The sequence below is a fragment of the Thamnophis elegans genome, chromosome 4 (assembly GCF_009769535.1).
Source record: "Thamnophis elegans isolate rThaEle1 chromosome 4, rThaEle1.pri, whole genome shotgun sequence".
In the NCBI taxonomy this organism is placed as follows: Eukaryota; Metazoa; Chordata; class Lepidosauria; order Squamata; family Colubridae; genus Thamnophis; species Thamnophis elegans.
In genome coordinates, this window is record NC_045544.1 from 86,715,791 (window position 1) to 86,859,969 (window position 144,179).

Genomic DNA, 144,179 nt, shown 5'->3' on the forward strand with positions numbered 1-144,179 from the left:
GAAAATCACCATACTCAATTTTTCTCTTTTTCAAGCGCGTAGCAATTTTGGAAAATGGCTGTCCCTTCTGTTTTTCCTGTTGGGTCCACTTATCTTACAACGATCCTGCAAGCAAACGTGATTTTTTTTTACTCAAGAGAAGTGCACACCTGGATCCTGCTGCGCTTTCCAAAAGAGACGGATGCAACCCTTTCATGCAGGATTCAGCCTCCAGAGCAAGAAAGGGAAGCAACGAGACTCCCTTCATAATTTGGGTCATCCTATCTGGGATTGGCGGAGAACCACTAAAGCGCAGGCAATAATACTATTGCCTAATAAGGAATGGCTGAATTATTGTTGTTGTTATGTGGTTAATCTTTGGTGAGATTCACAGCCTTTGGGACTGGTTGGTAGCTCAACAGCTCAAGTCCTAACCAAGGACCTAGGAACTGTTAAGGTAACGTCAGAGGATATAAGCTGTTCCAAGTAGGGTGGTTTTTTGTAGAATCAGAATGTTCAAGTCTGATAAATTTAGAATTTTCAAATAGCGAGGTAGCCGTTTAAGTATTGCTCCAATTACAATCGGGACAACACACGATTTCTTTTTCCACAGTCGCTCAACTTCAATTTGAAAGTCCCGGTACTTTGTGATTTTTTCTTGCTATTTATCTTCAATTTGTGCATCTCCAGGTATTGCAATGTCAATGAACCATACTTTTTTCGTTTTCCAGAGGTTCATTGAAGTTTCCATGAATTTTTGTATGTTGCTGCTGATGTCAAAGATTTTCAGGCATTTCTTGATGTAGCTATGGGGAACTGAATCAAATGCTTTCTTATAGTCTATTCAAGTCATGAACAGGTTGGTTCGTCTTTTCTTTGAATTCTTTAAGATTAGTTTGTCAATCAGCAGTTGGTCCTTTGTTCCTCTTGAATTTTTGCAGCATCCTTTCTGTTCTACCGGAAGCAAGTTATTTCTTTCCAAGTATCCATAAATTTGGTTTGCAATGATACCAGTAAGGAGCTTGTATGTTGTTGGCAAACAGGTGGTATTATTATTATTATTTACTTTATTCATTAAACATGAAACTCAGCCAACTGAACATTCAAAAATGCATTACAAATACCAGTGACTGGTGCTAATGGTTGATACGGGTTGCTGACAGTGTCCTAGGTATAAACCAAGTACTTTCTTAAAATATAAGATGTTCTGAGTAGCGCAGTTTTTTGCAGTTCCGCTGGTGTTATTGCAGGAAGCTGCAATTTGTTGATGTATCTTGTAAAATTCTTGGACATGGTGCCAAGTGCCCCGATGACAATGGGTATCACTGTTACATGCTTCATCCAAGCTTCATTTCATATCTATTATTATTAATCAGAGATTGTAGTTCTAATCCAAACGTCCATGCTTTGAGGTAAGGAAGATATTTTTTTCTTTTTGATGTTGCTGGTGTTACCGCTGTCGTCGCCGTGGCTCATTTATCACCGGGAAAACACGGGGCGTCTACTGCGCTCCGCCCGCCTGCCCCCCCCCCCGCCAGACTGGCGGAGAGACCCGGGCCTCCCGGGAAGGAGCGTGGAAAGCGGCTCGCGCACAGAGCAGGTGCACGCTCCGCCTTCTCATTGGCAGCAGCTGCTGCAGCCGGCACCGGAGCCTCGCGGGCCTTTGGCTCTTCGCCCCGCCCACCCCTGCAGCCAGGTAGGGATGAGCGCGAGCGGTGGCGCGCGCCGTGAGTGTCTCTCAGTCCTCCTCCGCTAAAGCAGCCGAGGGCAGTGCGGCGGAGGCGGGCGGTGCGCCCGGCTGGGGGAAAGACGGATGCTCCATGCAGGCAGGCAGCCCTCTAGGTAAGGACTCTGAAGCCTAAAGGATCCCCTGTAAAATCCGGTGGGGGCGGGGAGGGAAGGTGAAAAAAAGGCGAATCCTGGGACTCGTCGCGAAGCAGGGGCTTGGGGGGGGGGACTAAAGAAGGTGCGACGTGAGGGGAAATAACTTTACAGTGTTGCTTCCACCGCCATCCCGGGGTCTTTAATTTTATTTTAAATATCGCCTTGCAAAAGAGCACTCGGAGGTGCTCTTTTGCAAATGACCAAGCGTATCTTCGGAGGAACTGGAGGTGGGAGGGGGCGGGGTTCAGTTGGGAGAAAAACTGTGTCGTGTTGTCGTCCACCACCCAAGGGCCAGCCAGGGGGACGTGGTGGAGACAGGTCCGGCGTGTCCATTATCGCCGGGATCTTTTTTTTTTTTCGTCCATCCCTGCACCGGGAGAAGGGGAAAAAAAGGATTGCGTTTTCCCGAGGTGGATCCGTCACATCTCCTGAGACAAGAAAAGCGGGGGACGAATTGTTTTAGGAGACCGGGTTCCCCCCTCCCTTCTTTTTGCACCGCAGTGCTCCCATCCTGCCAGCAGGCAGCGCAGGAGAGCCGAATGGGGGTAACTGGGCTGGGGGATGGCTTCGGTTCCATGTGCAGGCAAGAAGCCCAAGAAAAGTGTCCCCCCCCCCGTTTCGATCGGACCGGGGGGGAGTTGCGCGGAGGAAACCGCCCCCTCCTTCTCCCCCCGCTAAAGCTGATTGCCTGCTCTGTTTGCAGACCGTTTCAATCCGGATGCCCTTTGCGGATGAAAGATGTATCATGGAATGAACCCGAACAGCCGGGATCCCTTCCTAGAGCAGCCGCTGCCGCCGCCGCCTCCGCCGCTGTTTCAGCGTTGCCAGTCTAAACTCTCCCTGGTGGTCTTGTGGTTCCAATTGGCGCTGTGCTTTGGCCCTGCACAGATCACAGGCGGTGAGTGAGCGGCTTGTTCGTGTGACAAGCGGTAGGGGAAAAAAAAGCCCAAACGCCCAGCTATTGGGGAGGGAGGAGGGGTGAGAGAGCTCAGGCTGCTTCTGACAGGCAGGTCCTCTTCGCGCCGGAGGAGGCAGCCTCTGGCTATTGATCTGATGGGCACAAAATGCTGAAACGGGGAAAAACCGTCCTCCCTACAGCCTTGCCTACCTTGCTGCTTTCTCAAGTCAGTGGATTGTGAAAAGAGAAAGGCTTGAAGGTAAAGTGGTGGGGTTTTCCTCCCATTCAAATTCATTAGAGGAGCGACCTCTTAAATAGCCACATCCTACCATGGTAAGTTAAAAGGAGTCCTCCTCAAAATAAATAAAGTGCCGCAGAAGATGATACTTCATGTACAAAGCTATAAAAGAATTCTTACCCTTCAAAGATTCTGAAATAGGACTAGGAAAGTGCATCTTCATTTTCTTGTTTTATTATTCTAGCTAGAAAATAAGAAACAATGCAATAATTCTGTTTCTGTGTGTGTGTGTGTGTGTGTGTGTGAGAGAGAGAGAGAGAGAGAGAGAGAGAGAGAGAGAGAGAGAGAGAGAGAGAGAGAGAGAGAGAGAGAGAGAGAGAGAGAGAGAGATTCACTAGTCCTCTCTGGAACAATTCTTTCCTTGCTCTCCTAAGTACATATTAAATGTACTTAGTACATCTATATGCTGCAGAAAAGCTATCTTCCAATCCACATTAAATCCTCCAATGATTATAAAATTCCACTTACAGTTTTAAGATTGTATCTGGGACACCCTCACATGCAAATTTTTATTCAAAATTGGATTTCTTTTAAAACTAAGCTTCAATATTGTTGTATATTGTCCATTTCCAAAAGAAAAGGCTACATAAAGGCACCCATTCATGTTGAGAAAAATTAGGAGCTAATGGTTGTCTCTTTTATTTGGCCAGACAGAGATAAGTAGCAGCTGTATCTTTTGGGGCAACCTTTGCATGTTAGGTGACCTGGTTGAATGACCCCACTTTATAAAATGAAAAAAAAAACAACAACCCACCATTACCCTCATTTTGTTGAATTGTGTTGTCCTGAGTTCCAAGTTTTTCTAAAGAGAAAATATTCATCCAGGAATGTTTTAGTCTCCAAAAAAGATGTTGGCAAATGTCCCAGATGTAAGGATGGACATTACCTATTCATATTATAAAGAGGGCTCATATAGTTACTGCAGTTCAGGCTACATATGGCCACGATGAAGACCATCAGGAGATTTCAGTTGTCATAAGTACAGCTGTCCAATTGTTTCTGACACAATCACTATCAAGGATTGCTTTTATTCGTGTCAACTAACCTGCTTATTAAGTTCAATAACTCTGGCTGTTGTTACTTGTCCATATTTCCTTAGCTGACCAAAAGAGTGTCTTGTCCTCACAAGGGGACAAGGGGTTACTATAGAAACTTCATATGTCCAAGGTCCTAAATACTGTATTAGTTCTTTCTAGTCTTTTCCTTAAGTGGGTTTTATTAAGCTGTTCTGATATTAACTGTACTATTGATTTTTAATATATGGGTTAAATTGATCAGTGCTGGCTTTTCTATGTGTTTTTATTTAATGGTATTGTTGATAGTCAATTTTGGAGGACTTCTGTCTACAATATTTTTTGAAGATAAATAGTAGAACTATTTATAGTATAAACTGATAGTTGCATTTTAGCTTTTAGATATTATATTTGCAGACTTCTCTTTTTGAAACACCTAAAAATATTTTAACCCTTATTTCTTTCAATGTTAGTGTTGCCTATGTTCTTGTAAGCTACTCGGGGCATAGTATGTGAACACAGTTCTTCCTATGTTCATTTTGAAACTAAAGTGAAATGCATTCCTTACTTTGAATTAGATTGTGAAGAAAACAAAACCCTTTTTAGTTTCAGTGCAATAAAATACTTTGCACAATCCTACCATAAACCATTTCCTAAATGGATCATGTTGAACCTCTCATTTAGTGAGAAGTAAACTGTTAGTTGAAGGAGTTCTGTAGCTTTCTCATGTGTTGTAGGTTAACAGATGCAGTTTTTTATATTAAAATGAAATAGTCTGCCTTTTGTTTGACAGCAGCCTGAAGGTTTGGTAGTCAAAAGATTGCCCTATTGTTAATTTATAATGTTTTTTTTTCAATTAGAGTTTTTGTATGTTTCTTGATGAAATCACAGTGAAATGAGGCCTGAACTTAAAACTGAATGAAGTGAATTTAAGCTTTGTAAAGTCAGCTAAGCTTTGAACCAAAGTATCCTCAAAGGTTTGGGTATTTCAGCAGCATATCCAAGGAAATAACACACACACAAAAGTAACATGCATTTCAGCCCACAGAAAAGTGAACTTAGAATGCATTAGCAGCTGTGAGTTTAGTTATAATTAGTTTGGTTTTCCTTGATCCAGCCGGTTGCACAAAAATGCAGAGGGTGCCATAGTAAGATGGAGTATGTGTTCAGAGCATCTCTTCATTGAAAGCATTGATATAAGCACCAGTTAAATGTTGTTTGCATTAAACAAGTCAGCTCCATATAGAATCCATTAGTTGCATCTTGGAACCTTTTTTCCTGTTCCAAAACCTCTCATTTTTCCTAATTGCCAATTTCTTTTTATATTTATACTTTTGCCTTCTCTCTCATTTGCTTGTTCAGGTTCTAATCCCTTTTGGCTTTTTGTTATCCATTTACCTCTGACATTTCCTTGTACCCTTCCTTTCCAAAATCATTCATGCTCTTCCTCTTCTACTACATTTAAATCAGAAAGTATTGCTAATGTTTTACTGGATCATAGATGCACTGTCAAGCCTTTGTTATTTCCCTGTCTTTTTCAGGTGCCTGCCCACATATGTTCTTTAGCGGGCAGTGTGGCGGCAGGGGGGGGTGTTATGACTTAAAAGTGTGTGTGTGTGTTCATAATTCATCTAACCATGTATGGTTTTTTATGCTCTATTTGCTGGTAAAGCTGTCAGCACATTGGGATAGAATTCAGGAAATAAAATCTTCTAATTGAGAGTGAAATCCTATTTTGTCTTGTATATATTATCCCAGTTTTAAAAACAGATCTTTTGCCACTATTCAACCTGTGGATATGTTAGTCCTCTGCTTACTGTTCCTGGGAATTCTTTGAATATAATGGCATCTTTGTAAGTATGTGTATACGCATCCATGCACGCGCGCACACACACACACACATGGGCATGTATACTTTTCTTATTCCAACGTTTTTCAGAAATTATGCTAGAAGACTATTGAATAGGTAGCCTTCAACTTGCAACCATTCATTTAGCAACTGTTCCAAGTTGCAAAGACACTGAAAAGTGACTAGAACTGGATCTTGCACTTAAAGACTATTGAAGCGTCTTCACAGTAACATGATCAAAATTTATGCACTTAGCAATCATCCATGTATTTATGATGGTTGCACTGTCCCATGGTTATGTAATCACCATTTGCTTTCCAGGCGGCTTCCAACAAACAAAGTTAATGTGTGGAAACCTGATTTGCTTAACGACAGATTCCATTAACTGCAATGATTTGCTTAACCATTGCAAAAAAAAGGTGATAAAACCAGGCATAATATGCCTTGCTTAGCAGTTATTGCTGGTCCCATTTATCATAACTCGAGGACTACCTGTATACTGTTAATACAAAAGAGCCTAAATAAGAACCAATATTATGTAGTGATTAAATATGGGCACTTGGTTCTAGTTCTCCTTTAGGCACAGAAGCCAGCTGGATGACCTTGGGCTAGTCATCTTGGCCCTAACCAGAGTCTGGGTCTGTGATAAAGCTGGCTGAAAAACAAAACCCTCATTGCATCATGGATTGCTAAATTTTGCTGTAAGAACTAGACAAGTACAATGTACAATAAAAGCAAACTTGCAACTAAAGAGAAATACTGAAACAAGTACAACAAAAAATACTGGATGTTTTAACAATGGAATTTGGAACTTATTAATGTTTGAATTCTTTGCTGTAGGAACAATTTTTCTCAAATATTCTAAATATTTTATAGAATACAAAATGAGTATCAAGAATACAGGATGGAGGAGGAGCCTACGTCACTATGAAATGGTCGCCCGATCTCGATGCTCCAAGATCGCCGCCAATACTTTTATTGCTGGGTGGTCCAATCGGACCTAAACCATCCCGTAGAGATGGTAAACAGGAAGACTATGTTCTGCTGATCACAGGGACATTGTAAACTCCCTGATTGATGCAGGAGAAGGTCTCTTAGCTGACGTTAAAAGCTCAGCCCCCAGGCCGACGAACTAGGGATGGCTCCAAAACAGGAGGAAATGGAAGAGAAAGTGTTTCCAGCTCGTGAGGAATTTTTATCCGTTTTAAAAGAGCCTGCCTATAAAAAATGTAAAGCTAATTTAAATCTAAGAATAAAAGAAATAAGCGGCAGAATTAAGCTTTGGATGGTTTTGGTCAGTGTGTTATCTTAATTTTTAAACGTTATTTTCATGGTTGGAATTTATGCAAACTGTTTGAAATGATTGGATCAAGTTTTCTTCTTCTATAATTTTTACTGTTATTTTCACAGCCTACGGACTAAACGTCTCCTTATTCATCACTACATGTATCTTTTACTCTTTCTTTTCTATTTCATGTAAGAATTTGATTTTTTTAATTTAGAATATTAAAAGATACAAAAAGAACAAATAGAATTGCAACAATTGTAACAACAAAGGGAGAGGTAACACTGCTACTTGAAGACTGGAAACTTGAGTATTGAAAACAAAATACTTTTACTTTCACTACTGATTATCCTGGTCCGGAACTTTAAAGACTCACAGTTTGTTTATAGAAAGTGATAAGAAGTAAAGCACCATTTGTTTATACAAATGTTCCTTTGAAGTATATCCTTAACCAGAGATCTCATGGTGAACCTAGGTATAACCTTGTAAAAATCTTCCAAGTCAGAGCAGCAGTGTTTTAACAGCTGGAAACAATGGCTTATTTACAACAACAGAGAGAAATTGTCAGCTTGCAAGAGATAATGTTTGCAATACAGAAACTATCAAATACAGTTGAGAAAATGTTTGAAAAATTAGAGCACATAACAGAAAAATATGATGAAAAGGATGGATATGCTTATCAAATGGGAAAAATAGAGGGTAGAGTCCCAAGCAATAAAGAGAAAAATGACTACAAAGAAATCAAATCTGCTGACATCTATGGTGAATGGTTTCTGTCTGGAAATGGAAAAAGTGGAGTATGGAAAGGGGAACTAGATGGATGGGAACCCTACCCTAGATGGCAAGACACAGAAGAAGAAAAAATAAAAGAACTTATGGACTTAAAGGGAGAAATTTTATTAATAACACCATCGATAACAACATTGACAATTAAAGACAAGCTGATTAAGGAAAAAGAAGAAGGGCATCGAAATTACATGAGAGAATCAATAAACAATGAGTTGCAAAGAAGAATCCATACAAACTTGATTAAGGAGACAATTAGAGGACTGATGCCACTCATTTGCTACTGGAAAGATACAGGTTGATAAATGAAAGTGTTTAATCTAAAACTAGTTGGACTTAGTGAAATTTGGTGACAATAGTTATGGTTAAATAACCATAAAATGATAATAATGTACACATATGTATTGGTATAACAAGTAGTAATTGGATATGAATATTGAATGGTACCTATGAAAGGAAGATAAGAAATGCTTTGGTTACATATAAAGATTAATAAAAAAGAACTAAATTATGATAATGGATATAGTCAAATAAAGGAAAGATAATGATAACAATGTGTATATAGGTATGGGTACAACATGGGGAAATTGGATGTAAATTGTAAACAGTGATTTGGAAAGGAAGATTAGAAACCTTTGTTACTAAATGTTATTGATGTTTAGCTAGAATAGGCCATAAGGAATAGTGTTATTGGGATACTAGAAATAGCAAATGAGATGCCAGTATGTGGTTATGTCTTGAGTTTTGGTATGTTTTATGATGAAGGACATTTTAACAATTATAGTGAAATGAGAATGGATGATGGTAACGTGTACAAATATATTTGATTTAAAATACTAGAATTAATATGAATCATAGGTGACTATGAAAGAAATGCACAAGTGTTTTTTGTAACCAACTGATACACTTTCTACAGTATGTAAAGAAAGAGGATTTTTTGTGTTATGTCTGTTTTGAAAAATAAAAATAAAAGTTTTAATTAAAAAAAGAATACAGGATGGAAATAACTTTCTGTAATATATTGTCAGAGCAATTTTATTCATTAGTTACCCCATAGATTGTCTTGGTCTATTAGTACTGCATCGATACTGTGTTAAAGAAGCTGTAGTTGCCCAGGTCCTTCATGAATCCTAAACACATAAACTATGATTTATTAACAAAACCAAATATGTATGTTCTCAGGAAGTGATATTACATGACAAATAAAACATTTTTGCAGTTATGTGTACATTACACTATGCTCAGAATGTTCTGGAAAATTTCAGAACTAACAGTATTTTAAAATGTAGAAAAACATACTTTCAGAATGTAAGTTCTGTAATGCACATTAGTTTTCTTCTTTACATGCGTACATAGGACTCACTGCAAGTCTATGCATGTGGAAAATATTCTCACAAATCTTTTTATAGCTCTTCTTCATCACTTTCTTTGTACCAGTTCTGAGTTTTACTGCTAATACAGAAGTAAATGTGCTCCACAACATTGCTGGCTGTTGTGAATAATGTGCTTTGCATTTAGTTATCCAGTAACCTACTTTCTTCAGAGCCGAGGTGGCGCAGTGGTTAAATGCAGCACTGCAGGCTACTGCTAGATCAGCAGTTCAGCGGTTCAAATCTCACCGGCTCAGGGTTGACTCAGCCTTCCATCCTTCCGAGGTGGGTAAAATGAGGACCCGGATTGTTGGGGGCAATATGCTGACTCTCTGTAAACCGCTTAGAGAGGGCTGAAAGCCCTATGAAGCGGTATATAAGTCTACTGCTAAGTCTACTGCTATTGCTATTGCTTCAGAGACATAGCAGTGTGGAAGTCTTTGAAATGAGTAGCTTAATGTTGGCATTTCTAAGGAAGCAAATGGCATTTGATAAGTGTGAGAGACTATTGTTACTGTGAACTTTTGGATCTATTCAGTGGTGGGATTCAAATAATTTAACAACTGGTTCTCTGCCCTAATGATTTCTTCCAACAGCCAGTTCACCAAGCTGCTCAGAAAGTTAACAATCGGTTCTCTGATGCGAACTGGCTGAATCCCACCACTGGATCTATTTTAGAAAAAGTCACAGTGTGGTAACATTCCTGGCCTTCAGATTTGATAAAGAAGTGCAATAGACTCTAAAGGAATCCTTTTTGAACATTTTTTAGAAAATATACATACATTGTGTATCAAATAGTAGTTGTTTATTGGCTTTTGGCATTTGTTTTTCAAATATAATTTCATTATGAAATGAACCACTTAGTTTTGTATCCTGATGACATCTATACAGAGGGAGGCTTATATGCTCCCCTCCCTTTTTGGAGTCAGCAAGAAATTGTGTCACCCTAAATCTTGCTTTCCCAAAGGATACCTATGCTTTGTCTTCTGAATGGGTTCATGCTATACTGCTGTCCATGTAACTTTAACGTGTAACATTTTGAGGGCTGGTTGATATGGAAGGTGGTTCTCTCAACTGAAATTCTAACCGTACCCTACATCATTCAGCATGTGAAAGACATCCTCCAGTGTCAATGCGCAAGTCCCTGGTCATTGTATACACCGTGCTTTTTTTTTCTTTCCCATTGCACTGCTGAATGATTTGTTTGTTGCTATTCCTTGAAACTTTGGTATCTAGTAGTGGTCCTCCAGATTTGTGCAGACAAGATGCAGCCAGTGAATAAGTGCTACTGAAGTGTTAGATTGAGAAAAGGGGTTTATTGTGGGGATTGGTGGGGAAGCTGTAAATTATCCTAACAACATAATGAGAGGAGAGGAAGCAAAGAAGGAAGTAAATTCCCTGCCAGTCAGGCTGCAGAAGTACAAGAGCTGAATTTTTCAATTTACACGTTCGATTACAATCCATTGCTGACACAGACTGGTTGGTTTCTAGGCTTTGTGCTCTAGATTTCACAAATCCATGTTTTTTAAAACAGTGGCTGCAGAAGCAAGAGATCCTGTTTTTCTTACAGCTAAAAGAAAACTGAGGGACAGGAAGCATACTGAAGAGGGTGATCTCCCAAGAAACTAGCAGAACTACTTGGAGCCACAAGATGGTTGGCATGGAATGCATCATTTCCAGCTACCTCCCCGGCATGTATCAACACATCTTATATTCCCTGCTCTGCACATGTTAAAGAAGTGAAGAGAAAAGTAGAGAAAACTTCACATCCATACTGGAGCACCTTAAGCTATTCTTGGGTTATTTCAGCTTCAGACAGACATAACACAGGGCTTCCAGAGGAAGAAATTGTGGACTGAAGACATCTTTCTGAAAAGCAGAGCCGATGACTGTGTGAAGAATGAAGAGCTGGTGAGTAGACTGGCTCTTCATACCTATGACAAAGAAAGGATGGGATTTATTTATTTATTTAGCATATGGCATTGTTATATTGGTCAGGAGACTACAATGCTAATGCAGAATAATACTTGGCTGCCTGTTTACCAACTCTATTAGGTACATGCTTAAGCGCTTTCCACTGTGCACCACAAGAGGCAAGCTAACTTCGCACCAGAAAAAAAGGCAAGTGGCTTTCCCTGCAGCATCATCCAAGGTCCTTCTCCTTCCATGAAATCTGCCTCACAAATAGGCGTCGTAACTGGGAAGGTTCAGTGACAGCAGGATTCTAACTGCCACACAAAGCACTGGCTTGTCTCCCCACAAAAATGTATCTATTTATCTACTTGTACACAACATGCTTTCAAACTGCTAGGTGAGCAGAAGCTCAGGCGAGTGATGGGAGCTCACCATACTACATAGTGTTAGGATTCAAACTGCTGGCGTAGAGATCATCTTCAGCATCATTAAGCCACTGAGCCAACACACTTCTTAAGAGGATGGGAGATCGCCCACAAGTGCTATAGATCATTGCTACTCATGAGGAGACCTCGAGACAGCAATCTCCAACCAGTTTTGAGCACTGGGAGTTGTAGGAATAGCCATCCTCTTCAAATCACAATTGGTGCCTTTAAAAGGAAACTACATTTACATACTTCCTATTCTAATTTCATTTCGATATTGCTTACTGATTTCTTTTCAGCTATTAGAAACCTTTGGATTGATAAGGGTGAAAATACCAGGTAAGTGCTTTCAAACTTTAACAAAACACATTTTAACTAAAAGCTTAAGAATAAAATAAATAGAAAAAAGGTAATTAAGACCATGATTTTATACAGTTATAAATGGATTGGGCATGCAGATAAATTTTAAATAAGATCTTGGAGTTAATTATAAAGAATTCTTTCCATGGGAAAGTTCATTTGCATGTTTTTCTATAACAGAAAAAAGATGTAAAGAATTTAAAAAACTTGAACACTAGAGGGAACTAAAGGTTTTAATTAAAGGGAGAAGAATACATAAACCTGATTAAATATCATAACACTGAAAATATTGGTAGATATTTTGGAAAAATGTAATCAGAAGTTAATGTCAAGTGTCACTTGCAATGTTTGCTTCTGTGAATAGTTTGTGTGAAAGAAATGGTGGAAGAGGAATAAGTTTTATCTGACAAGACAGAAACCGAGTGGAATGAAGCACCAGCACTGAAAGTGGATCTATAAATCACAAGCTGCAAGGGTGATATGGGAAAACATGTTTAATTAGGCATACAAAAGAAATCAGTTTATACTTTAAAAATAAAAAAGGAATTACAAATAATAAATCAAAAAAGTGACCTAGTTAATACTTTTATATTGGATTTGCAAAAGAAGTTTGTTAAAGCTTGGGTGAATCTTATGAGAAAGGGTAAGCAAAGAAATGAAAAGAAGTTCTATAACATTACTTGAATGAGCTAGAGTTTAAGATTGCTAGTAAAAGAAAGGAATATAAAATTGGTCTATTTGATCACAGTTAAAATATGTGTTATTATTGGCAACTCTTAATGAACTTTCTGGCACCAGGTCTGAAATGATAATGCTTTATGAATATATTTATACATAAAAGATGGGATGCAGGATGAAGATTTCATTGGTTACAAATTAAGAAGCGGTGAAAAATTGCCAAAATTGTTTATACTTGTGATGTAGGTTGCAAATCCCTTCCTTCCTCCCTCCCTCCCTCTCTCCCCTTTCTACTTTTTAATTTATACTTTTATTATTGCAATTATAATCTTTAATAACATTATATTTTGTAAAAAAAGGCATTAAGATGCAGATGAAGGCATATTATAAGTACCGTATTTTTCAGAGTATAAGACGCACTAGAGTATAAAATGCACCAAGATTTTGAAGAGGCAAATTAAAAAAATTTTTTTTGCATTCTGCAGACCTCCCCAAAATGGCCTACTTTTTGCAAAAACGGGCCCATTTTTTGACAAAGAAAAGGGTATGCATAGCCTTTAGGAGGCTTTTAGAGTGCTCCTGGGTACTGGGAGGATAGGGGGAGGACAAAAACAAGCAAAAACCAGCCAGTTTTTCATGAAAATGGGCTTATTTTTGTCAAAAAAAAAGGCATGCATAGCCTGGGGGGCTTATAGAGTGCTCCTGGGGGCTGGGGGGCAAAAATTGCCTGTTTTCTGCTCAATTTTGTGTTCCCCAGCCCCCAGGAGCCTTCTGGGAGCCTCCTAAAGGATACGCACAGCCATTTTGGTGAAGAGGAAGGAGTTTCTGGAGGCAAAAAATGCTGTATTTAGTGTATAAGATGCACTCAGATTTTCAGCCTCTTTTTTGAGGGAAAAAGGTGCATCTTATACTCTGAAAAATACAGTAGTCTTCAACCTTCAACAATGTGATTATAGTAGCACTGAAAAAGTTACAAGAAGTCCTCAAATCTATGACAGTCACAAGATCACCATGATCATATGATCATGATCTGGGTACTTGGCAACTGTCTCACATTTACAGGTAGTTCTCAACTTATGACTGGTCACTTAGCAATGGTCCAAAACTATGACAAGTTCTCCCAAAGGTATTTATTACCTAGTCACAAAGTTATGTCTGTTGCAAAACCCCTATGGTGCTCTTGTGCACCCCTTATGACTGACTGCAGAGATACTGCAGCATGCCCCTGTCTGTTTTCCCTCCAACCTGTTCATAGGCATTGGGCTGACTCTCCCATCCCACTAGCTTCCACATTCTCCTCTCCCCCATTACCATAGATGGTCTAGTAGCTGTAGATGGACGCGCCTGCACAAGCCCCCCAGGATCTCCTGAGGCAATAAATGCATTTGGGAGAGCAAGGATGGGGACTCATTAAGAAAGGCAGTTCACTTTCAACTGTAATGGGTAGGTTCTATTATGGTTGTAACTCATACCTGTACTGCATTTGCAGAGTCCTGCAGTCATGTGATTATCATTTGTGACCTACACAGCCTTCCAAAGTTGCAAAGATAGATAGATAGGTAGGTAGGTAGGTAAGTAGGTAGGTAGGTAGGTAAGTAAGTAGGTAGGTAGGTAGGTAGGTAGGTAGATGACAGATAGATAGATGATAGATAGATAGATAGATAGATAGATAGATAGATAGATAGATAGATAGATGATAGATATTATGTATGTATGTTTGAATGTATGTATGTATGTATGTATGTATGTATGTATGTATATATGTATGTGTAAAAAGTCACGAGTTGAGATGGCTGCCCGTGTAAATTGATTACAAACTTGTGAACATCCATGTTCAATAAATAGTGGACCATCCTTGCAATAAAAGAATGATATGTGGATTTGATGTTCCTACAAGTGAAATAATGAAAGCAGAGAAAATGTTATCTATATATATAAAAGCAAAATATCACCCATGCATCATCATGAAATCTCTACAAACTTGAAATTTGGCATGTATGTTCCTCTTGGCTTCTAGGTGCTCACTAAGAAAGGATTTTTTGAAATGACCATCGGATCATCAGTATTCGTTATACAGTATTATATTAACACATGTCAATGCTAAGGAATTAGACATTCTACTCCCCCTCCCCACTTGAAAGGAACTCTGTTCCAACTGTCAGTTGTTTAATATGGGCATGGCTAGTACGTGACTCATCCGGCCTGTGGGCTGGCCCGATCACATGGTTTTGAAGTGAAGCACAGGTATCCAGCTAGTAAAGTAATGCAACTATGATGGGACTTAAGAGAAATCTGTTGGCCCTTTTTAATTATTATGCTAATAGCATATTTTTACATCATATGCTGTCACATAAGGCATAAGACTTTTCTAGTGAATATAAGAATGTTTAACTTGGATGAATGTCATTCATACCTTAGTTCTGTGAATATTGTCAAAAGGGAATTATTTACAATGCTAAGAGCCATTTATCCAACCTGCCTATAAATTATTCACAGAAGCACCAATATTTATGATAAACAGTACATTTTATTAAAGAAGTGTAATGGCAGTGCATAACTAAGTTACATCTAAATTTAGACTTTGCTACAAAGCTGTTAAGATACTGGATTTTTATATTTAGATTTAGACTTCCTTGATTTTGCTTAATTAAGAGCATTATGAAACTTCCTAATAATTATACATGTATTGGCTCCCAGTATGTGTCGGAGCTTATTAGCAAGAAGCTTTAAAGCCATACCTGATTAAAAACCCAATGTACTTGCTTCTTTATCTAAATCTTTTTCTTTAATGCCATGCCTTCAAATGTATTATTAAAAATGTCATCTTTTCAATTATGACACAGCATCATGTGAATGCACTTTCTAATTCCTTATGTTTGTCTGAATTTAGTGTCTTTTTTTAAAGGAAGGAATATAAGAATCTCTGTTCAAACAAGACTATGAGAAATAATTAAAATTTAAGAGATTAAATATGAAGACCCAGATTATTGGGGAAAATATGTTGACTCTATAAACCATTTAGAGAGGCCTGTAAAGCACTAGCTGTTAGCAAAACCTTGGTCTAAACTATTTTTATAATATTTCAAAGCTTTCATGTCCTATTTGTCTTCTAAACATCACCTAAGAGTCAATCTGCAGCTGTTTGTTTTTCACTCTGCTGCTAAAGTAAATGGGATTTATAAGGAAATTCCTTTAGTACATGCCTACAAATTTTGGGAAAGGAGAAAAAATGTTAAGGTCCTCAATTTTCAATTAATTATCATTAATCTTTTTAAAAAACCATTCCTGTTTTAAGATACGTAATGCTTGTATTGTGAGGGGTCCTTGGTGCTCTTTGAACTTGATTGTTTTCTCACAAACATTTAGGTAATATCATCAGTGCTAGTGTTTGTATTGTAGATATTATATTGGGCTGAGTGGGAGATACAGTATATTAAATTTATGTTACAATTAATTGTAAATGGGTTCGTGTTTATGATTATGGCATATGAATGGTCAGGAAGTTGCTAAATGTATGCTTATTTGAAATATACATAGTAAATCTGAGTTTTTTTTAACTCTGAATCATATGAGGGATGAATGAAAAGTAATACTTCCAATGTTATAAATTGCCAACAGATGTCTGAAGTGCTGGAAGTTCTGATATCGTCTTTGGCATCTATTCCTCAGTGGCGTGAGAAAATATGGTATTGCTATTGTTCACAAAGTCATGTGATAACTGTATTGAGATAAAAATGGTATGTTGTTAGACCAAAAAAATATGTAAATAGTTTATTGGTGTGATTGAATATAAAGTGGGCAATCTGTGATAGCAAAATGAGTTTTACATGAAAAAGTTGTTGGACAATTAGCAGGGCACTGAAAGGGAAATTTCTGCCAAGCTTAGTGCCTCACTAAAGTGTATGGATCACATTATTGAGGTTCTTCAATATCAGGTTTATGCAAGATGGTGTCAGAAAGTTCCTTACAAGCTGATAGGAGAGATGAAAGCTTCATGAGTTGAAATTTGCCGGTAATTGTTGTCACACTAGGAGAATGAAGATGAGGAAATTCTTCAACACCATTGTGAAAGTGATGGAAAATAGGCTCATCATTATGACCCAGAAAAGAAATATCAGTCCCTGGAATATAATCACAGAATTTCACATGTGAAAAAAAAAGCCTACAGAACCCAAGGTTTAGCAGGAAAACTTTCAGCTACAGCTTTTCCAGGATGCAGAAGGTGTCACTCACATGATATTCCTTGGACCTGACACTTGGCTCTGAATGATACATTGGAAACCTCAAAATTCTGTAACAATTTGGTAGAGAGTTCAGAAGCACAAAAAGGTAATTCTGCAGTCTGACAACATTAGGTTTCCCACTTCATGAGCCATCAAACTCGATTTCATTGAGAGCTGCATCAGGGCTGTGTTTGACTTTTGGCGGCCAAGTTGGCATGGCAGGGGTGGGAGTAGCCAGCTCGATGTCACTCATGTCAGACACACCTGTGACACACCTGATCCTCCTGCAGCTGGGGGGTTAGACTAGATGACCTATAAGGTCCCTTCCAACTCTATTAATCTGTTTCTAGCCCTCTGCCAGCAAAAAGATATAATGGAATCTTGGAATATCAGAATAGCACAGTAATCCCCTTCCTCAGTTTCTTGAGACAAACTACAATAAAGCTGTGCTGCCTCTTCCTTAAGTAAGTTCAGCAAGATACCATGGTTAATGATATCAAAAGCTACCAAGATACCTAAGAGCACAAACAAAATCACAACTTCCTCATCACACTTTTTCAGCAGATCATCCAAGTGACCAATGCTTGCTCTCTCTAATGCTCTGATGAATGTAGTAAATCAGTTTCATTCAGAAGTGTTTGGAATTACTCAGCTATAATCCACTATCACATTGACCAGGAATGGTAAATTCCAAACTAACCTATGTTTCTAAAAAGAGAAGAATCTTCATACAATTTTAAATAATAACCCTATAATGGCGAACCTATGGCACGTGTGCCATAGGTGGCACGTGGAGTCATTTGTTAGGGCATGTGAGGTATTTCCTTGTCAGCTCCAGCACACATGCGTGCGCTGGACTGCTGACTTCAGCCTTAATTTTCAGCCATTTTTCTCTCTCTGGAAGCTTCCCTGAAGCCTCCGGAGAGTGAAAAATGGCCCTACCAGCAATGCAAAAGTTTAGGAATGGACTTCCTGATTGCCCATAGGGCTGTTTTTCATCCTCCAGAGGCTTCAAGAAAGCCTCCTGAAGCCTCTGGTGGGTGAAAAATGGCCCTATGGGCAACCCAGAAGTTTAGGAATGGACTTCCTGGTTGCCCATAGGGCCATTTTTCGCTCTCCAGAGGCTTCAAGGAAGCATCCTGAAGCCTCTGGAGGGCCTCTGGGCAGGCGGGGGAGGCCATTTTCACCCTCCCCAGGCTCCTAGAAGGCCTCTGTAGACTGGGGAGGATGAAAAACGGATCCATCATGTGCAAAAAGTGGGAGGAGGGGGAAGGTTTCACATGCATGCGTGGGGGTTATGCATGTATGGGTGTGGGCATGCCTGTGCAGGACCCCCCAGGGCTCCCCCCGCTTTGACAAAATAGTTAGCCATCACTGTAGTAATTACTACTCTAACATTGGTCATACTGCCAACCAGATACTTAAACTGGATTTGGCATTTCTGTCTACATATCGAGTTCCGTTCTCAAGTTGTTGTTATATACATAATGTGAAATTACAACTGCCAGTTCTTTAGTTTGGCTTTCATACATAAGAAGAGCATCCCAAGAACCTAGAATATCATCATATGGGCATAGAAAACATGTGTTTTTTTGTAATTGACAGATGGAAATTTTGTCAAAAGCATATTTTCTAAGCTTTGAAGATTTTTTTTGCTATAAAACTGGGATGATCATGGCCAGTTTATGCCATAATATTTTTCATTATTCAGATACTTTGTGATCTCCAATTCTTTGTCTTTTTTTCTGTATCTCTTGATATTGCTACAACAATTATCCACATTTTCTATTTTTGAACTATAGTTAAATTTAGTATGTTTATCAGTTTGAATATATACAATATCACTATAGGGATGAAATGTATAGTGAATAGTCATGTGTTTTCTTGTTTTTTAGTCCAAACTGTCGAATTCAGCTTGTGTCCAGTTAATAATTCCAACAGTGCATTGTATCATATATATGTCTCAGGTATTGATAGCTTTGATAACGTTTGCACTATTCAATTTTCCATTTAGCTTTTTTTTCACTCTTTACATATATTCTCTAGTAATCACATTTTTAACTTGCCCATGCTTGATATTATCCAATTATTATCCATATTATCATGACAGCTCATAATTATTATTATGGTTGGTTGCACTCTTGGTTATTTAGATTGGATATGATTTTTAATTGATCTGAGAAAGGAGGGTATTTTATTTGATAGTATTAAAGGTATTGTCACAGGATGTAAGCTACTCCAATGCCAGTTGTTTGATTCTATAGAATTTTATCTCTTCACTAATATGTTTGTTTTTTATGGAAAACTAAAATATGTGAAACAGTGACCTTATAAAAAAGATTAACAGATTTGGGTAAATATTTAAAGAGATTAAAATGTAATAATATTTTTATATCCATATATATATAACATTTATTTAATTATTATCTCTCAACTTATAAAACTGTCTGTCCAGTAAGTCTTCAATATATCACTAGACTGTCGCATCTAAATCAAGTAATTCATTTCATGAGCATCAACAACTAAACCAAACTATACAATGCTATTTATTCCCTTGATAGGCTAAGATATAAATACGAGAAAAAATTGTTTTCCCTCTATCACTGTTATCTCTGTAGTGCTTAGAGGCAATAAATAAATAAATGTATGGCCCAAGCTGAAAATGAATGTAGTTTTTGGTGCTTAAAAATACTGAACCTTTACCATCCCCTCCCTCTCCCATTATTGATTAGACAGTATCTAGTATTTACATGAGGAACAAAAAAAAAATGGAAGTTTCATGTGCATCGACCCTAGCAGAAAGTTGAAGAGGTTTAACTATAACCATGCTATTTTTAAAGCTTCCTCTGCAATGAAGAAGCCTGACTATTACGAAGGAATATAATGAATCAGCAGCTAAATGTGCCATCTGTAGGTGTTCTTTGCTGTCTCACTTCATGTTTTTTATTGTTCTTACCTCTTTAGAATACTACTAAAGAGAAACACTACTGTAAGAGTAGAACTAGTCATTTCTCTGTAGGTGGATCAGAACGTTCTCTGACTGCAAAACAGTTCAGTTTCATGTTGTGACCATAATTCACATTGATTGCACCATATACTAATGACAACTGTGGATTAGTTTGTATATGGAACAATGAGTACTGTTAGGAAAGCATCCATTCTGGTTCTTGTATCACCAGAATTAACATTCACTTTCACAGCTTTGTATATAATGTAGAAAACACAGAGGACACAAGATTTGATACAGTTGCAGTATGCAAGAGCCGAGGTGGCGCAGTGGTTAAATGCAGCACTGCAGGCTACTTCAGCTGATTGCAGTTCTGCAGTTTGGCTGTTCAAATCTCACTGGCTCAGGGTTGACTCAGCCTTCCATCCCCCCGAGGTGGGTAAAATGAGGACCCGGATTGTTGTTGGGGGCAATATGCTGACTCTGTAAACCGCTTAGAGAGGGCTGAAAGCCCTATGAAGCGGTATATAAGTCTAACTGCTATTGCTATTGCTATTGCTATGTCAATTTGACAATCTGTTTTTTTTTTTAATTTCCACAAAGGAAGACTAACCTGGTTTGTTCTTCATTATTTCTCTTTTCATAGGTTTATTTTCTGAACTTTTGAAGAACACCATCATTAAAGCTAATCCTATGCAATTTCAACTACAATTATAGGATGCCTTCCAGTTGTGTTTGGCATCAGTTTAGGAAACTGAATTTGAAATACATTTAAGCTCTTCCTGTTGTAGAAACCCTCAAATATATAATCTTTAACCATATTAATTCGCACTATATATATTTTTTATCTTGTTAACGAAACTGCTCAAAATAAAAATATGTGGGTACTTCTCAGATTCCTCTCCTGAACAAGACTGACCGGCACTAAGAAATTCCTTCCACTAGTTCAGGCTATTTAGTCCCTTTACTTGGCATTATCAGTTCTGACCAAAAATTTTAAGTTCTGCATGACTTTGATTCTAAGCAGGAATCTGTATTTTGGTATAAAGGAGAAAGAACCAGTTGGATTTTAATAATTAACAATATAGGATATGAAAGTGCTGAATCCAGGCCATAGCACTAAGCTGGAACCTACCCATCATCAGCTGCCTCTTCTTTAAAGAGCATAAAGGCTCTTCCTGACAGCTGCTTTTAATGCCTTTTTTCCAGTCCATGAGGCATAGGCTTGCATACTTTGCATTGCCCCCCTTGCAGGCCTTGTTCTGCATCAGTAGCAAGGTCAACAAGCCGTGTGGTCTCACCTATTTATTTATTTCCCAGTATTTATAGCTCATCCCAATTCTGACAGATTAGGGATGTGGAACAATAGGCTAAAACAGACAAATATTTCTCTATATATGTCAGTTGTCTTCATATTCCAGAAAGAAAGAACTTGGTGCAATACAATACTCCTCAATTTATGACAAGTCATTTAATAATCATTTGAAGTTACAACAGACTTTTAAAAAGCTACTTATGACCTGTACTCAAAGTTACAACTGCTGATATCCCTACAGGTCTTATTATTACATTTTGGGCACTTGGCAATGTCAACTTGTTGTTTATCCTGCAGTCTTGTGATCATAATTTGCAATGTTTTTTTCTAGTTTCTGACATTTTTACAGGTTTCCAATAAAATTTCCCATTTGGAAGAATGAATTAATTTAACAATCACATGGTTTGTTTTACAGCTGTGGTGATTTGCTTTACAACTATCATAAAAACATTTGTAAAATAGATTCTGGTCATATAGTGTGTCAACTTATGATTGCAACTACAATTCCAGGTTCCATCATAATCCGAGGACTACCTTATCCTTATACTATATTTCATTTTTTTTTCAGATGCATCAACTACATTAGCTTTTAAAAGTCACACATGACACAGATCCATTTGAAATTATGTTATTGCTTAAGTTTTTGTTCTATGATATATGTGCTTTTATTCTGGTCAGCCTTGCATTCAAATCACATTTGATGTTCTGACCGAATGGTAAGTAAACATCCAACAATTCTTGGAATGTAAGTGGCCACTGCAGCAGTCGTGACAGAGCATGTATTCATATCATTTCCTCCAAATGTGAAAATTTGATTTCTACAGAATTTTATTTTATTTCTTTAAAAAAAACCAAACACAAATATGTCATCATTTGTCAATCATTAAGACATTGAAGTACAATTTTTTTTTGTGTGTGCCCCTCCCTCCCTCCACCCCCCCACCCCCACCTCCTCCTTCCCCCCCCCCGACTTCCCAGAACCCGTACACGGTATGGATTTTTAACTAACACAGTCTAAAATCTATTGAGAAAAAAGAAATAAAGAAATTAATGACATTCTAGATTGACCTTAGCTTCTTCTTACTGAACTAACTTTTAACAGTTTAAATCATTTCTGATCTTAAGCATAGGCTAACTGGAATTTCTTAGTCCCGTATTTATTTTGTATATAATCAATCCATTTTTTCCAGTCTCGTTTATATATCTCATTTGAATGATCTTTGAGATATGCCGATATTTTAGCCATCTCGGCTAAGTTTGTTACTTTCAATGTCCATTCTTGGATTGTAGGCAAGTCTTCCTTCTTCCAATATTGCGCCACCAACAGTCTTGCTGCAGTTATCAGGTGCAGAATCAAATTAGTCTCTACCACTGTAAAGTCAGTACATATACCTAGTAAAAATAACTGAGGAATAAACTTTATCCTTCTTTTAAAAATATTTTGCATGACCCACCATATTTTTATCCAAAATGCCTTAACCTTTTGGCAGGTCCACCATATATGATAATATGTAGCATCGAGAGAACCACACCTCCAACATTTAGGCTGTACATTCGGATACATAGAAGCCAACTTTTTAGGATCTAAATGCCATCTATAGAACATCTTGTAAAAATTTTCTCTCAGATTTTGAGCTTGTGTAAATTTCACATTTCTTACCCAGATTCTTTCCCATGTATCCAACATTATTGGTTCCTCAATATTTTGAGCCCATTTTATCATACAATCTTTAACTAATTCTGTTTCCGAATCTATCTGTATTAATACATTATATATCCTCTTTATATGCATTAAGCTTTGATCTCTTATTTGTTTAAACAGATTATCCTCAACTTGGATAAAACCAATTTTTTGATCTATTTTCCACCTAGCCTGTAATTGCCCATACTGGAACCATGTTTGAACTACCTTCTCCTCTTTTAATACCTCTAAAGATTTTAATTGTAATACCCCCCTTTCCGAGGTAAGAATAGCAATAGCAGTAGACTTATATACCGCTTCATAGGGCTTTCAGCCCTCTCTAAGCGGTTTACAGAGAGTCAGCATATTGCCCCCAACAATCTGGGTCCTCATTTTACCCACCTCGGAAGGATGGAAGGCTGAGTCAACCCTGAGCCGGTGAGATTTGAACCGCTGAACTGCTGATCTAGCAGTAGCCTGCAGTGCTGCATTTAACCACTGCGCCACTCTTGGCTGTCTGTAAGTAATTCTGTCCTGTTTTTGTGCTGTATTCATATTCATATAATCTTGTCATTTAATTTATATTGGTATTTCTTCCAAACCCGCAATAAAGCATTTCTTAAAATATGACTTTTAAAATTCTTATCCAATTTTTTGTTGAATAACAGGTAAGCATGCCAACCAAATACCAGATCGTGTCCCTCAATATTCAATATTCTATCATTGGTTAAATGAGTCCAATCACTAATTACAGATAATGCCACTGCATCATAATATAGTTTTAAATTAGGTAGTTTCAATCCTCCTCTCTCACGTACATCTTGCATTATTTTCATCTTTACCCTCGGCTTCTTTCCTGCCCACACAAATTTGTTGATACCCTTCTGCCATTCTAAAAGGTTCGCATTTTTTTTTAAGTATAGGTAACATTTGGAAAAGAAATAAAAATTTTGGTAAAATGTTCATTTTCACTGCCGCTATCCTACCCAGCAAAGATAAGTGCAATTTCTCCCATTTTTTCATCTCTGTCTGTATGCTATGCCAAAGTGGTTCATAATTATGCTTATATAATTTCCCATTTGAAGTTAAAATGTTAACTCCAAGATATTTGACTTTTTTAACTACCTCACATCCTAGCATCACTCCTAATTCTTCCTTTTGTTTAATATTCATATTTATAGCTAATATTTTGGTTTTTCCTAAGTTTATTTTAAAGCCAGACACTTGACCATATTGATTAATTGTATTCATTAAAACCATACTGGATTCCTGCGGTTGTTCCAATATTATGACCAAATCATCTGCAAAAGCGCGGACTCTATATTCTTGCTGCCTAATCTTGATCCCTTTTAAACCATCCAAGCCCCGTATTTTATTCAACAATACTTCCAAAGTTATAATAAACAATAATGGGGACAAAGGACAGCCCTGTCTTGTACCTTTTCCAATTTGAAAAGAGTCTGTTAAACTTCCATTGACTATGATTTGTGCTGTTTGCTGTTGGTATATTGCTTTAATTGACTGTAAAAAATTATCTCCTATCTGCATTTTTTGCAGTATCTTCAGCAGAAATTGCCAGTTAACTCGATCAAAGGCCTTCTCAGCATCCAAAAATATAAACGCAGCAGGGATCTGGTTGTTCTTTCCCAAATATTCTAATGCATTAATAATTAATCTGATATTACTTTTCATCTGTCTCCCTTGTATAAAACCTGTTTGGTCCATATGTATCAATTGTTGAATGACCAACATTAACCTATTTGCTAATATTTTAGTAAAAATTTTATAATCTACATTCAGTAATGAAATAGGTCTATAATTTTTGGGTTGAGTAGTATCTTGATCTTCTTTGGGTATCAAAGATATAAACGCTGTCTTCCAAGATGGAGGGACTTTACCTTCCGTTTGAATCATATTAAATAATTCTCTAAGAGGTTCTACCATTTCTAACTGTAAGTTTTTATAGTAAACCGCTGTCAAGCCATCTGTACCTGGTGCTTTCCCTGACTTTAATTGCTTAATTACCTGCAGGATTTCCCCCGAGGTTATTGGTTGATTCAATTTTTGCCTGTGTTCTTCTCTAACTGAAGGTATTTTCTCTTTGTCTAAATATTTGTCTATGTCTAAACCATTAATTTTATCCCCTTTATACAGTTCTGTAAAAAATTCCCAGAAAGCCTTTGAATCTCTTCCTGTTGAAACACCTCCTTCCCTCTGTAAATCAGTTTAGATATATTTCGAGTTTTCCTTTTTTTCCTAATCTGATAAGCTAACCATCTGCCAGGTTTGTTTGCATTACAAAAAGTATTGTGTTTTTCATATAATAAATTAGTAGCTACCTGGTCAGAGATCAACATGTCAAATTGAGATTTTAATATGTTAATAGCTTCCTTAACCTTTGTATCGTCTGGGTTCATTGTTAACTCCAGCTCTTTTCTCTTAATTTCCTCTTCCAGTTCTGTTCGTTTTAACCCTTGCTTATTTCTATGTGTTTTATTTATATTCATCAAAATTCCTCTCATATACGCTTTGCTTGCATCCCATACAAATTCCATAGATGTACCCTTATTCATATTCAAAACAAAATATTCAGATAGTAATTTTTTACAATCATTAATATACTTTTCATATCTAAATAAGTTTTCATTCAATCTCCAAGACCTTCTTGCCTGCACTACCCTTCCCAACTCCATCCAAACTGGGTTATGGTCCGAAAGGACCCTAGCTGCAATCTTTGTTTTCTTGACCCTAGAAAGCAAATCATTAGTGGTTAGAATAAAATCAATCCTTGAAAGGGATTGATGCCTGTCCGAGAAGAAAGTGAAGTCATATTCCTCTGCATTTCTTTCTCGCCAAATATCTCTCAATTCAAAATCATCCATAATGTCAAAGAAAGATTTGGGTAACTTTGCTCGCATCTTGGTATTTAGGCGGGAAATCTTCTTATCTCTCTTAGTGTCTATCACTCCATTCCAGTCACCCAATAGTATACAGGAACTATAGTCCCACTGTACTAATTTAGCATGAAGATTTCTATAGAATCTATCTTGCTGTTGATTGGGAGCATAAATTCCCAAAAGTAATGTCTTTTTCCCTTCTAAGATTAAGTCTAAAGCAATATATCTTCCGAAGGGATCTGCTTCTATTAATTCAGCTTTCATATCTTTTCTTAAGTATACAACTATACCATTCTTCTTTTCCATAGCAGAAGCTGCAAAATGTTGACCAAGTTTTGAGTTGATCAAATATTTTTGATCAGTTGGTTTGATATGAGTTTCTTGCAAACAAATTACATCGTTCTTAAACTGTTTGAGATAATGAAATATTTTCTTCCTCTTCTGTGGAGAATTCAGTCCGTTGACATTCCATGTTAAAATCTTAGTTGTCATCTTTGGTTAGTTGAAGCATTTTTTGAGCTTCCTGCATGGCCTGTTTAACCTTAGGTCTAGCTCCTCCCACTGCTTCCAGATTTGTTATTGTAGTTCCTTGATCGATGGCCGATGATTGTTGATGCTGTTGCTTTTTAGCTTGTTTCTCCATACGTCTAGTAGTCATGCGGCTAGGTCTTGGTTCCATAGCACCTTGCACTTCTAGAGAAGAGAGATGCTCCATCTTGTCTGGTGGTTGTGTAGTTTGCTGTCTATCCTGGCCTTCTTGTGGTCTTTCTCTAGGTCCAGATGGTGCAGGGTGTCCGGCCTTCAATATATTATAATAAAAATCTCGGGCTTTCCATACAGAGTTGAGGCGGTACCTTTGCTTATCAAATGTAAATATGATGCCAAATGGTGCATCCCATCTATACTGTATCTGACGATTTCTGAGTTCTTCGACCAAAAAAGCGTAGTCTCTCCTGGCTCTTAACATTTGAGGTGGTATCTCTTTCAAAACAGCCAGGTCTTGACCGCCAATTTGAAGCTTAGTGTTATAAGACGCTTGCAGTACCATATTTCTAAGCTCTCTTGTAGTAAAATATATAACGATGTCTCGAGGAAGCTGCTTCTGCTTTGCCAGCCAGGAGTTAACGCGATAAGCTTTGTCAATTTGCCAGTCTAGGTTGGTCCCTGGTCTTCCCATCAGGCGGTCAAAAGCTTCCGATAGGATCTGTTTCAGGTTCTCCTGTTTCTCCTCACGCAGCCCCCTTACTCTTAATGCGAACTCCATTTGTCGGTACTGTATCATAATAATTTCTTTTTCAGCATTTTCCACTTTTTGTTCCACCACCTCTGTTTTCAATGTCAAGTTAGCATTGGCATCATTAAGAACCTCTAGAGTATCTTCCATTCCAGAAATATGTTCTGTTAATACAGTTACAAGACTCAGCATGTCGTCTCTAATTTTATCAACCTTAGCATCAAATTTCTCATACAGCTCCTGTTTAAGTCCTTTTATTTCACTTTTAATTTCTTCTTTCATTTCTTTTATTTCCTCTTTTCTCTCCTGCTTTACCACCTCTCTATTATCTCTAAACTTATCTTCCATTTTAATTGTCTGTGCATTAAGAGCCTCGCTTAGATTACTCAGGAAAAATTCTTTCGTTAACACATCCCCAGCAGGGGGCGTAGGAAACGGAGGCTGCAGCTTTGTGCCAGGCACTGAGGATGTGCCCCTGGAAGTAGAGGGTGACGACTTCAAGTTAATATTTGGTTTTGAGGCCATTTCAAAATTTATCTGCCTGCAGTTAATAAAACTCTATTGCCTGAATATGCAGCTTTAAGTAAAGAGGCTTTTATTTTGAAGTTTAAGGCTTGGCAAAACTTTCAGTGAGTAAACATTGTAACAAGACCGTTCAGCAGATTCATCACCATTTAACTTCCAGATAAGCAAGGTTAATGAAGGAGTAAAATTCTTCTATTGTGAAACCAAAACATATGATAAGCAATCTCTTTTGTTTTGAATTCTTGTGAGGATTAACAAAAAGTGTTTGTTATTACCGGAGAAACCAGCCTGCTCGGCGCCATTTTAAAAGCCTCTAAGTAAATAATTTTTCGGAGGAGAAAAAGAAAAGAAGCTAAAATGTTGATAAACAATTATTGTCCACGCAAACGGATTCAGCTCGTGATAAGATTAAATCAAACAAAACTTTGAACAGAGTGGGGGAGACCTACTTTGTCCTGCACAAGGCAGTTTGAAGTTCCCAGCACGGACAGCCGTTCTGCCTTGGGCTAGCCCCCCTTTCCTTGCAAGCACAAAAGCTGCAAAAATCGAAGAGCATTTGCCAGCAAAACAGTTTCTTCTTTCCTTCTTGCCTGAAGGATAAGAAAACCTGATAAGACGTCAGATGGAAGATCCTCTAAACAGGTACGTAGCCAGGAATTCGGAGGCAGCTGATTTTTGCTGCCACCACCAGCAGGCTCCTCCCAGGAAGCCCCCTGAAAATTTGATTTCTAGATCCAAATTCATCATTATAATGAATGAGTAAATCCAGCCATATCAGGATTGGTACACCATTCATTATTCTTATGGCCAGGGCAGTAGACACACCTCAGGATCCCTAGTGATTTTATTTCTTCCCTTCCCTCTATCTATGCAGATACCAATCTATCTGCATAGATCTTCCCTTCCCTCTATCTATCCAACTATCGTTCTGCACTTCAATTTCAGATCAGTTGATTTCATTTTTTGTAATTGTCTATCTGGGTTCAGTTCCAAGTGGGAAGAAAGACACTGGAAACATGGAGGCTGATTGAAAAGATGGTTTAATGGTGGACAGGACCACATAGTTTGAGGTCCTGGGCAATCGAGCAACTGGGTGTGTGTGAGAGAGAGATTTATACCCTTTCTTGCGTCCCACCTTAGAGCTTCCTGTTTCTGTGTAAGGGCAGGTATCCTGATTGGTTGTCAGACTCCCATGGGACCATGCAGGGGTAACGTTGTAGATTGTCTTGAATCCCAGACTTGGTTGAATCTTGCTGGGTGATGAGGTAATGAAGCTAATCCTATCATGTCCTGAGGGTGAAGGTCTTAATCCCATCACTTTGGAGCTGAAGTGGGTGTCAGAGAGCTGCTTTGTCTTTAAAAACATGTGTCTCCTTTTCTCATCCAGGGAAATATAATAGTTTGCCTTTTTAATATTTCCTAGAATATTTCATTCTTCTAGGAGATGGCTGGGTGCTAATTTTCTTACATTGTTTTATTTTATTATTGCTGCATTACATTTTTAACACAATTATTATACAGTGAGGGTGCAGAAGAGGGGCTAATTGGGATGAGAATTCCAAAGACTAATTGTAACCACCATTCAATGCCATTGTAACTTCAAATGGTTATTGAATGAATAGCAATAGCACTTAGACTATATACTGCTTTACAGTGCTTTACAGCCCTCTGTAAACGGATTTACAGAGTCAGCATATTGCCCCCAACAATTTGGGTTCTCATTTTAATCAGAAGGATGGAAGGCTGAGTCAACCTTGAGCCTGGTGAGATTTGAATTGCCAAATTGCAGTCAGCAGTTAGGAGAAGTAGTCTGCAGTACTGCATTCTAACCATTGGGCCACTGTGGCTCATGTTGTAAATTAAGGACTCCTTTGTAATTTATTCCATGTGTTAGCAACACTAAAGGGCAAGATATTAAAATAAAGTAGTAATCCTTAATGGATATTCTGCTGTTATTACTACTGCTGCTATTTAAATATATATGTATTCCTTTTGTTTTATTTGTGTCAATACTAATTAGCATGATAGGAAGGCTGGAAGGATAGTATTTATTAGTAACCATTAGGAGTTGCCCTTCAGGTTTATCTCTGTAGAAGATATACCATGGACCAAGTAGGAAGGCAGACTGTGAAAGCTCAGATAAAGCTGGTTTCAGGAGAACAAGATTCATCAAACTTTATATAGAGATTGTTTCTGTTTAATCAGATAATGCATATAATATGCAAACTGGCATATATTTATGTGGATCATGTGGAGCTTGGGAAAGAAAGACAAAATAACCTCATTCCCAACCCCCACTCTGGTTTCCTATTTTAAATTGCTCTTTTGTTAAATGAGCTATTGATCCTTGCATCTATATACAAGACTTAATGAAAACAGCATAGCAGTGTTATATCCCTAGCAGTGTTGTAGCGTTTAGCTTTTAACCAGATTGTTTATATGCAGTAACTTATAGGACTTGACTCCTCGTTCTAGTAGTTGGTATTACTGATTTCAGGATCTGAGAAATTGCTTTCTTGATTTGTTTGCTAGTTCTTCAGTGGGATTATCCATTTTTCCTGGCTGCTGCTTGGAAAGTCCAAACATGGGTTAAATACAGCCAATCTGCCCAGAACTGAATTGAAACTTTTAGCCAAGCCTCTGGTGCTGACCAGTCTCCAGTTTTTTTCCATTTCAGTCAGCTCAGTGGATGCGCTTCAAGTTTCTCTTTAATCCTAGTAGATTGCTTGGCCTCTCCATTGTTTCTTTTAACTATTTTTTTCTTATTTTAGAGAGCAGGCTTGGTGAGATTTCTTTCTTTTGTTTTTTTACCTTCCTCGGTCTTCCTAATTTTTCCGATGTCCTGGGCTCGCCCAGGCGCCGCGAGGTTACAGGCAGCTGTCGGCGGAGGCACGTGGGTTAGAGTTCCTATGCCCGCGCGATCACAGCAATCCCCGCTGCGATCGGTCTCCCTGCTGTGATCTTCGTTACTTCTGACCACACTCGCCTAGAGGAGCCGGTGACTGGCATGGAGCCATAGGGAATCGCAAATTGAGTTCCGGCTGCCATTTTGAAAAGGTCGGAAGTGATGGCCGCCATTTTGGTTGCTCGTTTTCCCGCACAAATCTTCGCAGCTGCCTGGTTGCTGCTCAGAGCTCTCCTGTCTGGCCCTCCGGCAGGCAACCTCTCTTTGTGACTTGTGATTCAGCAATAGCGGCAGAGGAGGTTTTGTTGGCCATCCTGAGTCATACTCCTATACAATCAACCTGCGTGGGTGCTGGGAGCTGCTGAGGCTCGCACCAAAGGATCTTTGACCTGATTCCACCACATCTTGCTCCCGCTGCCCTCAGTACTTCTTATTCAGAGCACTATGGCCCAGTCCTCCACAGTTGTGAAGGTGGTGAGTGGAGGCTTTCCCTGCCTTGATCAATTACTCTTGAACAACATCAGTCATGGTAGACCAGGCCTCTGAGGAATGAGCACAGGCAGGCCCCTCTACCGGCAGGACCTGTTCCAGATGAGCTGGCAAGGCAGCCCAGGAGGCCATTAAAAGGAGCAAGCCCTATTCCAGTCAGGGGCAGAAGCAGGGCTCAGGCCTAGACAGGGACGCCATCCATCACCAGAAAGCCTTAGAAAAGCAGTTCAGCAAGGCCCAGCAGTAGGCCCAGGCCTCCAGGCAGGTCTCCCTTAGGGAGCCTTCACCCGAGGCCCAGCCTAGTCAGGGGCACCCTGTAACTGGGTGAGGAGGAAGGGCAGGAGTTTTCCCCTACTGCTTTCCTCACCATGGAAAATTCTCCAGGGGCCTCAATGGCCGACGAGGCCGATCTCTTTGCATGCCCTTCAGAGCCAGAGGAGGAGTTAGCGCCTGTGGGTCCCCTAGCACCCCAACAGCCAATTGTTCATCAGAGCCTGGCCTGTGGATGATCGGACCCCCAATCTATCTACGGAGATGCAGGAGGCCATTGCCAGGGCCTTTTCCCAAGGGATAGCAACAGGCATGCAGCAGCAGGCCAAATGCCTGTGCAGGTCCTGCCCTAATCCAGTCCAAGATGCACCCTCAGGACCAATGCCATTCTTTTCCATATTCCTCACTGGCCAGTGTGGATTTGGCCTAGGAGGAGGACATCTTTCCTAATCCGGAATCTGAATTCCTGGGGGATGAAGGGGGTCTCCCTGACAAACTTGCGTTTACTGGTTTGTTTCAGCAAGCCCACTTCAGGACTATTATAAATAAGGCTAAGGCCTCGACCCATTTGGGTTCTTCTCCCCCAGATCAGATGGCCCCAGATCCCATGGACCTTAGTGAGGGTCTCTTTGAGGAACCAGTTCAGGCACAGGAAATTGTTCCTGTTCCGAAATTGATCCTCAACGTTGTGCAGAAGCAATGGGCACAACCAGGCACCCTTGCCAACCCCTGTGGTAGCAACAGGAAGTTACACATGGTGGAATGCGAGTCTGGAGGACTTGCTAAAGTTGCGTCTCATGGACGCGCCTGTGGCAGTGTTCACCTCTTCCTTGGAGCAGAAAAAGCCTGCCATAAGACCCATCAGGGGGCGGCTTAGGTGGTTAAGACCTGCCTCTACATCTTTCTCTCCAGGGCCTCTCTCCTGTGGTTGAGGCAGCTGCTTGCCAAACTCCTGGCCGGGGATACCAAATTGAGGCAGGATGTCAACAAGATCATTGCGGCAACAGAGTACATGACTGACGCCACCCTGAACGCCACTAAGTTTGCATCTAGGGCCCTAGCCTCCAACGTCACTACCTGTCGCCTCTTATGGCTTAGACACTAGAATGAGGTCCAAATGGAAGCTTGCTTCTGCACCCTTTAAAGGGGGCAAGTTCTTTGGGGATGCCCTCGATCTGGTCTTATTGAAAATAAGGACAAAAAGAAAAGAAGGTCATGCCTTCAGTCACTAAAAAGTCTGATTGTAAACTTCCACAGAAGGCAGACTTTTCGGAACGTGGAGCCTTCCTCCAGCTCCAATTCCTTCCAGCACCCATAGTCTCAGGGCACAGACAGGTCCCAGGACCATCAACAGGGGGCACCAGCAGAACTTTTCCAAACATTCTTTTTGTGGGTCTGGCTCCAGGCTCCTCAGGCGGTATAAGTGACCATCAACGGACAGCTCCTATCTTCAACTGTTCCATGCCCAGTGGGAGTGGACCACATCAGATCAGTGGGTTCTCCAAACGATTTGCATAGGTCTGACCTTAGAGTTCCTATTCTGTCCTCCTCACCATTTCATTCGGTGCCCTACCCCTCTTGTCCAGTCAAGAAGGCTCTCATGGAACAGGAGATCCTTTATCCCAGGGACATCAGGGCCATAGAACACATTCCACCCCGTCAGGAAGGGACAGGGTTTTATTCCATACTCTTCCTTGTCCCAGAGAACTCAGGCAGGTGGAGGGGAATACTAGATTTTAACAAGCTAAACCATCACATAGCATACAAAAGATTCAAGATGCAGTCCCTCCAGTCAATCCTGGGCTGCATCAGGCCAGGGGATCTTCTAACATCAATAGATCTCAAAGAGGCATATCTTCACGTCCCCATTCCCAAGGTTCACCGCAGGTTCCTGAGGTTAATTTATGCAGCCATTACCAGTACAGGGCCCTGCCGTTCGGCCTGTTATCGATCCCAAGGACATTTACAAAGATCCTCGCAATGGTAGCAGCCGCCTTCAGATCTAGTCCAGTGCAGCTTCAATGATACCTGGATGACATTCTCATTCAGTTGTCATCCTGCCAACAGGCGGAGCAAGGCCTGCAGTACACAATGAGAATCCTCTAGGACCATGGATTCTTGGTCAATCTAGAAAAAAGTCATATAGAACTGCAGCATCTTGGTGCCATGATCAACACTGTGAGCTGCCAGGGCTCCTTCTCACTGTATCACCATCATGACAAATGCCAGCCTCTTTGGCTGGAGAACCCACCTACACAACCAAATCGTGCAAGGCAGGTGGTCGACTGCCAAGGCAACACACAGCATCAATTGGCTGGAGTTGAAGGCAGTGAGACTATCCCCTATTCACTTCAACAACAGCATCCAGGGGCATCATGTGATGGTTCTTATGGACAATGTGGCAACAAAGGCGGACATAAACCGCCAGGGGGACAAGCGATCCAGATCCCTGATGGCGGAGGCCAAATGCCTGGAAAGGTGGGCAGAAAGACACCTATGCTCGATTCAGACAGAGCGCATATCCGGGATAAACAACATCCAAGCAGATTGGCTGAGCAGGCCCACGGTCGACCACTCGGAGTGGTGCCTGCATCCGGACCTGTTCCACCAACTGTCTCAGAGATTCGGTCAGCCGCGTGTCGACTTATTCACTACCCTGGAGAACACGCACCTTCCCAGGTTCTTTGCCAGGTTTCAAACCCCGCAAGCTGAGGGGATCAACATTCTTCACTGTCCATGTTTGCCGACCTGGTGAGTCTCTCCATCAACCCACCTTGGCAGATTCCCCAACACAAGGTCTCTCTCAGCCAGGGGACGCTTCAACATCCAGAGCCCCAGTGGCTACAACTAGCCGTCTGGCACTTGAGAGGGACCTCCTGAGTAGGGGCAGACTCTCTACCAAGGTCATTCACACCATTCAGGCTTCCAGATGGCCTTCCACGACCAGGATATACGATGCCACATGGAGGTCTTTCGACAACTGGTGCACAGTTCATGACATGACGGCAATCTTGGCTACGGTTCCACAAATATTGGGCTATTTACAAGAAGGACTGGACCAGGGCCTGGCGCCTAACACACTCAGGCATCAGGTTGCTCCCTTGTCCATGATTATAGCCCCTGAAGAGCATTCATCTCTTGGTCATCATCCCATCATCCATAGTTTCCTGTGTGGCGCAATCACCCTGAGACCTCTCGTTGTCCACAGATACCTGTCATAGGATCTCAATGTCATGTTACAGGCCCTGATTGGCCCACCATTTGAGCCACTACAGTCCGCCAGTCTTAAGCATTTGACGTTTAAGACCGCCTTCTTGATTGCCATCACTTCTGCATGGTGTATTTCAGAGTTGGCAGTCCTGTCGGTTCGGGAGGACTTGTGTCTGATACAAATGGACAGGGTGGGCCTCCGACTGGACCTGGCATTTATTCCAAAGATTAACTCCTGGTTCCACCAGGCCCAGGAGGTCATCCTCCCGGATTTTTGTCCGCATCCCAAACATCCTAAAGAGAAAAGATGGCACATGCTCAATATTCATAAGACGCTCCGTAAGTACATCAAGCGCACAGCTGCATTCTGGCATTTCGAATCACACTTTATATCTTTTCAACTGGCATCCCAAGGCTGCAAAGTTTCCTCTCCTACTATCGGGCATTGGCTGTGGGCATGCATTACCTTCGCCCACATTCTCCAGTCCAAACCAGTGCCACGCCATATCACCACACATTCTACGAGAAGCGCTGCCACCACGGGGGCCTGGGTGACTCAGGCACCAATAGAGGAGATTTGCAGGGTGGCAACTTGGACTTCCTTGTCTCCGTTTGTTCGTAACTACAAATTGGACAAATTTGCTTCTGCGGAGGGGGCAAGAGTCCTTAAGGGCATTTATACCAGCGGAGAGACCCTGGACTTGACAGTTTCCCACCTTAGTGGCATTTAGCTTGGGCATGTGCCATGCTTGGACTCTCCAAGCAGCACCCAGGAAAATGACCATTGGCTTATCTGAAGGGTCGTTTTCTGGGTGCTGCAAAGGAGAGTCCAACCCCATCCTGGGGTCTACCTCCGCTGTTCGTTGCAGACTTTTCAGATTGGTCATATGACTTGTTTTGGATTTATCATATGGACTTCGTTCTTTGACTTCTCAGCGCGCAAAAGTTCCATGCCTTCATTGAAAAAAACTGGAGACTGGTCAGCACCAGAGGCGTGGCTAAAAGTTTCAATTCAGTCCTGGGCAGATTGGCTGTATTTAACCCACGCTTGGATTCTCCTTCGCAGTTCCCAGAAAATGACCCTTCAGGTAAGCCAATGGTCATTTCCTTGAATTGGGAACTCACTCTACTTTTGAATTTGAGGTAACTCTATTAGAGGCAAGCATAAAGGAGAAAAAAAAACCTCCATACACAAAAACCTCTAACTGGTTCTAGGCTTAGTTTCAGAATATAGTAAACAGTGATTTATTACCTCATTAGCATATTTCATTAGCATATCTTAGCATACCTCATTTTCGCTGTGAAGTGTGTTTTAAGACTATGTCTGGTATGATATGCAAATTTTGATGGATGCATTTAATAAATGTTAGCTATTTTTTCCCTAATATAATGTCTTCATAATATGCCAATTTGGAGTAGATCACATTGTAAATGCTGTAACAAACAAATTGTGTCAAAAAAACTGCACTGGTGATGGAATTAATTGAAAAGTATGATAATAATATCCTATATCTGTGATGATGAACCTATGGCACTCAGATGTGGTATGCACATCTCTGCTGCCATGCGTGCTGTCGTCCCAGGTCGGATGTCCATGGTGTTTCTTTTGTGAGCTTCTGTTTCCATGCAAATGAAGAAACAGAAGCTTACAAAAGAAAAAGATCTTACCTCTTGCTGTGCTGCTGGTGTTGGGGTGCCCCACTTCCCGCTGGCCATCTGGTCTTCGGGTCTCTGCTGCGCATGTGCACACATTCGTGTGTACTCACGCACCTTTCCGTTTGGGCATGCTCGTGTTCAGTTTGGGCACTCAATGTCTAAAAGGTTTGCGATTACTGTCCTATATAGTTTATGTAATATGTTCCAGCATAAATGCATTCCTATGTTGTGATATGTTGCATTTATGACTTTCTAAGTACATAACAGCAGCATCTATTTGTTATGCTAATTATTGAGCAACACTTTACAGTCGTAACAATGTAGAAAATAGAATTCAAGAAAATGTTCAATTCTGTTTCCTAAAGTAGGGAGAAAGAATTATATGCATGTGTTAATCATTTCACCAGGGTAAGAATGCATATCCTATCTAGCATTTCTTTGTAAATGATTGCTGTTAAAAGTTAATTATCACTGTCTCTACCTTGTATATTTTTCTTTGCCTGCAGTGATTACTATTCCATCTCCTATCATACTGTGTGCACATCTTCTAAGAACTTCAAAGAAAGTAATGAATATGACAATAAATATATTAGTTTTAAATCTGCTGTGTTACTTCGTTTCCACTTTGTATCAAATGGCCTTTAAGAAATATGCTTCTTCACTGGTACTGTTGTGATAATTAAGTCACTGTGTGACAAAATTCCCCCCTCTCCTTAAAAAGAGGCTGCCTCTGGTGGTACACAATAGATCTTCAAAATTTTGAAATATAATGATTTGATGCTGGAAATAGAATGTTTCTCTACATAACAAGCTTAGGAGGACATTTCTTTGAACAGCCTATTCCAAGAAATACCATTCTTATTGAGGGAACACCATTGCCTCTAAGCCTCTTCAAAAAATGTAAAAACTAATAGAAGAGGAAAATAAGAGTTTCATTTTCTTTTTTCTCTTTCCCACGTTCAATTACTTTTCCAAACCCTATTGAAAAATTGAAGTTCTCAAAATATGTTTTACTTAACAATAAGAGCTAGTGCACTTGATTCTTCTGTCACTCATCATCACTCTGTTTGAAGCCAATTTTATGTTTTTAGGTTAGGAGTTTTGCATCCCTGTATATCTTTGTTCACATTTATCCATATGGATTCACTTGAGATATAACAAACTGCTTGCATTTAGAGAAAGACCTGCCAGAATTTCTTTAAAAATATATACATTATAAAAAGATAGTTTTTGCAATATACAAAGATAACATAAAATAATTAAAAGATCAGGGATGATCTTGCAGAATGCTCTTTGTAAAAAAAAATATTTATCTTATTCTCATTTTCTTTCTTGGAGGATTACTCCTTAAGAAGAGAAGACAGGACCCCAAGAGGGACCTTTACAGAATTAAACTCAGAAGATATTTGCAGATTCATAGCATGCATAATGGAGAACTGTCTCAAACAATATAGGGTACAGTGGAATAACTAATGCTGAACTGTAAGCTTTTTCTCTTAGCTTTTAAAGAAAGAAGATCTTAAAGTGCAGACTGATGCAATGCCAGTTTTTAAAAAGTCATTACAGGATCAGAGACTGTCCTGTATTGCCTTTGGCTATTTCAGGAAGTATACTTCAGGTCTTAGTATGCAATCAGCTGGCTTTGTCTTTTATTTAGTCTTTAACTTAATATTAGGCAAAAGCCCAGTTTAAGGATTCTTGGCCAAAGCCTGCTTATCCCTGTTTGAAATAAAGTCTGATTGAACCCTTGTACAAGCTCAAATTCAGATCTTCGTAATGATTAATAAAATATTATTGTTTTCTGCCTTTATTGCATCTGCAGAATGCTGCTTGGCAACCATTTTTAAGGTAGCTTGAGTCCTTATAAGGGTTGAGAAACAAGAGGAATATTTTAAGAATAGGATTGCACCAGGCAGAACTGGTATAAAATTTAAGGGACCAATTTATTTTGTGTGCCAATTGCTTACTTTGCTGTATTGGGAGATCTCTCTCAAAGGGAATCGTATCCTAATCACCTACTGTTTGACTAATATAGTACCCTTATTAATTCCACAATGCACATAATTACAGTCCATGTAACTCTTCTCTTTGAGGTGCATGGTTACCAGTGAGATTAAACAAGTAACTCAAGATATGGATTCCTACATGGTTTAGGAATGAGCACCTTTAAGATAGTTTTTGTCTTATTGCTTCTGCCAAACCTGTAACATCTGAAAATGTAGGTGTATTCCAGTCTCTGGCTGTAAAGCATAATCATCTTGTGGGATCAATATATGTGCTTTCTCTATGAAACAGCATCCCCCTGAGATTCATATAGTCTCAGTTCTACTGAGCTTTTCCAAAGCTGTGGGAATTTAGCTCTTCTAGCAGGTTCTGTACTTTGGTGACCCCGTCTGGTGGTATAAATCTTTTTGAATTGGTTGTCTTGCCCAGTGCATGGTCATGTATTTGAATTTTGAATTGAATTTACTTTATTTGTATGCCGCCCTTTTCCCTGAAGGGACTCAGGGCGGCTCACAATTCATCTGTTTTGTTATCTTTACTACTTTTATAACCAAGATTTGTACTTCCTTTGATTGGGGTATATATAGAGTAGAGAATTAGGAATGATTCTGTGTTCTCCTTTTATCTTTCATTTGCTGTTCTTTGTCTTTGAAATTACTAGTCTGAACTTTCTGACTTCATTCCTAGGCTCACATTGGCAAAGTGATTTTGATTATTGGTTTTCCTTCTGATAGCATATTTGAAAAAGTTCTTTTTAAATTGCAAGACAATGTGACTTTTTAACAGCATTCTCTCCCAATCATCCATTTGGATATGAAATCAAAATTCTTTGCCATTTCATCATATATTCTTTAACTTGCTTTTCCTCTGTTTCAAATCTTTTTTATATATTTTAGCAATCATGTGTTCATCATTTGTACATAATTCATTCTGTTTTATTGTATTCTATTTCTGGTAGCTTTAAAATATATATTAAATCTTTCTCTTAATTGTGCATAGGAAAATCATTGAAAGCTAAATCCTTCTGTAGTCAAACATGCACTTGATTTCATCTTAAGCCCCCCAGTTTCCTGTATTAGCAAGTTGTTATATGTTAACCATTTGTGTTTGCCTGCTGTTTCTTTGCTATATAAAACATTCTTCAGCTGAGGCTAACAAAAGTATTTTTGGGCTTAACATGGATTTACATATATTGTGTATTCACAGTGTGGTATTTCTGATATAATGATTTGTTTAAAAATCTTCAATTACTTTGTCATAGCAAAAGTAAAACCCACAATTCAAACTATGATCTTATTTGATCAAGGAAGGAATTACAGTTATAAAAGACTGGAAACACCTTTATAGATTTTTGCTGAAAATGAATAGAATTCATTATTAATTAATTAATTTATTAATTTAAAATATTTGTTTATAGGAAGAAGGAAAATATAATATGCAATATGGAAGAGTTGAAATGGAAATAATTGCTGTGTTGTAAGAGCAGAAGTCTCTTTTTAATCTTTTTTTTTTACTTTTCTTACTTTTCACTTTTTTCATCCTTTTATAATATTTTTCTATTTTTTATGTTTCTGTCATTTTTAAAATCTTTGTAAAATCTTCTCGTAATAAAAAATATTTTAAAAAGTTGAAGCATGGCTTTGTTGTCTGTGCTGCATTTACAAATATTGAGACAGATCACAGTGATAGTACTAAGTTAAATAACATATTCTGCTTAAGTCATAAATTGATATAATTTAGATTGCAAGTATTAGATTTGAGGAAAAGCTAAAGTGAACATGCACTGGATTGTGATAATCAGAGCTAATAACAATATATTGCTCTTACTAATATACTTTGTACTACCATTATTTACCACCTGCTAGTTACAGGTAGATTCTGTTATATATTCCAATATAAGTATATGAAAGTATCTCCAGATCATTTGCTCTGTGTGGTCTGCAGGAATTAAAGGTTCTCTGTAAGGTGTCTTCCACATGAATATTAACTGCTTCATTTCTATTTTCATATTTGAACAATGGGATACAGACTGTTTGAAATATTTCATCAGGCAGTAATACCAACATAGTAATAAACGCACAAGCATGCAGAATGGAAAATATTTATGCTTAGTGTGCAGATTTTTCTAGACATAATTAAAATAGTAAACTGCATATTTGTTTTTGTTTTTTTTTTTGTTTTTTTTTAAATCTAGGTTTCTTTCTCCTGCTATGTCAGTAAGAAATTGTTTTGGTATTCAGCAAATGTTCAGGTTTAATAGCCTAATTTTATGGAATGTTTATTTTCATTTTGCATTACACTTCTTTGTAAACAGCGCTATATATTTTTTAATGTTTCATAAAGACATAATTGCTAAACAAATAATTGTATACATGAAAATGAAACCTGTCATTGGCCTTAACAATATCTGCGACTAAAAAGCTGTTTGATTATTTTCATCTAATTTCCATGTATTTTGGTGTGCTGAAAACAAATAAAATATTGAAAAAACTCCTAGACGTCATGATTTGCCACAACATGCCAAATTGTCTTCAAATTTATCATTTTTTAAATTTTTGGTATTTTTTATATTATGGGTTTTTAATCAAATTTAAAGTCCAAATTACTATTAATTAATTCAGATAAGTGCATTTAAGATATAAAATGCCCCAAAAAACTTAAAGGGTTTGTCCGAGCTATGTAAAAGAAATATAGCACTGTAAATCTGATGGTCAGCAATATATACATAAGCTAAGCAAGTTTTAAGTCTGTGCTTCTAATGGTAGAAGGGGTTAATCTTTCCTGAAGAATCCAGTGGGAGGGAGACACAGGGCAGATAGCAGCATCTCCAGTCAGTGCAGGGGGCGTGGCCAGCACTGTGACGTCTCGTGTACAGACACAGATCTGCTCTCTCCTGCATGCCACACTTGTGCACGAATCATCATCAGGTTCTTGGTTCTAGGCACACTTTTTCATCGCAATTCACGTTAGCTTGTCATTCTTCAACCGTTATGGTATGGCTCCATGAAAGTGTATTAATTTGCCAGACAGTTTCTGTTTCATCTGTGGTGAATATACAGTGTTGAAGCAACAGCAGAATATTATAGACTTTATGAAAAAAGTATACTTTGCATACTTTGGACTAAAAATTGGACATCAAGATAAAGTTTGGGCATCTCATAAAGTGTGCAAATGGTGTGTTGAGGACCTCCGAAACTGGTTCAAGGGTAAGAAAAAATCTTTCTGTTATGGGATTCCTATGGTATGGCGAGAGCAAAAGAACCATAGTGATGACTGTTATTTTTGTTCATGCAATGTGAAAGGGTTTAATTCCAAATGGAAGCATTCCATTTCAAAGCCCAATCTTCACTCAGCAATTCGTCCCATCCCCCGTGGCACAGATATACCAGTACCCAAGCTCCCTGCTATCTTGGAAGAGATACCTAGCTTCGATGAAGGTGAAGTCATACCTGAACCAGATGACAAATCAAGTTCTGACTTTGAAGATGATACAAGACCAAAATTGTTTTCTCAGGAGGAGATGAATGATTTGGTAAGAGACTTGAATCTCCCCAAAGATGCCACTGAGTTATTCGGATCAAGGCTGAAAAGCAGGAATTTATTGTTGCCAGGAGTGTCATCTTCATGGTTCAGACATCATGAAAAGGAATTTGTTACTTCTCCCTGGAAGACAAGTTGGTTTATTGCATCAATGTCGAAGGTCTGATATGTCAATTTAAAATCCAATATAATTCAGAGCAATGACGTCTTTTTATAGATTCTTCAAAAAGAAGTCTCAAAGCAATTTTACTCCACAATGGTTTTTACGCTTCCAGACCTGTAGGTCATTCGGTACACTTGAAGAAAACCTATGAGAACTTTGAATTGGTTCTTCGTAAACTTAAATATGAAGACCATGGTTGGCAAGTGTGTGGGAACTTGAAGGTCTTTTGCATTCTGCTCGGGCAACAAGCTGGGTATACCAAATACCCTTGTTTTCTGCGTCTATGGGACAGTCGAGACTGACAAAATCACTGGGCCGAGAAGAGTTGGCAGCTGAGGGTGCTAACAGTCGGTGAAAAAAATGTCCTCCGAGAAACTTTGGTACCTTCCCATAATGTTCTTCTACCACCTCTCCACATAAAATTGGGATTGATGAAGCAATTCGTAAAATCACTTCCAAGAGATGGAGATTACTTCAAATACTTGGTCACCAAGTTTCCATGCCTGTCGGAGGCAAAATTGAAGGAAAGTGTGTTCATCGGATCAGACATTAGAACAGTGGTCCCCAACCTTTTTATCGCCGCGGACCAGTCAGCCTTTGATAATTTTACCGTGGCCCGCTGAGCGCGCGCAGGGGTGGGGGGGCGAAAATGGGGGAATACAAACATACTTTTTAAATCCACCTTCCCAATTCAACACCTGAATCATATCCCACCTTCCATTTTGTATGTAGATTTTAAGGAATAAACAGCTGAATTAATCAAGGTCAAAGATAAAAAGAGCAAGGGCAAAATTAAATAAGCCAGAGGATAGCAATGTAAAAAGAATACAGTATTAAGCCCATTCACTCTATCTAAGCCCCCCCACCTCACAAGGTTGTGGTGGGGGAAATAGGGGGTGGGAGTATTAGGTATCTTCACTACGATATATAAAAGGAGATACTATCTTAAATAACAAAGTGGGCCCCCACCTCCAAAATATACTAAAAGAAAAAAGATTCCATGTGCTCAACTAATTTTTTTTAAAATCATCACTATATTATGGACTAGAGACATATATATATATATATATATATATATATACACACACACACACACACATATATATACATACATGCATATATACATACCGTACGTACGTACGTATATATATATAATGTCCAAATAACAGGAAAAGCGCTTCAAGGACCAAAGTATATTCCTTTTTTGCAGCCTTAAGAGAACTCTCGTTTTTTGAGGCTCAGAACCAGGCATTCTCATGGGCTGCAAAAAGGAAACACGACCCGGGAGCACAGCCTCCAAGAGTGCATATCGCCAATAACTACGCGTGGGGGGAAAGGAAATGTGTTTTGTGAGGAAGAGAAAGAGCGCGCTTCACCGATGCCCGTTGGCGAAATTTTGGAAGAGAGGCAAGAGACTTCAGGCACCGAGCCCCCACCCACAACTGGAGCGGGCGGGAGGCAGGGAAGGGGTGGGCAAGACCACCGTTTTTCCACCGTGCGCTGCAATAGCGGCAGCGGCGGCCTGAATCTGGCGCCAAAATCGCACACCCCCCATCTCCCCTCAAAAGACCCCCCCCGCCCTCGGCTGCCCGACGTTCTCTCTCTCTCTCTCTCTCTCTCTCTACCTCTCCCGCCGTTCCTTCTCACAAGCCAAGGCCGGGCGGGAAAAAGAAGAGAGCAGCCTCCAAGGGCTCCGCTTCCAACGCATGGTCCGCCCCCTCCTCGCCTCGCTTCCAGGCGAGCCGACTGAGGCGAGAAAGGAGAAAGAGGCGGAGGCGTTCACTGAGGGGACGGCTGACTCGGGGAGGGGGCGGAGGTGGTGTAGTAGCGGGGGATTCTTCCTCCTCGCCTCACTTGCTCCTGTGCTTCCGCGCAGCTCCCCCCCTCCGGCGACGGCACTGCATGAGTGAAGTCGGCCGTTGCATGGCCCCCGGCCGCTGCGCGGCCCAGTGCCAGGTACTCCACGGCCCGGCACCGGTCCGCGGACCGGGGGTTGGGGATCACTGCATTAGAAGGCTTATAGTTGATCAAGAGTTTGTCAATACTATGAGGATCCTCAAAAAGAAGGGTGGATTGCATTTAAAGAAGTCTTACATAAATTTTTAGGCAATAACAAAGATCCTCACTACAAAAAGATCGTTGGAAGAATGCTGAAAGCATTTCAAGCTTTAGGTTGCCTGATGAGTTTGAAAGTGCATTTACTCCAGTCCCACTTTGACTACTTTCCTGAAAATTTGGGAGCTGTGAGTGAGGAACCAGGTGAATGATTCCACCAAGACATTAAAGAGATGGAAAGGAGATACCAGGGAAAATGGAGCATTACAATGATGGCAGACTACTGTTGGATGCTTGAGAGAGACATTCCAGATGCTACTCACAAGTGTAAATGCACCAAGAGGAGCCTCACAAGGAAGAAGAATCAAGCTTAGTGGTGTAGGTGAGCTCATTTCAGTTCAAAAAAGGATTTTCATGAAAATATTGTAATAAAACTTTAATTTTATAAGTCTATTTCCATTTATTTTGAGGTATTGCCTTATTTAACATAGTTACCTAAATTGTCAGGAAACGTGATGTCCTATGACAAAATGGAGGTCATTTTCGGATTCAGCGCACCAAAAAACATAAAGATTACATGGAACAAACAAAACAGCTCTCGAAAAAATTTTTTTGCAGACCTGTGAATTGATTCAGTTTGAAAGATACTTCCTCAATCTCTTTTTTCTACTGTATGGAAGTGAAGTCTTGCATGCCTTCCATGATTGTGCCCCATGTCATACTTAGTGTAACTCTGTGATCATAGGATGGTTGTGAATAAGTATAATAACATTTGAATAAAATTTAAACATCCATAAAATACTTGTAAGATATTCACATTCACTGCCGCTATTCTTGCCAGCAAAGATAAGTGCAACTTCTCCCATTTTTTCATCTCTATCTGTATACTATGCCAGAGTGGTTCATAATTATACTTAAATAATTTCCCATTTGAGATTGAAATATTAACTCCAAGATACTTGACCTTTTTGACTACCTCACATCCTAATATTCCTCCTAATTCTTCCTTTTGTTTAGTATTCATATTTATGGCTAATATTTTGTTTTCCCTAAGTTTATTTTAAAACCAGACACTTGACCATATTGATTAATCGTATTCATTAAAACCATACTGGATTCCTGCGGCTGTTCGAATATACGCACTCTGTATTCTTGCTGCCTAATCTTAATTCCTTTTAGACCATCCAAGCCCCGTATTTTATTCAACAATACATCCAAAGTTATAATAAACAATAGTGGGGAGAAAGGACAGCCCTGTCTTGTACCTTTTCCAATTTGAAAAGCGTCTGTTAAACTTCCATTGACTATGATTTGAGCTGTTTGCTGTTGATATATTGCTTTAATTGATTTTTTGCAATATCTTCAACAGAAATTGCCAATTAACTCGATCAAAAGCTTTCTCAGCATCCAAAAATATGAACGCAGCAGGAATGTGATTGTTCTTTCCCAAGTATTCTAGTGCATTAAGAACTAATCTAACATTACTTTTCATTTGTCTCCCTTGTATAAAACCTGTCTGGTCAGCGTGTATCAATTGTTGAATAACCAGCATTACCCTATTTGCTAATATTTTAGTAAAAATTTTATAATCTATATTAAGTAATGAGATAGGTCTATAGTTTTTGGGTTGAGTAGTATCTTGAGCTGTCTTCCAAGATGGAGGTACCTTACCTTCCATTTGAATCTTATTAAATAATTCTCTAAGAGGTTCTACCATTTCTAATTGTAAGTTTTTATAGTAAGCCGCTGTCAAGCCATCTGTGCCTGGTGCCTTCCCTGACTTTAACTGCTTAATTACCTGTAAAATTTCCCCCGAGGTTATTGGTTGATTCAATTTTTGCTCTTCTTTAACTAAGGATATTTTCTCTTTATCTAAATATTTGTCTATATCTAAACCATTAATTTTATCCCCCTTATACAACTCTGTAAAAAAAATCCTGAAATGCCGTTTGAATCTCATCCTGTTGAAACACCTCCTTGCCTCTATAGGTCAATTTAGATATATTTCGAGATTTCCTTTTTTTCCTAATCTGATAAGCTAACCATCTGCCAGGTTTGTTTGCATTGCAGAAAGTATTGTGTTTTGCGTATAACAAACTAGTGGCTACCTGGTCAGAAATCAACATGTCAAATTGAGATTTTAATATGGCAATTGCTTCCTTGACCTTTGTATCACCTGGGTTTAATGTTAACTCCAGCTCTTTCCTCTTAATTTCCTCTTCCAATTCTGTTCGTTTTACCCCTTGTTTATGTCTATGTGCTTTGTTTATATTTATCAGTACTCCTCTCATATACGCTTTGCTTGCATCCCATACGAATTCCATGGGTGTACCCTTATTCATATTAAAAACAAAGTATTCGGTTAGAATTTTTTTACAATCATTGATATACTCTTCATATCTAAATAAGTTTTCATTCAATCTCCAAGACCTTCTTGCCTGTACCACCCCTCCCAATTCCATCCAAACTGGGTTATGATCCGAAAGGACCCTAGCCGCAATCTTCGTCTTCTTAACCCTAGAAAGCAAATCATTAGTGATTAATATGAAATCAATCCTAGAAAAGGATTGATGTCTATCAGAAAAGAAGGTAAAATCATATTCCTCTGCATTTCGTTCTCGCCAGATATCTCTCAGTTTCAAGTCATCCATCATGTCAAAAAAGGATTTAGGTAGCTTTGCTCACATCTTAGTATTTGGGCGAGAAATCTTCTTGTCTCTCTTGGTATCTATAACGCCATTCCAGTCACCCAATAATATACAAGACCTATAATCCCACTGTACTAATTTAGCATGAAGATTTCTATAGAACCCGTCTTGCTGTTGATTAGGAGCATAAATTTCCAGAAGCAATGTCTTTTTCCCTTCTAGGATTAGATCTAACGCGATGTATCTTCCATAGGGATCTGCTTCAATTAATTCAGCTTTCATATCTTTTCTTAAGTATACAACTATACAATTTTTCTTTTCCATAGCAGAAGTTTCAAAGTGTTGACCAAGTTTTGGGTTAATCATATATTTGTGATCGGTTGATTTAATATGAGTTTCTTGCAAACAAATTATGTCATTCTTAAACTGTTTAAGATAGTGAAATATTTTCTTTCTCTTCTGTGGAGAATTCAATCCATTGACGTTCCATGTTAAAATCTTAGTTGTCATCTTTGGTTACCTGAAGCTTTTTTAGAGTCTCCTGTATGGCCTGTTTAACCTTTGGCCTAACTCCTCCCATGGCTTCTGGACTTGTTGCTGTAGCTCCTTGATCGATGGCAGGTGATTGTTGAGGTTGTTGCCTTTTAGCTTGTTTCTCCATTCGTCTAGTAGTCATACGGCTAGGTCTTTGTTCCATAACACCTTGTGCTTCTAGGGGAGAGAGATGATCCATCTTATCTGGTAGTTGTGTGGTTTGCTGTCTGTCTTGTCCTTCTTGTGGTCTTTCTCCGGGTCCAGATGGTGCAGGGTGTCCAGCCTTCAAAATATTATGATAAAAATCTCGGGCTTTCCATACGGAGTTGAGACGATATCTTTGCCTATCAAATGTAAGTATAATGCCAAATGGTGCGTCCCATCTGTACTGTATCTGACGGTTTCTAAGTTCTTCAACTAAAAAACCATAATCTCTCCTGGCTCTTAGCATTTGAGGTGGTATCTCTTTCAAAACAGTCAGGTCTTGACCCCCAATTTGGAGCTTAGTGTTATAAGACTCTTGTAATATCGTGTTTCTGAGCTCTCTTGTAGTGAAATATATAACAATGTATCGAGGAAGCTGCTTCTGCTTTGCCACCCAAGAGTTAACGCGACAAACTTTATCAATTTGCCAGTCAAACTTAGCCCCGGTCTTCCCACCAGACAATCAAAAACTTCTGAAAGAATCTGTTTCAGGTTCTCCTGTTTTTCTTCACGCAACCCCCTTACTCTTAATGCCAGTTCCATTGGCCTGTACTGTATCATAATAATTTCTTTTTCAGCATTTTCAACTTTTTGTTGCACCACCTCTGTTTTCGATGTCAAGTTGGTATTAGCTTCATTAAGATCCTCTAGACTATCTTCAATTCCGGAAACATGTTCTGTCAGTACAGTTACCAGCCCCAGCATATCATCTCTAATTTTAACAACCCTGGCATCAATTTTATCATACAACTCTTCTTTAAGTTATTTTATCTCCTGTTTTATCTCCTGTTTTATCTCCTCTTTAAAGTCTTTAAGTTTGTCTTCCACTTTAATTGTCTGGGTGTTGAGAGCCTCATTTAATTCCCTCAAGAAGAATTCTTTCGTTAGCAAATCTCCAGCAGGGGGCATGGAGAGCGGAGGCTGCGACTTTGTACTAGGTATTGGAGATGTGCTTCTGGAAGCTGAAGGGGGGGGGGGTTCAAATTAGGATTTGGTTTTGAGGCCATTCCAAGTTTTATCTTCAGGCAATTAGTAAAACTCTACTGACCCACTGTACAGCTATGGAAAGAGGTACTGAATCTCCCCCTTTATTTTGAAGTTTTTGAGGCTCGGTAGGACTTTGCAAAAGGTTTCAGGAAATAAGCATTGTAACGAGACAGTTCAGCATATTCATCGCCATTTTAAGTGTCTCTAAATTAGCAGAATTAACAGAAGAAAGAAAGTCTTGTAAAAGTGAAACTGATTAGTAAAACTCTGCTGGCCGGCTGTGAGGCAGAGTAATAAATCACTCCTTTCCTTTGAAGTTTTAAAGCTCTGTAGAATTTAACAAGGAGATTAAGAAAATAATCATTGTTATGGAGGAATTCCGCAGGCTCGTCGCCATTTTAAATGCCTCTTTAAGTAGATAAATTAATGGAAGAAGATCTTGTAAAAAATGAAGCTAGGATTTGGATAAACAATTAAAGTCCTCGCATGCGAGCTCAGCTCGTGTTAAAATCAAATAGTTCAAACTTTGATCTGAGTGGGAGGATGCTTACTTCGTACTGCACAAAGCAGTTGGAGATTCCCAGCATGGATGCCGTTCTGCCTTCGGCTGGCCCCCCTCTTTCCGCAGACACAGAAGCTGCAAAAATCAAAGGGCGTTTGCACAGCAGAACTAATCTTCCTCCCTTCTTGCCCGAAGAGTAAGAAACCTGTTAGACGTCTGATAGACGATCATCTAAACAGATAACGCGACCAGGAACTCGGGAGCAGCTATGTTAAGCTGCTTCCATCAGTAAGCGCCGCCCAGGAAGCCCCATCCATAAAATACTTGTGAAGCCTAGGGGATATATAAACATTTAATTCAAACACAATGCAATAAAATTTTCTCTTTGAATGTTTTCAAATTGATTTGGTGATTTGGTAAATTTTTGCATGTAATCTTTATGAACAAACTATTCATTACAATATTGATTCAAATTAAATCAATTTTAAAAATTGGGTCCTGACTAATTTGTATATCTTAATGTAGCTGAAACAACAATCATTAACTCAGATAAAATCTGAGACCATCATATAGAAAAAATTCTCTTCAAAGTGGCCAAATAGGCTAAAAGGTAACTTAGTTGGCTAAAAAAAAGTCCGTTGACCTGTACGTATTGGGTGGAAACAACTAAAGCCTGGAAAAAAATCAAATACTAGGGACAAATAAGAGGAAAGTATAATCTTCATTTAGCTTTTGTCTTTTGGAGCTTGTGTTATTTTTTCTCCAAAGCTAGCTGACAGCAGTTTAAAGGGAAAAGTGCCACCTCAGCCAATAGTAATAGTATCATATTTAGTGAATTTAGACAGGAAGCTGCTGGTAGTTAGTTGCGATATATATTGTTTTATTAGATTCTATTATAGATTAAGATCTGAGATGTATAAACTTGTTTTGGCTTAGATATGTTTGTTTGAGAACATGGGTTTGAGGGACAAACTAGTCTCCGAGTTGATCGTGACCAAGATCAACTTCTTCATAAATCAGTTATTTCTTCTTCCTTTTTTAAAAAACTGTCATCTGGATGATTGTTTTCACTGTTGCACATAATAAATATTTAAATGTTTGATGAAGCAGTTGTACCCACTCTAAGAAAGGGATCCATCCTTTAATACATCCTTTACTCTTTGTCATGAACAGAATTATAACTCAGACACGCCCACCCCAGCTCCGCAAAGGCAAAAAATGTTGCAATACAAACCCGTGCTCTAGTCTGCCTTAAAATGGCATTCCACGGGAACCTAACACAGTTTTAAGGTGTTCAGGAGAAGTGCTTCTTTTAATCTAAATCTAAGATTTGTTTGAAGTTAGTGAGTTTTTGCTGCAAATGAAAAGCCATTTAACATGTTCTGTAATGAATATTTTTAAAAACAGACCTTCATTTGTCCACTTTGATTGCAGGTTGTATCATTCATTCATTCATTTAATTTCAATAGACGTTCAACTCAACCAAATGACTCTAGATAGTATACAATTCTAAAATTATAATTAAAACTTCAATTAAATTAAAACAGTAAAAACATTCACGAAGATAAATACAAACAGCAACCATGATATTTAATTAACTAAAAGTAAAGTCAAGTAATGAGACCATTAATGCATTCTGAGCCCTAGACCTAGGTACATAGCTAAGTTTAAATCCTTGTAAAAGGACAAGGTTAGGGCCAGTCTAATCTCTGAGGGTAGAATATTCCATAAGGCAGGGATTACATCAGGAAAAAATCCATCTTCTAGTTCCCACCAGTTGACATTCTGGCTGATGGTATCTGCAGCACGCCTAATTTGCTAGATTGAGTTGGTTGGATGGAAACTATTGGTTTCTAATCTTATCTTGGCTAACTTCAAAAAGCATGGCAGAGGCACACCTGGTTACTATTGGAAAGTCCTCGGAGAATACTAGTGAAGTAGTCTAGAGTGGAAATAGAGAAAGCATTTCAGGAGAAAAAAAAATGGCAAACTGGCTGTGTTAAGAGTCTCTCTGAAGTCACCAAGAGTCAAACTCAGAAATTGCTAAATTGTCATGATGAACTCAATTTCCATGATTAGTGTGAAAAGTATTGCACTTTATCAACTTACTAGTTTATATGGTCTGTGTTTGCTAAGTTTTTAATTTGCTATTTTGTATTTTATTGTTCGAAATCAATTTACTGTAGACTAGGGGTTAAAGTGTGAAACTAGGAGCATGGAGACCTGAATCCTAGTCTCACTTTAGAATAGGGGCCAACTGCGTGATTTGGGACCAGATATTCAGGTCCTAAGAAGAAGGTGATGCAAATCACTTCAAAAAACACTGCCTACAATGTGGATGGACTTCTTCATGTGGTCACAAGGAGTTAAGATTAAAAGAATTAAACTAAGAAATGCTAATAATATTAAGCACTGTTTGGGGCTATAAAGGTTTAATGTGCATTGTGTGTGCACAAAAGTCAAGCTAAACACATGCTTCAGAATCAACTGAGATATCTTGTTTCAGGCTCTGCCCATTAGCTTTGGAAACACTCTATGCAACTTATGTTTTGAAATCTGTATCTCAGCTCAGTTTAGCAAATACTAGAGATAAGAAGAATAGGATATAACTGTCTGACTGAACATAAATATTTTACATCTTTGTTGATGTAGGTTTTGACGAACTCCATGCTTGTTCTGATCCTGGATTCCCCGAATATGGATATAAAATGCCCAGCACAGGTGTTTTCTTTGAAAGTTCAGTTGTCCGATTTCATTGCCAAGAAGGATACAGGCTTAAGGGTCCATCCCAAAAGCTTTGTGAGAGACATTTTAATGGCTCCCTAAGCTGGAAGCCAAGTGATAAACCTGTGTGCCTACAAGAAGGTAAGTCTAACTTACTGTTAGCAAATTTCATTTGTAAAAAAGCCTCCATGGTTGTACTATCTCTGTGCTTCTGGTTTACGAGATTGTACTATAATTTCTGAGAAGATTTTAAAACAATGTTTATTTTAATACTGCATATTCACAAAGAAAGAGGTGGCATCACTGAGTCAAATAAAAATATGCATTTCTTTTGACACTAAAAATCAGAATTCATTAAATACTCTGTCCACAAACAGAAGCTGATATTCCCAAAGAAGCTGTTTTAAAAATATTTGTGTATGTGACAAATGTGATATATTTTATAGCTATAAAATAGGAAAATAGTAGATTAAAGATGCAGGTGGTATACATCCAAATAAAATAGATACAAATTTAGTATTTAATTATTCTTCAGATGTTATTTATATAACTTTAAAGTTCTATTTTAATAACAGGATAATTAACTTATAATAAAGGTATATGTTAATCAGAATATAAAATCAGTTATGTGTTGCTGGAAGGTTGTAAATTTAACTTGAAGTGAAAAGGAATGGCACATACAATTGTTTTAAAACAATTATTTCTACATTAGGAATGTGTCTATGGGTGTTGTTTTCTGTGTGATTATTTCTTACATGCATTTTTTTATTATGGAATCTTTTGAGAGGAGCAGAGTTAGAGCATATTATCCATGTCAGTCTAAGTACAAATAAAAATTTCAACTTCTATTAAACATTGTGTTCTGTATTAATTTGCTGTATTAATATTAGTGATGTTGCTATGATTTAAACTATAGAGAAGAAAGACTGCTTATTTACACTTATTCTGCTAAAAATGTTCAGGTTAAGTTCTGCTGATGAATTGTTTTTCAAAGTATTGAGGTAGTTTAAGGAAGTTCAGGCATTGATCTATGAGTAGAGTTCTGACCATTAATACCAGTTCAGCATGTCTCTGAGGTATGAAGGGACCCTAGAAAGGAAAGGAATTTGCTAATGGAATAAATCATATTCTGACTGAATGTGCTTTATTCCACCCGATACAAATTGATTTAGAAAAATACTACTTCATCTGTATTGTGTGATATTTTAGTTGTAAAAATGAACCTAAATATATCACAAACAAAACTTTTTAGCATCAACCATATAAAATAAGAATAAGCATTATGTGTTTATCACATAAGCAAATTATATAGTTTGCATGTTTTAACAAAATTATTAATCATATTTTTATATGTGAAATTTTTACAAAAAAATCTGCAAGATTATTTCTAAAACGGATAGAATGGGTTCTTAAGAGTCTGTCACAATACTATCTGTAATGTGGTCATCAGTCCATATAGCTCAGCCTTGCCAGGAAATGGACCATCATTTAACCATAATGATAATGTACTGGGTCATCCTTTAGCAAACAGTTGTTTAAAAGTAGGCTGAAATACACACATTTTTTGTCTCTGTAACAAAGGAGAGAGTAAGAGTAAATAATTCGTTGGAGATGTAGAATAAAACTAGATTATTTTATGCTCTGGATTTAACAGAGAAATTGTCTTGAAGCTTATCGTGTATAACTTGTCTTTGGAAATAGATAAAAGTGTGGGATCCTATTGATTTTGCTAAATATTTCAAATGTATTCTGTACATTCAACAGTTCTGTATTGCTGGAGGGATGGGTGGTAGCATTGTGCAAGTTATTTCTTTCATTCTTGATAGACAAGGTTACTTGGGTCAAGTAGCTGGGAGGGAAGTGGGGGGGACTATATTATCTTAATCAATAAAATGTTCCACAGTTCCCTATATTTATCATCTGCATGAAATTCCTGGGTGAAGTTTTGGGGAATTCAGGCTCTGATATTAATAATGTAGAGATGATACAAGCTCTTTCATTCACAGAGACAGAAGTATATAAGCATAAAATGAAAATACCATTTGCAAGTGAGTTGTCTAAGTCAGTTTATTTCTGAAATAACAGATTTGTACAGTAGTTCAGGTTGCTCTGTTCTCGTATGCTTTCTCTTTGCCACCTTCACCTGGTTTCCTATTTGCTGCCATTTTGACAAAGGCACATCTTGCACAGTTACTCAGTTTAAAATAGCTCCTTCCAGATTTGATGCATCCCATTTTATGTGAGATTTCTCTTGAAAAGAATCTGATATTTGATGCAAAAGACTGGATGACCACATTATATCTATTTTAGTTTACTTACACTAAATCTGTTTCCAGCTCAATACAAATTGTGGCTATTTGGTTTTGAAAGGATCACATGGCTTTGGGCCTGAATACTTTAAAAATCGACCTCTTAAATAGCAATTTTTCCACTTGTTCTCATTCTCATCATCGTTAAGAGCATTGCTTTAGGTCTTCTATTTGAAGCAGCATATGGTTTATAGTTACATGTTTTAATCCATCTGTGTGTGTGTGTGTGTGAGAGAGAGAGAGAGAGAGAGAGAGAGAAAGAGAGAGAGAGAGAGAAAGAGAGAGAGAGAGAGAGAGAGAGAGAACTTGGTGTGTTCTAGATATAATTCATTCTTAAATGTTATGAAAAGTTGCTCTTCAGGAAGCATTTGGTTAAGTTTATTGCTTTTATTATATTTTAGCTTTTATAAGCAATTGCTGTTTCTATCAAATCAAATTTACTATTGCAATAATTGATCAAAGCAAACATTGATTTTTAAGTAAACATGAGGTAGGAATCCTTATTTTTACCAATATAAGCATTGTCTGGTGAATTCTGCTGACCCCTGGACAGAATATGGCAGTGGCCAATATCCTTTCAGGAAAGTGGCCAGAGAGATCACACAACAATTTTCAGGCCTGTCTCAGAGGTGAGTTTCAAATCCCAGCACTACCAGTTCACTCATGCTCGCATGCGCAGAAGTGTCCAGGCAGGTGGGCGAAGCTCGGCTGATCCGGTTCGAACAGGGAGCAACCCACCTCTGGCCTGTCTGGTATATCAGCTAAAAGTGAGGGGTTTGAAAATAATCTCTACAGCACAGAGACTTGCGTATGAGCCACAGTTTCTGTCTTTCCTACACCATGTGGGTACAAATTCTGTAAAAAGAGGATAGAAAGATTCTTTCAGCAAGGTAGAAAGGAGGGAGTTAGTGAACACGTTTTCTGACAAGGATAAATAGGTGATGAAGTTCATCATGCCATCATTCCTCAATGCTCCAAAGTCGTAACGTGAACATTTGTAATATGTGAAATATTTTTTGCAAATCATTATTCTAGATATATTGTATAATCTCTAACTGTATCATGGCACAAATTCTGGGCAAACCTATAAACTAAAAGTTTGCTTTCTGGTTTCTTCAAGCAGGAAGCCTAGAAATGGTAATGTACAATTATGAATACAAATCTGACTGGGGCAAAATAGTATCTTTAGCTAGAGTTTAAAAACACACTCTCCCATACTTGTAGACTGAATTAGTTCTTTAAATGTATTCCTGGGTTTTAAAAAATGACTCGTCTATCATTTTGCTTGCTGTTACTATCTCACATTAATCAGTATTGAGATTATGAATGTTCTGTTTACAATACAACATGCATGCAGCTGTCATTTGCAGATGTACACAAATATACATATTTATTTATTTTTCTTTTTAATGATACCATAGATACATAGAGGATGGGAGGGGGAGGGAAGGAAAGAGAGAAGGAGAGAGAGAGACTTTCCTCATGCAAAACCTCAATAATTCTGGCTTATAATTGCCAATTAACTGAGAAAAATACTTAATGCTTTGGGCAAAATTATCACTTCTTGGCTAAAATAATTTTCCTAGATTGTTGGATCCTACTCCACAAAGACCTATTATTTATTCATTGGAGAAAGGTAATAAGGAGAAATATGAAACTGAAACTAATAATTGATAAATCAGAGATAGTTCAGCAGGGAGTAAAATCTCTTGAATCCTTTTTAACAAAAACATACTACTAATTTCTTTTTAATAACTGATCTTTTATAAAGAGAGAGAACAAACAAATTATCCATTGATCCATTAAAATGCAATCTTACTCTTTTTTTAAACATTTAACTATAATTTGGTTTTTTTTACATTACTTTCAGTCTGTCTTACTATCCAAATGGCTATAATGATCAAGCATTAATTATTATTATTTTATAGTCTGTATATGCATTAGAGTAATTGTCAACATTGATAAATGAAAAAATAATAAGTTACTGATTGGGACCTCTTTGTTTTATCTCATAAAAAATCAAACATGCAACTTGTATAGAAAAATATGAATGTTTCTGTAAAAATATATGAGTAAAACAATAGTATTAAAGAATAACACAGGAGTCAATGATCTTAGAGCTGGTTACAATTGAAACAACCAACCAAGCTGCCAAATAAATAAATGAAAACAAGCATAGATTGACTTTTCCTGGCATGTATCTTTTTCATAAATTCTCACTACTGTAGTATCTTTTGTATATCCTACCAACTGCAACAAATTGACTTCCTGTAAGCTTATTATAGCTTCAAGCTACTTAAAAGAAACATGGGGCATACATTCAGTAAATAAATAATATTATTTCCCACACAGATTGCTGTAAATGGTCTAATTGGTGCTGCCCTTGATAACAACTAGGAAATTTCAACTAGTGGAGAATTTTGCTGTCATTTTGACAGGTCTGACTGGGTACAATGTATGTGACTTCATTATTATAGAAAATTTACTGGCTACCATGTTGGCTGTATGCAAAGTTTCATTTAATGTACTGGTTACTAGCTTAAAAACCCTGGATTAATTTAACAGTAATTTCCTCTCATTTAAACTTCACTGCTGTTTAAGAACAACTGTAGAATCCTACAAGTGGAGATGGGTCAGCTTCCTCTTTATTTGTATCTTTTTGTCAGCAATTAAATAAGCTGATCTTTACAGTAATTGATTGTCAGTTTCACATATGGCTCAATTTCATTTATTTCTTTATTTATTAATGCTATGTGTTTTTTGTTTGCTGCTTTTACATTGTTATAAGTATGTATATATGTCAAGTTTTGTTTCTTTTTTTGTAAAAATGCTTTAACCATTCTTTATTTGGGGGGGAATGGACAATAATAATAAATATATATTAGTAAAGTTGTATACTGATCCTGATACAGTATTGATAACCAAACAATAAATCACTTTTTTAAAAAAATGCAAATTTCCTAACATAATGTAAGAAATGTAGCACAGTGTGGAAAACTGCCGATAGTCCTCAATTTATGACCACAATTGAGCCCAAAATTTATCAAGTTAAGTGAGACATTTGTTAAGTGAGTTTTACCCCATTTTACGACCTTCAAACCACATTGATAAGCAAATCCCTGCAGTTGTTAAGTTGGTAACATGATTGTTAAGTGAACCTGCCTTCCCCATTGGTTTTGCTTGTAAGAAGGTTGTAAAAACTGTTCACATGACCCTATCATAACTATCATAAGTATGAATCAAGTTAGCAAGAGTCTGAATTTTGATCACATAACCTTAGGGAGGCTACAACAGTTGTAAGTATGAAAAATGGTCATGTCACTTTTTCAGTGCCATTATAACTTTGAACGGTCACTAAACCAACTGTTGTAAGTCAAGGACTACTTGTATACATATAAAACTTTTTGCATTACGTTAGCCATCATTTTCAAATTTAAGATAATAATGCAACATTTTTTTATGAAGCTACAGATTGCCTTGCTCCAGCTGTTGAAGATGCAGAGATTCAGAACAAGACATACAGAACTGGAAATAAATTAATAATCAGCTGTCACGAAGGATTCCAGATCCACTTCTCTGATTTAGACAACCTGGTATCAATATGTCAAGATGATGGAACATGGGATAATCTGCCCATTTGCCAAGGTTCAGTACAGTAGAGCATCTTATAGATCTTACACTTTGAGTAATGACAGATTGGGAGGGTGGCACAAGGCTTGCATCTTAAGGATATAACAATTAACTATAGTTTCTAGTACAGCATTACCTTTATTAAAGATATTTTGCAATTAAAATGGCCAAAATGCATTTTTAATATGATTAGTCTATTGTTTGCTTCATTTGAGAGATAAAATTAAATGTTTTGTATTTTTAATTTCTTTTTAAACTTGCTGATGTAAATAATTAGGTTCTCAAGTTAATTGAAACTTTTACTTCAATTAAAGAACTAATTCATTACTTAATTCAAAAATAATTAAAATCAGCATCACAAGGGATTTTACCTTATCTATTTTCTTTGGTTCTGATGTCAAATAGAAACTTTCTGACACTAAGAGCAGGTTACTAATTGTTCTTGCATCTGTAATCCTAAATAAAATTTCATTGAAAGTGCTATCCTACATCTTCCAGATAATGAGCACTAAAAGAAATATATAGCATGGAATTATTATGTTCAAAATTTATTTGCCTTTGACCCAGTTCATTCATTTGCAGAAATAAGGAAATCCTGAATAAGATACAGCTGTATAATTATATGAAAGAAAGTCCATCAAACACATAAACTATGTACATCAAACACATAAACTATGTACAAACTATTTTTTTCAGGGGAAATAAGCTTTTTTATTGAATTCCATCTCTCTTGCTTTTATGATTTTTAACCAATAAACATCCATAACAATAACATCTTTTTTAATTTAATTTTGTTTTGGTGGCACACATTCCCATATCAGCAAAGGACAGCTCACAATATAAATAACAAAACACAAATGCAATAAAATAAAAATATAATGATAGAAATAAACATAAACCTCAAATACAATGAGAGAAATAAACATTAAACTAAAAATAGTGTTAATAAATACACCAAAATAGTAAAATATATAGAAACTGTGAACCTTTCTAATAAAACAAATAGGGTAAAATAGATTTTTAAAAGTGTTTAAAAAGTTTTTAAAGAAAATGATGGTTCTTCTGAACTACATTTATGCCATAGCATGCCACAATAATTTGTGTGTCTGATATTAGCTAGGTAAGCACTGTAGCATTTACTCCACTTACTCTCTTTGTTTTGGTATAAGGTATATTTAGATTTGGGGGGGGGGGGTATTCCAGCATATAATAATTATTTATCCTATGAATTGCTATTTATGAATTGGTATTATGGATACATTTGATTTGAAGATCAGAAAACAATGGGTTTTAAATCTTAAATTTTTCAGGTGGGGAATAATAAGGAAGTTCTTAATTTTCTTTTCTCATGAATCATGGATATATAAGTTGCAATTTGACTACAACTATTTCAAATGTTACATTTACTTTAGGTGTATACTTCAGATTCAGTTACATAACTTTATTGTGTCTACCACAGAATGCATACCTTGTTATAAAATTATAATGTTCTTGTAACTTTTCCCTACAATGTTAAGTATCTCAATACTTAAATATCTCAAATGACTTACCTCAGAGGGAGAAAATTGATCAGCTTTCCAGTTTTTGTGTTTAACTCTTCCATAGTGCCATACACTAAATAAATAAATAAACCTTTTGTAGTTTCTCTATAATTTTTTAAAAAATTTAATTGTGGAGCTTTATTAGTAATTTTCTTTACAATGATGTGACAGCAAATGTGAAATACAGTCACATTTACAAGCAGGAGACCCTATACCATTTCAGACAAATGGTTGTCCAATGTCTTCTTAAAAAATCCAGACATGGAATACCCACAACTTCTGAAGGCAAGCCATTCCACTGATTAATTGTGCTAACTATAAGGAAGTTTCTTCTTAATTCTATCTTTCTTCTCTCATTTATTAGTGTTGATCCATTGCTTCTGATTCTGCCTTCAAGTGTACTTAATTTTCAAATTATTTTCTTTTATTATTATTATTATTATTATTATTAATTAATATCTGTTAAATTTGTCTGCCACCCATCTCACCACAAGGTGAACAAGGTTAAAAGCAATAAAACTATATAAACATATATTTAGTAGGAATAAAATTATAAATTATGGTAAAAAGAGGGGGAAGGGGGGGAAGAGAGCCTTTAGGGAGTGAGATCTGCTATTAGTCCATCAACCATCTGGTTCACCGACAAAAGGGCGAACGACAAAACCGCGCCCGACTAAACCGCGTCGCTGATGTCATCAACAGGGCGACAACAGCGCGGAGACAGAAGCACGCTGTAAACCCTAACCCTAAACTTAACCCCTAAACCTAAACCTAACCCTAACCCTTAACCTAACCCTAACCCATAACCTAACCCTAAACCTAACCCTAAAGCTAACCTTAAAGCTAACCCTTACCTTAAGTGGAATCGGCTTTCTTTCAAAGCGCTATTTAAAGCGCCCTTCTTTCTCCGTGCTGGCTGTTGTTGCCCTGTTGATGACGTCAGCGACGCGGTTTAGTCGGGCGCAGTTTTGTCGTTCGCCCTTTTGACGGGTCACGAACCATCTTCAGCATGACACTCCTCTATTGGGCCCAAAGCCAACTAGTGCACAGCAAGGTCTTCAGGCCTTTACGGAAGATCAGGAAGGAGGGAGTGATCTTATTCCAAGAGGGTAAGATGTTCCAAATGGCAAGAGCTATGGCAGAGAAGGATCTTCTGGACCCTACCAGCCAGAATTCCTTAAGTTACAGGATTCACAGTATGTCCCATCTGCTATTGCAGGGAGAGTGGGCCCATCCCATTGGAATGAAATAATTCCTCAGTTATCCTGGTGCATGCCATGTGGGGCTTTCTAATAATCCCTAACAAAATCTAAGTATTTCTCCATTCCTGTGTGTTTAATTATTCTATTGAACCATCAAGAACTACTTTCTTAAATAGTTGAAGCCAATCTTCAACACTTCGGAGGAATTAAGATGTTTTGCCTGGTATGCATCGCTCTGTACTTATACTAAATTACAAACTTCATTGGCAGATTAGCAAAGATTCAGATCTCTATTTTTTATGTAGGGAATGCTACATAAGCAGTGGGGTGATGTAGGGTCAATTGCTGGGGTGGAATCAGAAAGTGTGGCTGCTGCTCCATTTAACCAATTTTACTTCCTCACAAGTTTATTTTATCTCTAGATTTTTTCTGGTTTCAGGAAAAAAAATCCCTACTTATTGCAGAACTGCTTTTAACTGAATCAGTGGATAGGTAGGTTAACCATCCTTTCTAGTCCACTAACACTTTCTGCAATTGAATCCCCTCTTCTCTCATATTAGTAGCATAATAGTAAAAATGGAAAGTTGATAAACTCTGGTTACTTTTGAAATGTGTTGTAACACCGAGGTGTTATGCAGTATTTAACTATGAGTAAATATTGTGGTATAGAGTTAGCAAGATTTAGCATTGGCTATAGCTTCCTTCCACAATTTTTCTGAATGAATGCGTAGTTTTGAAAGATAGGTGGTGCTATAGTTCTTGCTAATACTGTATAAAATGTAGGCATGTTAAATAGCCATTTGCTAGAGTACAATTTATGAAACAGATGCCATTTTAATGGATCTGCTGGGCCTCAAACTTTCAGTTGTTGCAACATATCCTGGTCTTACGATTGCAATTTAGTACCTGTCAGTTATAACGATTATAGTATCTCATGGTCACATGATTGCCATTTGACATTTCACAGTTGGCTTATGATAAGCAAAGTCAGTGGGGTTGGAGAAATTGGTAGGATATTGTAAATTGCATGACTGTAGCCTGAATTGATGTCTTAAGTTAGATATGGTCACATGAAATTTCATTTTCTGACTGCATTGCTTAATGATGGAATAGTTGATTCCAATTATGGTTGGTAAGTAAGGATTACACATAGTCCTTGTCCTACAACTATTCATTTAGTGACCATTCAAAGTTACAACAGTATTGAAAAAAACGTGATTTAAGACATTTTCACATGACCATTGCACTTCCCATGGTCATATGATCAAAATGTGGATGCTTGCAACTGGCAAGTGTTAATGATGGTTATGTTGTCCCAGGATCATGTGATCATTTTCTGTGACCTTCTGACAAGCAGTCAATGGGGAAACCAGATTCACTTAACAACTATATTACTATTTATATTTCTATTCTATTTATTAAATTTATAGGCTAACTTGACTACTGCAGTGATTCACTTAACAATTGTGGTAAGAAAGGTGATAAAATAGGGCAAAACTCACTTAACAAGTGTCTTGCTTAGCAATGGAAATTTGGGACTCAATTGTTGCCATAAATTGAGGGCTACCTGTATAGAGTTATAAAAAAATCTATATCAGGACAACCAGACTGATATTGCTACACTATCATGATCAATGTAAAATTCTGATCTGGAAGTTTGTTCTTTTGCGAGAAGGATTATCTTTTCACACTAGAATAAAATTATGGCCCTTTGCAGAAAACTATCAGTGCACTTTGTTGTACAAATAGGAAACTATATGAAAATCCTTCAACAGATTATAATTAGAGTAAATATCTGTATTCTCTCATCATGTAAGAAAGCTGTAAGTTAGATGAGAGAGTCTTCATTTTAGCATTTTTATTAAGATAAAATACAAAAAACAAAAGTAAATAGGAAAACACAGTGGAAAGGAAAGGGGGAGAGAAAAGTGAGGAGAAACTGGGGAAAGAAAAGAAATATTGACTTCCAACTTTCTCTGTTGCAGTAAAAAAAGCATTAACACGAAACCACAACTTTTCCGCCCATAATAACATAAACTAGCCATAATAATTATATAAACTACCATTATAATTATATAAACTAGCCATTTCTATAAAAACATACCAGTCTAGATGAGAGTGTCTTGTAGATAGATACTATAAAGTAGCTTGCCTTTTTTTATTCCCTACAAACTGCAGACTCATTATCCACCCAATGCGTTCATTAAAAAATACAAAACCATAAGAAGCATGAGGATTAACACATATTTTTCCACAAATTTCCAAGATCTGAGTATTAGTGGGTAACTAAGAGGAAATATTTCCTCAGATAGCAACAGGCTATCTGTTGAGATTATCTTGTTGAGATTATTGATATTTGGATGAGAGATCATAGGCAATATCAGGGCTGTACACTGGGAATCTATGGAAGATACCCTAGAAATAAACTATGCCTATCCTGATGCAAAGAAAAATTCATGGTTATGTCCATAGGAGTCAAGATTGATTCAATAAATACATTTTAGGAGGAACAAATTGTACATTTGTAAGTCAGTCAGTTTAGAATGCTTTTGTCTAATTTTCCTACTAAATGCAAAGCTTCTGCTCAAGTAGAATTGTGGTAAGCTATAACTTTTGTATGGCCTTAAATAATTTTAAGTGGAATTAAGAGAGAACTATTTCTACAGCAACTTTTATCAATTTAAAGATACAACTATGTAGTTTGACATTATTCCCATTAGAAAGAAATTAAAAGAGAGCAATGATTTATTTTCATATGCTGTCTTATAGTATATCCATTATATAAATTAAAAACACAACCCAAACAACATGACTGCCCAGGTTAAAGTAACATTCCGGATATTTTTTTTAAAAGGTTCCAGGGCCACCCTAACCGCCAGTTTGGGAACAAAGCCAAGTCTTAAGGAAATTAATTTTATTTATTGTAGAGAATTTATGTAGCCACCTACTCGCTCACAGCACTTCTAAGCAGCTTACAGACATTACAAACACAATATAAAAAATAATAATAAATAAATAATTCCCCCTCCCCCTCCCCAGTAACAACACACACTCAAATCAGCCATTTAATGGGCTCCATCCCACTCTCAGTTCCCTAGTCTTGCTGGCAGAATCACATCTTTAGGGTCTTATGAAAAAGTGTCAGAGTGGGGGCCAATCTAATTTCTGGAGGGTTAATGTCCCTTGATTGCATCATGTGATGTGTTGTGACATTTTTTTGCCTTTACAGAGCCAGGTTAGGCGCAGCTTGTGCATGACACATCTGGGCCATGAACCGCCAGTTTGACAGGTGTAGCATAATAAACTTCTATTATTCTCATCTATGACAAATGGACAGCCAGGGAATTCTGCAATAACTGGCATGCTTGAAAAGTTAAGAGAAAAGTTAAGGGAACTGTTATTACTTCTTAGTTTTTATTTTGCAAAATAAATAACACTTATAAAAACAATACCAGGAAAAGGCACAACTGACAACCTGGCATCTTAGATATTTTTCATAAACTCCCCTTTGAAATATCCTCAGTGAGAATTCCTTTTCAGAAAAAGTTAAAAGTTCAAGCTAGGCATCTTGTTGGTTTCTATGTGAGAGTATTTGTTCTATAACTAAGCTTTTATTAAAATTATTTTAGTATTAAAATATGTTGATAGAAACAATTACAGATTGATTCAGAACTATGCTTTCATGAATTTTTGAATATTTTATTGTAGTTTTATTTAGCATCTAAAGAAAGGTAAGAATAAACCTAGTCTGCCAGGAAAGTCTTCTGTTCACATAACTTTCACTTTGATAACACTGGAGATTTCCTGTTGGAGAAGTAATGAGTAACTGGAAAGCTTCTGTATTGACTATCAGAACCATTGCAACTAGTTAAAATAGATTAAAATCCATTTATTTATGTCTATATTTTAATAATACTAATAACAATAAATAAAACATTAACATAACAGTTTCAAAGGAAAGGAATAATTCTTTCAAATAATTTCTGTTTTTTTTTTTTTTAAATTTAGATGTCTAAGGCCACCAAGCTCAGTGATGATTGGGAGACCTCAGAAATCTAAATGAAAAACAAAACAAAGAATGTAGAAAATCGTACATCAAAATAATTCTATGTTGAATTTAGTACTTTTGTTATGAAGTGTATGCTGAACAATTAGAAGTTGTGATGTAGCATATTTGGTGGGAGCAAGGGAATTCAAGAACGACTCAGCTGAAGTAATAATTTGCTGTTCAGATGAAGGAATATATATATTTATTAAATTTATTGCTAAGTAGCTATTTTAAAAAACAAATACCTCATAATAAGACACCTCCTTCTTCTTAATTTGCAGGTTGCCTGAGACCACTGCTGCTTCCTCATAGTTTCACTAATATATCTCAGTTCGAGTCTTCCTTCCCAGTAGGATCAATGATATATTTTCAGTGTTTTCCGGGATATAAATTAGAAGGTGCAGAGTTCCTTGAGTGCATGTATAATCTTATCTGGTCAGATAGTCCACCTAGTTGCCTTGATGTGGAAGGTAAAACATCTTCTATGTTCAGACAAATACTGGTAAAATCTCAGTACAGTTGTACTTGGTCTAGTAACTTTTTACTTGATCTTCATCTCTTTTTTTTAGTACACAAACAATGTGTTTTACAGATAAATTATATACAGTATGTGTCTGCTTAGAATTAAGTCTTGCATTCAGTTCAATAAATAAAAAAAATCAGGCAAAATTATTGTAAGTATGTATATATTCATTATTAAAAATAATTATAGGTTGTTTAATATTGTGTAAAACTATTTGCTTACAATATGCATTAATTACATGCATATTGCATGAAATAATTGATTAATGAAAGGAAAATAGAGATGTTGTATGTCTGTGAAACTAAAAGAAAGCAGGACATGATACATATCTCAATGAAAGTAGTCTGATTTTGTGGAATAGAGTTGATAAATAAGTGCAGGAAAGCTAAGGTTTAGGTTTGATTGAATGAAAGGATAAAGTCATTGTCAGAAAGTATGAATTGATGTAATCCAAATTATAATGGGGCACATATTGAAGTAAAAAATCATAGATTGATTATAGTAACCAACATGTGGATATACAAGAATCACAGGTGAATTTTGGGAAACACTGTGCAAAATTCTGAATGAGTGTCATTAAGCAACAGGGGGGATTATTCTGCTGGAGATATGAATGGATAGGCAGGATTAAAACAAGAAAGTAGGGGAAAATGATGATTGGGGCATTCATCGATCCAAGAACAAACTAGAATAGTGATTCTTTGGTTAGTATTTGCTTAGAAAAAGCATGTTAGTTTCAAATATGAGTCTATTCATATGTATTCATGGGGAATAAGAATAAATGTAAAAGCACAATTTATTGAATTAATTATTATAAAAGCCTGAGAGAATTAGTAAAGGATACAAAGATGATTAATTCTTCTGAATATAGATAGACCATTATATGCTAGTGTCAGGAATGGATATTGGGAAAAATAGATGAAAAAGGCAAATAATTCAAATAATGTAGAGAGAAACTAGGAAGTCACAGTATGTATTAGAAAAAAGTATTAGAAAATAGGTTAATGGAAACACAAGGAAAGAAGATGTGAAAACTTTTTGGAACAAAGTTAAAAGAAATGTGTTACAGAATTCCATAGAAATAGGTGGTCAAAAATGTTTGTTCCTAATCACAACAGTACCAAAATTATAAAACATGCATTATGACTCCACAACTCCAGTTCTATCCTTTCATTTCATTATGTCATCACAATGTGTTATGTCATCATAAGAAAAAAGGAAATTGTGTTACAACACATGTTTCATCATTTACCTACCCTCTTCCTACAGAATAGGTGGCTAGGTACCCTTGCATAAGTTGATGAGTAGGAGTAGTGATAATATTTGTGATGATATTATCATGTGAATTCTGTGACATATTTTCTTGGGTCAGATGTTCAGATGCAAGTTTATAATATCATTTGTATGAGTATTCATTGAATGTGTATCATTTTGGTATCATCTTGATTTTTTGATTGATTCCCTTTCCTTCAAAATAATTCTTAGTATAAATAAAAAATAACACAACCCTCTTTTCATTCTGCTCCTTAATTTGTATAATAGTCCCTTTTTAGAGGATCATACAGATAATTCACTTCTGGCCTTGAAAAAGCTTTAAATTTTAATCAGGCTTTTAAATGAAATTCACATATACATCTATCCATCATGCTATTCATTTTCAGGGTAAGCAGTATTATGCAAGGGGGCAGAAAAGAATAAGAAATAGTAAACTGAAGTATTTGAAGGCACAAGATAAGAAAAGGTAATGCAACTAACTAGTTTATATTTACACTGCTCATTATGCCTTTTGTATCTTCTGTCATCTGCAAATCATCCTTGCTTCCACCACATTCATAGATCACTTTCATATGCTGCTTTTTCTTTAAATTTTTCATCTCTGTCTTTTTGAAGATCTCACCAACTCTCTTCATCCATAGCTTTCTCATTCTTCTGGTTCCTCCTCTTATTTATTTAATGATACCCTCATTAGTAAAATGGTACATTTAGACTGGAAGATGCAACTGTTAAGTGGATTCATAATTGAATGACTACACCCAGAGAATATTCATAAATGGCTTTGCATCAGCTTCAAGAGTAGTACTGTGGAGTGCCATGTGCTTTGTCCCGGTTTCTGCACTAGTCAACATTTTTAATAGCATGCATTACAAAAAAAACTTACAAGTTTAATCAATTGTGGTCAAGCCCCATTGGACATACTGTTTCTAGTTCTAGACATAGCAGTCTAAGAAGACATTGTTGAACAGGAGCAAGTTCAAAGAAAGGGTAACAAGGTGAACCAAGAATTAGAAATCTTGTCCTGTGTGGAATGGTTCAGCAAACTTGATATGCTTTTCTGCAGAAGAAAATGTTGAAGAGAAATATAGTAGCAGTCTTCAGATATCCACAGGATTATCATGTAGAGAAGGAAGTGAGTATTTGGTCAGAAGGCAGGACCTGAAATGATAAGTTCTAACAGCAGGGAAGTTGATCCAGTTTAGATGTTTCCTGATTGCAAGAGCTATCAACCAGTGGGACAGGTTGCTTGGTGATGCCATATGTTGCATTTTATTGCAGATCTTTAAATAGAGATGAGATAAACATCTCTGCAAAATATTTTAGCAGATTCTGCACTTGAGAAGGTTACGCTATTTGACCTCTCCATTTTCCTGCAGCTCGGCGGGAGAGACTACAACAGGATTTAGTCACAGCCTGATTGGTCTAGAGACTGAGGGAATTTTCTTAAAGTCACCATCCTTCCCTATTGGCTCCCAGTTTCTCTCAGTCTCCTGGTCCAAGCACTGTTTTTGGCTTCTTGAGATACTAATAATTGTTATTTAATTGTTATTTAATTCAATTAATTGGATATTCTAAATTGCTAAATTATCAGACTGCCGGCCACCGAGGCTGCTAGTCAGTCTCATGAGGCAGGGCTCCCGGTCCTTGCCTCTGGGCCGAAGGGGCTTGTCCGACTCCTGGGCGTGCAAGTGTGACAAGCTCCTATCGCAGCTGAGTTTTGCTAGAGGCTTAAAGCGACTGGAGGACAGCCACGTTGCTGGGATTATCCCAGACGCACCCTAAAGCCACTGCTCCTTAATAGCTTGCCATGGCGGAGGAATTTGGGCGCATCATTACAGCCTCTAAAACAAGTGACTTTGGGTGGCAAACAATCATAAAAACAATTAAAATAGTTAAAACATAGTACAAAAACCCTTAAACACAAATAGCAACCAAGAGATACTATAATTTGTCAGCTTCAACATAGCCAGAAAACTGTCCTTCCCACATTCAGAACCCTAGGCCTGGGCAGATACGTAGCTACATCTTCAAAGCCTTCTGAAAGACCATCAGGGATGGGACATCCTAATCCCAGGAGGAAGAATATTCTAGAAGGCATGCAGAAAAGCCACACCTCCTGGTCTCCGCAGCCATCATTCCTTGGCCTATGGGACCCGGAGCATGGCCACCCTGCCTGTCATGGAGGCTTCGGAATCTGAGTCTGATGATAACAGGGAACCAGCCCTGACTTCTTAAATAAGAAACACCAGGATGTTTTTACTTAAGAGGAGCTTTGACTTAAGACTAATAGTGGAAACAACCATCTATTACTCCAGTTCTCTGTGCCTTGCCTTGCTTGCCAGCCTTGCCTTAACAAGTGATCAACAGCCCTTTCTGTGCATTGCATTCTGGAACCGTTTGACCACTCTTGTGCCTGAGTCTCTGGACTTGGAACTCTTTATTAATGCAAATTGCTAGACTGATGGAAACTTGGTTACTTCAAGTGTGTTGGCACCTGGCTTTTTGTTGCTTGTTATAAGTAAGTTTGCAGTTGCCTCTTGGGTGTGTGGGTCTATGCTTGGCTTGAGACAGGACATTGCCAGACTGGATTGGATACGGGACATAACTGAAAAAGATGGTCCCTCAGGTAATCCGGTCCCAAGCCATGAAGGACTTTAAAGGTAACAACCAGTATATTGAATTGCGCTCAGAAACACACTGCCAACCAATTCAGCTCCCAAAGCAGCAATGTTATATGTGGCAAATAACTGGCATCATTTATAACCCATGTAGCTGCATACTATATCAGCTGAAGGTTCTGAATGCTTCTAAAGAAATTTCGGCTGGTGGGATCCGAAACAGACCATTTTCTGACATAGCACCCATCCTCTGGAATATCATGAACCCCAAGGGGCGAGCCACATGATCTTCTGAAAGGTTTTGAAGACCTTGCTCTGCCAACTGGTCTGGGGCCCCTATGGGGGTGTGACATTCTGGAGGTTGCTAATGGATTAGGTAACACCCAACTTCCTCCACCTGCATCTTTGCTCCCTTCCTTGGTCAATTTAATTTTAACTGAATTTTAAATTTAAAATCTGTATTTTAATATTTTAAATGGCATTTTATTGAATGATTTTAAACCATCTTTATTGAGATGGGCAGCATATAAGATGGATGGATAGATGGGTGGATGGATGGATGGGTGGTTGGGTGGGTGGGTAGGTAGGTAAGTAGATAGGCAGGTAGGTTGGTTCCGCCTTATTTCAAAACATTGCCTCTTTATTCCCCTGCTCTTTTAATAAAAAGTATAAAAAAGAAGCTGGTCCTTTGCTATAAACTCTCACAGACATATATATCTATTTAAAGGAATAAATAACGATTTGGACTCTATTGATTAAGTAAGATCTGGGGAAAAAACCCAATAAAATGGTCCTATTTAGAACATTCTTCCTTCTGCATTTTTAAGAAGTAAGCTTCTTTTTCCTTTAGATTTTTTTTCTTAAAGGATTTTCTGTACATTAGTATTTGAAAAATGAAATAGATTGGCACCATAAACTGTCAAATGAGAATGAAAAGTCAAATTGTTGCAGAAAATGCTGTTTGTCCTTTGTACAATTCGGTGTACAAGAATTGTATTAAAAGGTGTCCTGTAATTTCCAGAGTATATGCAAATAGAAATGTTATAGTACTTTGTAATGATGTTTCTAATGTGAATCTGAGGAGAATGTAACATTTTATTTGTAGTTTTTATACTCATTTAAAGCTTGTAATCTTCAAGAAAGGAAAGGCACATAAATTCAAAGTCTTCTGTGTTGTCCTGAAGAAGCCATCACTGGACCCAGCCAGTTTGAACAACTACCGTCCAGTCTCCAACCTCCCCTTCATTGGGAAGGTTGTTGAGAAAGTGGTGGCCTCGCAACTCTGGCAGTCCTTGGATGAAGCCAATTATCTAGACTCCTTTCAGTCGGGTTTCAGGCCTGGCTACAGCACGGAAACCGCTTTGGTCGCACTGACCGATGATCTCTGGAGAGCCAGGGATGGAGGTCATTCCTCCATCCTAGTGCTCCTTGACCTCTCAGCGGCCTTCGATACCATCGACCATGGTATCCTTCTGCGACGGTTGCGAGAGGTGGGGGTGGGAGGCACCGTTTTTCGGTGGTTCTCCTACCTCTCGGACAGGTCGCAGTCGGTGTTAGTTGGGGAGGAGAGGTCGACCCCTAGGCCCCTGAAATACGGGGTTCCTCAGGGTTCGGTCCTGTCCTCCCTGCTATTTAATATCTACATGAAGCCACTGGGTGAGATCATTCGACGGCACGGGATAAAACACCATCAATATGCGGATGATACACAGTTGTATCTGTCCGCCCCGTGCCAACTCAGTGAAGCGGTTGACATGATGTGCCAGTGCCTGGAGACTGTTAGGGTCTGGATGGGGGTTAACAAGCTTGTACTCAATCCAGACAAGACCGAGTGGCTGTTGTGTTTCCCTCCCAAAAACTTGGTCAATATTCCATCATTCAGGCTGGGGGGTGAAAATCTACGCCCCTCAGACAGGGCTTGCAACTTGGGGATCCTCCTGGATCCACAGCTGACTTTAGAACACCATTTGTCGGCTGTGACCGGGGGGGGCATTTGCCCGGGTTCGCCTGGTGCACCAGTTGCGTCCCTACCTGGACCGGGAGGCGCTCGCAACAGTCACTCACGCCCTCGTGACCTCAAGACTGGACTACTGCAATGCGCTCTACATGGGGCAGCCCTTGAAGAGTATTTGGAGACTTCAATTCGTCCAGAACACAGCCGCACGAGCGATTGTGGGTGCACCTCGGTACACCCACGTTACACCTATCCTCCGCGAGCTGCACTGGTTACCAATCAGTCTCCGGATACGCTTCAAGGTGCTAGTCGTAACTTATAAAGCCCTTCATGGTATTGGATCTGGGTACTTGAGAGACTGCCTGCTGCCAATTACCTCCCACAGACCCATTAGATCTCACAGGGTTGGCCTCCTCCGGGTGCCATCTACCAGCCAATGCCACCTGGCTATTACCCGGGGGAGGGCCTTCTCTGTGGCAGCTCCGGCCCTCTGGAATGAACTCCCTGCAGAGATTCGGACCCTCACCTCTCTCCAGGCCTTCCGAAAAGCCGTCAAAACCTGGCTTTGCCGGCAGCCCTGGGGGGTGATGAGTTCCCTCCCCTCTCAACATGTATGGTTGTGCGACTGTTGTTTACTTTTTATTATTTGTATTTTGTTTTTTATGTTCCCCTTTTCCCCCCTTGAATTGTTCGCCGCCCTGAGTCCTCCCGGAGAAGGGCGGCATACAAATAATAAAATTCTATTCTATTCTATTCTATTCATAAAATAAAGAGATTATCTTCTGCCTTTCAAACCAATGCAAACTCTCATTTTACAAAACTGTTGGGGGATGTCATTGCCATCTGCTTAGTTTAAATTCCAGGCAGAAAATGTTCATGTAATATATCCTAGATGCTTCTCTAGGGGGAAAAATGAGACTTAAGTATAGTATTGAATAGCCTCCAGGGAAAATTACTATATTTGCTAATACGTGAATTAAGTAAATATGCAACCAAATAGGACTAGCAAAAAGGAGAAGAATTTTTCTTTTTGTGTTTCCCTGAAATTTACGAAACTTCAACTTCGTTGAAGTTAAACTTTTGAGGTCCTGGGACTCTATTTTGAATTTAGTTTTTTTTCAATATCTCCACTGAAGTAATAGAAGTCAACAGGGTAGACTTTATCATTGTCCTGACAATAGTCTGCCTTTGACAGTGTATTTATTTTATTAATACACTTTATTTTACTCTAGCTACAACTAATCTAATGATTTTTTCTGCTTGCCTAGAAAACACTGCGTGATTATTCTGGCTAACAAACAATATCATTTGCTGTAATCTATTTGCTGACACTGCTGTTAACATCTTTGTATTAACATCAATCAATGAGATTTTATTATAATTAGCACATTAGGTATGATCTTTACCTAATTTTGTTATTACTGTAATATAAAACTGGTTAAATAACCCAATAAAATTCCCTTCATACACTTGATAAAATTTTGTATCAAAAGATATGTAAATATTTTAACCCATAAACCTGGCTTAACAAAACATAATTGCTACATTCATACAAATTGCTATTGTTAGTTCAAACAAAGAAATTTCTATTCTGTAATGTAATGAATTGGTTTCATGTAATGAACTAGTTCATACAACATGATAAAATAATGTCTGGGCTTCCAACAACATACTGAAACATCAAATATCTAATCATAGTCTAATATGATTTGTAAATTCAGCTATTCTGTCCAAAAGCAACATAGCATGTTTTAAAAAATATATATTTTAAAGCTAACTCATACTCTCCAAAGGGTATAATACAAAAACTTGACTGTGGATTTTGCATTATGATAATGACTTTACATCGTCTTATTTTGTTTCTGTTTCAATTTCCATTATTCACAGTGGATAATAACCTTATTCCAGTTGTTAATTATTTTTATGCTCTAGGGCATTTCTATTTCCTATGATAGATTGAATATAATTCTTTGATCAGAAAACATTATATTTAATTTCTTTGTTAAAGCATTGTACAATGTACTATACATGTGATGGCGAACCTATGGCTAGAGGTGGCACGCAGAGCCTTTTTCTGTGGGCATGCGCATCACCGGCAGCTGGTTTCCGCTGGCTCTGGAATGCTGGAAAATGGCCCGAAAAATGGTCAAAACCCAGACCAGTTTTCAGGCATTTTTCAGGCCGTTTTCAGACAGCTTTTTGAGCTGTTTTTGGCCCTGAAAATGGCCCCATAAATGCCCCCCCCCCAAACCCAGGCATGTGTGCACCGGCCAGCTGGCCTTTGGGTTTCTGGTGCTCTGGCGGACACATGCACATGCATGCCCACGTGTTTTAGTTTGAGCACTTGATGCCGAAAGGTTTGCCATCACTGTTCTTGGTATTTTTATATTTGATACTGAATGATTACAGTATGACATGTATCACCTTATTTTTTTTAAACTTCCAGTAAATTTCCAATGAATCTATCATTTAGGCCAGTGGTTCCCAAACTTGGCAACTTTAAGACTTGTGGACTTCAACTCCCAGAATTCTCCAGCCAGCTCTGAGCTTAAAGTTGCCAAGTTTGGGAACCACTGATTTAGGCCTATATTTCTAAGGCAAAACTTTCCCGCTGCCTGTCTGATTTGTTTTTCTTCTATTCTGTTTAGATTAAGTACAGATCCAAGTTAACCATGTAGAATTGTTTCTCTTCCTTTCTTTTTTTTAAAGATTTTTTTTATTTTGAATAAACACAACAGACAAAACACAAAAAACACAAAATCATCTTCCATTACAAATTGTAGAAAGTGTGCTGATTAGTTACAAAAACCTCCGTGCATCCCTTCCACAGTTATCACCTACAATTCATATCAAATCATATATTTTAAATCAAATATATTTTTATATATATTACTATCATCATACCTCAACCTTTATTTGACTATAATTGTTTTTACGTCCTTTTATATAAAATATTCCAGATTTAAAGCAAAACCACATAATAGCATTCCATTAGCTCTTCCCAATATCATCCAGTAACATTACATCTTATAACACGTTCTATATAAAATTGGTTATATTTAATAACAGAGTTTCTAAATCTCCTTTCGTAGTCACCATTTGCAATTTATATCAAATTTCCTCTTATCAAACCAATACATATATATGCATTATTACCATTATCAATCAATTATTTAACTGTATCCATTATCACTTCATTTTATACATAATGCTCTAAATTTAACTAAATTTGACTTAATTTTTTATTATAAGCTTTCATTACATCAATCTGTGTCTTTCCAGTAATAGTGCAGTCTTATGTCTCTTGCCATTTGTGACATTAGTATTCTGGTTATTTCCTAAGAAAGTTTTGTATGGACTTCTCTTCACAAATTATTGTTTATTGCATATCTTGTATAAGCTCGAAACCCTCCATCTGCTTCTTCGATCAGCTTATCTTTGGTTATTACTGGCGCTTCTGACAAAGTTTCTCTCCTTAGTTCCATCAATTCTTCTCTCTTTTCTTCTTCTATACTTTGAAATCTGGGGTAGAGCTCCAGTCCATCAACCACCCCTTTCCATATTCCACTCTTTCCATTTCCAACCACGCTCAGTTCACTGTCAGTATCAACAATTTTCTTGTCTTTTTTTTATTTTTTCCTTCAGTTTTTAGAACTCTGACCTCCACTTTCTTCATTTGATGAACATCCTCAATTTTTCCATCAAATTTACTGTTCTACGATCTGTGTTCTCCAATCTCTTCTCAATTTTCTCTGTTACTTCTAATAATTTTTGAATTTAAAACATAATCTTTTGCAATGTTAAGGGTTTTTTTATGTTGCGCCATTCTTCCAATTTGTAAACGCTGCCACTCTGGCATTCAAAACTTTTTTAAAATATAAGCAAGTTCATTTATAATCTTTCAAGACAAGGCTTTGTTTTCACTCCACTCCAGCTGCCAATAAAGCTCCTGAAGAGCACCTGTATAAACATCCCATGCTCTTTTCACTTTCATTCTCTGTAAACAAGCTGAGGAACCTTGAAATGCAAAGTCAAATGATCAAAGAGAAAAAAGAAAAGACAATATTTTCAAGCCTTCCAAGCCTCCAGCCTCCAAGTGGCAGTGTTAACTTCCTTCCCCTCTGTTATTTCCTCTTTGTATTCTTTTTATATCTTGTTTATATTCCAGGCTTAAAGAAAAGAAAATTCTTAAATGGAGCAAAAAAAAAAAACCCATCCAATCCAGCATTATAAAAATAAGGAAAAAGATTTTAATCCATGGGTATAAAAAAAAAAAAAAAGTAGAAGAAGAAAAACTTCCGTTCAATTTAAAGAATAGAAAACATTTGCAAAAGTTCCAGCCGTAAAAGAAAATTTTAAAAAAGGATAACACACTGTCTAATGTAGCTTAATTTCGTTGCTTGTTCACTTCTGTTTTCAAATTTAATTTAGCTTTAATTTTTTTGGGGGGGGGAGTGTCCTTTATAATAATAAGATTTCCTCACCAGATGGACACACTTTCTCTTTCCATTTTCCTCCTGTTCCGGAGCGGTCCCAACTTCAGCAGCTTCAACGGCTGCGCTTCTGAGATTCTCCTGGATCAATCAGGGACTTTGCGGTGTCCCTGAGATCAGCAGGACGTACTCTTCCCTGTCCCTGTCTCTTTGGGACGGTTTAGGTCCAAAGGACCGTCCAGTGGCAAAAGTATCAACTGCGATCGCACGTCGTGTCGTTACAACATCAGCTCCTCCTCTCTCTTCCTCTCTCTTCCTTTCTTAATATTGCTTTTGGGGACTAATTATCATGGACCCTAACGTATTGAGTATTTATGGATGTCTAGAGAGAGCATTACTTGAGCTTAAACGTTTCTTTTTAGAGAAATTAATCTCTATGATAGGAAATCTTTTCATTTTGCTTGCTGTTAAATCAAAGCATTTGATTTTGATTAACGGTTACTTATGTTAGATTTCTGCAACCAGAAGAAAAAAAGTGATAAAATTTCCATTAATCATCTATAGTTAATTTCTGTGGTTTGCTTATTGCAAAAGATCTGTTTGACCAATACTAATAATTATTTCCTATTTATCAGTGTTATTTTAAGCCAAACAAGGAAAGTGTTTAAGACCTTCTGCTGACTTCCTGATGAAACTTCTAGTAATCCTTAAGTTGATTCCTGCTGGAAAAGCTTTCTGTGTGAATATATGCTCTAATTTTACAGTATATACAGTATTATAATTTATAAAGCCTTAACCAGTAAAAATGCAAAGAAAGCCATGCTTTAAAGTATATGGAAGAGTGTTGCATATTACAATCAATTCTTTTTGAAGATTCATTTAGTGTCTGATTGTATTCTTTCAGGGGGAGGAGTGGAATTACTTTTGAAATGCATTATTTATGTGAGTAGGTGGAAGGGGAGAAATTACTGAATTGTGATTTCTAGGAAAAATATACTGTTGTGAATTGGTGCATGCATTATTTATATTCATGCATAGATCTTTACTGTGTAACAGAGCCATGAAATAAACATAGCAGCCTATGGGGAGAACAAGAGAGAAGATTGCTCCTTCCTCAGAAGGGAAGGAACCTGGAGTTTTAACAAACCTAAAACTGGAAATTTGACATCTGGCAATTGAATAATTTATTTTTGCAAGTTAGCCTATGGAAATAGATTCTAGTAACAGAAATTGAGTATAGATTTATAGACGTTTCCATTCATTTTCTTTAAATGACAGCCATTGCTTTCATCATACGATGGAAGTGGCAGGTATAATAGGAAACAGAACTTGCTTAATTTCTAAACCGAGATTAATTTGGCCTTCGTGTCTAAAATGTATGATTATTTTTCTTCTCCATTGTATAATTCACACACATTCAATATATAAAAAATGTTATGGCCATAAAGCATAATGGAATATTGAGTATTTCATTTTCCCTCAAGTTTGGAGTGTTGGTTTTGAAGTGACATGTTCACACCCACCTCCTTGACAGCGTTTCTGCCTCAATAGTCTGTGAATGTAATCACTACAGGGATTCCTTGTTTTGGTCAAGCCTTGCAGCTTCTCCATTTTTGATAGTAATCTCTGTTTTGTTTTGTTTAGTACAGTTTCACATAACAGAATCGGAGAATGCATCTAGATCCTCGGTCTTGATCTAATGCAGCTAGTACCTCACAATTTAAAAGCAAGTCAATGTTTTATTTCCAGTGTTGTAGCACCTTGGCTAGTCTTTTAGCCACTCACCTGGCACACTACTTATGCCTAGGCTAGGGATCTGCTTGCCTGACAACCCTTTCAAGATGGAGAGAAGTGTTCTGACCCAGCCTTTGCAAGCAGTGAGAAACCGCTTACTCACAAGTAAAACAATCCCCCCCCTTTTAAAACATGGCAGGAACAGTCTTTGTTCAAGTTGGATAAACAAAAACAAAAGTAAGTAGTCACAAAAGCAAGTCTTTTTCACTTCTGAAACTGGCAAGAATAGTCTCTGTTCACATGAGAACTCAAATAAAAAAAGTCCTTTCAATGATTAAGCCAAGCAGAAACAGTCCCTGTTCACACCAGCTGAGGCAACTTCACTCCCTGTTATTTTCCAGCAGGGAGACTCAGTTGGCACCTCAAATATAGGGCAATTAGTCCCAACAAACCTGGTTCTAGCAAAGGAATCTGACTTGATTGATGTACACTGGAAAATGAATAGTTGTCTGCGACAACAGGCCACTTCCAAACCCCTACTATTTATTTCCCAGCCAGGAAGGGGCTGGCTAGCGTCTACATCTTCTTTTCTCTGAGAGCCGGCTTTTTGCCTTCGGTTACTCTCCTCTCCTCACATATGTTCATCTAGGAAGGGCTCATCTGTTCTTCCCCATCACTCAGCTCAGGCCATGAAGACAGCTGCTTCTCCACCCAGGGGTGGACAGAAGACCCCAGCTCTGCCCTGATTCTGCTTCCTCACCAGAGCCTTTCAAAGACTCCAAAGCTTGCCCAGGCTCCCTCTCAACCTCCTCCTTGTCTGACTCTGTTGCTAGCTCTGCTGGCAGCCTTCAGGCCACAACAAGGAGTGATTTTTGGTCATTGTACCCATTTGTGGTACCAACCTCTGCAGCTACCCCCTCTCGAAAGGTCTTCTTTTCAGTTTCTTGAGCAATTGTTTTGTCAGCATTTTGCAACAGTTAGATTTGCAAGCGTGGCCATTATCTCTTGTATCAATGGCTAATTTGTTGTCCAATTTGCTAGATCTTTTCTGTGTGCGAGGGCAGATAATTCTTATTGCCCCGTTGATAATGCTTCCAACTTGAAATCACAGCTTCTCTACACAGACACAATGCTCATGTTGCAGAGTGTCAGGTCTGTGGCTTCTTGACATTATTGAGATCAGTAAGTTCAACTGAAACTGAGTGGCAGGTCAGAGGGTAGCACAGATTTCAATTGATCTTGCATTGAACCAGGTAATGGTTAGACATTGCTCTACTTAGCACTTCTCAATAATCTGACATCATTAACAGCTGACTTAAAGTACCTTCCTATTAGGAAATAATTGATCATAGAAGCAACATTTAGTGCTCATGACTATCAAGTTAATTGATGATCAGACCTGTCCCCAAATAGGTTGTTGCAAATGAATAGTGAGTTTAATTGTACCGATTATCATTCATGCTTCTAGACATTTTCCCAGCCAAGCTGCAATTTACCAATCTGTGCATTTAGATCATCTGCCAACATGAAGAGTCCTCTTCATGGCCTTCATTTATAATGCTGTATGATTCAATGTAAAAAGGGGTTGTTGGTTTCACTATTCACCACTGTTGATGCATAGGCCACAAAGATAGTAATCAGTGCAATTCTACTGAGAATGAATGTGACATCAAAATTTGAAACTGCTTCAAACCTGATGTCACCTATTCGTTCTACCTATTGTTGACTATGGATTCTATTCTCCAAGCAGACATTCACCACAGAATAATAACAGTGCAGGTACTGAGAACTATTTATGCTGCAAAGAACCTTTTTGCCAGATCCAGACATAATTTAGTAAAAAAAACAGCTAAGAGTTATATATGAGCAATGGTGGTACAGTGGTTAGAATGCAGCATTACAGGCAAATTCTGCTGATTGTCGATTGCCAGCAGTTCGGCAGTTTGATTCTCACTGGCTCAAGGTTGACCTCAGCCTTCCATTCTTTTGAGATCGGTAACATGAGGACCAGATCATTGGGGGCAATATGCTGATTTTGTAACCTGCTTAAAGAGGGTTGTAAAGCACTGTGAATCAGTATATGTGCTATTGCTATTTCAACAATTTGTACAATTTTACATACACTTAATGTGAATAACTCCTGGTTTCATTCTAAAGATAGTATAGCTGGTCTCTGAAGTTTCAGTGTAGATCCACAAAATACTAATACAAGGTTTTACCAGTTACTGCTGGCAATTTGTGATTGTGCTATCTGGGAATATTGAAAATAACAGAACATTGGACTGGAAAAACTGGAATGGGAGTTGTGTTAATATGTAATATTGGTGATTATTTCCTTCATGTTATACTAGTAACAAAGCACTAATAGAAATCAATATTCCTGCCTTTTCACCAAAGTCTATTTCATATCTTAGATTTGAGCAAATACACCAGGCACTACAATTTCATTGACTTCAGAGAAATTTGGATATTTGGGTAGTTCTCTAAACAGAAATTTAGGATTGTTTAAGAATTTTTATTAATTAACTTTTGATATATCTGTATTAAGAATTTTTAAATTAAATTAAGTTGCTTGTTTTAGTAGGTGTAGGAATGTTTATTGCAATAAAGTGATGTTTTTTTTCCAATTTTTATGTTCCTACTGAAATGTTACACTGTCAATTAATTGTAGATTCTAGCATATATTTCATTGACTAAATATGAAGCAGGCTTAAAGTACTTTATAAAATTGTAAGAATGAAATGGAGGCATAATACTGGGAATATAATTTGTGTAAAGTTTATTTTTGTTATTTTTAATAAACCTTGACATTAATGTTTGCCCAACAGTGTTTTCAGCAACAGTAATTGTTAATTCTTTTTTATTCATAGCATTGCACCTGCAGTTGTGCAGAAACTAATCTGTTGATGTGTAACATATAGGTACCTATGGCATAAAATTATCGATATGTTTATGTTTTGACTGAGGTGGCATTACATAGAAATATTGTTACATTCTTATTTCTGTTAATGCTATTACTATAATTAACTCACATTTTAAAAAATATTTTATTTATGTCCAAGTTTGTCCGCTACCATCCTATGGTGACTCATGGAGATTATATCTGCCATCCGCGGCCTTGTGAACATTACAACCATGGAACTGTGGTTGAGTTCTATTGTGATCCTGGCTACACTCTCAGTAATGATTACAAATATATCACCTGCCAGTATGGAAAATGGTTTCCATCATATCAAGTATACTGTATCAAAACAGGTAAGAACAAAGGAATCTGGATATTAAATGTTAAACATTAATTTTTCAAATAAAAGTATGTTTGAATTGAAACTGCCTCCCACAATACGTTATTACTTGTAGCATTATTTTGCTTTCAAAACAGAAGTATCCACAGGAGGTGTCCCAATCCAAACCCTGCTCCTTTTGTATGTGTGCAATGTCAATATGCAGTGGCTCAGTGACTAAGACACTGAGCTTGTCGATCAGAAAAGCAGGCAGTTCAGCAGTTCGAATCCCTAGTGCCGTGTAACGGAGTGAGCTCCTGTTACTTGTCCCAGCTTCTGCCAACCTAGCAGTTTGAAAGCAAGTAGAAATGCAAGTAGAAAAATAGGGACCCGGAGATGTCTTCAGACAGCGCTGGCTCTTCGGCTTTGAAACGGAGATCAGCACCACCCCCTAGAGTTGGGAATGACTAGCACATATATGTGAGGGGAACCTTTACCTTTACTAATGTCAATAGATATATCAACAATGTGTAGCGCCCAGGAGCATAACCATCATCTTTCTGTTTTGAGCTGCAGATATCACTGCTTTCACATGTGATAATTTATTAGATTGAAAATAATTTTATAAAAGCAAAAATAAATGTGAGCAATCATATTTGTTGTGTTGTAGCTCTGTAGCTTAGCTTGTAGTTCTGGTTCTAGATTCTCCTTGTATGCAATAAAAGGCAATTATTATCTAGTGTTTCCTATTACTCTTTGTTTCACAGAACAAGCCTGGCCAAATACCAGGAAACTCTTTACGAAACATGGAAGATTGTAGCATTCACTGCTACTAGTGTTCTTCTAATGCTTCTGTTAGTTATTCTTGCCAGAATGTTCCAAACCAAATTTAAGGCACATTCCTTCCAAGGTTAGTATTGGTTTAATTTTGCTGGTGTACAAAGCAGTTGATGATTGTTAGGAATTTTATTTGCAATTGATTTGTACTACAATTAACTTATATAACTGTAATAACTGCTGTTTTCTGAAAACAGTATGATCAATGTATCCTATTAAAATAGGAATCTTGCGCTTTTCAGAGTAGGCAAATGTTCTCATCAATTGCATCCAATTATTATTTCTTTGGCCTTCCAACTTCCTCTCAATCCTTTCACGCTTTCTTCATAAAATTGTTTTATAATTAAACTTCATTCTATATTCCCAAATCATCTAATTATTTATGTTCATTCTGTACTAATCATTCACTTTTGTATCCAGTAAATATTTACTTTTGACCATATCTCATTTTATACAATTCTAAGTAATGTCTTCCTCCATTTATTCATGCTTTTTCATTTCTCTTGACCTGGAAAAACATTTATTTTCATATAACAAAAGTGGACAGAAGCAAATTCTTTATATAGAGACATTTTCATTTCTTTAAGCAAACACCTATTCTGTGTAATAAACACAGAATATTAACCTCTATTTTAATACCAGAGTTTTGTATGTTTAAAATTATTATATTCATCTTCCCATCTTTAATAAACATCCCAGCAAGATACAAGTAATTAACTTCAGCAGGATTCAATTATATATAAGAAACTTCTTTATATACAATACCAAAGAGCAGAATTCAGCATACAATATCAGGAACACAGAAGCAATATTCATAGAAGCAAGCCATTACAAAGTAGAGAGATACAGAGGCTAATATTGTACAGAGGATGGACAAGTTAAAGAGACCAAATTACTCATATACAGTTCAGCAAGTCTAAGCCACGCCCAGACTACAAACATCAAATACTATGTTTCAGTTTCCAAACAGTCTCCATTGGCTAACCCTGTTACCTTGTCTATCCAAACAATCCCTATTGGCTGATCTGTTACCATGTCTATCCAAACCAGAGTGGGTTGCTCTGGTTCGGCCAAACCAGTAGTAGCAGCGGCGGAGGGCTCTGCCCACTCACCGGGACACTTTTGTGCATGTGCAGAAGCGTCATGTGCACACACAAGCGAACGGTAGTAAACTGGTACAAACCCACCACTGATCCAAACAGTCCCCATTGGGTGACGTGTTACCATGTCTATCCAACAGTCCCCACTGGCTGACCTGTTGCTTTGGTCCTGTCTATTCCAGTCTATGAACATACTCTGACAAAAACTCATCTACCTGTTCTAACTTTTCACTGTTTAATGTACAGCTTGTATTTCCCCCATCAAGCCCACTTACCTTGATCAGTTACTTAGTTATTCATTTAGTTCTCTTTGATGTGGGGGGGATGTGAAACAGACACTGAAAGAATTTTCTACAATGGAAAACAGTTTTCATTGACTGCAAAGCAAAGCTGTACACTTACTATATAATAAGTGAATTGGAATTATCTTGTTCATTTCTAAGTACCCCCACAAACTCTTTCAAAGGTAAACATAGCTTTTCCTTGTTCAACAAGGAGGGAGACCCATACAAGCATGAAATGTTTTAGTGGGTAAAGCATTCTGCTGGCAAATGCGAACAGTTGTCTGGGAAGCTTCAGTGTCTAGTTTAAAAAAACTTCACTGACTACATCATTTCACTTTTTATGCCAAATCTTTTTTGATTTTTCAAATGTATAGCATATTCCTTAAGCAAGACTCCTATAGTGGCATTGGGGCTGCAACTCCCAGAATGGATCCAAGAAATTAGGCCAATCAGCCTGACATCATGGAAAAAGATAATCAATAAATCAAATGGAGGATTTGTGGGCATGTTAGATATGAACAAGGTGAACAGGAAAGGAACATAAGTTTGTTAAAAATGGTTCATGCAAGGCAAAACCTATATCCATCTTTGATAAAGTGATTAAATTAGTGGGCATAGTAGTCTTGGGCTTCCCTAAAGCATTTAAATAAGCAGATGAAAGCCTACTACTTTTATATTTTTATATATTGATAATATGTGTGATAGACAGTACCACCACCCACCAGATGGATTTGTAATTGGCTGACCAACCATACCCAGTTTATAGCCCTTATTGGAACTACATCTACATGAAGGGAAGCTTGCAGTGGGATACCTCAGGGTTCTGTTTTGGGCCCAGTTCAATATCTTCATAAACGATCTAAACGAGGTGATAAAATTATAACTCATCAGATTTGCAGATGACATCGAGCTGGGGGGGAATTGCTAACATTTTGGAAGATAGATATACTCAAGAGTCAGAAAGATCTTTACAGACTTAAGCATTGGGCCCTATCCTAATAACTGCATTTCAAATGACTTAAAATTTTGTTCTTGAAGAACTCTGTTTCTGGCAAAGGATGTTTAGCCATTCTCAACATCATTTTTATACACATGTTCTCTCTTTTCTCTGATGTAGAGATACTCAAGAGAATTGCAACAGTGGCCCAGACTTTGTGGTGGTGGATGGTGTTCCTGTCATGCTTCCTTCTTATGATGAAGCTGTGAGTAGTGGCATAAATGAGTTGGCATCAGGATGTGCGCCCCCTGCAGGCCAGGGATATGTTTTTCAAGCCGATGATCAGAATCCTCCAGCTTATCCTGGACCAGATGATTTGAACAGGTTGCCAGCTGAATTTGACACGTGTGACAGCATTTCAGGCTCTTCAGAACTTCTCCAGAGTTTATACACATCTTCTGCATGTCAGATGGGAGCTCATCCTGTCTCAGACAGAACTGATGTTATCAACAGCACCACTGAAGAAGTAGCATCAACCAGCCCAAGCATTGATATTGCTGATGGTAATTTTGAATGTTGAACCTTATGTAGGATTATTTTAGCATCATTTTTTTCCATATGGAAAAGCCATGAGATTGTGCTTGGGAGAAGCAAACTATCCTCAGATCCGTGGTCTGTCTCTTTGTTCTACCTTCTCTCTCTCTCTCTCTCCTTCCCACCCCCATTTTTTTTCCTAGCAGAGGCTTCTTACAAGCCACATTTTCACTGCTGGTCCAGAAAGCACATATCTGTCATTTATTGACAGGAAATGAACTGGTGGTTGGTGGTTATGCTTCATCATCAAAGTTAATTGGAGGGCACCAGTTAATTATGCCATTCAGAGTCTGAATGTCTGATTGTGTTCCTGAAATACTTTTATTAATATTTATTTTCTGTTATAAGGTGCAGTTCTGATTCATTTCAAAAAGGCAGGGCAAGCAAAGCGAGTATTATTGTTCATAATTAATACTATGTGTCAACCAAATGTATTGTTGTTAATGTTTTTGTTGTGACCGAGAATATTTGTTGGAAACTCTAGCTAGTTTTCATAGACAGTTATTTATAGAATCAGTAAATAATTAGGGAACTTAAATAGTTATCTAAGTGTAGAATATGAAGATAGCCATGTATGGCTATAACATGAGCCCAATTTCAGGGTTCCAAGTAACACCCCCTGTCAGTCCTGGAAGCCATCTTTACTGTTGGAGTTTCAGGGCCGCCACCCATATTCCAAAAGCTCCAATCTTTTTTGGTCAGGTGCATATTTGAAGTTTTGAGGATATCTTGTGAGCACCCCAAATTTTTGAAAAATTCCGAACTCAGAATAAAAAATTCTATATTTTGATAAAATGAAAAAAGTAACATTTTCAGTGTTGAGTTTTTGAAAACCCAAGAAACTCCAAAACGCAAAAAAAATTCCGTATTGAAGCTAAATATTTATTAAATTTATGCCACCTGTCTCACTGTCCAAAGCGACACTGTGGCTGCATAATATAGGAATACTCAACCTTACTGTATATTTTGTGTTTGTGTTTGCTGGGTTTTTTTCAAGTAGGTTGCTGGTTAATTTTTGTTACAGTTCATAATCTTTAATTTTTATGTAACAAGAAATTTAAAACAATGATAATTTTAACTTTCTGAAATGTAGCAAACTATTTTATGATTTATGATTTAACTTTATTTGTATGCCGCCCTTTTCCCTGGGGGGACTCAGGGCGGCTCACAATTCAGGGGGGGAAGGACAAAACAAGTTATACACATGAAGACAATACATCGTTAAAAAGCACAACAGTCATACTATTCGGGTGGGGTTGAAGTCTTTAGCCCCAGGCCTGTCGGGACAGCCAAGTTTTAAGGGCTACGCGGAAGGTCTGAAGGGTGGTAAGGGTACGAATCTCCACGGGGAGTTCGTTCCATAGGGTCAGAGCAGCCACCGAGAAGGCTCTCCTCCGGGTAGTTGCCAGTCGACATTGACCGGCTGATGGAATTCGGAGGAGGCCTAATCTATGGGATCTTATTGGCCTAGTGGAGGTAATTGGCAGTAGGCGGTCTCTCAAGTACCCAGATCCAATACCATGAAGGGCTTTGTAGGTGACAACTAGCACCTTGAAGCGCACCCGGAGATCAACAGGCAGCCAGTGCAGCTCGCGGAGGATAGGTGTTACATGGGTGAAACAAGGTGCACCCACGATCGCTCGCGCGCTGCATTCTGGACCAGCTGAAGTCGCCGAATACTCTTCAAGGGCAGCCTAGAGTACGTTGCAGTACTCCAGCCTAGAGGTCACAAGGGCACGAGTGACTGTTGTGAGAGGCTCCCGGTTCAGGTAGGGACGCAACTGGTGCACCAGGCGAACCTGGGCAAATGCCCCCCTGATCACAGCTGACAAATGGTGTTCAAAAGTCAGCTGTGGGTCCAGGAGGACTCCCAAGTTGTGGACCCTATCTGAGGGGCATAGTATTTGACCCCCCAGCCTGAGAGATGGAACACTTGGCCAATTAGTGGGAGGGAAGCACAACAGCCACTCGGTCTTATCTGGATTGAGTACAAGCTTGTTAACCCCCATCCAGTCTCTAACAGCCTCAAGGCCCTGGCTCATCACGTCCATCGCTTCATTGAGTTGGCACGGGGCGGACAGATACAACTGTGTATCATCCGCATACTGGTGGTATTTTATCCCGTGCCGTCGAATGATCTTGCCCAGCGGTTTCATGTAGATATTAAAAAGTAGGGGGGACAGGACCGAACCCTGTGGCACCCCATATGTTAGGGGCCTAGGGGTCGATCTCTGCCCTCCGACTAACACCAACTGCGACCTGTCCGAGAGGTAAGAGGAGAACCACCGTAAAACAGTGCCTCCCACCCCCACCTCCCGCAGTCGTCGCAGAAGGATACCATGGTCGATGGTATCGAAAGCCGCAGAGAGGTCAAGGAGTACCAGGATGGAGGCGTGGCCTCCATCCCTGGCTCTCCAGAGATCATCGGTCAATGCAACCAAAGCGGTTTCTGTGCTGTAGCCAGGCCTGAAGCCAGACTGGAATGGATCAAGATAACTGGCTTCCTTCAAGGACCGCTGGAGCTGAAAGGCCACCACCTTCTCAACAACCTTCCCCTCAAAGGGGAGGTTGGAGACTGGACGATAGTTGTTTAGAACGGCTGGATCCAGAGATGGTTTCTTCAGGAGGGGTCTCACCACCGCCGCCTTTAAAGTGGGGGGAAAGACCCCCTCCCGAAGGGAAGCGGCAACAACCACATGGATCCAGCCCCGTGTCACCTCCCTGCTGTTAACAACCAGCCAGGAGGGGCACGGGTCCAGCACGCATGTGGAGGCACCTACATCTCTCATAGCCTTGTCCACGTCCTCAGGGGTAACAGCTTGAAAATCAATCCAGCGATGACCTACCAGATTATCCCTTAGTGCCTCGGCTGGTTCTGCAGGATTGGAGTCCAGGTCCGCCCGAAACCGAGCAACTTTATCCGCGAGGAACTGGACGTAGTCCTCAGCCCTGCCCTGCAAAGGATCACCCGTATCCCTCCTATTTAGGAGGGAACGGGTTATCCTGAACAGGGCGGCTGGGCGCGACTCAGCGGAAGCAATCAGAGTGGCAATGTAAGTTCTTTTTGACGTCCTGATTGCCCGGATGTACTCTCTGATGCAGGATGTTAAAAGTGCTCGGTTCGATTCGGATTTACTGGATCTCCAATGGTGCTCTAGGCGTGTCTTTTGGCGCTTCATCTCCCGGAGTTCCTCAGTAAACCAAGGAGCCCTCCTGTATCCACTGCCTCAGAGCGGCCGTAGAGGCGCAATCCGGTTAAGAGACTCCGTCGCTGCCGAGTTCCAAGCAGCAACCAGAGTCTCCGCCGGACTGCGGGCGAGGGTATCAGGAATAACCCCAAGCTCCGTTTGGAACCCCAAGGGGTCCATAAGTCGCCTGGGGCAGAACCACCTGGTCGGTTACTCCTCCCTACAGTGGGGGTTTGGTCTCTGAAAGTCAAGCCTCAGTAGGTAGTGGTCTGACCACGATAGGGGTACGATCTCACTCCCCCTCAGACCAAGATCACAAGTCCACTGCTCTGAGAGAAATACGAGGTCGAGCATGTGACCCCCGAGTGGGTTGGGCCCCGAATTACTTGGGTCAAGCCCATGGCTGTCATGGAAGCCATGAACTCCTGCGCTCCATCAGAGTGTTCACCGAGCGAAGGCAAATTGAAATCCCCCAGAACCATAAGCCTGGGGAACTCAATTGCCAGCTCGGCTACCGACTCGAGGAGCGAGGGGAGGGCTGCTGCAATGCTGTTGGGAGGCAGGTACGTTAACAGCAAGCCCACTTGACCCTTGAGGTCCAGCTTCACCAGCAAGGACTCACACCCGACAAGCTCCGGAGCAGGGATCCTACGAGGTACTAAAGACTCTCGGATAACAATGGCCACACCCCCACCCCTTCCTGAGCTCTCGGCTGATGGAGCACCTGAAAACCCTCTGGGCACATCTCTACGAGGGGGACTCCTCCCTCCGGGCCCAGCCAGGTTTCAGTGATACATGCCAGGTCTGCCCTCGTCTAAAATTAAGTCCCGGACGAGAGGAGCCTTATGAACTACAGACCTGGCATTTAGCGACAACAGCCTGAGACCAGGGTCCTGATTACTCGCGCCATCTGGCCTTGGAGTGGGACTCATAGGGCCGGAAGGAGGGATCTCTGTAACGTAGCGAGCTCTCCTTCCCCGGTAATGGCCAGCCCTAAAGTCCCCGCCATATCTGCCCCTCCCTGTTATGACCGTAATGCTCCGGCCCACTCCCGTGTCCGCAATTCCCCCAACCACCCCAATGACCCCTGCGTTCCTCGGCAGGTCCTCCGAATCAAACACACTCATTCATTCACCCAAGCAGTCCCCACGTAATAATTAAAACACACAAAATACAACAATAATAGGTTAATAAAAGTGGGATCATTCACTCAATCATATGCATATCCCATGCATATCCCATACAAAGAGAGAAAAAAGAGACAGAGAAAAGAGGGGAAAGGAAGATTGCGCAGCTGTTAAAAAAGGTGCATTTTCTCTGTGCACAAAGGACTCTCAGTGAACATACTATAAAGCCCATGTTTAATATCTCCCCACTTGTGTCTGTCCCTCAATTATCTCCAGCCAATGCCAATAGAGATGGAACCAATTGGTTGATTACTAATTACATGCTATCAATAACAAGAGTTGGAAGGGACCTTGGAGGTGTCCAAGTCCAACTCCCTATTGTACAATACAATACTGATTTCTGCAATTCTGATTTTTTTAAAGAACTTGATCAAGTTGTGGTTGTTGGTTCTGAACATAGATTTTCTCCATGATGAGATGGAATCTATATCTGCTGTCTTATTAATTAATATTGTCTTTAAGTCTCAATTTCTTGGAGGAGTGTTTTTAAATCCCATTAAGGGATTTTGGAACACTCAGAACAAAATGGAATTTTGTCCCAAGTCAGGATAGAATTTCCACTTTAAAACTTTCAAAAGTTTAAACTTTAAAACTTTTCAGATTCTTGGTAAACAGTCAGATAAATTATTTTCCAGAAAAGGGCTGCATTTTTATAAAAATGGGTGCAATAAGAGGTATAGTGGATGAGCATTTTACCCTCCTAAAATACTCAGGGTTATTTTGGGATTACTTGAGCATATTTACAGGGAAAGCCAGGGCTGCAGCACCTATATCACTTCCCCCTTGATGATGTCTATGGAATTTAGGTGAAATCCTTGGGGCTCTCTGAATATGGTTGTTTTTTTGCAGATATTTCATTACCTAACCAGTAATGAATCACAACTATATCAGTGCTAGGGTACAAAATAGCCCAAGAAAGTGGGTGAAAAATGATGTGGCTAATGATCATGGAAGCATGCCTCAGATTAAACAACATAATAACAGAGTTGGAACCTTGGAGGTCTTTTAGTCCAACCCCTGCTCATGCAGGAAACCTTATACCATTTTAGGCAAATGGTTTTCCAGTCTCTCCTTAAAAACTGCTAGCGTTGGAGCATCCAGAACTTCTGGAGGCAAGTTGTTCCATTGATTAACTAATAATAGCACACCACAGAAAACCTCAAGGCAAAAACCCAGCACTCATGATGTTACCTAGTTGGGCAATGAAGCATCTGCCAGAGAACAATTAAGCTCAAGGAGCACCATGCACCTAATCTAAATTCCACAGATATCCTCAAAGGGGAAGTGATCAACCCATAATTCACCCCTGAGGTACATATATTCTCTTCTATTGGATTTAGATGACTAAAGACAATTCTGGTACTTGGTTTTTAAATTTGTTTAAAGTGGAGCAGGCTGAAAAAAGAAGTCATGCTGATATCTTAGTTACACCCAAATTATTTTTTATTATAACATTCAAGTTATCCAATTAATATTTCAAGATCCTATAAAATCATGTTCTTTTGCAAAGTATGGATTTCTTAATACCAGTATGTGCATTTCAGTGGGCTAATATGCTGAATATAATTGTCCTGTAGTCTAACAGCATCTTCTACAATATCAAAAAGTACAAAATTAATGTTTGTAATTTATTATAAGTAAAACAGTGAAATTATGCAAAACCCACCATTCCAGGAATTGAGTGTTCTCCATAATATTCTGTTCTTCTAAATCGAACTTCTCCAGTCATTCCCAGAATAATCTGGAAGTTTTGGGAAGCAAATCTTGCAAATCTTTAGTTAATCATTCACAGTTCCAGTTGAAACAGGTATATGAAGAGAAATGAACAGGTCTATTCCTGAAACTATAGAATTTATTTGCTTATATTCTCCTTTGTTTATTTGTTTATTTGTATTCAGCCTTTATTATTTTTCAGACAAATCTGAGCAGCGACATATCAAATTTCCCTAAAGACAGAGAACTCTAAAAGCCCTAACATATTTTAATCTTGAAATCCCTCATGTTCTAGAACAAAGCAGAATGCAACAAAATTAAGTGGACAGTATAGTGTCATAATGATTCAAATGACCCAAATTAATCTGAAATATATAAGTGGTCCATGTTTAGTGACTGCCCTGTGTAATGACCATTCTTACTTATGACAGTAACGAAAAAGTAGCTTTATAATCAGTCTTCAAATAAAGTAGCTTTATAATCAGTCTTCATATTTATGACCTTTGAATGTCTGAAACACAAAAAAACTGAAATAAGATCATAAGCACAGTCAAGCCTTTTTTCTTAATGACTGAATTGTGGTCACTAAATGCGGACTATATGTATGCCAAATTTAAGCTATATGAGAATTCATCCACCATAAGACGCGTTAGCCAGAAAACTGCTTCATCGCACAGCCATTTATAAAGTGCCTTGAATAAATTGAACTGATTCTATGAAGTCACTGATTCTGATTATACAAGTAGCAGAGAATAAATACAAAAGATTGCCTGAATTTCTGCATAATTGAATTATCTTAAGAACTGGCAGACTCATTGCTGATATGTTATAAACACAATAAAATTGCAGGACATTCCAAATGACAGTTCACAATTAAAGCCCATTAATTCTTTCTTTTATTTTCTAGAAATTCCATTGATGGATGAAGACCCTTAATCTGCACAAATATTTCTCATATCTTGTTGGGGCGGGGGAATAAATCATTTACATATGTATACATACATATCTATATTATCTATATGAATCTCTATATAAAGACTGATTACAGATGGAGGCAAGGATATTTTGTTTTTATAAATCTTCCTCATTATAATGTCATCAGATTTTGTGTGCATATTTTAAATCAACTTTGGGGTTGAGAGCATCAGCTATTCAACAGCAGCTTTACAAAATGAATCCTGAGGATTTGATGAGACTAAACATTACAGGAGAATTACACATTTGTGGAATAGTGACAAGTGTATCTGCATCGCAGGAAGTTTTAACAGATGTTTTAAAACACCAATGAAGAATAGACAAAGATACAAGTGCAAGACATAATAGAAGTATTTCATATAATGTACATTCTGTTTAATCAAAGCTACTTCATATTTATGATGGACCATAATTTATAATTTAATTTATTGAGGGGGAAATAAATGGTTGAAATTAAAATCAAAGAGGGTCACTTCTAAATTTCTTCATGAAATTCAAGGTGGAAACTTTACTGCAAGCAAATAAAACACTTGGACTAAATTAAAAGCTTAATCATTGGGGGCAGAAACTCACTGGAAGGAACCTGAAGATCATATTGAAATTAAATAAAAGTACTTTAGATGATACTGTAAAGAACATGATATATCACAGGCAAATGATGAAATATTGATACTTCCTAATAATTGCGTTTGGGGACCTGGGAAAAGGAGGCATTAAAATACTTCATTGAACATGGGAACATATAAAAATACAAAATATTTTTATTCAAAAAACAAATGTTGGGATATGTATAAGAGTGGTTTAGTAGCATCTAAGAGTCATAGAATGTTATTCTCATGAAAGAAAAAACCAAGTTGAGTGTGAATTGTTTGAGTGCTTTAGGGACTGAATATAACAGTAAGAAATGCTATTATTGGGTGATCACTGATCAGGAAATGATTGCATATACAGGTATTTTGTTATATAAATTTTCATTATATATTTTCTACTGTATAGTCATTTGGATTGTGCAAAGAATAGCATTGCTATGGGATAAAGATATGACTGAATTTTTAAAAGTGAGCTATCAATACAGTAATTATAGCTGAAAGTAACTTCACTTCATTTCATTTAAAGATGTGGGTAAAATAAATAAAATGCTTAAGAAGAATACAGCTTGAAAAGATTGCTTTTTTTATAAGGTTGCCTATAGAATTATATTTTCAGCCTTACAGTATTGTTGAACAGACACTCAGAACAAAGAGAAGCTTCTGTTGTGAGAAAGCAGCTAAAGTATTCATATAGCTGAAATTTAAGCCACATTTAGGATGTGACAACACTTTGGGGTTAAAAAGCAGCCTTAAGTATCCTGGGATCTTCGAAGGTTGGTCAATTTTGTGCCATCATCCATCAAAAATATATTCCTCCACTACCCACATGCTTTAGTCAGAAAGAAAGATAGAGGAATGTCTTCTCTACCAAGTCAAATGGTGATTTCAACCACTGTTCCTTGTTCCAAATCTAGATATTTAAACTAAGGTGACCATCGTCCCGATTTCAGCGGGACAGTCACGATTTATAACAATTTGTCCCATGTCCCGGGGTGTTTTAAAAAAGTCCCATTTTCTGGGCTTCATGTTGAAAGCCCGTGGATTTGCTTAAGAAATCCTAACCGGGCAAGACAAAAGACATTCTGTCTAAACCCTCTCTCTGTCTCAGTACTTACTTTCATTGAAGATATTAAAACTTTAAAGCAAGAAAACGGACCTCCCCTGCCCCTTTTACTCCCTTTTATAAGAAAAGATGACCCAGTTACCATAGAGCTCCAGAAATAGTTTTGGCTAGAGTAGCAACTGTTCCTTCCTGGATTTCCCGGATGGGAGGGCACGGAGGTTGGAGGTCGGCTCGTGTGGGAAAAAATGGTGGCTCCCTCATTTTTCTTTGAAAAATATTTCCCTGGGACTATTTAACCATTTTAATTTGCTCAGTCTGTTGTATTAACATCTATATCATTCTGGATTGACTTGGAATGTCTGCCTGCTGGTAAGTGAGCTGGGTTTTTTATTTTTTTAATGTATTTTAAAATAAATTTTATTTATTGTGCATAGGATTTTTAAATATCATTCTGTGTGGATTTAAATTAAGAACTCCCTGTTATTAAGCTTTCCTCAATTATCTCTGAGTAGATTCCCCCACTCCTTCAAGATCCCAAGGGCACATCTTGGAAGCGACACCTTTGCTTAGTTTATAGATGATGCCTTTCCTTAAATATGAAAATAAATACATTTATTGTTCCAATGTATACATCTCAATAGAAATGACTCTCAGGGGTGTACAACAATCCACTAAAATAATAATATAAACATTATTACAAAAACAGAACAACTGTTATGAAAATTATTTAAAATAAAGAAAAAATGGAGTTTTAAGTATATTAATTGCAGCAACCACAATACAATACCTCGGTCCTTCTTTTCATTAAACGATACATACCAATTCCAAGGAATTAAAAGACGCTTGCTCCTGTGAGGAAAGCTATGGCAATCTAGACAGCATCCTAAAACAGAGACATCACCCTGCCAACAAAAGTGCATCTAGTCAAGGCTTGTGGTTTCCCATTTGCAATGGATGGCTGTGAAGTTGGACCAGAAGGAAGGCTGAGTACCAAAGAATGGAGGCCTTTGAACTCTGATGCTGGAGAGACTCCTGCATTGAGTCTCTTGGACTGGCAAGGCTATCTAACTGTCAGTCCTAGAGGAGATCAACCCTGACTGCTCTTTAGAAGGCCGGATCCTGAAGAGGAAACTCAAAGACTTTGGCCACCTAATGAAGGAAGGACTCCCTGGAGAAGAACCTATGCTGGGAATGATGGAGGGCAAAAGAAGAAGGGATGGCAAGAAGGAGGTGGCTGGGGGAGTCACTGAGCAGTTGGCGTGAGCTTCATGGACTGGATGGTAGAGGACAGGAAGGCCTGGAGGAACGTGGTCCATGGGGTGTTGCAATGGTCGTACACGACTTGCAACTAAAAACAACAACCCCGTTCCAGCAACTTTCTTATATGTTTTAAGCCTCCTATTTTTCCTAATCTTCTTTCTCGCTCTTCCCTGCACCTGAGCCTCAACATCTGATCACCAGGGGGTTAGAGTTTATTGGGTTTTGTAATGGGTTTTACTTCAGTAAATTGCCCAGAGTCATCATGAGTGAGTTGGGCGCCATATCAATTTTCTTAATAAATAATAAATAAATTAAAGAAGCATGAATCAAGGAAGAAGAGACCTAGAACTAGGAGAAACTTCCTAACAGTGAGGACAACCAGGGGAACAGCTTGCCACCAGAGGTTTAGGTGCTCCATCACTAAGGTGACCAGATTTTCAGTGACTGATGATCATTTTTCCACTTAGCGACCATTTTTAAACACTTAGCGACCGTTCCATCCTCATGGTCACGCGATCAAAATTTTGATTTTTGGCAACATTCGTATTATGATGGTTTCAGTGTCCGGGGTCATATAATCACATTTTGACAAAGTTAAATGGGGAACCAGATTCACTTATGTTACTAACTTATCAGCTGCAGTTATTCACTTAAGAACTGTGCAAGAAAGGTGGTATAGTGACCAAAGTTACAATGGCATTGAAAAAGTGACTGATGACCATTTTCACACTTAGTAACCGTTGCAGAATCGTCATGGTCACGTGATCAAAATTTTGATGTTTGGCAACAGTTACAATTTATATTTGTAAATTGTAGTTGTTTGAAAAAAAATATTACAATACTATTTTTGCATTGTTATAAAAAATTTTGTTGCTCTCCGTAAATAAATTTTTTCAAGCCCCCCCACCCCCGGTTCAAAGGTGTCCCTCTTTACCAATCTGAAAATCTGGTCACCTAATTTAAACAGAAACTCAAATGTTATTTTCAGAGTAAATTTACTGTTGCATTCAGTAAATGTCAAATTGATACAAAAGAGATTTTTGAACCACACAAATAATGATTTTATTTTTACCTCTCTTATTTTATTCTGTAACAAACTACAGAATTTTTTTTTGGGGGGGGAGAGCTTGCTTCTTTTGTTGATAATTTTTCTTTCATTCTAGAACAACATTAAAATAAGATGCTATAATGCATTTTATGTACATTTGAATCTCTGTTAGAGCTATTTTGATTTAACAACAACCCATGACAAGAAGGGTATGCAGGCGCTAGTCGTAACTTATAAAGCCCTTCATGGTATTGGATCTGGGTACTTGAGAGACCGCCTGCTGCCAATTACCTCCCACAGACCCATTAGATCTCACAGGGTTGGCCTCCTCCGGGTTCCATCAACCAGACCATGCCATCTGGCTATTACCCGGGGGAGGGCCTTCTCTGTTGGCAGCTCCGGCCCTCGGATGACTCCCCGAGGGATTCGGACCCTCACCTCTCCAGGCCTTTCAAAAAGCCGTCAGCGTCAAACCTGGCTTGGCCGGCAGGCCGGGGGGGATTGGGGGGATCGAGTGTTCCCTCCTCTCTCGACATGTATGGTTTGTGCGGCTGTTGTTTATTTTTATTCTTTGTATTTCGTTTTTTTATGTTCCCCTTTTTCCCCTTTTGAATTGTTCGCCGCCCTGAGTCCTCCCGGAGAAGGGCGGCATAAATAATAAAATACCATTCCATTCCAATAAACATTTTATAATGCTAACAGTCTCAGTTCTTCAAGCTATAGTATTGGAAGATGTTTCTCTAACATTTCAGTCCTTCAAGCAATAATAAACCAATAAACTATATAGAAGATTATTTAGACAAAACAGAAATAAATTGTTAGTGCCTTTTAAATTTGCTTTCAAATAACCATTTCTGATTATTGAAATTAATTCATAATTTTTACTAATATTTTGCAAAAGTTAATAAAATCGTCAGTCTAATATTTCTGGGGGAATAAAACCCTCAGTAGATAACATTTTTTTCTGAAGGATCCACAGTGTAAATAACAAAAGACACAACAGGCCAGGATATGTAGATGACAATGACGGATATAAAATTTCAGAGTAATGGCTCATGTAAATAAGTGTTGAGGTAGAGTGAAAACTCTTATTTTTGGCTCGAAACTATGGCTGCTTTCAGTGCCTTAAATTGGACATGAACAACTCACAGCCCATCAGCCACATGTGGCCTTGGACAGCTAATGATGTTGCCCCACAAGATCATATAAAATAAAAAGGGAAATTTGTTATTTACATACTATATTGTATATTTCATGTAGCCCAAGACAATTCCTCTTCACTTAATTTGATTCAGTCAAGCCAAAAAGTTAGAAAACCATGTCCAAACACTATGAATGCTTATAGCAATAGCAATAGCAGTAGACTTATATACCGCTTTCAGGCCTCTCTAAGCGGTTTACAGAGAGTCAGCATATTGCCCCCAACAATCTGGGTCCTCATTTTACCCACCTCGGAAGGATGGAAGGCTGAGTCAACCCTGAGCCGGTGAGATTTGAACCGCTGACCTGCTGATCTAGCAGTAGCCTGCAGTGCTGCATTTAACCACTGTGCCACCTCAGAAAGTTATGTCCTCAAACAGTACTACTGCTGGTTTTCAGTCAATATTTTTCTGACAGCTTGGTAGAGTCTATATAAACCAAGACCTATATTGTTGCAAAGAACAGATTGGGGGGGGGGGGGATCCTGGATATATAATGCACGTAGATTAATTTTTACTTTGTATTTTGATTCTGAACCATGTTGAGGACCAATGTTGAAGACAAAAAGCTCTTGATCCAATTCAACTAATTATTCATAATCACAGGTCTGCAAAAAAAAAATTCAAGAGCTGTTTTGGTTATTCCATGTAATCTTTATGTTTTTTGGTGCGCTGAATCTGAAAATGGCCTCCATTTTGTCATAGGACATCACGTTTCCTGAAAATTTAGGCAACTATATTAAATAAGGTAATACTTCAAAATAAATGGAAATAGACTTATAAAATTAAAGTTTTATTACAATATTTTCATGAAAATCCTTTTTTGAACTGAAATGAGCTCACCTACACACACTAAATTAGGTTCTTCTTCCTTGTGAGGCTCCCTTGGTGCATTTACGCTTGTGAGTAACATCTGGAATGTCTCTCTGAAGCATCCAACAGTAGTCTGCCATCATTGTAATGTTCCATTTTCCCTGTTATCTCCTTTCCATCTCTTTAATGTCTTGGTGGAATCGTTCACCTTGTTCCTCACTCACAGCTCCCAAATTTTCAGGAAAGTAGTCAAGGTGGGACTGGAGAAATGCACTTTCAAACTCATCAGGCAACCTAAAGCTTGAAATGCTTTCAGCATTCTTCCGATGATCTTTTTGTAGTGAGGATCTTTGTTACAATGATGTACGACTTCTTTAAATGCAATCCACCCTTATTTGAGGATCCATCATGGTCTTCATATTTAAGTTTACAAAGAACCAATTCCAAGTTCTCGTAGATTTCCTTCAAGTGTACGGAATGACCTACAGGTATGGAAGCATAAAAAACATGGAGTAAAACTGCTTTGAGACTTCTTTTTGAAGAATCTATAAAAAGACACCATTGTTCTGAATCATATTGGATTTTAAATTGACCCATCAGACCTTCAACATCGATGCAATAAACCAACTTGTCTTCCTGGGAGAAGTAAGGAACAAACTCCTTTTCACAATGTCTGAACCATGAAGATGACACTCCTGGCAACAATAAATTCCTGCTTTTCAGCCATGATCCAAGTAACTCAGGGGCATCTTTGGGGAGATTCAAGTCTCTTACCAAATCATTCATCTCCTCCTGAGAAAACAATTTTGGTCTTGTATCATCTTCAAAGTCAGAACTTGATTCGTCATCTGGTTCAGGTATGACTTCACCTTCATCGGAGCTAGATACTCTTCCAAGGTAGCAGGGGGCTTGGGTACTGGTATATCTGTGCCATGGGGGATGGGATGAATTGCTGAGTGAAGATTGGGGTATAAATTGAATGCTTCCATTTGGAATTAAACCCTTTCACATCACATGAACAAAAGTAACAGTCATCACTATGGTTCTTTTGCTCTCACCATATCATAGGAATCTCATAGCGAAAAGATTTTTTCTTACCCTTGAACCAGTTTCAGAGATCTCCAACACACCGTTTGCACACTTTATGAAGTGCCCAAACTTTATCTTGATCTCCAATTTTTAGTCCAAAGTATGCAAAGTATACTTTTTTTCACAAAGTCTGTAATATTCTGCTGTTCAACAATCTATATTCACCACAGATGAAACAGAAACTGTCTGGCGAATTAATACACTTTCGCATAGTCATAACGGTTAAGAATGACGAGCTAACATGAATTGCGATGAAAAAGTGTGAACAGCCTAGAACCAAGAACTTGATGATGATTCATGCACAAGTGTGGCATGCAGGAGAGAGCAGCTCTGTGTTGGTACACAAGATGATACAGTGCTGGTCACCACCACCCCTGCATTGACCGGAGATACTACTATCTGCCCTGTGTCTCCCACCCACTGGATTCTTCAGGAAAAATTAAGCCCTTCTACCATTAGAAGCACAGACCTAAAACTTGCTTAGCTTATGTATTATTGCTGATCATCAGATTTACAGTGCTATATTTTTTTTTATAACTCAGACAAACCCTTTAAGGTTTTTTGGGCATTTTATATCTTAAATGCACTTATCGAATTAATTAATAGTAATTTGGACTTTAAATTTGGTTAAAAACCCATAATATAAAAAAATACCAAAAATTAAAATTCTTTGATAAATTTGAAGACAATTTTGCATGTTGTGGCAAATCATGACGTCTAGGAGTTTTTTCAATATTTTATTTGTTTTCAGCACACCAGAATATTTGGAAATTAGATGAAAATAATCAAACAGCTTTTTAGTCGCAGACCTGTGATTCCACTTATGAAATGTGTCGCCATATCCCTTCTTTATGACATGTATGTTTTCAATCATCAGTAGTTATCTTGATAAGCCCAGAAAAGTTCAGCACTAGGGCCTTGCCAAAATCTGATAAGGAAAATGCAAACTTTATTTATGTTATCTTTCAAAGGGCCATAAATATAATTGTAAACAATTCTCAAAATTAATCTAAGGGATTTAAGTGCTAATAGTATGTCACTGAGACTTATTGAGCCATGAATATTTTGATATTTTTCTATTATGCAGTAAATAATATATTAATACATGGTTTTATATAAATTGAACAATTATTATTTGTTGAATATATTTTATAATACATTTCTGTTTTTAAAAACACACTGAGAGGAACATTTTCCAGATCTAATCCTACATTGGTGATCAGACCATTTAAGAAAAATATAATGATTCTGTGAGAACTATGGAGCAACATATCCTTGATACCACTTTAAATACTTCTTTAAAAGTAAAAAGTGATTTCCGTTTTCAAATGACAGATCAAATTATATTAAGATTCAAACTGGACATACATTCTTTATATTCTATTCATATTCTTACAAAATGTTTACATTTACAAAATTGTATTACAGCTGCATAAAATCTGGTTCCTTCAAATATAATGGAACTGTGGTTCCCCTAATTTCCAGCCAACGGTCCCAAATGTGGTTGGGAAAGATACTCCAATCTCTTAATTCTTCCTGATTCTAGTTCATGTTCCCAATTTGATGTTCCAAATTAGAATTTTGCTGATGTTGTTGCACTTTGCACTAACTCTAAATCTCATTTGTCATTTGTTTCGAGTTTAAAAAATCGTTTACAATGTTAAGCATTTTAAGATATATAGACTCCAGCTTCCCCACTCAGCCAGACAACACTGGATTAAATAGTTGGAAGAAATCCTTTCAATATTTGCACATTTGAGCTTCAGTGATAATTTGCAGCTAAGTGTTTCTTATTTCATATTGCATTTTTGAGTCAGAGCTTTTGTGAACTGTGCTGACTCCACCCTTAGATTGGAAGAATATTGTACGTTAGCTGCTGCTCTTTAACAAATTGCTGTATCTAATATTAAGCCATTGAAGACATAGTTTGCCTATTGTCTGGTGCTTCTAAATGGCTACTAGTGAATTTCTGTCGTGTTGCCACCTTTGCTATCTATTGCAAATACATAATAGTACTTTTAGGTATATGGAATGCACAATTAATTACATTATTAATTTATATTCTACTTTTTTCTCTAACACCTTAAGCAGTATAGATGAGGCACTGTTTATTTTGATCTCTTTGGAATGTTTCCATTTTTTGCCTATTATTAACCGCTTCATAAGATGGTACCAGGGCACATTTTGATAGGGTTTAATATTTATATCATATGTTGTGTATAAATAGATCATTGCTTTCCATAGAAGAGAATATAATGTAGCTCAAGTTGAAGTGTGAATCCTTGGTGATCTCTCAGCTTGGTTACCCATGATGTTTGCTCCCTGTTTCTATAAATCGTATACATGTACTGTATATACACAGTACTTACCCCTGCCAGTAGCCAGCTGCTATACAGGACAGTTACTGTATAAACAGAGTCAAATCCCTCGCTCACTAGCAATAATAATGTTAATTAGTTCAGGTAATGAAATGTCTCAGTACGAGCTGAGTGGGACAGTGGTTAGAGGTGCAGTACTGCAGGCTACTTCAGCTGACTGCTAGCTGCAGTTTGGGGCAGTTCAATTCACCAGCTCAAGGTTGACTCAGCCTTCCATCCTTGAGAGTGGGTAAATGAGGACCCATATTGTTGGGGCAATATGGTGACTCTTTAAAACTGCTTAGAGAGGGCTGTAAAAGCATTGTGAAGCAGTATATGTCTAAGTGCTATTGCTAATGAAATATCTGCAGCAAATAACAAAGCTCAGAGAGTACCAAGGGCTCCATATCAAATGTGTGACAAGAATAGACATATGCATAAAATAAGATTTTCTTGTAGCATGTTATCATTCAACCACGATTCATTTACACATTTTGATAAGGAAAACAGCAAAATGATTTAAAATACATTTGGGGTGTGGTGTGCGGGAACTAACAAGGCTAGTTAATAAAGTTACCTTTTTAATATTAAGATCCAGTGCTATAGTAAAAATGGCTGATTTTACATCTAAAACTACATCCATTAAGATTGTTTTCTTAGGTGCTACTACGGCTTCCTGAATTTTGTAATCTGCTTTAATGAAAAAGCACTAGACGACATAGCAGTAACTGTAACTGATGATGTACTTCTCTGTGCTAAAGACTGAAAAAGCACAGCATGTGCCAGCAGCAATTTCTTTTGTTAATGTCAACTACAAAATACTCAGCAAATCACCCAGACAGCTACACTGTGGCTGTGGATTACAACTGGACCTCAAATGAATCTGCCTAAATGAACTGGACCTTGCAATATTTGAAGCGTCATTTGTTCATCCCAGCCTGGCTTTTATGCAACAGAGTAGGCAGGACTATTGGGTTCTTAACTAGCTGTTCTAATTAAGCTCTTCTTCCTTCTGGTACTCAACTGAGAGTTCTATTAGAGAGAAAGAAAGTTGGAAGGGACATTGGAGGTCTTCTAGTCCAACCCCTGCACAACCAAAACCGTATACCATTAGGACAAATATATTTGCCCAATATATTGTGGACAAATACCATTTAGGACAAATATGTTAAAGAAGCTCCATCACTGGAGGTTTTAAGATATTGGACAGCCATTTGTCAGAATGTATAGGGTTGTTGATGGCGAACCTATGGTATGCGTGCCACAGGTGGCATGGTAGATCCCTTGTGAGCACATGAGCCATCACCCCAACTCAATTCCACCACGCATGCCCACATATCTCCACTGCCAGCTAGCATTTGGGTCTCTGCCATGCATGTGGGAGATACATGTGCATCATTGGTGGGGTTTCAAAATTTTCAGAACCTCTTCTGTAGATGTGGCCTGCTTTGTGGGAGTGGCTTGATAGCCATGTGATCCCCCTGAGTGGGAGTGGCTTGGCAGTCATGTGACTGGATGGGTGTGACCAACTTGTAAAATGTAGTGAAATTCCCTTAACAATGCTCTTGCTTAGCAACCAAAATGTTGGCTCAGAAACTCTGGCATTTCAAGCACGCAAGTCTTAAAGCTGTCAAGTTACAAGACCCTTGCACCCCTAACCCTTTAGAACCCCACCCCCCCGGGCTGTTCAAATTTGACAGCTTTAAGACTTGTGGACTTCAACTCCCAGAATTCCTCCTCCAGTCATGTTGGCTCAGGAACTGGCATTGAAGTGTGCAAGTCTTAAAGCTGTCAAGTTACAAGACCCTTGCACTCCTAACCCTTTAGAAAAAAGACCCCAGGGTTTTCAAACTTGACAGCTTTAAGACTTTAAGGTCTAGATAGGACTTTTAGAGGTGGGCAGGGTAATTGGTGAGCCAGCCATCAGTGAGCGGAGGGTGGGGCAAGCGTGGTGTGGATGGGTGGGGGGAGGGAGCTGGAACTGTTCTAAATATTATGGTAGATTTGTGGAACCTCTTCTATAGAAGAGGTTAGAACTGGCAGGAACCCACCCCTGACGTGCATGCATGAGTAGGGTGCACATGTGGAGGTCATGTGTGCATGCATGGAGGGTGGGGCACACATGGGTCACATGCACATACATGAGGCACGTGGTGGGGTTGCACGTGCATGTTGGGGTGGAGCACATGGGACAGTCATGCACACATTGCATTATGGGTGTGCGCCAGTGGTGGGATTCAGCCAGTTCACACCTATTTGGGAGAACCGGTTGGTAACTTCTAAGCGTTCGGAGAACCGGTTATTGGAAGAAATCTCATTTTGTTTTTTCCCCACTTTACAGGGCTAATCCTATAAGGAAGGCAGGAAAGAAACATTTGGTATTGTTTTCTAGCCTAATCTTTATTGCCCTGCTTACAGAAACTGCCTCTCTGGTTACCCTATTACATTGTAACAGCTAGGTGAAGCGTCCATCAACATGAATGATGTGAGTTTGCCATGCCCACCCAGTAACATGACCACCAAGCCCCACTTACCCTTCTGGTCATTAGGGCAGAGAACTGGTTGTTAAATTATTTGAATCCCACCACTGGTGGTGCGTGCACACACATGTTGAGCACTTTGTGCCAAAAAGGTTAGCCATCACTTGGTATAGAGCCTCCTACTTGTGCAGGGGGTAGGACTAGAAGATCTCCAGTGTCACTTCCAACTTTCTTCTCTCCAATCAAACTCTCAGTTGACTACCAAAAAGAAGAACAGCTTAAGAAGAACATCTAGTTAAGAACACCAAATAGCCCTACCTACTCTATTGTATAAAAAGCCAGCTTGTTTACTTGATTGTACATGCATAATGGTTTTGAAAATTAAATACATTTTCCTTTTAAAATAAAGTACAAAACATCTATCAGAACTGAAAATACTCAGACTTTCAAAGCCTGTAACATAAATGCACTTGACTTTACATTTTAGAGACTTTATCACTAAAAGTTTAATTTAAGTCAGCCAGCAGACCTAAAGATATACCTGTCTTTATAGTCTGATGGATGGAGAATACAGTTTAGCAGGATCTTTATTCCAGACCAATGTACTGTGAAACAGCCTGGAGATGTATAGTGTCGATTTGTGACATTAAACTAGGTGACATATATTGAGTAGTATTATAAATCACTAGAATTTGTTTGCCTTACTACCTGTCACATAAGGCAGGGTTAAAAATTCAGACTGATGTGTACATGAGTTTAAAGCATAGTATTATCAGTGTAAAACTTGAAATAATGTGGGTGAGATGAAAGCTGTAGATAGGAACAAGAATCAAAGTAGACTGTTTCAGGTTGACAGGTTGGGAATAGGCAACCTTTGCCTTTGCAAATATGTTTCAACAATGATTGTTACCATATTTAGCTGAAAGAAAGTCAATCCTTAATAGCAATTGACACCTAAAACGGATGCTTAGGCAGAAAAGTATAAATGTGTAAAAATCCTCTGCAGTGGGCATAGAGCATATGAACGTTTTCCAGAGCACATATTCTCAAAAATAAAGTAAGAGGTAGAACCATAATATAAAAAAATAAATACCTCCTGATTCAAATTAATTGCTTACAAAGTAAATTTGTTTATGCTTTTCAAAATTGTTTCTATCAGTTTATAACTGGATAAGACACTTTCACATAAAACTGTGTGTGTGTGTGTGGTGTGTGTGTGTGGTTTGGATATTGTTTCGATAAAGTACTTCAGATTTAAGTAATCCAGAGATTAAGGTTAATGCAATTTGAGTAGCAGTAACACTTTTATGTTGAGATAGAAACCTAACACAGTTTGGTGGTTTGAATCCCTAGCACCATGTAATGGAGTGAGTTCCCGTTACTTCTGCCACCTAGCAGTTTTTCTAGATTAATTCTGAGAATTCAGAATCTAAATTTAGTAACAGATTACCATAACTGTGGGAAAAGAAAATATAGCAAGCATCTGTCTGAAGAGCTATTTTTAATAATAATCTAACTGTTTATAGAGAACGCAACAGCTGAATTAAAGTGGGATAAATGCTGACCATTACGTTTAAATCCCTAATTTGTATTTGAGGTTTAGAAACTTCCCATTTTTTGATTATATACAGGCAATTTGTTTTATTATGTGGCATTAAGTCAGTGTCAACTCTTCGTGACCACATAGATTTTCTTCATGACAATCTGTCCTTAACCTGGATCCTTCATACTTTCCAGTGAAATACTTAGCAAAAATGTAATTGTGTTTAAATTGTCTATCAGAAAGATCAACAGTTCGAATCCCCAGTGCCGTGTAATGGAGTGAGTTCCCATTACTTGTCCCAGCTTCAGATCGAAAGAATGTAAAGATGCAAGTAGAAAAATAGGAACCACATTTTAGGAACCATGGAGACGTGTTCGGATAGCACTGGCTTTGAAATGGAGATTAGCCCCACTCCCTAGAGACTAGCACATATATTTGAGGGGAACTTTTATCTTTTAATTGAGTTTATTCATGTTATTATTGATCACTCTCTTATCCTTTCTTTACTTTTCCGAGCAAGAGAACATTCTCCACTTATGACCATTGCAGCATCACCATGGTTATGTGAACAAAATTCAGATGCTTGGCAACTGATTCATTTATGACTGTTGCAATAGTGATCTCCTTTTGTGACCTTCTGACAAGCAAAGTCAATGGGGAAGTCAGATTCACTTTACAACGGTGTCACTTATTTAACGGCGGCTATTCACCTAGTAATTATCGCAAGAAAGATCGCAAAATTGGACAAATCTCGCTTCACTGTCTCGTTTAACAACAGAAAGTTTGGGTTCAGTTGTGGTCGTAAGTTGAGGACTACCTGTACTTCACTGGAGTACATGGATTGCTTTTTATGTAAGGCATTCATCTTTTCCAAACAACATGAGAAGAAACACTGGAGCATTCAATGTCCAGACTCTGAGCATGCAAAGTTATTCCTTGTTGGTTTGTCCAAGTACACCGAGTAAGGAAAAACAAGAAAGTCCAGTTGCCACCTAAAAAAATCACCTTTGGGACAACCAGGACCTGGATGACTGAGAATCTCTACAGAGTAAGCAGGAAATGTGAATTTTGGGCTTGGTTCTAACCAGGGGTGAAATCAATTACCTTTGCTACTGGTTTACAAATGTGAGCATGTTCAGAGCGTCAAAAACGGGATGTGATGTCCGGGTGGGTGGAGCCTCCTGCCGCCACGACTATCGGTTCACCCAAACTGGATAGAACTGGCTGAATTATATCCACTGGTTCTAACATGCAGCAAATATAGTTTAAAGCAGCTAGAGAATAGCCCTGCCCCAATCCTAATTTAATACTATAACCACTGTATTGCAATGGTTCTCTTGTCAGATACCCCTGGAATAACTGCTTTGAGCCCCTTGTTGTGAAGGAAAGCTGCATTCTCAGTATACCAAACTGCATGCTGTGTGCATGCCCCGAAATCTGAAGCCACGTTGTACACATGTTGATTCATCTGTCATGTAATTTACATCTTTTACAAGTGCCAGTTGCACACACTGGGCTATGTGCAAATTCAGATTACCCAAGTTCTTCCCTTTTTGCTAGCTTCCACTTTGTTTCACAACAAGAGAGAGAGCTGGACCACAGTAGGCAATACTGGGATTTTCACATCTTCCTACAGTCTCACAATTAACCATGGGGAGTGGGGGATTTAAGTAAAGGAAGCAGAAGAAAAACATTCTTTCAAGGATCTGGTTTATCTTATTAGAAATAGGTAAGTGTCTAGGCACCAATCTGAAATTAAGCATTTAATTAATTTTCTATGTATATATTAATTAAATATTTCATTTATTTTCATTTTACTTGCTTTCCTCCCTTTCCTCTTTTCCTTTTTTAAAAGATAAAAATAAAACATTAATTACCACAAAAGTAGGTACAGATACTCTTTTGTTACTTTTATTTTCTGGAACTAAATGATGCTTCTTCCAAGAAACGCCTCCTTGTCCCTTCCTGGATTCAGTCTGAAATTTTAATATCTGATCTGGCAGGCATTTGTTTGCTTTGGTTTTGTACGGTCTAATGAGAATGAGAATCCATTTAATTGATGGGCTTGGCTGTGGGAATTATGGGAAATTGAGGACATCGGCAAGACACCAGCCTGGAGAAGGCCAAGTTAAAAAGAAAATAGGAACCAAATTGCAAACCGTGTGCAATTACAAAGGCCAGGCGTTTACGCTAAGCATGGAGAAATATGTCCTTTTTAAAGAACTGCTTGAGTAATCTAAAAAGTTACCAGTTGGGTAAGATTTTATCAGAAAAGGCATGTCTGGGGATTGCTTTTTTAAAATTTTGTCTGTTTTAAGCTGCTCCGGATAGGCAGGATCAGTCATGTGAGTTTGCGGTTTGATTTCTCTCTGCTCCGGGACCAACAATCCAGGGAGAAGCGGAAGGGTCGGGAAGGCTTCGACCTGGGGCGGAAGAAAAAGACTAGCAAGAGCGTCCCCAGAAACCGGGCCGCAACTCTAAGCGTTGAAGTCCGGAGCCGCGCTATGCAAATCCGAGGTGGGCGTGAGAGGTCCTTTTGCTCCACCCTTGTGGGTCGGGGAGCCGATCGATGACCGGGAGGGCAAAGAAAGATAACACCCGGGAGCGTTATGAAGACTATCGGCTTGAGCCAGCATAAGGAGCCTTCTTCTGCTCGATCGAACGGCCCGGACAAGTAGGCGAGCCCATCGGCTGTCATTGGCTCCGTTCTCCAGGACGGTCTCAGGCTTAACATTTATAACAATCGTAAAACACACCAAAAAAAATCTCTTGCGGGAATTAGAGATTGTTGTTGGAAGGTACCCATACCAATTCCCGTGCCTTCTTCAACGGGTGTAGAATACAGTCTCAGGAGGATCTGTAAGCAAGGAGAATCTGTAAGTAATGCTTCTGAGCGTACCTAAAATATTAAAAATGTTTCCGATCTCTCTCTCCCTCCCTCTCCCTCTCCCTCCCTCCGTCTCTCTCTCTCTTGCCCCACTCACACTCCCTCTCCCTCTCCTCTTTCCTCCATCCCTAGAAAGATGAATCATAAAATCTTGGGTTTGGCTTTCAGAGCACAAGTATTCACACAAAGTGTTTTTCCATCCTATTCTGTCACATTTAAACCAATTAGCCCATTTTGGGGTTCACTGTCACACCCAGAACCATTAACTGGCTGTATAAAGTGGAACGTTTGGCTACTCATGGCTTTGTTCATTCTGGTCTGGGACGCCAGGCTATGTCAACCCCTGGGATCCAGGAAACTTCAGAAACAAGGTTCCATTTCTTAAAAACAATCAATAATCATTGAATTATTTTGCAACTGTGGATTCCTAAAAGGAAGTTATTGCAACACAACAGTTTAAAGAACTCTGCCCTGCCAGTTGAACGTCATTTGGCCTGGGTTAGGTACACATTTCTGAATTTTGCAATCTTTTGTCCTTTTGTATCAACTCTACAAAACCAGATTTCCAGTTTTATTAATGAAATGGGTAAAATTCTGAAATTATAATACATCCTGGTCTTACTATAGTTACCTGACGTCCTTTTTAAATCTAAATATTTACCATAATTTTGGAAACATCAAAGATAATATCAACTGTTCATTGGTTTAGCACGTCTAGGACATTTATTTATTTACCAAATTTGTATGCTCCACCCACCCCCAATCTCACAAGAAGTGATTTAGGGCAGTGTACAACAATCAAATAAAAACCAAATTTATAAAAATAATCATTATCAAAAGAAGGTTTGACATATATCTCGATGGAACGTCCTTGTAAATCATTTTTGTAGTTAGGGCAACATTAGATAAGATAAGCAATAACAAACCTCTTATATAGCCTCGCTATGAACAGTAGGTGAAGTCACCAGGAATTGCCTGAGCTTGGAGGTTTTTCTTTTTTATAAGAAGAACAGGTTTGGTTAAATACCACAGAGTATAAAATACATGTGGTTTGGGTTTTGGATACATCACTTGCTCTCATGGATTACTGTGGTTAACTGTTGCAACAGTTCGTTTACTGAGCATTTGAAGTTACAAGGGCAAAAGTTAAAGTGGCTTATGACCATTTTTCGCACTTATGACCATTGCAGCATCACCATGGTTATGTGAACAAAATTCAGATGCTTGGCAACTGATTCATTTATGACTGTTGCAATGGTGATCTCCTTTTGTGACCTGACAAGCAAAGTCAATGGGGAAGTCAGATTCACTTTACAACGGTGTCACTAATTTAACGGCGGCTATTCACCTAGTAATTATCGCAAGAAAGATCGCAAAATTGGACAAAACTCGCTTAACTTTCTCATTTAACAACAGAAAGTTTGGGTTCAGTTGTGGTCGTAAGTTGAGGACTACCTGTACAAGCAAATAACTTTGCTTTACTTCACTGGAGTACATGGGTTGCTTTTTATGTAAGGCATTCAGCTTTTCCAAACAACATGGAGAAGAAACACTGGAGCATTCAATGTCCAGACTCTGAGCATGCAAAGCTATTCCTTGTTGGTTTGTCCAAGTACACCGAGTAAGGAAAAACAAAAAAGTCAAATTGCCACCTAAAAAATCACCTTTGGGACAACCAGGACCTGGATGACTGAGAATCTCTACAGAGATTCTATGACTGAGATCTCTATAGAGTAAGCAGGAAATGTGAATTTTGGGCTTGGTTCTAACCAGTAGCAATTACCTTTGCTACTGGTTTACAAATGTGAGCATGTGCATGTTCAGAGGCTCAAAAACAGAATGTGATGATGTCCAGGCAGGTGGGCGGATCCCTCTTTATTAATTTATTAATTAAATGGGTAAAATTCTGACATTATAATACATCCTGGTCTTACTAAGGTTACATGACGTCCTTTTTAAATCTAAATATTTAGCATAATTTTGGAAACATCAAAGATAATATCAACTGTTCATTGGTTTAGCACATTTAGGATATTTATTTATTTACCAAATTTGTATGCTCCCCCCACTCCAATCTCACAAGAAGTGACTTCGGGCAGTGTTCAACAATCAAATAAAAACCAAATATATAAAAACAATCATTATCAAAAAAAGGTTTGACATAGATAATTATTTCAATGGAAAATCCTTGTAAATCATTTTTGTAGTTAGGGCAACATTAGATAAGATAAGATAAGGCAATAACAAACGTCTTATACAGCCTCGCTATGAACAGTAGGTGAAATCACCAGGAATTGCCTGAGCATTGGAGGTTTTTCTTTTTTATAAGATGAACAGGTTTGGTTACATACCATAGAGTATAAAATACATGTGGTTTGGGTTTTGGATAAATCATTTGCTCTTATGGATTACTGTGGTTAATAGGAACAGCATGGGTGAAAATGATTCATAAATTAGAAAAAAGTTCTTTCTTTCATTCCCCTTCTCTCTTGAGTCAGTGCCAGCCCTTCAGGGTATACCAGACTAAGAAAACAATACCATGTAAGTTAGTAGTACCTTTATTGTAAAGTTACAGTAACAGAATCTTACAAGTTGGAAAGTGCTTTCCCCCTTTGTCCTTTTATTTTCATGTGAACTAGGAAAAGCTTGGCCCTTGTATAGTGGCTCTGCCTTGCTGGTGGCTCTTTCTCCTGTCCTTAAAGCCACTCCCTCGGCCCTCTTCTGTCAGAGGTGAACAGTCTAATGGGCCACAGTGTTGAGTCTCCAGGCTGAACTCAGCAGAAGATTCCCAAATACTGGACATAGCTTAGCTAGAGAAAACTAGAGGCAACAGTTGAAGAAGGTCAGTGCCTTCATAGGCAAAGGCACTTTATTTTTCAACAACTTTCTAATAGCTTAATGGACACCTTGCTTTGGGCATTTCAGTCTTGGGGCTAGGTGGAAGCCTGTTCTCAGTATCTCTATTTTTTAATTTTTATATATTTTATTTATATCAAATTTACAGACTGCCCATCTCATTGACAAAGCAACTTAATGTAACTCCCACACCAGGCCAAAGAGGACACACACATATCCTCCATTGAATGTACAAAATTCAGCAACAACTTAGCAGCAAAACAACCCAATGTTTGCAATGTGGTTTTTTTAGGTCAACATCCTAAAATTAAAAGTGATAATGTGGGTATGAGCTCCCTTGAAGGAGATTAGCCCCCATTACTGCTGCTAATCTTCGCATTCTCCTCCTCCCAGCCTAGCCTGTGAACAAAAGCCCTTTCTTTTTAAACCCTCTCCCTTCCAGCAATGTCACTAGATTGTCTCCTGCATCTGCAAGTTGGTTGACCAGGTATATCTTATTTCCCTGGCCAAAAAAAATGCCAAAAATGCCTGTTTTAAGTCCTCAAATTGAATAATAATACAGGCTTTACTCTGTAAAGATAATGTATATTTGCAGATTGCACCTAGAAGCGAAATTGAATAGAATACATTCTGAATTATTAACTATAATACAATGTGAAGCCATATCAACAGCTAGTCTCCGGAGAACAATGCCTTCAGAAACAAAAAGGAGATATGGTTACTTTTATTGATGGGAAAATAGGCAGATGCTTTGGGGTGTATTATTAATGCATAGAGTAGAAATGAGGCTGTTTCTCAGGTGCTTCCCCCACCATCATCACCAGAGAAAAAGAAATCTAAAGAGACTTTTCACCGATATCTTTGTGTTTGTGTAGATTGTCTATTGAACAGGATTTTAAACCATTCGCTACTAATAGTTCCCCCCCATCCAATTATTAATTGTCTTCTAAACTGCTTTTCTTTTTTATGGGGCGGGGGGGGGAGAAGGGTTATATGAAGATATAATCTTTTCTGTGTGCCACAGGGAATAGATAAGTTTTGATTATCTCCTTGTGAGTCTCCTGAGCATAATTAGCAAAATGTATGCAAAGCTTCAAGAAGGGTAATTACAAGACTGGTACAAATCTGAGTGTAACTTGGAGAGACAAGCAGGCTTTAGGGCAGGTTGTTTCTTCTTGCACCAAACTACGATCTTGTGGCACTCAGTTGAGAAATACCCTATTAGACGCTGTTCTGCACTGCGTGCTGCATTTAACTTTAGGCTCACCTTTGACGCAATCTCAAGAGACAATCTAGGGTGCAAATTGAAAAACTCTTCTACTGATGCATGACTCTTGGCTTTACTTTTGAGACCCCCCCTGGAAACTCCCTACTAAAGGTTAGATGCGGTTCCTTGTGCCTCACAAAATACCTTCTTGTAGGGACATGGCGTCAGACAGGACTGTAGTGACTGTAACTTGATACTGTACTTTTTAACATTATATAAACTCAAACTGACCCCTGTTGAGCAAGTTTTTCACCACTATCCTGCATCTAGTTAATAGACTTATTTCTATCTTACTGTGTACAGATGATGCTGTTGTTAACCCTGGATGAAATGAAGCTGTTTTCTCTTGCTCTGTATTGCAGAGAGGCAGCCTTACAGATCAGTTCTTCCAAGACAACATCCTTCCATTTTCTAGATGCCTCAAAGCTTTGACATGGCAGCTAGATGATCAAGTCAGAGAACAAGTTTAAAAATTGTAGGAATTTAATTGTAACTTCTTCTCTGATAATATTGTACTGCTAACTAGAACATACAAAACATTTGCTAGACCAATTCTCGAATGCAGCTGATCTGTCTGGATCCCACACTGCATATCGGACATTAATACAATTGAAATATTTCACAAGAAGAGTTCTCCGCTCCTCTGCAGAATATCAGAATATCTCATGCCACCAGAGTTGAAATTTTGGGCTTAGACAATTTAGAACCTCTGGCCTGACCTAAGCTTAGTACACAGAATTATTTGCTACAATGTCTTACCTGTCAATGACTACTTCAGCTTCAACCACAACAATACACAAGCACACAATAGATACAAACTTAAGGTAAATTGCTCCAAACTTGATTGCAGAAAATATGACTTCAGCAACATAGTGGTCAATGCCACTCTCATGCACAGGTGGGCACAATGCGGGGAATTACAGGTGTGGGCACGTAGGCAAGCGCTTTTGGCACCTGAGGGAAAAAAGGTTTGCCATCACTGCCTTAGACAGTCTATTGTTGACCTCACTCCATTCCTAAGATGCCTGTAAGGGGCGTGCATAAGTGCACTAATGTGCCTACTGTACCAGTCCTAATGTCCCCATTTATTCATATTCATTTCATGTACTCATAATCATATTTATACTTATATCTGTTATCTTATGCATTCTTGACAAATAATGAGTAAAATAATAATTTAAAAATCTCCCCCAAATAAACGGAGAGATATGGTGTCCTTAAGCTATAACTTCAACTATAAAACCCTTTCTTATCACCAGAGGCACAGATTTTATATCTGTGGCACTAAAATTATTTACAGCCAATATTTATGTCTGATTACTGTACGGGGCTCCATTGGGCCTGTATAACAAGATGGCCCTTTTAAAGGATGGGCAATCCACTTTCCTCCATAACATATTCCAGATTGCCAGCTGTGTACCAACTGTTTCAGTTTCAGTTTTCAGTTTTCACTTTATTTGTATGCCGCCCTTTTCCCTGGGGGGACTCAGGGCGGCTCACAGTTCAAAGGGGGGGGGAAGGACAGACAATTTACAACATAAAGGCACAACATCATTTAAGAACTCAACAGTCATACAATTCGAGTAGGGGTTAGAGTCTTTAACCCCACACCAGCCGGGACAGCCAGATTTTAAGGGCGGCGCGGAAGGTCTGGAGGGTGGTGAGGGTCCGGATCTCCACGGGAAGTTCGTTCCAGAGGGTCGGAGCAGCCACCGAGAAGGCTCTCCTCCGGGTAGTTGCCAGTCTACACTGGCTGGCTGATGGAATTCGGAGGAGGCCTAATCTATGCAATCTTATCGGTCTAATAGAGGTAATTGGCAGTAGGCGGTCTCTCAAGTACCCAGATCCAATACCATGAAGTATTGATATTAGATCAGGAAAGTGGCAATACTAAGGTGGAGACCAAGTCTCTTGTAAAAATTATTTACTTCTTGTGCAAAGTTATTCTTTGATCAGATAAGTCTGATCTCCTTGGCATCTCACCAACAATTTAAACTCAAAATGGCAACAATTATTTAGTTAGGAATTGCATTCTAGTTATTGGAAGTTGAGAATGCCAAGCAAGCTCTTGGGTGATAGGTTCTACATAGGGATTAGGCCTTTCTGCTTAGAAATGTTTCTGCAAATCATCAAACAAACCCAATATTTATATGAAAGTGCAGATCCAGAATTCAGAAGGCCACCATAATTAGCCTGCTTTAACATTCTTCCCCTGGCAGTCATGGAAAGGAAATATAAGAAACTTCCTTATGCTTCTAGACTTTGTGTCTATATTAGTGGAGCCGTTGAAGAGATAGACTGTCTCTTAAATCAGTGGGTTTCCTCCCCCAAATTTGCCAACATTAAGATGTGTGGATAGGGAAATGTGGGAGCTGAAGTCCACAAATCTTAAAAGTTATCAAGCTTGAAAACACTTTAGTTCATCAATTTTTCAGGAACATTGATTGATTCGTGCCTTAAAACTCGTTTAATAATAATATTCTCAGGACACTTATATTTGTTCTACTTGAATTATTTATTTTCCAAGAAAAATATATTGATTTCACTAAACATTGCAATTTTTTTCTTTTATAGTTTATAAAATTTGGCAAAGGTTAATAATGTTAAGCTATATGTCATCTTATTTTTCTATTGACTAACCAATGTATTTCAATATTTTATGTTGGTTGGTTAATGAATGTAAGAAATAATAGGTAATTAGCTAAGTTTTGGCGGAGCTGAGGGGTTAGAGCCTGGGACCAAAATAAATACATTGAAATTGATGTAGGTTAAATAAAACACAATTGAGGGCAAAAGAGAAAATTGAAGAAGTGTGGCGTGCATGTTGCTGTTTGTGTGTGGTATTTGTGTTTATATAGGCTATTGCAGAGACTGGAAATGGCAGCAACAGTAAATCTGTTTGCATAAATATCAAATCCCATTTAATTGATCGTGATGTTGATTTTTAGATGCTCGACTTTATAGTCCTGTCATTTTTATCACATTGTACTTTTTAAATTATATTGATCATTGTGTTTCAGCTATGGTCAAAGATAACATTTTCCATTAGCTTGATATGCATGTCCAGGCGAACAGATTTTCTATAGCGGCATCTTTCCCACTGATAGACACAAGACCTTTGGGATTGTTAAGCAGCCTGTAGATTTCTGTCTGAATACTGAATGTTCCCTCTGTGCAAGGAAGCCAGACACCATAGCATTTTGAATATAACAATTTAGAGTCAAATCAAAATCTTTCTTACAGTCTTTGATCAGTCTTTAGAGTGAGAAAAGAGAAATAATTTGGTGTAGCAATTCATTATCAGTGAAACAAGAAGTAAAGCAACTTATCTAATTAAAAGTTGTATGCAATTACTGTATTTTTCGGACTATAAGACGCACCATGATTTTGAAGAGGTAATTTTTTAAAAAGAGTTTTTGCACTCTGCATGCTTCCCAAACCCTCTGCATGCCTCGTTTTTTGCAAAAAGAAAGGAGGGGGCATGCAGAGCTTTGGGAGGTTTGTAGAGTGCTCCTGAGGGCTGGGGGGGGGGAGGAACAAAAAACAGCCCATTTTTTTGTTCATTTTTGCCCTCCCCAGCCTTCAGGCCCACTTTGCAAGCCTCCCAAATCCTCTGCACGTCCATTTTTGCAAATGTGGAGGGGTTTCGGTAGGCCAAAAATGCTGTATTCATTGTAAAAGACGCACCCAGATTTTCACCCTCTTTTTTGAGGGAAAATGGTATACTCCGAAAAATATGATAATTGATGAAGATATTTGACCACTTGCTAAGTAGTATTGAGTTAGCATCCCTTAAAAAGTAATAAACATAAAATGTATCACTATGACACCCCTCCCCCCAAATGTAGAAATAATTAGGGAGATCAAAGCCCATGTTGTGGCTGTGGCATCATAAAAAGGATACCATTGGAGGACATGAGTGAGAGTTTCTTCCACATTTTAGTTTTAGTTTAGTTTTCACTTTATTTGTATGCCGCCCTTTTCCCTGGGGGGACCCAGGGCGGCTCACAGTTCAAAAGGGGGGGGGGAAGGACAAACAATTTACAACATGAAAACACTACATTATTTAAGAACGCAACAGTCATACAATTCGAGTGGGGTTAGAGTCTTTAACCCCAGGCCAGCCGGGACAGCCAGATTTTAAGGGCGGCGCGGAAGGTCTGGAGGGTGGTGAGGGTCCGAATCTCCACGGGGAGTTCGTTCCAGAGGGTCGGAGCAGCCACCGAGAAGGCTCTCCTCCGGGTAGTTGCCAGTCTACACTGGCTGGCTGATGGAATTCGGAGGAGGCCTAATCTATGCGATCTTATCGGTCTAGTGGAGGTAATTGTCAGTAGGCGGTCTCTCAAGTACCCAGATCCAATACCATGAAGGGCTTTGTAGGTGACAAGTAGCACCTTGAATCGCACCCGGAGATCAACAGGTAGCCAGTGCAGCTCGCGGAGGATAGGTGTTACGTGGGTGAAACAGGGTGCACCCACGATCGCTCGCGCGGCCGCATTCTGGACCAGCTGAAGTCACCGAATACTCTTCAAGGGCAGCCCCATGTAGAGCACATTGCAGTACTCCCGCCTAGAGGTCACAAGGGCACGAGTGACTGTTGTGAGGGCCTCCCGGTTCAGGTAGGGACGCAACTGGTGCACCAGGCGAACCTGGGCAAATGCCCCCCTGGTCACAGCTGACAAATGATGTTCAAAAGTCAGCTGTGGGTCCAGGAGGACTCCCAAGTTGCGAACCCTATCTGAGGGGCGTACACATTGAATCTACAAGGACAAAGTCTCTGTAAATAAGGAGTCTTCCTGCTAGTAGAGTTGATGAGAGGGCATCAAAGTAGGCTTTGGAAAAGGCCCTTCTATATTTGCTTAGGGTTATATTGTATAGATAACCCTGCAGTAGAAAGCTTGCATCTGTCTAATATTTGGTAAAAGGATTTGGCAGCACTGTTGACAATCATCCGGGCAATCAATGTCCCTAATTCTTTCTTTTACTAAATTGTCCTCCTCAAGGGTTAATTGTCCTAAATATTCAACAGAAAGTCCAAGACTGCGAAGTTCTTCTATACAGGTAAAGTGTCAATAAGATTGGTAGTTGTCTAACAAGAGCAGAAGCACCACATGTGTAGGGTCAAACATGATTTGAGTACTGAGATTAGAAACTTGGTCTAGATCTGAACCTTAATATTTGTCTCATTAACTTTAAGCCACAAGACTGCATTAGAATTGCATTTTGGGGTATCAAAGAAACTCTTAAGGAAATTCATAACCCCCTTAGGTGTGCATCCTTGACCTTTTGTTTAACAACACTTCAAAGTTACAATGGTCTCGGAAAAAATGACTTACAAGTCATCCTGAAAGTTAGGACCATTGTCCCACCCCCATGGTAATATGATTGTAGTTAGCGACAGAAATTCTGATCCCAATTGTGGTTCAAGTCAAAGACTACTTCTTGGGCAACTGTTTTAACTGTTCAAACTATAGGAGTTTGATTGCTGCTAGAATGTAATTTGCCCCCTATTGCCTTTAAAATTTAGTTATTTCTGGTACACTGTTTTGGGCAATAGAAATGGCATAATTTACCTGAGTTGATAATTTCCTACAGGTCTGAAGTATTACGCCCAAGTATTTAAAACATTTGATGTACTCTAATTTATGGGAAACAATTGTCCACTTTGATTTTGTCTCTTGTTAGAAAAAAAAATTAAAATATATATATTTGTCATAGTTGATTACTAATTGTTCCTCATTACTGTAGGATTCCAGATTTGTATATTTGTCTGCTAGATCAATGTTGAAGTACTGAGCAATGGTCTACAGTGGATCATCGTGGTTAAAATCCTGCTTGCTCAGGGTCAATTATTCCGTCATTCAAGTTTGAAATTTGGTGAATAGGTACCTGGCATATAGTTTGGTAATCATGTTCAAGAAACTAATTGGTGTCTAATTAAACGGTGCATTCCTATCACCCTTTTTGCATATGGGAACAATTATAGCTTCTCCCGAGACCTGCAATCTTAGCTGTGTGGTTAATGTGTGAAAAGAAGGAAGCCAATAAAGGGATCTACCAATTTGAATTGGATTTAATCAGCGCTCTGTGTGCATGTGTGTGCGTGTGTGTGCGCGCCTGTTGTTCCCGGGGGGCTTTTAGCATGCTTAATTTGGTTAATGAGATTTTTATCTTCTTTGCATGTGACTAGAGGCCACCTTGATGTAAGGACAAAGATTTGTTATTATTTATTGTATGGCACATTCATATTTCAATAAAAATAAAGAGATAAAAATACAAAATATAAAATATTAAAAACATATATTTAGATTGCAGATACATTTTTTGCTTCATTTGACACAGCCAGCAAAGTCTGTACTGTAGACTATTTTGGCATTCTGACACTATATGTTGGATAGTTCATTTTTTAGCCCTACAGTCACAATTCGTTTTTTTGCCCCACTTACAGAGGGTGTCTGCATATCTACCACGGCCAATGTGAATTCAGTTCAGTGTTGTCCATATTGCACGGGGCTGGTTAAATCAGAGGTGATGTTTTCAAGATGCAAGGCAAACTTTTACACTGATAAATGATAAAGACACATCCATCATATTAGCATATGAATTACAATTAAGGGGTTGGAAGTGATGTACCATTTCAGATCTTGGAGCGGATGCTAAAATACAGTTATGTAATGCTGTTATGGGACTTCTCCATCTGGTCAGCCATCTTTCCCAATGCCTGAGAGCCTGGGGCAGCATCGTCCTCAGCCCCTGGCCTCTCCAAACATTCCAAGGGAGACATGCCATCCCCGTTGGACAGTCCCAACTCCTCCTCCAAACCGGGCTCCAATGCGACCATGATATGTCTTTACTTGGTTGACTACACTGACACACTGTAGCTCTTTTGCCCAGCAGGAACTGGGAAATAGATATCCTTACATGCATGTCCAATTCAATTCTGAGCATCTTCCTTCTGGGCTCTGTAGGTTTTGCTCTCAAGGAAGAGCATCACACATGCCACCCTTTTATCGCCAATAGCTGTGAATGTCACGGCTGATGCTTTCATATCATAATATAGTTGCGACCTTAGCAAGGAGGTCAGGAGGGGATTTTCTTTTGGTTAGGGATTATAATGCCTGCATAACAGCTTCCATGTATGTTGGGACTACAGTTGTCAGAAATTGCCCATATTAGCTTGATTGCACATAATCAATTATTCAACTTATTTATAAAAAGGAAATTTTCAGATAAGCCTACCATTTAGAACTAGGAACATTTAAACAAGAAAAGTCCGGTCTCCCATTATCATTATACATAAACAGAAAAAAAGAAAAGAAAACCACCTTCAAAAGTGGGAAATCAATTCCCATTATTAATCACGTTTTCCCCTTGAACTAGTTCTGGATTCAGACTGATTTCTATTTCGAGAGCCTGAGACAGATATTTAATGGCTTGTCAAATGTGTAAAATACAGTTTTTATTTGAACTACATCCTAATTATTTTGCACTTTATTTGGTACTTTCTATGTATTTGCATAACCTCTTGATTTCTATACAGTGTGGCAAATTATTTGCATTGTCTTTACCCTGGATTAAATTCTGTACCAAGAAAAGCACCCTTTTCTAATTTCTACAAGTATATGCAGGCTTGCGCAATTTTTCCTTTTTCAGACTTTATTTCTGTATCTGCCAGTTATGGACCCATGGAGAGCTTTGAAAATTTCATCCAAAGGATTTTTAACACATTTTCAAGCATTTCATCTCAATTTGATAGTTTGAAAACTACACATAAAAATGAAGCTTGAGATTCTCGGATTTTTTTTTTTGGGGGGGGGGGTACTTGTTACAGAATCTCTGCCTACTCCCAGCTAACAATTCACCAGTGGAACTCCTTGCCTTCAGAAATTGTAGGTGCTTCATCACTGGAAGTCCAAGACTGGAGCCACCTATTTGAAATGATATATAGAATAACAGAGCTGGAAGGGACCTTGGAGGTCTTCTAGTCCAATCCCCTGCTTAGGCAGGAAACCCTACACCACTTCAGACAAATGGATATCCAACATCTTCTTAAAAACTTCCAGTGTTGGAGCATTCACAACTTCTGGAGGCAACTTGTTCTACTGATTAATTGTTCTAACTGTCAGTAAATTTCTCCTTAGTTCTAATTTGCTTCTCTTCTTGATTTGTTTCCATCCATTGCTTCTTGTCCTACCCTCAGGTGTTTTGGTATAGGGTCTTCTGCCTGGACTAGAAGACCTATAAGGTCCCTTCCAGCTATATTCTGATTGATTGATAACCAGCTCTGGTTATCACAAATACAGTGAGCTCAAAGTTCCACTAAAGCAGTGGCTTTCTTACAAAATCCTTATCTTCACATGTCTTTGTAGAAGTGCTATGATAAATATTTCAGAAAATTTAAATGTATTCTGATTCATTGTGTGAAACACTTTTTAAAAATAATGGTTTTGATTGCTTACAAAGCTGCAATAGACAAAATTTTAGAAAGGGCATCTTACTTCTTGTATAAGAAGTTACTGCTTTATAAAGCTACCAGTCTACACCTAAAAATAAATTGACTTTTACTTCAGAAAAACTGTAGTTTTACTCATATGCAAAATTAGTTTAATACTGTCTGTCTATATATACATATGCGTATGCGTATACGTATACATATACATGACACAGCTTAAGATTTCTTAAATTGGAGAGTAGTCCTAAATTTAATATAGTTAGTGAATTAGTCAGATTTACATGAATAATTTGTGTTTATTATACAATAGACATCTAGCTAACCATTGCATTTTCAGATAATAATCAATCCTTCCTTCTTTCCTTCCTTCCTTCCTTCCTCCCTCCCTTCCTTCCTTCCTTCCTTCCTTCCTTCCTTCCTTCCTTCCTTCCCATTTCTATTTTTTTGTTTGACAAAAATAAATCCCATACTTGGCTAAAATGAAAAATATAACTTGAGTAGCTGCCAAATTGCTGTTCAGAAGCTCTTGACCTGATGTTCATGCACTTCTGAAAGATCCCAGTAAAAAGCCAACATCATATAAATACAGCTGTATCTAAAGGAAACTCAACAGTGGTAACAACATTAAGTGGAAATCCTTTCCAACATTTTCTGAAGATCAATAAGAAGAGGAGAGGTGTCTTTGAAGCAAAAAACATTTTTCTTGGTATCCAGAGTAATTTAGGGATTATTAAGAATACGTGTTTTACTGGGAAAGACATGGGAGATGTAATATAGCTAATTTACAGATTTAAAAACCCTTTTAAAAATAATTACATTTGTGAATTGCAGCTAAAAAGAAATCCAGATTGGCTTTATTGGGAAGCACTTCAAATGAATAGATTCTAAAGGATGTTCTTTTTGTTTTTTACTCATTAACAATGAACCTTATCTTTTTTTATCCTTAGGTGCCTAGCCTAAGACTTTCCTTAAAGCCTAGCACCAAAACTGGCAGAGATGCTACAGAGGAAGTCACTATGTGATGGGTACAACCAGGATTGTTTTTTTTCTGTCCTAGCCACTTAGCATTCTTCTTGAAAGCATCCCTCTTTCTGAGGTTTGGAGATTTTTTTCCCCCTCTCTCACAAGTGGTTGAGAATCAGTGAATGTAAAGAAAAAGGAAACTGTCTTTGGTTCATATGGTCTCAGAATGTGTGTGTGTGTGTGTGTGTATGTATGTGTATGTATGTGTATGTAAATGAAACAAGAATGAGCTTTCCAATTTTCCTCACTGTGATACCTTCCAGATACACTGGGACTAGAACTCCCACTTGGATAAATTTGTTCTGGATTAATTAAGCTTTTGGTGGCTCTTTCTGATTAAATTTCAGGACTGTACATTGAGTAGTTCTTCAGAAATAATACTGCTTGCTATAATCCTAAAACACATTGTTCTATATCTAACAGATGTATTCTTCTTCAGATGTATTTTACTCTGTCTAACTGCTGAAGAGTATGACATCACACTATTGTTTTGGAAAATGATGTCACTTTATTTAATATAAATATATTAAATGGGCTGATTTAATTGCCTGTTTTCTAATGATACAGTATTGTTGGAAACGAAAATGCTACAGAGGGATCAAATTATAAGGCCTTTTTTGCAAAATACCAAAGCTGCCATTTAATCATTGAGGACATGCCTTTCAAAGAATGTTAAATGTAATTTGGCAAAGTTTAAACCAGCACAAATGGCTAATGCATTGGAACTATTTATTGTAAGCAAAACAGTAAACAGTTGATAGTCTGGGAGACTTTTCTTCTGCTCTGGGTAAAATTATCAAAGTTTGGTCTAATAAATGCCTCCCATCCAAATTATGATTGTGTGCTACTGGCCTTAAATTTAAAATGTAATCTTCCCACGTAGTTCTGCTTGTATTTAGACCACCTCTGGGTTTTCCTCATCAAGAGAAGAAGCACATGAACCAAAGTTACTGCAGAAAAATAATCTATTCGAAAAAATCACTATTCTGTTCCATGTCTGATTCGTGAAACCACATCCTGGCCTATTATGACACAGCCATTCTGAGGTTGCAGAAGTTTCTAATCCATAAAAATAAAATAGGCATCATACCAAAGATACGGCACCAAAAGCTGGTCTGACAAAGAGCATAAAAAGCTCAACATATTTTTCTCCTCAATTTATAAGTCCTGTATCACTGGTAATGATTTCAAAGAAAAGCCCTGCTGAAATTCTAAGCTAGTAACCACTGTTGGGTCAAAGGTCTCAACCTTGTTCTGATGCATTATAACAATAATCCCACTGCAAATCCATTTTATTTTATTTGCCGCTTTCCTTCTGATGTGTGGGTGACATATTTGACTGCTTGACAGTATCTCAAGCAATCTTTTGACTCCCAGTTGTTGGTCCTCCTTCTGAATGGCTGCCTGTTCCTCTCTGAGATTATCAGAGCAACTTTGTGAGCAAGAAGCAACTCAGAAGCAGTTTACGAATCATCTGCCAACATAGAAAGGGATTAAAAAGGGATTAAAAAGAACTGTTGACTGACTTTGCTTTTCCATATTCCACTTTTATATTAATACCCTGGTCAGTATTTGCTTGATTTTGACTTCCAAGGTGGCGCAGTGGTTAAATGCAGCACTGCAGGCTACTGCTAGATCAGCAGGTCAGCGGTTCAAATCTCACCGGCTCAGGGTTGACTCAGCCTTCCATCCTTCCGAGGTGGGTAAAATGAGGACCCAGATTGTTGGGGGCAATATGCTGACTCTCTGTAAACCGCTTAGAGAGGCCTGAAAGGCCTATGAAGCGGTATATAAGTCTACTGCTATTCTACTGCTATTCCACTGCTTTAAGACAGTTGGGAAGAGTTTGCTAGCATTACTTGATGTAAAAGGGTGATTTTTTATCATAGTTGACCTACATTGAATACTCTTTCTCAAAAATATATTTCCATTTTCTTTTTATAACAATTATTTTATCAAAGATTATTATTACAGTGGTAAAACATAATACAGATTTTTACAAGATGAAAGAATAACCAATTTGCACTAGGCACTAGGTTAGAAAGTGGGAGTATGTGAGTTTGTCTTAGCCAAACTCACCTCAGAAGCTGTTCTGGTGGGGAAAATAGGAGGAGGAAGATGTGTTGGATATGTTCTCTGCCATGAGTTATACGTAAAAATAATAAATATAGCATATAGATGGTAAATATATGATGATGATGATGATGATGATGATGATGATGATGATGATAGATAGATAAGATAAGATAGCAATAGCACTTAGACTTATATACTGTTTCACAGTGCTTCTAAGTGGTTTACAGTGTATGTTCAGCATATGACCCCTAACAATCTGGGTCCTTATTTTACCGACCTCGGAAGCATGGAAGGCTTGAGCTGCTGAGACTCAAACTGCCAAACTGCTGGTAGCTGGCAGTCAGCAGAAGTAGCCTGCAGTACTACATTCTGACCACTGTGGCACCATGGCTCATCATGGAGCAGGGGTGTCAAACTCGATTTGAGGGCTGCATCAGAATTGTGTTTGACCTTGGGAGGCGGAGTGGAGGTGGCCAGATATACGTCACTCGTGTCAGGCATGCCTGTGGTGGCCTGAGACTTCTGCCAGAAAAAAAATGGGCTGTTTCCAGGGTGGCCCTACAGGTCAGATCTAACCGCTCCACAGACTGGATCCAGCCCCCAGGCCTTGAGTTTGACACCCCTGTCATAGAGAGAGATTAGATAGATAGATAGATAGGTAGGTAGGTAGGTAGGTAGGTAGGTAGGTAGGTAGGTAGGTAGGTAGGTAGGTAGGTAGGTAGATATAGATATGATTGAAAGAGAAAGAGATGATAGTTAGAGAGATAGATGATAGAGAGATAATTGTAGAGATAGATTATAGATAATAATATAGAAAAGAAAGAAAGAAAAAATAGAAATATAAAATAAAAGAATATAGGAAAGAAAAAAAGAAATATATAACGAGTATATATATCACAACAAGTATTAACAAATTTCGTAAATTCCTAGTTATAATGAATTAGTGACCTGGCATGCAGACATGAGAAAAATTATGTATTCCATGGATCTTTCTACATGGAATGTAAAACCTTTCTTCTTCTATCCTCATCTTTTTTAAATTAGAAGCTTTCAGACAGAAATTACTTTCTTCCTCATATATTTGGATATGAGAGAAAGCAGACTATGTTCCTCATTTTTTATTGTCAAATTTGAATGCTTTAATGATAATTCCCATTACTTACTTTCTTACCAGAAAAGATTATTATAATGTAAGCCCGAGGCATACCACATGCAAATGACACTTTTTAAAATTAGAAAATCAGCTTATCAGGTCATGGTTTTTAAGCAACATAGTGGGTAGAGAGTGAAGATTGCTTAAGCCTTTCCCTGCTGATCAATTTTCAACTCCATGTTCTTCTTGAATGTTTTGCCCCCTTTGCAGGTTCCCAGATATATATGTTAAATAGGTGATTCCTATTTGAAATCTAAAAGGGAAAAGGGGGGTTCAATTTTAAAAAAGTCTGGTGAAATTAGCATTATTATGAATTGAGGTATATTAGTGAAGCAAATTTCTTCATCCCTACGATGGAAAAACACGAAACTGGGAAGACAGCTCTCTGTAAAAGAAAGTGAAACTCACAGATATGACATAGCATGACCTCACGCCTTGATTCAAAATGGGCTGTGTTTAATTCTTAAATACTTAGATCTGCATATAATGTACGTCATTCTTCTGTCATTCTGATTCAAACTACAACACTATCAGCAAGGAGGACACATTGTACTAATTATCTTGTTGCTTAACCAAAGGTTGAAGACTTTGGACAAACAGAAGTAACTGGCTACATATGGTGTGCCTCTCATCTTCATTTGCAGATTGCTCAAGTCCCATTTCGGGGCATTAAGCTAGTAGCACTCCAGTACCGCTGGATATCTGTTGTGGTCTTCTGCAAAGCTGTCAGTTTCGCATGCTGAGCAGAACATAAATGTTCCTCTTTTTATAAGAGGTTTTTTTTGGAGGAGGGGAGACTCATTTTTTCAGTGGTGTAATCTCTTAAGTTGTTTTAGGAAAGATTTCAAATCACACATACCTTCCATGTGTGAATGTTTATTGGGAATCAGGAATCTTGAATTGTATTTCGGCTGGCAAAGCTTTGTTAAGAATAGCCATGGAGAAGGGGAATATAGATCATGAGAAACAATCCCTCACCTCATATACTGGCATCCAAGACAGTAGTTCTTGATCCCCTTCATCTTCTCTGCTAAGAAATTGTGACCTGAAGTCTCTTCCTGCATACAGAGGTAAAAACTCATGAATGAGGCTTCAACTTGATTCCTGTTATTATGAATTGTGCAAGTCTTTGTCTAACTTGCAAGGAAATAAAGATGGATAAGATGGCACTCAGAAAAAGGCAAAGTGGGTTAAGAGGTTTAGTATACGCAAAGTACATGCGAATAAAGGGATGCGGTGGCTCGGTGGCTAAAACTCTGAGCTTGCCAATCAAAAGGTTGGCAGTTTGGCAGTTTGACTCCCTAGTGTTGTGTAATGAGTGACCTCCTGTTACTTGTCCCAGCTTCTGCCAACCTAGCAGTTAGAAAGCACGTTAAATATGCAAGTAGAAAAATAGAAATCACCTTTGGTGGGAAGGTAACAGTGTTCCATGTCTGGTGATGCCGGCCACATGAACATGGAGACATCTTTGTACAGTGCTGGCTCTTTGGCTTTGAAATGGAAATGAACACTGCTCCCTAGAGTTGGGAACGACTACCCATATGTGCGAGGGGAACCTTTACCTTTATCTTTATATGCAAACGTGTGGCTGAGCTGAAGGAGGGAGATTTGGAAATTTTAGCTGAAAGCCTCAAAGCGCTTTTCATTTGTATCAGAGACTGAGAGAGTGCAAGATATAATCATATATGATTATTATATATGATAAAGGCTCTGCAATGGCTGGATTATCAGAACTGTCAATAGGAACCTCCTTCTAGTTAATTCCAGAGGGAAGAGTGCTGAAGGTGTCCTAAATTATAATTTTAAGTGTTCATATTAATAATTCTGTTTTTAAATTATATAACAGTTCATTTGATTCACAGTCAAATGTTGTACATAAAAAGTGATTCTGATTATCCCCACCTTCCAACAAATGATATCTCATAAAGAGAAAGAAACAGAGGAAGAAAAAAAAAACTATTTTCAAATCAGGAAAGGGTCGGTGGTAGCAGCGAAAGCATTGGGAATTTAGAAATCTCCCTGGAGTCTTGGGATTATGCTTTGATAGGGAAGAACCGAATTAATCAGTGGGACAACTTTTCTCCAGATGTGCTTCAACACTGGAGGTTTTTAAGAAGAGATTGGACAACCATTTGTCTGAAACAACATAGGATTTCCTGCTTGAGCAGGGGATTGGACTAGAAGATGTCATCACAGAATAACATTGTTACTTTGTTATTCAAATACAAAACAAAACAAAAAAGCAGATGCCCTCAAAAGTTTAAAAAAGAAAACAATGCCATATTTCCCTTAAATAAAAATCTGACTCCTAGTGACTCCATGAATATGTTCTTGGCAATAGCATAGAAGTGGGTTGTTGTTGCCATCTTTTATAGGGGTGTCAAACTGGCGCCCCACTAGCCAAATGCATCACACAAAGCCACACCCACCCCAGCTCTGTGAATGTGAAAAAAGAAACAAAACGTCACATGATGGCAACGTGATGCCGCGAGTTTGACACCCGTGTTTTAGGATGTTTTTATAACTTCACAAATTAGTCTTCAGCCTTCAGATTTCCTAGTTGTATTCTATTAAATTACTACACTTGTTTAGCTTTATGACCTGCTATGGTGTTTGCATGGAAGGCCATTTATCTTGTTTATCCACCAAATAAGTAAATAAAGTTTAGATAGGTATAAATATTTGTGAATTGTGCAAAACCAAATACAATTTAATAAATATTGGGCGACTTGAGTGGCTTTTTGGCGAACTTAGGAAGTTAATCAAAGTGATTTATAGTTAGGACATCCTGGAGTTACATTTTCTCCTAGGCATTACTTGCTCAGAATGCCTGGACATAACAAATAACAACTATACTTTGAAATACAGGTCCACAATCTCTGTTTCCAGAGTTAAATGTTATTCCTTGAAGTCCTCAATATAGATCTCTAGGCTCTTTGAAAAGTCAACAATTTTGTGCAACCTTGTGTGCATCAGAAATAGAAAAAAATATCAAACTGGTGGGGAGAATAACTGCTGCATCTAATTCAAATTAAATTATAATGAAAATAAATCAAATGTGGTTTTGTTCTTTTTGTTTTTGAAATGAGGCCCCAGCACCGTGATGGTGAACCTATGGCAGGTGTGCCACAGGTGCCATGCGGAGCCATTTCTGAGGGCATGCAAGACGTTGCCTTGTCAACTCCAGCGCACAGGCCAGCTGAGTTTTGGGCTTTATTGGCCATTTTTCACCCTCTGGAGGCTTCCCTTTTGATCTCTCTATATAACCTGTGTTGTTATGTTTAATTCATATTCTGTGGTCCAAGGCAAATGATAATGCTTTTTTCCCCCCTCATCTTTTTCTTCCAGGCACAGACTGAGAGCACGATGTTTTGCCACTACATGATATTTCTTATTGGAACAGTGCTTGTGTGCCGAGAAACACTTGCAATTCGTAGCTGTTCAGTGGAAGAGACGATAGCCTACTACGATTTCTGCAATCTTACTTGGGTGCCACCTGTGCCTGAACATGTTGAGATTCTATCCCTAAACTTCAATTTCATCCAACGAGTTAATGCAACCTCTTTCCCTCTGAGGGAGAAACTAAAGTTTTTATACCTTGGAACACAAAAACGCTTTCCCTTAACCATAGGAAAAGATGCTTTTAGGAACTTGCCAAACCTAAAAGAATTGGATTTGGGCGACAACAAAATGATGCTGTTAGACCCTGATGCTTTTGTGGGCTTGTCTAGAGTCAATACTCTTTTACTGTATCAAAATAATCTTGATGGATCCATTCTGGAAGAGGATTACCTCAGAGATTTGATTTCATTGAAATATCTGGACCTCAAATATAATAGAATCACGCGTGTTCGCCCTCACAGTGTATTTTATAACATGAAATTCTTGAACAGTCTAGACTTGGAATTAAACCCTATTACATCTATCTGTGAAGGGGATCTTAATAATTTCCGAATAGCAAGGTTCAAATGGTTTAGTCTTCGTTCTACTAAAATATATAATAGTATTGTGGATTGGGCTACTTGTGGGAATCCTTTAAAAAATGTTAGCATAGAAACACTGAACATTGGGGGTAATGGCTGGAGTGCAACTCTAACACGGCAATTTTGTGCAGCTATTAGAGGGTTCCCACTGTTGAGTTTGAATATGTCTTATCATGGTATGGGCGCATCATTTGGATTTAATAATCTTCCTGATCCTGATATTAATACATTTGCAGGTCTTAAGGACAGTGGCATCATTGAGTTTGATATATCAAACGGCTGGATTTTTTCTCTTAAACCACAAGTATTTCGATATCTCCATGATTTGAAGCTACTGAATCTAAACAATAATAAAATAAATAAAATTGGGAAGGGAGCATTTCTTGGTCTTCAGAATCTGCAGTATCTATTCTTATCAAACAATCTGATTGGTGAGCTCTTTAAGGACACGTTTGAAGGTCTTCCTAATGTGATTCAGATAGATCTAAAACATAATCACATTGGAGTGATTGATAGAGATCCATTCAAATCCTTACCAAAGCTTCAACAAGTGGATCTCACGGATAACGCCTTAAAAGTAATAGATTCTCTCCCAAATCTCATCAATGTTTTGCTAGGTGACAACCGGATAGAGACTACATCTTATTGGAAAATACAATTTATAAATGCCACACTCCTCAACTTAAAAGGAAACAGATTGGGGAATCTGGGTGATCTCTATGAACTTCTCCAATTTCCAGCCCTGAAGTATCTTGCTTTACAAAACAATCGTTTATCCTATTGCTTCAAATACAAAGACATAGCAAAAGACAATCAGTTGATTTACTTGGACCTTGGAGACAACATGCTGAAGCTTATATGGGAGAGAGGTTTATGCTTGGATGTGTTCAAAGCACTTTCCCACCTGGAAATTCTCTATCTCAATGACAACTACCTTGCTTTCATCCCAGAGGGTATATTTAGTGAGCTAAAGTCACTCAAGACGCTTAACTTGTCTAACAACCTGTTGACTTCCTTTTTTCAAGATACCTTTCCTACAAACATGAAAGTTCTTGATTTGTCATCAAATCAGCTACTTTACCCTGATCCTCAGCTCTTTGCAACATTAGACCAGCTGGATATTACCCATAACACATTTTACTGTGACTGCCTATTAAGCAACTTTATTTTGTGGCTAAACCAAACCAATGTTACTTTAGATGGCTCACGCAATGATATATTTTGCTCTGGACCACCGCAGTTTGCTGGTGTTCCTCTCCAATACTTAGATACAGAGAATTGCAATGAACATAAGCTCATGGAGCCTCTGCAGCTGTCACTCTTCCTTTTTATCTGTGTTAGTATAACTGTGTTTCTAGTAACAGTAGTTGTTTTTACTCGTTTTAGAGGAGTTTGTTTCCTCTGGTATAAAACACTCACACAATTCCTCATGAAGGAGCTCCCACCAGAACTGGATCAACAAGGACGCAAGTATGATGCTTACCTTTGCTATAGCAGCAAAGACTTTGAGTGGGTCCAGAGTTCCTTGATAAAGCATCTAGATTCTCAGTATTCTAAGAAGAACAGATTTGCTCTTTGCTTTGAAGACAGAGATTTCCTGCCTGGGGAGGATCATATCAGTTGTATTCATGATGCTGTCTGGAACTGTAGGAAAACAATTTGCGTGGTCACAAGACAGTTTCTCAAGGATGGCTGGTGTGTGGAAGCCTTTAATTTTGCCCAGAGCAGGTATTTCTCAGATCTGGAGGATTGCCTCATAATGGTGGTAGCTGGATCTCTCTCTCAATATCAGCTTATGAAATATCAACCAATCAGGATCTTTTTGCAAAGGGGGCAGTACTTGAGATGGCCAGAAGACCATCAAGATTTGGAGTGGTTTTTAAGCACACTGTCTCACCAAATAATGAAAGAAAAGAAAGTTAAGAAGTCCCCAGTGGTTGAATTGAAGGTTATAACCGTTTCCTAACAGGCCTGGTTCTTGGCCACCATGCAATGTCATAAGAAGGCTTACTTTCCAGAGAATTTGACAGTTTGTTCTAATAGCATACTGAGCCATTCTTTCTGTCCAATGAGCTAGGTCAGGGGTGACAAACTCAAGGGGTCCTTAGATCTGGCCCATGGGGCCGCCATGGAAACAGTGAGAGACCCACCTGCATAGCCCGCCCGAGCTCGGTTTTCACTGGCAGAGCACTCGGGAAGCCACAAGCTTCCATGACTTGAGTAATGTATAGCTAGACATGCCCCCCCCGCCTCCCCGAGATCAAACAACCGTGATGCAGCCTTCAATGAAATTGAGTTTGACACCCCTGAATCTGTTATTTATACTTCTCTGTTAGATCTCTGGTAAACCTGGCTTCATTTTTTTCACTGTAAAATGTCAGGTTACTTATTATAGTGTTAAGTTGTGAAAGCCAAGTTCTGGATGATTGGTATAAAGGTAGTCCTCAACTTACAACCACAATTGAACTCAAAATTTATGTTGTTAAGTGACTTTTGTCCCATTTTACGACTTTTCTTGCCATATTTGTTAAGTAAAGCACTGCAGTTGTTAAATTAGTAGCACGGTTGTTAAGTGAATGTGGTTTCCACATTGACTGTGCTTGTGAGAAAGTTACAAAAGGGGATCACATGACCGCAGGACACTACAACTATCATAAATGTGAGTCAGTTTTTAAGCATCCGAATGTAAATCACATGACCATGGGGATGCTGCAATGGTCATAAATATGAAAAATGGTCATGTCACTTTTTTCACTTCCATTGTAACTTTGAACGGTCATTAAATGAACTATTGTAAATCAAGGAGTACCTGTAGACCAGAGGTGGTATTCAGCAGGTTCTATCCAGTTCTGGAAAACCGGTAGTGGAAATTTTGTGTAGTTCGGAGAACCGGTAAATACCCCCTCTGACTGGCCCCGCCCCCATCTATTCTCTGCCTCCCAAGTCCCAGCTGATCTGGAGTGAATGAGGGATTTGCAGTAACCTTCCCCTGCCACACCCACCAAGCTATGCCATGTCCACCAAGTCACAGCCACAGAACTGGTAGTAAAATTTTTTGAATCCCACCACTGATGTAGACAGTTTGGAAGGCTCTTGCACATATATATCGGCTGAAATAAAGGCGTTATATGCAACTATGCAAACTATGCAGTTTAATGCAACTATAAATGTTGCTGATGTTGCTCAGGCCAAAAGGTGGGTAGGCTGGGGATGTTGCAGTCTCTGCTTTGGTGGGTTCCAGAGGTGGGTTCCTACCCATTTGGCCTGGTTCAGTCGAACTGGTACTGGAATGCCAGCCTGGGTCACAGAACTGGCCACGCCCCTGGCTGGCCACACCCCCAAACCAGTTCCCCGGTCACCACCGTTGCCGCCATCATCATTTTTTTTTTAGTTCTGCGCATGCACAGAACAATTTCCATTGAACCGCACATGCATGTATGCACGAGCAAACCGGCAGTAATGCTGGCTGAAACCCACCCCTGGTGACTTCAGATAATAGATCTGTGCAAACATTCAGTAGAGCAGTTTTTCAACCTTGACTTTAAGAAGTGTGGACTCCAACTCCCAGAATTCCTGGAACTCCTCACATCTTAAAGTTGCTAAGCTTGAGAAACACACTAATACATGACTTATTATAATTAGGAGCTAAGATACCAAAATCCCTCCCCTCCCCACTCCAGTGTTTTATAACTTATACAGTATCTGTATTTCTTTGTGCCTTGAGCAATCAGCTTCTGCAGATTTGTGCCAGATTCAATTCTAAGATATTCACATGCTTTCCTGTCTTGAGGGACCATCCTTTTTAGACTTCCTGTTCCTGGAGAAGTTTGTTTATATTCAACTAAAAAAAAAACAACACCTCAAGGTCGCAGGAGTGCTTGGTGTACAAGATGAGGTGCAGAGTAGCTTGCATTCTTATCCCAAAAGCGTGCAGGGAGTGATAATTGAAATATGGAATGGCTGAACTTTTTCAATGTACATTTTTTCAGGCAGGTCTGTGTTTTGTTTTTGCATACATATTTCTTCTCAAGAGCGATGTTTTGAAAACTGACTGAGCGGGTCACTTTCCATCAAGATGTTTTTTTTGGCTCAGTTGTTCCCTGTAAATTAAACACTTACCAAGGAGGATTGCATCCTTGCAAGTTCTTCCCTTTTCTTCTGTTTGTTTTTGTCATGTGCCCAGCATATCCCAACATGCTGTTCTGATGCAGACTTCCTTTAGCTGTCCAGATTTGTTGGATTGCAACTGCCATAACTCCAGTCAAATTTGGGAAATGTTGTTCAAAGTATTTCACTAGTATGAGGCACTAGTATGAGGCAGGACCTTCCAACAAATACTTATTTTGAATGGAATAGAAAGTTTTAAATACAATTATCTCAGTGACTAAGCAATTTAGTCCTTAGTGGAGTGAAGCCCAGTACTTCACCTCTTACATATATTCTTATTTTCATTTTATACATAATATTAAAATGTAGTAAATATTTAAACATATTGTTTAAAAAAACTATTTTGTGAGCCTCTTGAATTTGTTTCATAAGAACTACCTCAGAACAGGTGTGCATGAGATTTTAATTCAGTTTGTTTTTTATAAGAACTTACCCAAACTTTCCCCCCCAAAATTAAGAAAATATTAAAAAGGTTAAAAACCTGAATATAGGAGACCACAACAATGACAGATTCTTCTAGCATTCAAACAATGTTCAGACTAATTGTTTTTGAAGATACCATATCATTTTACATGTGGCTGAATTAATTTAAATATGGAGTGTAACACAAAACAGCATTCTTGTCCTCTGTTAATACAAAGTGCATGACAAGTTAATTTGTATCAGGAGGCATTATGCATTTTCAACAGATGTCATGGATTAGAATTGATATGTGATCCACTGATATGCATTTTCATCTCAAAGAAAGTCTTAAATATTTCTGCTAGCCTTCTTATGGGTGATTAGAAAGCACAAGTTCGGTTAGTTGCCTGTGAAAAGAATAGCTGGAATGTGGTAATGTGTCTCTTTTTCTTTCTCTGAAATGCAAAAGTTAAATTGGCTGTTGAAAAAGGTGCAGAATAGTCCAGCTGAGAGAGCTGGAGATGAAGGGAAAATAATATTCATTCCATCAAGAAGCAATCTGTTCCTTTCTCACATTAGAATGACTTTCCTAAACAATCTGCAAGAACACCCAGTTAATGGAAATAGAACAGGGGTGTCAAACTCAATTTCATTGAGGGCCACATCAGGAAAGTGTTTGACCTTGGGGGAGGGGTTGGCCAGCTTGATGTCACTCGTGTCAGGAGCCTGTGGTGGCCCGAGTACTCTGCCAGCAAAAATGGGGTCCCAATTCCGTTTTTGACTGGGATAGCCTCCTGCAACCCTCTGTCAGCAAAAACGGAGCTCAGGAGGGCGCTCCCGAGCTCAGTTTTCACTGACAGAGGGTTGCAGGAGGCCCTCCAAGCCGAAAACAGAGATTGGGAGCCCATTTTCACTGGCAGAGGCACCACAGGCTGGTCCTTCGCGGTTTCCAGGGCGGCACCATGGGCCAGATCTAAACACCCTGCGTCTTGAATTTGAACAAGCTGTATGCAGCATAGAATGAAGGGAGCTGCCCTTTGCTTTCCAGCATGCTACCTTTCCATTATAAAACTAGTTTTCTTTAACAGAAACAATCTGGGAGGCAGGGCATCTAGTGGGCACTAAGAGAAATGCCCAGAAGTAGATTGCCTCCTTCCAAATGCCTTGTTGGGAACCCTGAAAATAGAAGGGTGGGTTATATTCTTAAACCAACAGGAGTGTAACTGAAATACTGAAATATCTACTATGGTACTGGTAATTTCTGAGTGGCATTCTCCTGCTGTTCCAATTTTTTTTAAAATAAGTTTGCAAATTGGGAAATCTCAAAAAATCCGAAGGAGCAAAATGACAGTTTCTCTCTTCAATAACTTTTTCTAACTGTAAAGTGTTTTGGTTAAAATATTGTTTTCATAATATTGATTTATGGGATATTTTGCATTCTTACTTTGTTATATTGTGACCTTAACTGGTATTTTGCTGTATATTATATAATGAGATGTATATTTATTTTGTATAATTAAAAGATTAAAGACAAGCAAGGTTGTTATTTCTAAATGCTAGTGTAAGAAATACAAGAGCAAAGTTTTTCAGCATTTCAGTGATTTTTATACTACATATACAATATCTCCCAAGGTTTAACCAAAAATTGAACATTTCTTAATTCCTTTTAATGACTGCTAATAGTATTTAGTGATGATAAATATCTTCATTGAAATGAAAGACACACATTTACACTTGCATCATGTCAAATTGGTTCAATAAAACAATGTGGAGCCTGTTTGGGAAAAAAAGTATTTTGTGTTTTAAATGAATGATATTAGATTAATCTTATTGAATATGGAAATTGGAACATGATTTCATACTCCTTGTCCTCTAGATGGCAGTATGGGATTTTGACAACTCGGATTACTTTTACCAAGAATTGTACCCATTCAAAGTACTTCAATAAGCAATTTCCATTTTTTGTGCTTTTTCAATCTCCCATATTCGTTGAAGAACATAGAAAGATTGCACCGACAAGGTGCACCCAGACTGACTCTTGGAGAGACAACTGCTGGGCCTACAAGATTTTCTTCCCCAGGTTGCACATGGTAATTTCCTTACGGGATTTGCAGAAGATGGCCAGCAGCTGCCTTGTACAGAGCCAGACAGGACATATCTCATTAGAAGAGAGAGCAAGAATATGGCAAAGGTCAACTGGGTGGTTATGTGCAGGATTAGGCTGGTGTGGATGCAACTTTGCCTTTGTGATACACTGACGGGTCTAGCTGGGATTGGGCTCCATGCTGCAAAGGGTTGCAGCTCAGGGGCTTTTTGCAGCCCCAGAACTATGGCATGTCAAGAAGCCATTGAGCTGCAGCATGGTAAGCATCTCCAGAGTTGCGTGGTTCTGGAGCTGCTTGCCACCGTACAAGGCAAATGCAGGAGGATGGCCAGAAGAGCAGAGACTGGAAGGAACAGGCAGTTGGCATGAAATGAAGGAAAGACAGTACCTTACCTTCAAAGAATTGAGGTTTGGAGTTGAGAGGGCTAAGCCCAGAACGATTTAGATTGGGATATGACCTTGGTTAACGAAGGATGGGATTCAGTTAAGGATGGCAATAGGAATTCTGGGATGGCCAATATGGTCTAAGCAATATGGTCACAAGATGTCACAGTTTACAGTTGTATCACTGAGCAATGGAAATTCCAGTCCCAATAATGGTTGTAAATTCAGGATTACCTGTACAGTTTTCTGCCAGCTCAATGAATGGGGATCACTTCACCATAGCAATGGCCGGCTGGTGCTTAAAACATGGGGTGGGGGGAGACTGAATATTTTCAAATTGCCAAACCTCCAACTTGTCCTTCAACTACTTTGGAATCAGAATATTTAGACTTTTTTTGATTAAGGCTTAGTAATACATAAAAATATTATCAACTTCTTTAAATGGACAGAGGGCTCTAGTCATATCCTGCATACTTATTTTACAGAGAAAAGATCAGCTATCTATTCATAGCAGAGACTAGACATTTTTTCCCTTCCAGGTAAGTAGTTGTTTGCTTTACTACATCTATTAATAATACACTTTGAAAACCAGAAGCAGGAGGAAATGATGTTACTCTTAAAAAATGTATCATGATGGAAAGGAAGGGATAACTTTTTCCTGTTTAGATAGAGCTTTTATGGCTGCTAAATTCATGTGTAATTCTTGGAGAAAACACTCTGAAATGTGCTGTTTCTATTGTTGATCCTGCCTTGGTTGCCTCTGTTTCAGGTCTCCAGATTTTATTAATTTATGTTTCTTGGTAGCCCCAATCAACACAGCCAGTGGGAAGAGATGGTGTGCTGTAAATCTTCTGAAGGAATCCTAATCTCACTCCTAGATGTAGAAAGGAAGATTTAGGTCCCAGAAATCTAGAACTTTAAGTACTAAACTCTGATTCACAGATCATTTAGTGTGTTAAGTCATTCATTCCCTTCTGTATTCAGCTAGTGTCTTAAGGCAGCTTCTTAACAGCTGAGTAAAATTTACCCACTTTTTTAAAATGTTACCTAATTTGAGGATGCATGGTATTACTGTACAAATAAGAAAAAAAATCCACTATAGATAAATGAAAGTTGGACTCACTGAGAATAAGCTGCCATTTATAATAGAAAAAATAAATAAAACTGAAACATGTTACACTGTGGAAGCTACAGCGATGTGGCTTCTCTTAGTATATGTTACTTCTTTCCTATCAAGACTGTAGTGTTTCTAGAGATGCAAGAATCTTTAGATGCAGCCCTTGCAAATGATCCAGTTGCAAAACCTCATACATACCCCATAACTTATCCTCACAAAAGAAAAAGTGCAGAGAAAGAAAAACCAAGCATCCTGCCTTTTTGTAAAATGAAAATTTAGGGATTTTTATTCCAGCAAAACCAGAGTCACTACAATAGACAAAAAGAGAGTTTGAACATTGTCTTCAGCTGGTTCTATTAGGTGCCTGGGGGAATAGATCAGGTAGCAGAAATTAGAAGTGTTTGGCATTCTGATAAGCTATTTAAGCTTGATGGATCACAAGGTATGTAGCCTTGGAGAATGTCAGCTACAGTCTCTTGTTTATGTTTTCACCATATAACTACAAGGTGGGAGGAGCTGGATTAAAGGAGGCCATCATTGGTGATTTTGCTGAAGCTGACCTAATTTGTCTGAATAGACTGGAACGCTGCATTCCAAGACACATAATTATCATTCTGAATCTGTGGAGTGGCAGGTAGATGGCTCTAGGGTCAGTCCCAGCCATCTCTGGTTGAAGTAATCAGGCGACAGGAGATGCAAAAGTTTTGTTTCTTAGGGCTACTATCTGCCAGAAGAGGAAAATCCATGTTAAACTAAAACAGGGCAGATTAGTCAAGATTTTCAGACTAGATTAGCTCTAGGCTAGTAAAATGAAATAAAGATTGCCTTGTTCAATTCTTGAGATAAGATCACAAAATTTGAACTGAAATGTACCTCAGAAATTATCCAAACCAAACTCCTGTTCAGTGCAGGATTTACTAGGACATTTCTGACAGATCATCATCTAATCTCTGAAGATAGAGACAAAAAATATAAAAATTGAGAGTTGATAAAAGTTAGCAGTAACTACACCATCTACTCTATCGTTAACAAGCTGGCTAATCTACATGAAATAAAATACTTTGTCAAATCCAGTACTGAAATCAAGATACATTAAGTCCATAGCCTTCCCACGATCTATTAAAAAAAATTAGCCAGTCTGCAAATGACATAGAACTAATCTGACAAAATTTATTCCTAGCAAATTCACCCTGATGGCATGGAATGCTATTTCTGGTAATTTCCACATTGTTTTCAAGGCATTTATAAATCTTTCTATTATCTACTCTGTAATTTCCCTAGGGGTTAATGTCATGCTGACTAGTTTGCTGATTGATTATTGCTTTCCTCTTTTTTTTTACAGATAGAAACAATTGCACTCTTCTAGTTATCTACATTTCACTGATTCTTCAAGATTTCTCAAAGATAATCTGTAAGATTTCAGCCAGATCATCAGCTAGTTCTTCAGTACCGTGTTTTCCCAAAACTACGACATGTCCTGATAATAAGGTCATGCCATATTTTTCCTGTGGACAAAAATATATGCCATCCCCCAATAATAAGCCCCATCGACAACCCCGCCCCATCGACAACCCCGCCCCTTCAGCCAGGCAGAGCACCACTCACCAACCTAGTGATATCCCGAAGGCGCCAAGCCACAGGAGCCAGGGGTGAGGAGGGGCAAAGGCGCTCACATTGCTTGCCGCCTTTGGGATAGCCCTAGGTTGGTGAATGGCGCTGGGCCCAGCTGGAGCAGGGGGTTGCCGGGCGGCTGCTCACAAGTAGCCGCCCAACAATCCCCTTTTCCAGCCGAGCAGAATGCCACTCACTGACCCAGTAATATCCCAAAGGTGCTAAGTCGCATGGTACTCTGCCCGGGTGGAAAGGGAGGTTGTGCGAGTGCCTGTTCTGCCCCAGCTCATGTGCCTCCCAGCCTCACTATGCCCTGGCCCAGCTGTCTCTGCAGGGTTAGGGCGCCACTGCCGTGCTCCAAGTATAACCAGTTTCCAAACTCTGGAGATCCGCTGCCACGTTTTCCGGCAGCGGCTGTTCTGGGACTACACTCTATGGTTGTGGGCCAGCTGCTGGAAAACTCTCTGTTCATGGAAGACTTGGCAGCGGGTCTCCGGAGTTTAGAAGCCGGGTATGCTCAGCGGAGCCCTGGTCCTGCAGGGTGAACTGGGCCAGGGCATGGTGAGGCTGGGAGGTACACGAGCTGGGGGCAGAACAGGCGCTTGTGCAACCTCTCTTTCCAGCTGGGCAGAGCACCACGCGGCATAGTGCCTTTGGGATATTACTGGGTCAGTGAGTGGTGCTCTGCCTGGCTAGAAAGGGGGATTGCTGGGCAGCTGCTCGTGAGGATAGTCACCTCATGGCTGCTGTGTAGTGCTGCTGCGACAGCGCAACACAGCCGTTTGTCCCTGAGGCTGTGCCTGGATCTTCGGGCACCCACTCTCAAGAGAGCAGCCACCCGGCAACCCCAAACCAATAACTCCCCCCGATAGTAAGGCCCAAGCAACATTTGGGGGGGGGAAATAAGACCCTGTCTTATTTTCAGGAAAACACAGTAGTTTAGAATGTCTTTTATCTGGTCCCTAGAAATTTAAATTCATTCAAAATAAAGATAACCCAACGATATTACTAACAATCCCAAGCTTCAGTCCTGCCCCTCCTGCTATGAGAAACAGAAAAATTACAAAAAGAGCATGAACAAAATACAATCTGATCATATGAGTCCTGTGCTAGAGAAAAGGTCTCGACTTTTTATGAATGCTTGTCTGGATGTATTGTAGAAATTCAGTCTAATTGACTTATTTCCACAGTAACCCTCACCAGTTGATGATACTTACAGAATTTTACATCTGACTGCTAGAACAGATTGTCTCTACAACTCTATCAATGTTCATCAGAATAGCTAGCTTATTTTGCAAGTAGACAAAGCTTTCTACATCGTCTTCTGTCATTTTGAAGACTTGTCTCCAGAAATAAATTCAGTTAAAAATTGTTAGGCTTCATATCCTTGCAGTGCTGTTAATTAAATTAGCTCCTCCATCAACATTTTGAAATTAGATGAAACTATCTGAAAATGGGCAAGTGCAAACATTACTTTGTCAGCACGAGACACGCATGGCATTTTAATAGTATACTTAACTATAATGAAGCAGTAATTTATCCTAATTGGTAAGACGCTGATTATACAGGAAATGTGATTCACTTATTGGTACAGATGGCAATGAGAGAGAAAAGGAATGGAAGAAAAAAAAATCAGACTGATAAGTAGGTATAGCATCATCGTCCCAGTGTACATGTGCTACCAAGAACCTGTACTAACTAAAATCCAATTTTTGGAAATTAATCTATTAAAATAGTTTATTAATTTAATAAGAGATTAGTTTTTAGCTATTTAAAACTCAAAATCTATAACTCTACGCAACGTCTTTGAACTAAATCCCATTAAAATCCACAGTTTCAAAGTTTACAACAAATTGGGCTGCAAGAGATTTAAATAATATTGAAAAACAGTCAGGACTTAGTTTAGCTCATCTTTTTCCAGTCAATTCCCTTCCAGAGACTAGAGATTCGTGGATCATGGACATTCAACTGAAGTTGTGGATGGATTTCCAAAGCAGAATGTTGATACAATATTGCTCAAGTTAAGCCTTTTTCAAGTATAACTTTTCTACAGTTAGTTACTATTTTTATGGCTAATGTGGAAAGTCATGGAACAGGTATTCTACATACTAGTCACCAGTATTAGAATAGAACCTTGACACCTATTGGGGAAAAAAATACTAAATAAAATTCAAGGGTGGTGAATCAATAAGATCACATTCACTGAAAGGGCATCTTCAAAATGTGCTTTGAAGAACATACAGTATTAGGGTCTGAAAAACATTCTACAGTCATATTGGTCAGAGCCTTAAAATATTATCCAAACCGGCTGTGGGGAAGCCATGCAAACAGAGTTGTGTGTTTTTCTTAATGTACCGAGGAAATGCCTTGTAAATAGAGTTCTTCCACTATTCAAACAGACACAGCACTGAAATCTTTTCTTCTTCTTCTTCTAAAATAGAATATGTGGAGTTACAGAATTAGATGTTCAGTTTGTTCATAGAAAAGTGTCTGGAAGGAATCTGAAGACCACCCAGTCCACACTGATGCTTGAAGACTTACTCCAGATCCATCAATGTCCTTTTCATATATACTCAAAATAACTAAAGGAGGAAATTGCTAGATCTTCAAATACAAGGGGAGTTTTATCATTAGATGGAAGGAGAAAGCTGATTTCAGATGTTAGGAAAAGATGAAAAACATGGTTAGGAATGTGAACCAGCTCTGGTGTTATTTGATTATTTATTTTTTGTAATCTAACCAGACTTGCATTGTTTGAGTGGTGTAACTGCATAGATTATTTAAATATATATCCCATGGGTTATTATTCTGTGGAATTTGCTATTCTAGGAAGTCAAAATAAATGGATCATTTTGGCACTTATACTTGATGAAGTTGAGATATGAAAATATTTTGGGCCAGACCTTCACATATGTAAATTCATAATTTGACAGTTGAGATATAAAAAACGTAAGTACCATAAGAAATTGCTATTATATATTGCATTGGACCACTCATTCCACTTGAACTGCCTTGCTAACTATGGCAAGCAGCAACTATTCATATTCCAGGTGGAGTTTTCACAATCCTATCTAGAAATCCCAGAGTTTGAACCTCAGATCTGGTATATAAAGAACATGTGGCTCAATTACTGAGCAATAGCTTTATTAACAATTTCTAAATAAGATGTTAAATGCGTATTGCATAATGATCCATATCAGTTGTGTCTGCAGACCAGGGGTGGGTTTCAAAAATTGTTCGAACCTACTCTGTGGGCGTGGCCTCCTTTGTGGGAGTGGCTTGCTGCCCATGTGACCGGATGGGAGTGGCCTGCCACCCATGTGACCTGGTGGGAGTGCCCAAGACGATGTTATTACTAGATATTACTAATTACTAGATATTATTAATATTACTAGATCATTATTAATGCATAGATAACTGCGGGACATTACACCCACACCCACAAACTATGACAGTGCTAGGAAAACACCAAAAAAATAAAAATCCCCCCCCCCCAAAAAAAAGACTGCCAATGAAACCAGTTTTTTTTCCTAAGCCTAAGAACAGGAAAGACAAAGTCACTGGAATAAAAACCATCAAGGCAATGTGGAAAATTATAAAGGACAGGCACTCACAGAACCATCAACCACCTCAGAATTACCTAAACAAGGAGGGTGAAACACACTGCGTTGCAACAAACCTGGCCTGCCCATAGAAAAGCAGCCACTTTGAGACACATAAACCTGGTCTAAACACTTAAAAGCAACATATTGCATCACAAATAAAACATTTGCAAAAAGGAATAACATTTCTTGTAATAAACATTCTATAAACAATAAATAAATAAAAATTCCCTAAACTAATTAAAAACTACCACCTTCAGAGAACACCAAAGGACCCCACAGTCCTTTCCCTCCTTATCTTTTTCTTTTTTGTCCTAACTTTCTCCTCCTCCCCCCCCAACAACCCCACTCCCTTCTAGCACTGATGATGTTACCAAACTAGGAGTGCTGGAGAGGAGCTCTCACAGGGCGAAGAGCTTCCCGCTACAGGCACAATCTATCTGCAGCTGTAAATGACTGCAAGCAGCAGCTTCAGTCACCTGCTCGCAGCTGACAGTTGCGTTTGGGAGCGGAGGTGGTGGCAGCAGAAGTGGGCACAGATGGGATGTCCCCGCTTGCTGAGTAGAACGAGGCGGCGGGGATGCGTTGTTTCAGGGCGCCCCAAGCGCCGGCTCCTCTGAGTGTAGCCCATTCCCCCTCCCAAGAAGACCATTTTCTTTTTAAAAACGCCTCTGCAGACGATCTTGAAAACCTGTGAGGTTGCTTTGGGAGGAGGAAGACAGGCACCCCATCTCTGGTTGCCTGCAGCCTCGGAAGCTTCTGAAACTTCACAGTAAAAGCAATTAAGAACTTCTCTCGCTCGTGAGATTTTCTTTACTGTGCAAACGCTTGCTTTAAGGCTGCAGGCACCCAGGGAGGGGGGCAGGGGGAAATGCTGCCCATCTGTCCCCTTCCAAAGCAACCTTGCAGGTTTTCAAGATCATCCGGAGAGGCCTTTTTTAAAAAGAAAATCCTGAAAAGCCACAAGATTTGGAGAGATGGGCAGCTGGTCTTTTTTGGGGGGGGAATCCCCAGAACCAGGAGCGCAGCCCATTCCCCCTCCCAAGAAGACCGTTTTCTTTTTAAAAACGCCTCTGCAGACGATCTTGAAAACCTGCGAGGCATTCCCCCACCCCATTCCTGGTTGCCTGTAGCCTTGGAAGCTTCCACAGAGAAGCTTCTGCAGAGGCATTTTTAAAAAGAAAATGGTCTTCTTGGGAGGGGGAATGGGCTGCGCTCCTGGTTCTGGGGATTCCCCCCCCCCCAAAAGACCAGCTGCCCATCTCTCCAAATCCTTTTCAGGATTTTCTTTTTAAAAAACGCCTCTCCAGATGATCTTGAAAACCTGCAAGGTTGCTTTGGAAGAGGTTGCTTTGGAAGAGGTTGCTTTGGAAGAGGTTGCTTTGGAAGAGGTTGCTTTGGAAGAGGTTGCTTTGGAAGAGGTTGCTTTGGAAGAGGTTGCTTTGGAAGAGGTTGCTTTGGAAGAGGTTGCTTTGGAAGAGGTTGCTTTGGAAGAGGTTGCTTTGGAAGAGGTTGCTTTGGAAGAGGTTGCTTTGGAAGAGGTTGCTTTGGGAGAGGGAAGACAGGCAGCATTCCCCCACCCCATCTCTGTTTGCCTGCAGCCTTGGAAGCTTCCGCAACTTCACAGTAAAAGCAATTAAGAACTTCTCTCGCTCGTGAGATTTTCTTTACTGTGCAAAGGCTTGCTTTAAAACTGCAGGCTCCCGGGGAGGGGGGCAGGGGGAAATGCTGCCCATATGTCCCCTTCCAAAGCAACCTTGCAGGTTTTCAAGATCATCCGGAGAGGCGTTTTTTAAAAAGAAAAACCCTGCAGGTACCCAGCGACAGGGGCTAGGAGCTAGGAACCCGGAAGTTAATTACTTCCGGGTTCACTGACGAACCGGTTTGCACGAACCGGTGCGAACCGGGAGGAACCCACCCCTGCTGCAGACTCTTTCGGTGGTCTGAGGCAGTGGTCTAAATCTTGCCATGTGTTTTGGTCCAGTTTCAACCCTTTCTACTTGGACCATGAGCAGAGAGCTGTATCGTGCACAACCTGAATGAACTGTGTGCTTTTTTGTATCAGAATTCTAAAAAAAACCCAAAACTGCAACTAATGCAGATTATTGAGCCAAAAAAAATGGCCTTTGGGGCTGTTTAAAAAAACAAAACAAAATCTCCTGTCATTTAGTGAAATATTATCCCCTGAGACTATTGCATCATAGAATCGGGTTGGAAGCCTCTTCTAAAACTTGTTCAGATTTATTAGCACTTCATATTTGAAAGAAGAAAAAGTGACACAATTTTATTTCTTTGGAATTCTAAGTATGGCATTTTTTTCTTACTTTTAGAGCTAAACCCCCAAATATTCTATTTCTTCCTAATGGGTCATTTTTACATGTAAGTTCAGTTTTCCAGATAAAAATATGCCTGTAAATCTGTTGAGTTGGGGACATTAACTACCATTAGTGCTCAGTTTAGGTCATGTAGACTGTATTTGGTTTGGCTGTGGCTTTTGAATTGCAGTCCCCACTCCCATGCAAGATCAAATTAATGTGGCTGAAAGTCAGAAAAATGGAAATGTTCTTAAGTAGGACTTAAGCAAACACATTCTAAGTGTGAAACTGAGCAGGAACTAAATACTGCTACATCTTCACTGCAGGCCTTGTGATTTCTGAAGAAAAATATTAACTGTGTTAAGTTAAGGAGCCAGGGATCCAACAGAGATAGTATTGGCTAAGTTATCTGTTAAAAAAATGAATGTTTACTTGATGGACACAGTGTTCCTAGGTCCTTTCTTGATGGGCATAGTGGCAAAAAGACCTAAGTAGACCAGTGTTTTAACAGTAATGAATATCTGGTGATGTGATAAGATCTCAGTCTTTGATTTTGATTTTGATTTGAAAGTTTATTTATAGG

General features: G+C 38.6%; 2 protein-coding genes across 4 annotated transcripts; both read left to right on the plus strand.

The window, feature by feature from the left end:
- The first annotated feature begins 2,601 nt into the window (after positions 1-2,601).
- SUSD4 (sushi domain containing 4) lies at positions 2,602-90,716 on the plus strand. Its single transcript, XM_032216812.1, is given in 10 exon segments — positions 2,602-2,761; positions 51,381-51,593; positions 57,233-57,406; positions 64,464-64,652; positions 79,782-79,795; positions 79,797-79,974; positions 80,708-80,725; positions 80,728-80,854; positions 83,279-83,661; positions 90,688-90,716. Coding segments are annotated over 10 exon segments (1,485 nt in total).
- A 15,876-nt stretch (positions 90,717-106,592) lies between these two features.
- Positions 106,593-130,400, plus strand: TLR5 (toll like receptor 5). 3 transcript variants are annotated; one of them, XM_032215413.1, is made up of 3 exons: positions 106,593-107,073; positions 120,607-120,755; positions 127,260-130,400. In XM_032215413.1, the coding sequence occupies exon 3, from the start codon at positions 127,278-127,280 to the stop codon at positions 129,858-129,860; it is 2,583 nt and encodes an 860-aa protein (XP_032071304.1). In that variant the 5' UTR covers positions 106,593-107,073; positions 120,607-120,755; positions 127,260-127,277; the 3' UTR covers positions 129,861-130,400. The 3 variants fall into 3 exon arrangements, with proteins under 3 accessions (XP_032071304.1, XP_032071307.1, XP_032071306.1); XM_032215416.1 differs by having other exon boundaries at positions 120,607-120,684; XM_032215415.1 differs by lacking the exon at positions 120,607-120,755.
- The last annotated feature ends 13,779 nt before the right edge of the window (positions 130,401-144,179 follow it).

What these genes read in the sequence shown, in the direction of transcription:
- TLR5 (XM_032215413.1), top strand. Translation starts at nt 127,278, where the DNA reads ATGTTTTGCCACTACATGATATTTCTTATTGGAACAGTGCTTGTGTGC.